At 44.8% G+C, this 144,179-nt stretch overlaps 1 protein-coding gene and 1 pseudogene across 3 annotated transcripts; both read left to right on the top strand.

Annotated features, from left to right (window-relative positions):
• The first annotated feature begins 4,186 nt into the window (after positions 1 to 4,186).
• Positions 4,187 to 85,898, top strand: LOC127051037 (SITS-binding protein-like). Of its 3 annotated transcripts, XM_050952858.1 has the most exons (11): positions 4,187 to 4,388; positions 9,122 to 9,661; positions 22,416 to 22,587; positions 32,663 to 32,870; positions 33,527 to 33,677; positions 35,364 to 35,546; positions 36,961 to 37,229; positions 43,728 to 43,864; positions 57,040 to 57,161; positions 61,895 to 62,074; positions 83,068 to 85,898. In XM_050952858.1, the coding sequence occupies exons 2-11, from the start codon at positions 9,197 to 9,199 to the stop codon at positions 83,239 to 83,241; spliced, it is 2,061 nt and encodes a 686-aa protein (XP_050808815.1). In that variant the 5' UTR covers positions 4,187 to 4,388; positions 9,122 to 9,196; the 3' UTR covers positions 83,242 to 85,898. The 3 variants fall into 3 exon arrangements, with proteins under 3 accessions (XP_050808815.1, XP_050808814.1, XP_050808817.1); XM_050952857.1 differs by lacking the exon at positions 4,187 to 4,388 and having other exon boundaries at positions 8,440 to 9,661; XM_050952860.1 differs by lacking the exons at positions 4,187 to 4,388; positions 61,895 to 62,074 and having other exon boundaries at positions 8,440 to 9,661.
• Positions 85,899 to 141,595: 55,697 nt separating this feature from the next.
• The window catches only part of LOC127051063 (carnitine O-palmitoyltransferase 1, liver isoform-like), a 45,524-nt pseudogene continuing 42,940 nt past the window's right edge, over positions 141,596 to 144,179 (top strand).

Raw genomic sequence — 144,179 nt, forward strand, 5'->3', positions numbered from 1 at the left:
AGAATGGTAATAAAATCTTACTTGTCACCAAAATCAGCAGATAGGGCTCTCTGAACACCCCTGCACACAGAGCAGATCTGCTGAGTGGGAAGAGGACACATGTACATACTTACCTTGTATGGTAGAACTACACTGTACGAACATTATTTACACTGTTTGTTGAAAAGTGATAATGTACTGAATGATAAGAATAGAGATCTGATGAGGACAGAGGAACAATTTAATTACAAACACCATCCAGACCACACCCTTCTACACCAGTGGCTCTCAAACTTTTGTACTAGTGATCCATTTCACATAGCAAACTTCTGAGTGCAACCCCCCCTTATAAATTAAAAACACTTTTTAAAATATATTTAAACCCATTATAAAGCTGGAGGCAAAGCGGGCTTTGGGGTGGAAGTTGACAGCTCGTGATCCCCCATGTAATAAACTCACGACCCCTTGAGGGGTCCCGACCCCCAGTTTGAGAACCGCTGTTCTACACAAATACCCCAAACAAAATCACTTCCTTCATCCCTGACTATCATACCATCTTCTGCACAGCACCTGTGCACACTGCAGTCCTCTACACACCATTCACCTACACATCCAGGCTCCACCTTCGTATCATCTGTGCAGCACGCACACATTCAACCTTCGTGTGCTTATCTTTCCATGCACATCAGAAAACAATCCTCTGGCTCTCAAAGGAGCCAAATAATTTGGGATGTCCTGATTAGAGCTGGTCAAAAAAAAAAAGGAATAACAGGTTTTTTGGGGTGGGGGTGGGGAAATGGAAATTTCTAAGTATTATTTGTTCTGAAGCAGAACTATTTCTTGGATTTTTGAAAATTGTCCATTTTTTTTTAAATATTGAGACTTTTGCTTTTTTCCCTTTTCATCATGCTTCCCCCCTCCCCCTCCGAATGCAATAGAATGAAAGATTTCCAGCAGGATTCCTTTTTTTTTTCCTCATTTCAAAACGCTCAGCTTTTTAAAAAGCTAGAGCAGTGGAAGAAAAGTGAAAGCAGAGAGAGACATTTGAAAAGGGGTTGTCACAGAGTGGTGGGCTCCTGTGAATGAAGTAGGTCCAGTGCCCCTTATGCCAGGACAGGGGATCCTAGTCTGGCTAATTAAGAGGGCCGGAGCAGCATGTGGAACTATAAAGGGATCAGGGAACCTGGGCGCTGAAGAGGAGAGTAGGATGAGGGAGAGAGACTGTGACTGACTGATCAATCAACCTCCTGAGTGAGGGCTGCCAGAGTCAGCTGGAAAAGGCAGATGAGAGCTGCTAGAGCCAGAAAGTGTTTCTGGGAGTAAAGGCTGAAGGCAAGGAGAGCGGCAAGGGGGGTTTGCAGCTGACCTCCCCATGCTAGGCTGAAGAGAGCTGCAGGCAGCAGGAGGAGGAGGAGCATGAGCAGCTGCTGCCTGCTGGCTCTAAGCTAGGGATCTGAAGCCAGGGAGCAATGCAGGGACTTACCCATTGTTGTCTCCACAATGGAGCTATGGGGAACAGAGCACGGGCCGGGAGAGTGAGGGATGCTCTCCTGTTGAGGAGGTTCTCCTGGCAGAGACGCTGGGGGGTTCCTGCTGGGAAGAGCAGGGCTGCACTCCAGCTAGAAGAACTGGGGTGGCAGTCCTGGCAGAGTAACAAAAGAGGACCAACAGGGCGCCTAGGTGTGGCAGACATGGTATGGAAGGACTACGAGCAGAGAGGCTGGTGGGAGTGCCCGGTGGGATGAGCAGAGTTGTGAACCCTATATACACTGGCTGTGGGAAATGACTCTGGGGCTTTTTTTAAGGATTGACTTGCATTATGATTTGTACCCAAGGAATGGTATTAATTGAAGCTAGAAAGCCAGGCATAAAATCCTTGGGTTACTTCAGAGGCAAAACTGAGGCCAGCATGCCTGTCATGCCACGGCCTGCCATGGGAGAGTGTTCCAAGCAAGGTCACCCTGGTACAGGGGATTGAAACTAGCCAACCTCAGCATGAGTCTTTCTGCTGCATTTGGTGGCAGAAGGAGGGGAAACAAAACACTGAAATGTTGAAATTTCTAGTGAACTTTCGAGGAAAAACTAGAAAATATATTTAAAATAAAAAAGGAAGCCTTTTGCAAAAGTGTCCAGTTTAGAGAAAAAGCCTTTGTTCTTGTTCTTGTTTTGCTTTCTGGTTCTTTTGTTTGTTTGACAAAAAGTTTTGCATGAAAAATATTTCAACCAGCTCTACTCCTGACCATTGCCCTGGTGCCTGAATGTGTCAGGATTTCAGCTTCCAGCTGCTGCCAAATCCTTGGCTATTAGGGATACAGGTCCATCAAGGCCATGATAGATGAGCAATGGAGTCTGGGGTTGATCAAACCCAGTCATATTTTTATACAGACCATCTGAACCCATTTCCTCTCATTCACCTGCTGTGCTCCCAGTGCAGAACATTGTTTCCCTTGCAAAAGTTGCTAATATCACATGAACCTGAAGCCTTGATCCTGCAAATATATATGCAGATGCCTCCCCTTACTGTCATGAGCAGCTCCACTGTCATCACCTGCATAATAAGGGCCTAAGACAGGGCCTAGAAATGTTCTACTTTAAGTGTCAACAGCCATTTCTGGGGAAATAGAGAACCCTAAACTTGGATCTTGGCAGGTAAGTAAAGGAGAAACTGCTAGGAATGAAACTTATTTGTGTGTGTGTGCTACTCTCCATAACCGAACTCAAAGCACAGCCTGCTCTGTAGGAAAGATGTGAAATGGCAGTGACCAGGGAAAGAGAAAGTCTGGAATAGCTTTAGTGCATGTGGTAGGTTTAATTCACAGTCACGTGGTCAGATCAAATGAGAATTTCCCACTGCGGTTGAGTCATAGCTGCTGATTCTTGAGGCTGGATAACTAGGACCTTCTCCTATGCAGGTATGATAAAGTTGCACTAAGAATGGTCAGCTGAAGAGTAAAAAGGATGCAGAAGGTAGCACAGGAGTAGCCTCCTAATGTGAGTCAGGCCTCTGCTAGGGTCCCTCTGGATTAAGTGATGAGCCTCATTTATCATGACTTAAATATAAAACTAGGTAACCTTGTGCTTTTGATTAACCATTTTACCTCCTGTTTTCCTTTCTGCTGACTGGATTCTCTTGCATCAGGTCTGACTGCAACTGCAGGCCATTTCAAATGGATGCTATGCTACTGGCTATATTCTGAGGGAAATAGTGTTCCCTCTCCATGGCTAGCACAGCAATCCCCTCTGGGCTAAGACAGCCAAATGTCAGGCCCCCCTACAAGATTGGAGCATTCTACTGGTAGGCACCAAGCAGCAATAGCAGCTACCACCCTCAAAATCAGTGCCCTGTCTGGATAGGCAGTGAGCAGGTGGTAGCCTAGTGCTGGCTGAACAAGGGTGAGTCTGGAGGATCTTGCTTGTTCTGGGCCTTGTCTATCTGCTGTTGGGGTTTTTCCCAAACTGACTGGTCATATCTGGCTGGAAGATCAGTCTAGCATCTCAGGTTTTGTCAATGGCCAAAAATAGCACTTAATTATCTTGAAACTATTTGCAAATTTGTATCCTTTTCTCTAAGGGTGAGTCTACACAAGGGGTTTAATATGAAGCTATTTGATGTGCGTCAGGTAACAGCCGGTGTGTGGAGTCACACCAATAGCATGTACGCGGAATGCCTGTTCCGTTTTCAGTTCGCATTGTGTGAGCACATGGCGGGATTCTCTGGGGGCGTAGCATTCTATGGGGGTATCCCATGGTCCTTTGCATCACTGCTGAACAGCATGCATCCTGGGATTGTTTTCACTATGAATTGTGGGAAGCCAGGTGAGTTCCATTGTTTAATTTTAAAATCCCATGTTTCTGCTGTCTCTGCCCCATACTTCTTTTCTGGGCTGGCTCATGCCATTTTAGAATTGCTGTGAGCCAGCATGGACCCAACAATGCTCCACACCGTTATGTGGCACCCTCCTTTTCTTACGGACCCTCCTGCAGTAGATCAGTAGCTACATGACTTTTATGCTGGATGGCTGTAAGGTATTTCATTTAAGGACTGTCATTGAAAACCACTCCCGGCTCTTGTAAAGCCCAGCAGCATGATTGTTCAAGGGCATCCACCCACAAGCATCGCTGACACATTGGCTCTGACAGCTGCAGTTGCTGCCTGTTGCTCAGCAAGTGCATTTCAAGATATCACTGGTAGTGTTATGAAGCCTTGGATAACACCGGACTGCTCTGCCTGAAGGATTGTGTGCTGCCCTGTCTTCTGCTGTGGCTACTAAAATCTGCAGGATGGAACTGCTGGCCACCTGATGGCATAACTTGGTAAGGCCTCTTCCATCAGAAGTCTGTGACTATGGAATTGTCTCTACCTTCATACATGCCATTCTGCAATATCCTTCAGAGCCAAGCTCAAAGCTGTGAGTTTCCTTAGTGTTTGTGGGGTAGGGGTGGCTATCATTTCTGGAGAGGGAGGGAGCGGTTTATTTGGGATATGTTACTACATAAAAAATGTTGGTTTCAGTTATTTTTTGGTTAAGTTGGCCAGCTGGTACTAGGCCCTGCAACCACCAAGTTCTCCCTGTGCCCACACTGACTTATACTAGCTCTTTTTCCTCTCGTGGGCTGGCCCTCATGGGTCCTTTGCTTTTGATTGGATGCTTATCTCTATCTCTCCCCTCTGGATCTGAGGTTACTTTTTCATTGACTCAGCCTTCATTACGGTCTGAGGCCAGTTTCCTTCCTGTAGCTGTGTCCAGCAATCCCTGTCCCCACATTATTGTTCCAGCTACTGTAAACAAAATAAGGTTTATTTGGTGTCGAATTGACAACAAATAAAAAAAAAATTAGCTTGCGCTCCATGTCCTGGCCAGATGACCTTCCATTGCTATTGCCTCCTCCATGAACAGAGTGCCTTTGTTTTATCATCTCTCTGGGGCTGTGTACCCCGGAGTGAAGTCTTCATTAGCGCACTGAATGTGATTCTCATCCCTTAGGGCACGTGGGCAGACCATTGCACAATCATCCATTGATGTCAGTGGGGCTTGATGTCAGCACGGCATTCTGCCTCAGGACTGCAGATTGCAAGATCAGAGCCTGCGCTTAGATGTCAATATGCAATTATAACTGTTTCTCTGTATCTCCGCACATTTTCATTAGTTTTCCCTTTTCTCTTGATTAGAGCTGCGTGAATGCGTCAAGAAATGTGTCTGTAAATATGCGTTTGGATTTCAAAATGAACTTGCTTTGAAAGCATTTGTGCACCTTGTGTGCATACCTACAGGTTTGTTCGTCTGGACCTTAAATTTTTAAACAAATGCTACAGGACATTTGCAGCCAGCACATATCAAATCCGTAACTGTGAGTATTTGCACTATGCAGTGTTGTGGTAGCTGTGTCAGTCCAAGGATATTAGCTGTAAGGTGGGGGAGGTAAGATCTTTTATTAGACCAACTTCTGTTGGTGAGAGAAAGACAAGCTTTCAACGTACCCAGAGCTCTTCTTTAGGTCAGCTCACCCAGCTTGCGTCTCTAGTATTTGAACTAAACACCTGATTCCAAGAGTTGCACTTAGCTAATCAAGGCACAGAAACATACCACATAACATGTATCCATAGGCACCGACTTCCCCTCTGCATGGTGGGTACTCGACCTCCACCCCTGCCTCTGGCCCCATCCCTGCCCTGCCTCTGGCCCAACCCCCATTCCACCCCTTCCCCAAAGTCCCCACTACACCCCGCCTTTTCCCACCCCAGCCCTGCTCCCTTCCTGTCCCCATTCCACTCCCTTCCTCCAAGTCCCCCACCCCTGCCCTGCCTCTTCTCTGCCTCCTTCCCTGAGTGGAAAGTCCTAAGTGCCACCAAACAGCTGTTAGGCAGCGGGAGGGCGGGAAGCATTGTGAGGGTGGAGGAGGAGTAGGGACGCAGCACGCTGGGGGAGGGAGGAGAAGGAGGCAAGGAGTGTGAGCTTGGCTGCTGGTGGGTGCAGAACACCTGCTAATTTTTCCCCATGGGTACTCCAGCCCCAGAGCACCCATGTAGTTGGCATCTATGCATGTATCCAATCCAAAGAGTGCACAGTGTGAATATACACTGTTCAGTCTCCATGCACTTTTTAAAAAAAAATTCCCAGCTAACTTCCATGGCTGCATGTTGAGTATTTCAAAGGAGTTTTGCTCCTTTCAAAGGATTCTTCTGAACCTCTGTAAAGGGCTGTTGAATACAGACACTAGCACACTATCATGTGCTATGAAAGCTGTGATTTACTCACTGGTGGCCATGTGGCTAACAAAACCAGCCACTTACTTGTAAAATGTGTTGAGATTGACTGATGAAAAGCACTATATCAAAGCTGGGAATTTATTATTTAAATCAAACTGGTAGGAAATGGCTTGACCAAAACAATAATATTTGAACCAACCAAATATATTCCAGGCACATCATAAACCATGTAACAACCACAGCCCTTGTCCCAAAGAGCTCAAAAATCTAGGTTAAAATGAAAAGAGTGATTTATTGGGCCAGATCCTCAGCAGGTATACATTGGATTAGTTACATTGCAACCAATGGAGCTATACTTGTTTGCACCTTCCAAGGATCTGGCCTACAGAGTACAGAACACAGATACAGGATGTGAGGGATGTATGAAAGCTTTGAGTCTGAGGCTTTGGCTTCACTGCATATAAAAGGTGTGTGTTTGCACTGAGATCACTAATTTGATGTCAAATCCTAGAGGAGACAAGTCACAGGGAGTTTGATGTAGCTAACCAAAATCATCCATAGGTGGAAGCTATAAGTATGACCTTGACTAGCTACAACGAGGTGAAAAATACAATTCCTTGTCTCTGCCTGGATTTTAGACTGTGTTAGATATCTCAATGTAAACACAGTCTTTGCAGTGAAGACATAGCCCGAGTTTGGAGAGATGTATTACTCATAAAGTAGTGAAGTCATCAGACACTTATTTGATTTTATTTTGTCATCTCTGGCACATCTCCAGCACTCTATCCACTGCTCAAAGTGTAAAGCACTCCATTAGAAAAGCTAAAAAAAAAATTTCACTATGATATGCTGATTCATCAAATTTCCAGAGGTCATTTTTTCAAATAGACTCCCACAAAAAAGATTAAAGGCATTCTCTCCAACTGCATCCTATAGTGAGAAACTTCATATAATTCACCCATCTCCAGCCTCACCCCTTTGGAGCCCCCAAGCCACACTATGGCCCTGATCCAGGAAAGCACTTAAAGTTAAGCACATCAGTAATCCACCTGAAGTCAGTGGGACTAGTCACATGCTTAAAATTAAGTTCCCACTTAAATGCTTTGCTGGATCTGGGCCTAAATGCCTAGGAGAAAAGAGGCTTAGCAGCCTGCCTAGAAGTGAGTGAATCCAGTCTCTGGTGGACTGAGCAGGGGAGTAAATTCAAGAGATCCTGTCAAAGAAAATGCCCTCATATCCACTTGCATCTGTTTGTATCGATTGCCCTCAAACATGCCGGTCTCCACAGTGGCAGCATGGTGTGGGAGACAGGTGGTCCTGTAGGTAACTGGGTCCCAAACTATGTGGGAATTGATAGGATAAAGCCAGCACCTGGAACTCTTCCTGGAACCGTACTAAGAATCAAAACCATCTCGTTAGCAGTCACATGACATCCGTGCATTCGCAACAGCTGGTTACATGAAAAGGTAACACTGGGAAATACACCAGTTAATTTTTACCTGCCTTTAGTGAGATGAAATGAATCATGCTCTCTGTGGAAACTAGTGTGAGAGGAGAATTGGGCCTTTGAATGCCGCAAGTGGAGATCTAGGGGGAGACTGCCCATTCCTGTAGTGGAGTTGGGGACCACAGGTACCTGACTAAATCCAGTTATCTCTGTATTTGTGTTTATGCCTCTTTCTGAGTCAGGGAGATGGCATCTTCTCTTTTCGTGGCAATGCCACCATGCAGAAATTGAAAGGCCCTGCGAAGAACAAATACGCATAACATCACCCTCACATATAGCCTCTTAGTTCAAAGGAGGCCCGATTCTCCTCTCACACTCTGCAAAATAAATATTAATAACATTATAGGCCTAGGCATGCCCCTGTTGAATAGGAAGTATGACACAGTGAGTGCACAAAAAGATTGAGATTTATTTCCTGGATCCAGTCATCTGAGCTGGGTCAGACTTCCGAAGATTAATAGCCCTGCATGACATGGGTCAGCATACGTTAATGCCAGTGGTAACTGTTACAGGGACGTGTGACTAGCATGGAGACTTCACCTAAACCTGAGCAGATGTGCTAGTATCAGTGTTTCTCTTTGAGAGAAGGAAAAAAGCCAACCAATGTTTTTACTTGGAAACAAACACTTATTTTACATGCAGGAAACCCAACCAAGTGCTGAGCAACGAGAGCTGATCCTCTGCTGGTGTAAATCAGCATATCTCCATGGGCATCAAGGAAATTACACTGATCTACACCAGATGAGGTTTTGAATGAAATTATGCTTTATAGACAGCTTCCAGTTTTTACTATGCATCAGGTAGATCCATCAAACTCTTATATTTGGCAGAGGAAGGGCTAAAGAACTTGTTATACTTTGACCTGAGTGACTTGCACTTTTGGGGAATCCCATTCACACTCTTCTCTTTATAATCAGCAAATATCCACTGTGATCCTCTCTGCACCACGTGTCCCCTTAACGCTGCATTACAAGCCTGAACCCAAAGCTGCGTGGAGACTTGAACGCTGCATTTTCCCTATACAGCCGCTGCTGCCCACTCCCCCCTCCTTTACTCCCAATCTAATGATTATACAGGATCCAAGCTTTTCAGTGCATGTTTGTCTCTATAGGGCCACAGACAGTGTTCCTGATTAGGCACAGTCTGGCATGCCAGAGAAACGTCACAGCTCAAGCACCTGGGACAAATCTGGCAGGGGGGATGGATCTGACACCACACGTTTACAGCTCTATTTTGCAGGCACTCTCCCTTTCTACAGCTAGTGCACTGCTGACTAGAATGACTTCCCCTTCAGCAACATGTGCTGAGTGGTGGAGAAAGCTTTGAGAAGTGGTTTTACTTGTTTTTATTTCTGGGAGGGGGAAGTTGTGAAGTTATTTTTGGAGAGGAGGGGGAACTAACCTAAGTTAAAGAGAGCTTCCCAGCAGGTTCCGAAAGAGAGAGCTCCGTGTCCTGAAGCAGAAGCATTTCCTTGCGAGATTGCTTTAATAATTTTGTATAAAATGCCCCATGCACGTCCCAGAAACCAGAGTCCAATCCCAGAGGTGACGTGGGACTCTGGGCTCAAGGAGATGAATGAGACTTGGAAGGGAGCTATTGCCTGTCTCGGGGTGGCTGTCTTCTTCGTGATGACCATTGGGATTATCTACTGGCAAGTGGTGGACCAGCCAAACAAGAACTGGATCTTGAGAGGGAGCATCAGTGGTCTCATCTGGGAGCGAAGGTCTCACTCCCTCGTCCTGCAGACCCTGAGAGAGGAGAAGACCCTGGTGGAGATCAATGTGGGCAACTTCCCAGACATGGAGCAGCCCTTTGTGAAGAACTTGTGCTGGCTGAACAAGACGGAGTTCTGCTATACCTGGGATGCAATGGCGGATCTGGAGATCTCCCTCCAACCTGGTCCTTCCGCCGGCACAGAATGCTACAGGATAAACTGGACTCCTCTGCACTGCAAGATTACACTAAAGGTAATGGGGATTTGGTTTAGTTATAAAACAAATGTGGTGTTTTATTAATGCATCCTGGTGCTTTCTGGGCCAGATCCTCAGCTGGTATAAATCAGCATAGCTCCAGTGAAGTCAATGGAGCCACACCAATTTACATCAGTGGAGGAACTAGCCTTATATATTTATTATAATTAAAAATAAATAAAATAAAATCCAATAAAATAACATTAAGCTTGTCCTGCTGACACGGCTGGAAGAGAGAGGGAGATCTTGTGTATGCTTACTTTTTGTGGAGGGCACCTGGACCACACAATGATGGGGTGATCATACAAAATCCTAGACAGATGGGTACTCCAAAGCACTCTGGCTGCTACTGTCACCTTTAAAAATACACTAATAATACTCAACCAGTCAACTGTAGCTACCTCCTCATAGTGGTGTGGTGTTAACTAGAGCCACATTAGATAGAGACTGAATACATATATACACCAACACACACAAAATAACAATGGTGTTTAAAACCAAAAGGCTAGAAAAGGTTATTCCTAAACACAGTTACAATAGATTTATTCCAATGGCCTCAGTGGGAGAACAGCAGCACCCTCTTTCCTCTGTTAGTAACTAAAAAGAACTTATGTAAAATAAATACACACCGCATATTTGCACTGGCACTGAAATCCTGTGGCTGTACCAGGTTTCAGAACCTGCTTCTGTACCTGTGCTAAAAGTTGGGGAACTTCCTCTTGTGTTTCCTCAGTTTGTGTGATGTTCTTGCGACTTATAGAGCACTGAAGAGTATTTTGTTATACAATATTTAGGGAAAGGGAAGAATGAATCAACTTGTCTGTACCTGAGCATGGCACTTTCCTTTCTCCTGATACAGCAGGTGTCAACACTGAGGACATTAATAAAATCAGATTTTTTTTTCTGATCTATACATTGTCGAGATATTGACATCTCTGCTAGCTGTACAGTAAGTCCACATTTAAAACACACTTTGCTTTGGAGAAATTTTTGAATGTAATCAGTGAGTGTTGCCTACGTGCGTGATTTGTTTTAATTTGTTTCAGATCTATACTGCCAAGGTGATGAGTAGGATAGAGTTGATCATTTTCCAAGTAAAAATCAAAAACGGTTGGAAAATATGATGTGGGGAAAGTCAGAAACAGGGAGTGGGCCAGAGTCTCAGCTGGTAGAAATCAACTACTGAAGTCAATTGAACTACAGTCAATTAGTTGACTGTAGCTGTCCCATTTACATCAGCGGATAATCTTTATTTTAATACTCTGGGCCAAATTCCTCCATTTTAGTGAAACATTCAGTTTGAGGACTGGAGTGGATTTGCCCTGTTTTTCAATAGAATTTGTCCCTCACGAGCACCCAAATAAAAAATATTTTACAATGTAGTTAAACCATTATTGAGTTCAGAAATTTTGCTTGACATTTAGGATCAGTCTCAAAAGGACCCCACAGGAACTTGAGCCATGAATACGCATTTCATATTATCAGGAGACAGAGGATAATTATTCTCTTGTAGATTTGAATCAGTCAGAATAAGACAGGACTCTGACACACACAGGTGTTTCAAAAAAGTTAGGAAACAGGAGTCTGATCCTTCATGATGCAGAGAGCCCCCAATTCCTACTCACTTCAGGGGAAGGTGAAACTCCTCAGACATTTACAGGTTCAAATTCAGGCCAGTGGGAAGGAGAAGGTGAATGTGGTTATAGAAGGTGAAAGGAATTAAGCTGGGTGAGATGAGCAGGGTCTCTAACTTGCAGCAACAGAGCAAGTCAGAGAGGAGAAAATGAAACGAAGATAAAAGGCTTTTCGGAAACAATCCAGCAAATTAGTTGGCTGTAGCTGTCCCTTTATCAGAACATAGGATAAATTTTAAATGTTTATTGCTGGCTGGCTGGCTTTTACAGTTGTACTGCGGATCTGCCCCAGATTCTCTCCATGTGCTTAGAAGTTTATACCAGAAAACAAAAATAAGCCCCCCTAACAGTTAAAGCCATTTATTGATGCACCATGTGACACCAATAAATCTTCTCTCTCTGCTGAGCGATAGAAACAGTCCTGTGACACATGGTTCTGTGGAATGCAGTCAAAACAAGACATAGTTACACATACAGGGCCAGATCCTCAGCTAGTGTCAGTTAACGTGACTCCATTGACTTATTCAGCTTGCACCAGCTAAGGATCAGGCCCAAATATGTTAAAGTAATTTATGGCTGCCTTTGAGTCACAGCTGTTTGGCAGGTAGCGCCTGTTTTTCATGGACTCAGCTGTTCCTTTGTAATGCTAAATACAAACCAAAACAGCCCACTTGAAATAGCTGAATTTCCCTCCCCAGGACCCTAATTCTGCATGAATCACTGCACAGAGTTAGGAGCTGGTCATTCTTTTTAGTAGTTGAGGGTGTAAGTGGGACTAGCTGCTAATGCTTAAACAACCAGAAATCCCCATTCCCCCTTGAAATACGTCTGGGCTTTCACACAGGCACTCAAGAAAGAGGCCTTGTTCTAATTGCCAGAGAATTTGAAGTCATGTGGGAGGTTAAGTCTTGCTGATCCTGCTGCTTGGCAAAAAGGAAAGGTTTAGAAAGAGCAGAGGCAACAAGAGCATTTGAACCGAAATAATATAATTGATTGTATTTAGGTGGTTTAGGAAACCAGGAGGCAAGGGGGGAAAAGCCACTAACTCTTGATACTTTCCCGGTTTGTCTTTGTTCTGTATTATGGAGTGGCAGGAGCTTGTTGACTCTTTTGAGAAATATTCTTAGCGATTTTTTGGTTCATCATGTCACCAAAGCACCTTGAACTGGAATCTCCAAATTTGTTTTGCTTGCCTTGCTGAAGAGAGGCACCATTGTTAGTACTGGGGGACCTTGGTACAATTTTTGGGAGGGAAATTTAGTGGGGGAAAAACATATACATATATTATGGCGGCATCAATAGGGACTCGATAGTTAAGGGTGCGTTGAGATTTGCACTTGGAGAAGGGTCTAAAGACTCATGTTTTACACTTTAGTGACTGAAATGGTTTTCAAGTTCAATACAGAAACTTCAGAAAACTGAATTTTCATAATATTTGTTTAAAATATTTAGCATCGTTTGCAAAGGAAACATTTTAAAACTATCTCTTCTTGGATTTCCTCCTGGCAGCCTCTTATATTGGCTTCCTGAAGCTAAAGAACCAGTCACCACAAACTCAAAACTCTCTCTCTCTCACACACACACACTCTGTCTCACACACACACACAAACTATGTTAAACAAACATTATTTAGATTGCAGTGTTAAGCACCATTAGGAAAAGCATGTATGATTGCTCATGCAAGTGTAATTACTGGCTCAGTGGGCATCCATTCTGTGCGCAGAATAATGCAGGATCCTACAGATATAATAGTATGATTGTGTAAAGACCATATCATAATGGAGGCCTGCACAACACGTAAAGCGGCGAGGGCCACATTACTCCAAAGAAAACAGCTGAGGCCCAAAACCCCCTGGCCCTGCTTAAACACCCCCCCACCCCAGGACCTCTTGGCCTGCGGAAACTCCCTGCCCCAGCACTGCCCAGCCCTGCAGAAACAAACCTTCCTTCCCCAGCGCTGCCCCACCAAAACAGCTGTGGGCCAAAAAGGAAGGTTGGGGGTGGGGAGGTGATACTTGATTTTAAATCAACCAGGGACTCCCAGCTGAAGAGGTGGCTGGGAGCCCTCAGGGGCAAATTAAAGGGCCCAGGGCTCCGACGGCTGGGGGAACCTGGAACTTTGAGGGGCTGGGGCAGGGATTTAAAGGGCCCAGAGCTTCTGCCGCTGAGGGGAGCCCAAACCCTTTAAATCCCAGCCTCAGCACATCCGCTGGAGCTGCGGCCGGGATTCAAAGGGCTCTGGGCTGCCCGTGGCGGAGGGGAGCCCTGAGCCCTTTAAATCTCAGCCGCGCCGGGAATCTCTGCAGGCAGCCCAGAGCCCTTTGAATCCTGGCCACAGCTGAGATTTAAAGGGCTCTGGGCTCCCCGCCGCTGGGGGCAGCTCAGAGCCTTTTGAATCCTGGCCGAGGCTGGGATAAAGGGCTCAGGGCTCCCCACTGCTACTAGCAGCCCAGAGCCTTTTGAATGCCGGCGGCGGCTGAGATTTAAAGGGCTCAGGGCTCCCCCCCACTGCCAGCAGCCCAGAGCCCTATGAATCCCAGCCGTGGCTGAGGGTACAGGCAGCCCAGAGCCCTTTGATTCCCCATTGCGGGCCGCACAGTGAGCCTCCGCAGGCCGCCATATGTTGTGGAGGCCTGCCATAATGCATACCTGAATTATGGTTGTAATCCTAAATCTGGCACTTCCTAACTTTCAGGTGCTTGACTCTTCAACATAAATAACATTATTTTGAAAGGTACAAGGTGGGTGAGGTAATGTCTTTTATTGGACCAATTTCTGTTGGTGAAAGTCTTTCATGAACAGAAGTTGGTCCAATAAAAGATATTACCTCACCTGCCTTGTATCTCTCTTATCCTGGGACCAGCGCAGCTACAACAACACTGCATACATTCTTTTAAAGCATCTTTTTGTGTGTAATTGAGGAATAGTGTATGGGGGGGGGCAGGTTAGGGTAAAAACAGATTCTGTTACGCGCAACTATAACAACTCCCCCAATCATGGATCATCAACAGGATCTGAATCCTGAGCCTTCAGCAGTGTGGCACAGACTGCTGCTACGTGAGCTACAGGACCAACATTAGTGAATGGTAGGAGAAGGCTGTTATGTGGGAAGGTGGGAGGAGATTGGATTGCTGAGTCCAGGTGCTAGGTCCAGGAAGAAGCCCATTCCAGCTTGGCTTTTGCTCCCTCCACCCCCCAGAGTGGGGGGAGCTCCTGCCCCACATCTTGCCCCCAGAATGTGGGGTTGGTGTCTGGTGCCATTTGCAGGATTTCAGAATGGGGGTGTTGCCATGTCTGTCTGTCTGTCTGTCTCTCTCTCTCCTTGCCTAGTAGTTAAGGGAGCCGAGTTTCTGCTTCATGCGGTGCCCTGAGGTATAAGTGTGTGTGTGTAAACAGGCCACTGGGGCTATGTATTGGTTCTAGGGACTTGTAGGTGAGTAGAGCCTGGATGGGCACTCTTCTCCCCACACTCTGCTCTGGCTATTTTCGCAGCTGCCTGCCGTGGCCCTGGCTTGAGCCCACCCTTGGGCATTTGGGCATTTGGGCAGGCTGCCAAAAGTTCCCTGAGGGACACAAGCGAGAAAAGGGAAACAGTGATTTAAAATCTACAGTCGCATAGATCTCTCAGCCAAACCTGAATGGAATTTCCTAGGAGAAAGAAAAGGCATTTCTGTAGCCCAAGGGGATCTCCCCAGCTGAATATCAAAGGCCTATTACAAAGAATGAAGGTCTGAGAGCTTCTCAGAGAAAAGGTCACAACAATCTTTTATAAAAGGAAGTGGTAGGCAAACTAGGCTCACTGCCAGCTCTCCCCATAATATATATTCTCATAAGGTAGCAAGGATGGACCTGAGATGTTACAGGAATATATATGTTGCTAGCATGGTTTCAGCTATTGTATGGACAGGGCTTAAATGTACCATGTAGCACATGAGATTCTGTACAGAGTGTAGAGACCCTAATTTACAGTGCCTTGAATAAGAACTGCATTGGGCTGTAGAGGCTCCTACACAGTTGCAACAGGAATTTTTTGGACAGGACCTATGAATCACATGGACAGGCTCAAAGCATTCCCTGCACCCTGCAGAAAGTCAGAGCAGTTGGGCTTTGTGAGTGTGTAGCGTGAAAGGGTTAAGGATGCAAACACACACCCTAGCTGGGGTCAGAGCATTGAGCCACAGAGTAGTAATCAGTCCACTCCATGCGGCTGCTTTCCGAGTCTACAATACTGCAACCTCTCGGTGCCACTTGCACAGGGCATTAAGACAATTGAATTTATGTAACTGAGGATCCTGCGGCCTTTTCTCTTACCTATCCCCACCGCAGGCAGGACTGCCACATCAATTCCCTGTCTCTCCACATGACACAGGAGGTGCAGAAGCCCCTTTGCATGATAATTCTGCTGAAGCAGCACATTTCCTGGCCCGGAGTCCTCTTCAGTGAGCGCTAACCACTTCTTTGGTGACACTGCCCAGCTGCAGAAACCCCAGCGGCTGGGAGGACATGGCTGCAGCCTGCTTATGGAGAATGTTCTGACATCCGTTCCCCTTGTATTTAGTTAGCAGAAGACAGTGTAATCCAGGACTAGAACTAACTCCTTTGTCTTCCAGTGGAGAGGCCAAGCAGCACGGGGAAGATGGTGCTTTGATCAGTTCTTTTGATTATGAAATAAAACAGTCAGCTGTGTATTTAATATGAAACATACAGAGTTGTGCTTACCCTCTGCTAATGTCATAAAGCAAGCCTGGCCTGCCAAGTTGTAGCATTCTGGATGCTAGAGAAAACAGGAGAGACTTTCAAGTTCTGAGGAAGAAAGTCCTTTTCAAGTCAGGGATTACAGTGAAAGCAGTAAGTAGCCAAAGTTAGGATTATCCTCAGAGTTATTTATTGCATGATGTCTGCCTGGAAACCTTATGGCAAGATCGGTAAGCCTATGTTATCGTGCTAAGCACGGCTTACATAATTATTGGATTGACGGAGAGCCAAATTCTCTGCTGTCATAAATTGATATAGCTCCATTGAATCTGGTCCAGCTCTTATGGGAAAGAACCTTTTATCAGTAACCCACTATTTGGCAAAGATGGGGCCTGCTCCTGCTCCCTTTGAAGTCAATGGGTTGCTCCCATTGACTTCTAGAGAAGCAGGATTAAATCCACAGTTAGCTGAGTGGAGACTTGAGGAACATGTTCCAGTTGAGGATAGCTAAATTGGAAGGTTCAGCTCTGTGGTCACATAGACTGTTACAGCATTAACCACTGCGATATCTTAAAATATGGAGATGGAAAACAGTGCTTGCTATTATAAACAGCTGTGGGCCAAATTCTGCCTACACTTTCACCACTGTAAATCTAGAGTAGCTCAGTAGATGTCACTGGACTTCCTCTAGACTTAAGATGATGTAACTGAAGGCAGAATTTGTCCTGCTGTCTTCACAGCCCCTTGGAATTTGGGTCTCCAGAATAAAAGGTGCCATATATTAAATGTACAGCAAAGCATCCTTGGTTAATACTAATTTACCAGAAGGAGAACTGAAATCAGATCCGATCATTTCAAAAGGACCTAAATATTTGGGCACAGGTCCTGAGTCCACAAATATCACTAGAATCTAGAAATAAATATCTGTCCAGATCTGAGAGTGGAAGATTCTGAAATGTGAGACTATCTGGTCTCAAGGCCAACAATGAGTTTCTCATATGTCTGAATGGGAAAAAAGGCAACTAGCAGGTTTTGCAGGCATGCTATTGTACGACAGAAATGTTTAGAAGAGGGAAGATTCTTCAGATTATTTCTCTTTCCCAAAGGAAAGAACTCAGCTGTGATATTAGCGCTTCTCATCTCTCTACAAACCCATTTTCTTTATTGAAAGGTTTTATTTTAATGCTTCACTCCACACATACTGAGTGTGTCTGCATTGCAATCACAGAGTATGATTGCAACTGGTGTAGACATACTCGAGGTAGCTTTGATCTAGTTAGCTCAGGCACCAGAGCAGTGAAACTGCTGCAACATACGTTTCAGCGTAGACTAACCAACTAGGTAATTAACCAGAGTTCTGGCCAGGCTTGTGCGCTTAAGTACATTGCTGAACCAGAGCTACATACAGTAACATACCAACATGTCCTATTATACTGAGAGGGGATGGGGAAGAGAAGGTGATAATATATGATAGTGTGTTGTGCTATAAAGTAATGTAAGAATACTAGATCAGACCAGTGATCTTTCTAGTCCGGTAATCTCTTCCTGAGAGTGGTCAGCACCAGCTGCTTCAGAGGAAGGTGCAAGAAACTGCAGGAGGTAGTTAAGGGATAACCTGCCCGCCCCCTTCCGGGAATGGACGTTCTAACACCCCGCTCCACTGCACCCCATTCCCAGAAGTTGGTTTATGCCTTGAAGCAAGCAGGTTTGTATCCTATCTGAAACTGCTGTTTGTTTTTTTGTTATTCACTATTGTAACCTTGGATAGTCTTGTTGTGAGTATAAATGTATAATCCTGCGAAGCCCTGGGCCTCAGTGATAATTTTGTTACAGTGAGTGCCACACGTTGAGTGTTGCATAAGTAATATTTCCTTTTAACTGTTTGGAATTTGTCACTTTTCACTTTCATTGCCTGTCCACTTGAAGGGTTCTAGTTGCAGGAGTTTGGGATGGCTCCATTGTTTAGATATACTAAACATATTTGACAGAAACTGTTTTAGAAATATTTGCTAGGCGTTTTGTTTTTAATGGTGGCACTATTTTCCATATGTTACCACCTAAGGGAATTCATTTTGTTGTGACTCTCTTGCAGTGGACTAGTGCCTACTGCAAAACTCAAAAGGTGGTAGGTATTTGAGAAATTATTCACAGGCAGATCATAAATGTCAAGACAGCCCACTGGATAAGGTACATCTGTGCCATTTTATATCTCAGTGTGTGTTTTATTTAATTATTGTTTTATAAAGAACATTACTGGTGGGATAGAAAAAGCTAGAGAGGGGGAATAAAACCTAACCGAGGTTGAATGGTGGTTTTTCGTCTTTAATGAACAGCTCATCTCTAGAGCCTCCCTGAGTGGTTTTACTGTTCTTTGTGTTCCCCTTCCTCCTTTGGCCAGATCCAGGGGATGGTGTATTCACAGCTTTTCTTTTCCACATTTGGTCCCTTCCTTGTCCATGTTCTTTATGGCTCTCAGCATGGCCCACGTTAAATTAATTGAAAACAAGTTACCTGATAGATATGAAAACATTCTTAATTCCCCATTAACAACTATGAGGGAATTGTTTCTAATGGGGATCCCCTATGGACTGGTTCTTAGTCCAATGCTGCTCAATATTTTTTTGTCAGTTATCTGGAAGAAAATATAAAATTATCGCTGATAAAGTTTGTGGATGACGCAGACTGAACTCCCAGGGGGATGCTGAGATGCACAATATGTATAAGGGGCGAGTACCGAATAGGAGCAGGGAGGTGGTGTTGTCACTGTGTACAGCCTTGGTGAGACCACCCTTGGCATACGGTGTTCAGTTCCAACGTCGTCTATGTTTTAAATAGCATATTGAAAAGCTGGAGAGAGTTTAGAGAAAAGCTACAAGAGTGGTTTGTGATCTATAAAACATTCCTTACGATGAGAGAGACTTAAGATAAATAGACTGAGTGTATCAAAGAGAAGGTTAACAGGTGACTTGATCTGCATAGGGAAAAGATATCTGGTACTACAGGGCTCTTTAATCTAGCAGACAAATGCATAACAGCTGGAAACTGGAGTCAGCAAAGTTCAGACTGGAAATAAGATGCACATTTTTAACAGTGAAGGCAATTAACCATTGGAACAGATTACCAAGGAATGTAGTAAATTCTCCATCACTTGGCGTCTTCAAATCAAGACTGGATGTCATTCTAAAACAGAAGTGGGCAAACTAAGGCCTGCAGGACAGTCCTGCCTGGCCTTTGAGCTCCCGGCCCCTTCCCTGCTGTCCCCCCTCCCCCACAGCCTCAGCTCGCCGTGCCACCAGCGCTCTGGGCAGCGTGGCTGGCTCCAGGTGGGCGGCACAGCTGCCAGTCCTGGTGCTCTGAGCAGCGTGGTTAGGGGGTGGAGAGTTGGATAAGGGGAAGGGGGTCCTGGGGGCAATCAGGGGACAGGGAGCAGAGGGTGGTTGGATAGGCATGGGAGTTGCGGGGGGAGCTGTCAGAGGGTCGGGGTGTGGATAGGGGTTGGGGCAGTCAGGGGATAGGGAGCGGGGGGGGTCGATAGGGAGTGGGATCCCAGGGGGGGCGGTTAGGGGTGGGGGGTCCTGACAGGGGGTGGTCAGGGACAAGGAGTTGGAGGGGTTGGATGGTTCAGGAGTTCTGAGGGGGGCAGTCAAGGGACGGGAAGTGGGAAGGGGTGGATAGGGGGTGGAGGCTAGGCTCTTTGGGGAGGCACAGCCTTCCCTACCCGGCCCTCCATACAGTTTTGGAACCCCGATGTGGCCCTCAGGCCAAAAAGTTTGCCCACCCCTGTTCTAAAAGATACATTCTAGTTCAACCACAGGTTATTGGACTCAGTGAAGGAACCACTGGGTGAAATTCGATGCATTTGATTATCATAATGGTCCTGTGATGCAGGGTGGTCAGCAGTGGTTGGAGCACTACCATGCTATTCCCCATTATGGTTCCAAGTCCGTGGGTTGGCAGTAGCACCTACTGGCTCAAGTCTGTAGATTGCTGGTAGGGGAACTCAGGTCCTTCCTCTCCATCAAGCTCCAACCCAGGGCCCTGGGGCTGGCAGTTCAGGTGTGCAGCAAAGGCAAGGGTATCACCAAGACTGTTCCTTGGGTCACTTCCTACTACATTCCCTGTCTCTCTAGAGGCCTACCAGTTGCCTGGCTATTGACTTGCAATGCATACTCAGCTGAAAGGAGTCCGGAGGTTCTTCCTCCTCACTCACAGGCAGGCGCTCTGCTGTCTCTCCACTGGCAGCCTGCATCTCCAAATTGAGGTCTGCTCCAGATAGCATTGGGCTCTTTCTGTAACCCTGCAGGAGCTACCAGAGCAGCTCTGCTCACTTGCACTGACCTCCCTAACTGAGCTATGCTGTGCCTTTTTAAACTCCACCTCTATTGCAAGCATTCCCAGCAAATATGTCTGGGCGAAGCCTCTTGGGTTCAGATCTGCTCTTTAACCCTCTATTCCCCAGTGCGGGGTTTGTACACTACAGCACGTGTCCCTTCTAGCCTTAAAAATCTGTTACTCTTATTTCCAGCATCTCTAAATCAGGATTTTGCTTTGATGCACTGCTATTGAGAGTTCTTCTATTTAAAAAAAAAATAAATCTAGACTGGTAGGTTATTGTTTTCCTGAAAGGACTGCATTTTTTTTTAAATAAGGGTTACTAGTTTGGGGCAGAACATTAGCAGCTAAAATTAAAGTTGCAGTTCTGCTCTTCTCTGCTCTCTTTCTCCAATATATAGACCACAGTTGGTCAAAAAGTTCTGACAGCTTTTTGATGGAAAGCTGCTTTTTGATGAAATGAAAATTCTAAAACAACCCCCCCAATTTCATCAAAAATTGAGGTTTTGTAAAAATAAATATAAAAACTCACTTTTCAGTTGCCAAAAATCTGAATAACATCCAGATTTTGTTTTTTTGTATTAAAACAATATTTTGTCTGTGGGTTTTTTGTTTGTTTGTTTGTTTGGGGGGGAGAGATATTTCCTGGTCAGCTTTAATATAGATAATAAAATCCACATTGAACAATATTTGTAGTGCTTTTGCTGTATCTATAGAAGTGTAAACCACCAAAATTCAAAAGGGTAAGGGAGCTGGACCAAAATTTCCCTCTCAAGTCCACATGGTAGTAGATATCTGCTTTGCTATTCCACCTTCCCTGCATGTGTGGAACTCCCCAGAGGAGTCCTGGAGACAAGATCCATTGAAGGGATTTAAAAGGAAAGTATTGCCTTTAGTTTTTGATTGGTAAGAAGTAAATACTTTTTAAGGCATGTATGACAAAGTGGGAATGTTCTTAATGTTTTCTCTGACTACTGTGTGAGTGCCTCAGTTTCCCCTATGCATTTCTTAGGTATCTAGGTGGGGGGATCAGGATCTGTGATTGTTGCAGAGCCTAAGGGGGCTCCTGTGATATGGTCTGCATAGAAAATGGCTGACACTCTGTCTCCTGGCAACTAATCGCCTGGGCCCCTCCTCTACAAAGGTGCCAACTGAAGGTGTTGGAGAACAAAGAGATCAGGTGACCTCCTGGCCTGGGAAAGAGACAAAAGAGGAGGAGGGGCTGAAGGGTTTCAGTTTGGAGCTGGCTGGGAAAATGGAGGGGAGGCCAGACAGACCTCCTGGCCTCCTCCTGGCCTCCCCCAAGATTGAGGGGGTCCTGTTGTCTGTACCTGCAAGAACTGTCTTGGACTGTGTTCCTGTCACCTAAATAAACCTTTTGTGAATCGCAGGAAGCTGGGAGTGCAGGGCCTTGTCTCCCCCAAATTCCATGACAGCATGTAATACACAGAGTACCTGAGATAATAGAATAATAGTGTTGCCAACTCTTGTGATTTTACTGAGTCTTGCTTTTGCTTGGTGTTAATAAATCCCCAGCTCCTGAATTCAAATGATTATGCAGAATTTCAGCTTTCATTTATGAAAAAAATTCTAGCCCGCATGGTTGTAGAGAAACATGTCACATTTTTAAGTTTAAGTTAAAAGCTCAGATACCAAAAGACAAAGTACCTAAAATTGATATTTATCTTTTTAAAATCTCATGGATTTTTAAGGACTATTTCATAATTATTGAATATTTGAGGCTAGCATCTCCGGTAGTATTGTGCACTTGCAGAGCTGTCTGCCTCAAACACTGGGAAAACATTCACTTGTTAATCCTCACAGCATCCAGTGAGGGAAATGTCATTATCCTGAAGGCCACCAGTGGGGAGGCTTGAGATATGGAGATTCTGACTTTCCAAAGGCCCCCTAGTGAGTCACTGGCGCAGAATTCCTTGCTCAATCCACTTAACCTGTTCCCTTTCTAAGCACATAATGTAAAGAGTCCTCTCTCTCTTCATTACCCTATGTATGTATTATCCTATGTATCAGTCCCTGGCACAAAGAGTTTTCTGTTTTCATTTCTAACAGAACTCTGTGTTTGGTTGCAGGATTGTTTTTCAATGACTAATGTCTCCTGGTACGGAGGAGCAAGCATCAGAGCCCAGCGCTGGCCTTTGAACAATGTGAATACAAAGTCCCAGCCATTTGTTATCAGCAACCTCACCAAAAATCCCACCGGCTATGGATCTGTCTTAGAAAAATACTTTTTGGGATCAACAGGTAAGAAGAGTTTCTTCGCTGTGATTTCTCATTGTTGTTGACACTAACTAGCTAACCCACAGCTTTGGATGTTAGGAATTCTAACTTAGGATATACCTTTACTGATGGAAGGAGTGTTGGCTTGGAGCATTGGCATTTTCCTAATGTGGAACTGGAACCAAAGAACTTGTGACCCAGAGGTGGAAGTGCCATCAATATGTGCCCCTCCATTGATCCACTGGTGTCTATGAGCATGTAGCAAATTAGCCAAATTGCATGGCTTATCTTTTCTCTTCACACTGTGTTAATTTGAAACATTCATTGCAGCAAGAGGTCCCCGTGACTGGATTTTGAAAAGGACTGGATAATTTTATGACTCTGAGATCTCTAGACTCTAGTAGTTATGCAAATTCAGAGAATAAAGGATAATCACATCTCATGCCTCAGGGCGTAAGATGATCATCTGCAAGATCCCAATTCCAAAATACAATACTGCACAACTAGTTAGGTGGTTATCCCTTCCTTTCACGGGTCAGGTACTGGCACTGCCAAAAGCAAGATATCGGACTGCATGGGCCAGTGATCTGCCCTGGCAGAGAAATCTTCTATTTATTCTTTGCAATGCATGCTGACCTGACAATATCATTCCCTGAGGGCTACTCAGAGATACAGTACTGGAAAAGCCCTTGGCAGCTGGCAGCTAGCACTATTTATCATTGCTGGGCACATGGCATGTGTGTTTAGCTCTTTAGTGGCATAGGTTACTGAAAGTCACAGATAACTATTTCAGCTGCTACTTTGGATGTAGAATCCATTGTGGAAATTCTTCTCCTTCCATTCATGCAGAGTGCTAGCAGAACAGATTAAATGGTGCCTCAGGAGGACGTGCATGGAAACTCAGGAGAGGTTTTTCCCCTCAGTCGTAAGCACAATTCCTTAAACATGCTCTGTGAAGGGCTGAGTCTCCACTGCCTCACACCTTGGGTAGACAAGACAGTTACATGCCATGAGGGCAGGGGACTGGACTCGATGACCTCTTGAGGTCCCTTCCAGTCCTAGAGTCTATGAATCTATGAATCTGTGTAGAGCAGATGTAGAGATGCTGCCATTCTGATGATAGGGTACATCTACGCTGCAGCTGAAGGTATAATTTCCAGCTCAGGTAGATACACATGCACTAAGCCAACACATTACAAATAGCAATATAACTGGGTTGGGAAAGATGGTTCAATGGGCGAGCTGCCCGAGTTGGTACCTTTGCACAGGTACCTACTCCCATGGGTGCCAGGTTTGTATAATTTGTGGTGGTGCCCAGCCAGAATGGGTCCAAGCAGAGCTGTCTCATCCATAGGATGGACCTGGGCAACTGCCCTGGGCCCTATGCTTCAGGGGGATGTGGGGTCCAGGGCAGCCTGGGGGATTAGCAGGGGGCTGGGCACTGGCAGCAGCGAGCGATTTGGCCCCAGCCTGCCCTGCCAGCTCCTGGCATTGCTCAGGGGAGGGGGTGGAAGCCAGAAAGAGGCAGGGTGGGGGCGGAAGCTTGGGGGAAGGAGCGGAATGGGGGGAAAGGGGCGGAGTAGGGGCAGGAAGAGGCAGAGCAGAGTGGAAAGCGGTGGGGTGGAGTGGGCTGGGACTGGGTTGCTTGCTGCTGCCGGTGCCAAGCCCCCCACTAATCCTCCAGGGCCCCCTGGTCCCTGCATCCCCCTGAAGTGCGGGGCCTGGGTTGGTTGTCCCAGTCCATTCTATGGCCGGGATGGCTCTGAAAATATAAGCCCAAACGTTAGTGGAGCTGGGCCCATGTTCCTGAATATTGGTGAAGCACGGGCACCATGGGCCCATATAACTTGCCACCTGTACCTACTCCTCTATGTCCATCTCTGCCAGCTGACAAGCTACATGCAGTTAGAAGTGTAATTTGAGGAATAGACTAGGAATCCCTGGCGCAGCTGCAGTTACATGCAGCCCTTCTGGTCTTGGTCCCCCTGCCAATCAGATCCTTCTGCTCTTAACTCCTCTGCCTGCCTGTTCCTTCCCTCATTATTCCAGCTTCCAAGTATAGCCCGTGGCGCTTCCTTTCTCCCCTTGAGGCTGTGATACTAGTCATCTAGCAGTCCTTTACTAACCTCCCCGGCTTGCACTAACTCCTCTGACAGTCGCCAAGTCTCCACTCTACTGCATTTTTTAAAAGTCAGGAATGAAGAGCCTTATAAAGTCAAAGGGCCAGATTGTGTCTTAAGGCACAATCATGAGCAAGAGCATCATGTGTATGCTAGATCCACCTTGCGACTTGTGTCACAATTCTCTTCCTGCTCCTAGAAGGTAGGTAGCCATATAGTCCTGGCCAATAATATCAGGAAACTACCTCTGCCTGATTCTACATGCTGGCTCAGCTGCTCTGGCCAGCAAGCTGGAGATAGAGTAGAGCCAAGGCTCCACCCACTCCCCACCCAACTGCTTCAAGAAGGAAGGAAGCAGACAAATAGCTGTGTCTACTCCTGGGCGCCTGTGACCGGGGTTCTAGTGGGGAGCCAGCTTTGGTCACTCTATTAGAGTGAACAGCAAAGAATGGGGCAGACAATCCCCCAAAAGCGGGTGGATATTCCAATACTTAGATTCACTAAACCAGCACCTACAGCTTCTTTATTACCTTACTGGTTTCTCAGAAGTCCCAACAACACAGTTTCCTCAGGCCCCCATCCAGGTACACACGTCAAATATGATGAAAAGTTCTGTAAACCTTATTTCATCGTATAAAAGAACAGGTTCTGCCAATCCCAAAGGATCAGACAAGTTACCTCCCAGACTGATGAATGTTTCAGATCTTACTCAAATACACGCGACAGCCAATTCTTATTAACTAAACTAAAATTTACTTTAAAAAAAAACAAAAGAGAGAGAGTATGGTTAAAAGATCAATATACATACAGACATGACTTCAGCTCATTGAGGTTCAGATTCACAGCAGAGATGGTGAGCTTTGTAGTTGCAAAGAGTTCCTTTAGAATTCAGTTAATAGGTTATAGTCCAATGTCCATATCTTATATTCAGGGCGTACCAGCATAACTGGGACCTCAGTCTTGTGACTCAGACTTCCCCTGACAAAGTCTAAGGAGATCTGAGATGACACAATCAGGATCCACGGATCTTTTACACAATTTCATGTCTTTTGACAAGTTAGAATTCCTCAAGGAACAAAAAGTAATTAGGATGACTTTGAAGGGCATCCATCACCAGTACATAGGGCTTGTCTACACTGCGACATTGTCGACAAAACTTTTATCTTTCACTGGTACTTAAAAAAGCCCCCTCCGCGAAAGACAAAAGTTTTGCACATGCAAGTGGCAGTATGAGCGCGGCTTTGTTGGCAGAAGCACTCTCCTGCCGACGAAGCTAACTCTGCTTGCGGGGCTCGAAGTACATTGTCTGCAAAAGTGCTGACAAAATACCGACAGAGCATTAACACACGCTGACTTTTAGTGACTGCCTTGTCGCTAAAAGCTGCATAGTGTAGACAAGTCCTTAGCTATATGAATTAACATAAAGCCGTTTACTTGTTCCTCCACCATTCGCAGTCCATTTCAAAGAGAGATGAATATTGAGCTATCCCATGTTTACAATTCATTTACATGATAGGATGTTCTTTTGACCTCTGAATTATCAGAATACAGCATAGACTGTTGATTACATTGTCCACCCTACTCATACATATGTAAATACACAAAAACACAAACATTATCTCCCCCAGGGCCATCCAGAGGTTTCAGGGGGCCTGGGGCAAAGCAATTTCAGGTGCCCCTTCCATAAAAAAAAGTTGCAATACTATAGAATACTATATTATCGTGGGGGCCCCTGTGGAAAAATAAACTTGCCTCCTCCTCCTCCCCCGCCCACCCACCGGGCAGCCCTGGGAAAAATAAACATTTAAAAACCTTCTGCGTCTCAGCACAAACCCAGTTTTGAGAAAACTTCTTTTCAAGTCACCTTTACAAGGTATCACTGGCTCTCAGCATCAGCTAGTGCTGAAAGGCACTAAAGCTCATTGAAAGGGTTGGACAAATATTTTCTGTCAAAACTTTTTTTGGATTGAAATCTAGGGGTTTTTAAAAAGTAGAAGAAAATCACGGACAATGTCTGTTTTCCTTCAAAATTTGTTGTGGTTTTTTTAATTGAAAAGCTGAAATTAGTCTGCCAAAACGTGACTATGGTTTGGGGTTTCAGAAGTGTGTAGCCAAATATTTGCTGCTTGGTGTGTTTGATTGTTTAAAGAAACAATAAAAAAAATTCTGCTTAAAAAAAATCCAAAACTTTTGAACCACCTCAGCTTGTGACCAAATGCCTGAGCCCATCCAGTCAGAGATTTTGCCAGGTTTCTGATACTCTGCCGGCTTCCTTGACTCCTATCTGTCTACATAACTTTGGGTTCATTTAGCTTAGAACATAAGAACGGCCATACTAGGTCAGACCAAAGGTTCATCCAGCCCAGTATCCTGTCTATCAACAGTGGCCAATGCCAGGTTACCCAGAGGGAGTGAACCTATCAGGTAATGATCAAGTGATCTCTCTCCTGCCATCCATCTTCACCCTCTGACAAACAGAGGCTAGGAACACCATTCCTTACCTATCCTGGCTAATAGCCATTAATGGACTTAACCTCCATGAATTTATCTGTTTCCTAGAGACTGGCTCCATGGGGTCCCTCACAAACTGGAGATAATCACTGTGGGTTTGTCTTTAGTATAGCTTATGTACATACTCCACAAACTGAGCATTTGAGCTTGTTCCAGAATCTGGGATGAGCCTATGTTGTGAAAACTAAAATAATCAAAATAACACATGCATGTGAATTAAATTTAAATTAAATTGCTAAAATAATTAACCCAGGGGTCTCAAACTGGGGGTTGGGACTCCTCAGGGGGTCACACGGTTATTACTAGGGGTCACGAGCTGTCAGCCTCCACCTCAAAACCTGCTTTGCCTCCAGCATTTATAATAGTGTTAAATATATAAAAAAGTGTTTTTAATTTATAAGGGGGGGGTCGCACTCAGAGCTTAGCTATGTGAAAGGGGTCACCAGTTCAAAAGTTTGAGAACCACTGAATTAACCCCTCTGGAGCCTCGGGGAATGCAGGGGAGGGGGGGGTCTCCCTTTGTAGGGTTGGGAAGGAGGTAGGTGGTGTAGGATATTGCTCTTCTCATGTGATCCCTCCCGCTTGGCTCTATCACTGTTAATCTAAAATGGCTAATTTTAAATGAAGCTACCCTCCTCTGACATGAATCCCCCATGGCACTGAAATTAAATGTAGACTATAATTTGGCATTTGAGAAGTGAAAGGGATAGTAGCCCTAAGGGAAAAGATAGCACTTGGCTCTTCGTGTTAAATAGCTGTCTGCAAGCCTCAAACTGCTGAATGAGCTTTAGGGTAGGGAAGGCTGTGCCTCCCCAAACAGCCTGGCCCTGCCCCCTATTCGACCTGCACCCACTTCCTGCCCCCCGACTGCCCCCCTCAGAATCCCTGACCCATCCTGCTTCTTATTCCCTTACCACTCCCCTGAGACCCCTCCAACCATCACCCCGGGACCCCACCCCCCACTAACCCCACCTGCTCCCTGTCCCCTGACTGCCCTGACCCCTATCCATGCCCCTGCTGAGTCCTGACTGATCCCCAGAATGCCCACGATCCAACCCCTCATTCCTCGTCCCCTGACCACCCCCACTCAGAACCTCTGCCCCCTGACTGTCCCTGGGACTCCCTGCCCCTTATCCAACTCCCACCGGCCCTGTCCCCCTTACTCCTGCCTCCCCCCTCTCTCGGAACCTCAGTGCGCCGCGTCCAGGGGCAGCCCTGGACAGGGCTGCAGTGGCATGGCTCCAGTGGGACCTGAGCTCCCGCCGCTCGGCCACAGCTCGCAGGCCTGCCCCCTTACCACGCGGCTCTGAGCAGGAGGAGCTCAGGCCCCACCGGAGCCACACCACTGCAGCACTCTCCAGGGGGACGCAGTGCGCAGAGGCGTCGGGGGATGGGGGAAGGCGGGGGGGAGCCCTGGGCAAATTGCCCCACTTGCCCCCCCGTCTGGGCGGCCCTGTCTCCCTACATGTCTTCTGTGGGTTAATTATTTTGCAGGATGTTTAACCCTTTCTGGCCATGCATCAATGCACCCAGTCCCAAGGCCCAAGTAGCCAGCCTAGCAGTGTATAGGATAGTTCCTGTTACCTCCTGGCTCCTACTCATCTGTGCAGACATGTAGTCAAAGTTAGAATCTAATATAATGTACTACTCTATTGCTAATTCTGTTGTTTTCTGAATCTCATGGTATCTGATACTTTTCCTGAAGCCCCAACTCCTGGAATTTTTTGTTCAAAAAAAGAGATTGCAGAGAAAACTTGAAACATAACCAGAGTGCAGGACTGGCTTTAGGCCAATTCCACCAATTCCCCTGAATCAGGCCCCATGCCAAACCCCGGTACGGCATACAGGCAAGAGCTGGTGCGCTGTACCAGGGTGGCCCAGCTTCCCCAGGGGGCAATTTAAAGGGCCTGTGGCACATCCCTTAAATCAGAACTTTGTATAGGGAACTGGTTGCTAAGAAATGAAAGGCTTTTTTTTACATGTTTTTTTTTTAGTCATCCTTGCCGGGGCCCCGCCGAAACTGTTCAAATTGGGCCCCGCACTTCCTAAAGCTGGCCCTGTCAGAGTGCAATCTAAATACTCAGAAATGAAAAGGCAGAACCATCCCTCCTCCCCCACAATTTGTTTATAATGTCATGATTTTAAAGCCAATCTCATGATTTTAGGGAGCCTGGACTCCTTATTTGTTTAACCTTCTGGGTTAGCAATATTGCAAATATAAGGATATGAAATGTATATCATGATTTGGGACATGTGAGAGTTTGTGTGTTGGTTTTTACACATACACAGCCTTCTACATGTTTAACAAAAGTATCTTCAGAGTGCAAAATGAGGCAAAAAAGGGCTTTCCTCTTGGCTGCATTATGGCAGGATGTCCACCCCAGTCAGACAGCATGTGTATTCGCACTAGCATTTATGGAGCTGATTTAAGTCAAAGCCTCATGTAGAAACTAGGGGCTTGATCCTGGACCACTGAAGTCAATGGTTCTTTTGCCATTGGCTTCAACAGAAGCAGAATCAAGACCCAGATGTAGAAAACCTGATCAGGGCTTGTGTATTGAGAGCTTTGAGTTACAAGTGGATCAAATAGCAGCCAGGCTTCAAAGACTGAAAGGGTCATGTTGGATTTGTAAACTAAATTTCCATGTGTGAGGAGGGATAGCTCAGTGGTTTCAACATTGGCCTGCTAACCCCAGGGTTGTGAGCCCAAACCTTGTGGGGGGGGGGGGGGCACTTAGGGATCTGGGGCAAAAATCAGTACTTGGTCATGCTAGTGAAGGCAGGGGGCTGGACTCAGTGACCTTTCAAGGTCCCTTCCAGTTCTGGGAGATAGGTATATCTCCAATTATTATTTTATTAAATATAAATCTGTCATGGAAAATGGATTTACGGGTCCCAGTAGCTGAGCAGTGGAAGGTTTGCATGAAATCCAATGTGTAACATAGTGACTTTTTTGGTTTGTGTCCTTTTTGGCTTAGGCTGAATAGAATGAGGACAAAAGAAATTGCTTGCCTAGGAATTTTATAGATAATTCACTGCTTAGACAAGAGTTCAAAAGCCTGATACATTTATATTATATAAAGTTGTATATCTCCTCCTCCCCCAACAAGGAAAGCTCTGCTCTGATGCAGAATCTTTTTGGGGATGGTGGTTCAGTCAGATCCAGAGTTTTACTGTCATTCTTCTAGTGTGAAAGAAGTGTGGTCTGATGGTTAAGGCACCAAGACTCAGGAGATCTGGGTTCAGATCCTGGCCTTGCCACAAGCTCCTTGTCTGATCTTGGGCATGTCACTTAATCTCTCTGTGTCTCACCTCCCTAGCTGTAAAATGGGAGACAGCATTGCTTCCTTTTTCCCAAGCTTGGTCTCTTCCCTGGAAAGGTTACACAACAGATAATATGTTATTCTGGACATATACACCTAGAACAATGAGGCTCTGACCTCAGTTGGAGGCCTTTGAATTCTGCTGTTCTTCAAATTCCTTGCATTTCTTTCACCTCTTACCAAAGGCCCTGGTGTATCTTCCAGTTTTGAGTTCACCCTGCAGCCCTGTCAAGAAAGCAAATAAATGTAGATTTTTTTTGTAACAAGAAGGATCTTGCTAAAGCCAATATGTAAAATTTAAAAAATGGTTAATTAAAGCTTTTTTTTAATGTAGAGCCCCCCGCCCCTCCCCAAGTTGTGGCCCAAAACAGCCCTGCATTGTGCTCACACATGAGAAACAGGGAGGTAACAGAACGCTGAAGGTAGAGGTTTAGCTTCACTTGAGGAGAGGCAACGTGGGCCAGTGAGGAGGCATCGAACTGGCTCTCAGGAGACTTGGTTTCTGTTCCCAGTTGTGAGAACCAAAGCATTAATTTAGGGAGGGATACCTGGGCTCCAAGGTAGATCAGCTCATGCCCTCCAAAGGTTCTCTATGTTTTGGGCCCAGATTAATTACTGAGGAGGAAAATGGCTCTGTCTACTTATTATAAATGTTATTAAAATAATAAATAATCAAAAAGCTCGTATCAATAAGGCTAAACTACTACAATTTCTATCAAACTCAGCATTAATCAACTCAGTTATCAAATTAAGGTCAACTGAACTAATTAGCAGCAATACTGGCATGAAATCAGTTTAGTCAAATCATCAGATTAACACAGCAAATAATCAGTTCTTAATCCTAAAGCAGAAATTCAAGGAGATAGCTGTTTGCTTAATTAGAAACCACAGTCAGAGAACTTTTACTTTCAGCAATGGCGCCAATATTTATCTGGGTGGATATTTTAGCATAGAAACCAAATTTGTTTACATCTGTGCCATGGTCTCAAAAGCCAATTAATGCTTTCCTCCTTGCATACACTGTTAGGTACAGAGCATAACCCAGAGCCGGGGCTAGGCATAAACAGACTAAGTAATTGCTTAGAGCCCCAAGCAGCTCAAGGGGACCCCTATTTGCTTTATATTATGTGTTGTGCGGAGGGCCCCCCCAAATATTCCTCTTTAGGGTCCCCACTGGGCTACTACCACCTCTGGGCTCATCTGTTTCCTCTTCTCCCCTCAAATTTAAATTTTACTAACATGCTTTAGTAAAAGAATGTTTTACCAACTTTTTCACTAAACAGTAACAGTTTCGTTTCTATGGAGACTTTCTGAAACTAGTAACAGACACACTGTATTGATTTTAAGGCAAAGTTTAGAGAATATTCTCTGGTTCTTTCCCATGTGCCCTTAACAGGATCTACTACACCTATAAGCATTCAACCGCGCGCGCTCCGCCTAAAATAGTAAAAAGCAAAGATGTCTTCCGAAAAGGAAAAATAAAATATTTGAAGTGAAAAACAAGTTTGAACTAGTCAGCTCTCTGACTTGCTTGTGTGGTGTCGGGACCTGTAACTGCAGTGGACTAGACAGCGATTGCTGGTACTCGGCACTCTTCACCAATGGGCGTTTTCAGATACAGGGAAAACTAATCAAGGCTAGGAAGATGATGCTGATGTTGTCACTCCCTTCTCCTGGAAGTGATACATTTCAGGGTCTGGCTGGAAGGGTCAGTCTTCTTGAGATAGCTGGTGACCCAAAACGGCACACAGTCCTCTGCATGACCTTGGTCTCACAGCTGACTACACTACTTTATTCCACCACCCAACTCCTTCGGAGCTGTGAGCAAATCAGGGGCACAGTGCACCCTGAGTACAGATGACATGGTCCAATCCCACCACAGTAACCAAATTCCAGCCTGTGGATAGTTCAGAGAGTTCCCCTTTAGCCCGCAGTTTCTTTCAGATGTCCATTTGTACAACCGCAGACAGAAAGAGGAGGAAACATGAGGCAAGTCCTGGGGATTCCTGAATATTTTTAGAAGCAAACTGAAGGTTCGTAAGGGGAGAAGAGAGGCATTTAGGTGGCACAAGAGAGGAGGAGAGGGAGGGTAGCAGAAATGCAGATGTTCCCTGACTTAAATGTTTCCTCTTGTTGTCTCCAAAGGGGTGACAGTGACAGTTGCACCAGACATCCCCCTCTCCCTCTCAGTGGAGAGCAACAGGCACTTCTGTCTTGAGAGCCCTTCCAGCATAGCCATGGTCCCCCTACAGTATATGGTGTGCATCAGTCAAAACATCACGGCTGCCCACCAGGAAGTAGGGAGCCAGCTCTCAGAGCAGGAGAGGAGGCTGCCAAACACTGACATATTAGGGTAAGAGAAAAATTTTCCCATTCCAGAGGGCACCAAACAACTATCCAATGATAGCAACTCTTGGTCCCTATTGAACTGGGATGGACTTCTACCAGCAATCCAGAGTGAAAAGCTCTGAACCCAGTGCCATGAACCATCCAGTCTCCCGGTGAATGTAAAACAAGAAATGTAATGAAAAATTTTCCATTCCTACTGGCATTCAGTAGTATCTCCTTTAACTGATTGGTTCAAAAGCTAGGATCCAAAAGTCCAGTTCACTGGGGACAGGACCAGCTCTATGCACCAGCAAACCAAGCACATGCTTGGGGCGGCACAATTCCAGGGGTGGCATTCTGGGATGGTTTTCTTTTTTTTTTGCTTGGGGTGGCAAAAAACCTAGAGCCAGTCCTGACTGGGGAGGAACATTCCCATTTCTTCTGCACTCAATACCTAAAGTAATGCTCCAAGTGGATCTAGACCATATACTGTTTAGTAGGAAGGGGGTTGTATTCTCCAACCATTTCCTCCTTTTAGTCTCTCCCACACCCCCGTACACACACTGTCTTCAGAGACCTTGTGTCATGTACCTTCTGCCCAGCTGTGGGAGGCTAGACATAAATATCTGGTAAGATCAAACAAGACTTCTTTTTTTTTTTTTTTTCATTATCCCGATGCAGGTTGCCAATCTGGAGGCATTACAAAGCGGCGGATTCTGCTGCCAAAATGGAGCGAGGATTAAGGTCTTTCTTCAACAGATTGAAAAGACATCATCTCGGGGAGGGGCTAATTGCTCTCAATGAACATTCCACAATATTACTTTCCAATGTGGTATGTGTAGTCATGCTGGGTGAGGGCAAACTGAGGGACTGCTTAGGAAAGCCCAGCGAATGGGGTGATGGGGCTTTGCTACTCTGGAGCAGGGAATGGGTCATTTTTTGATGTAGAAACCTAATGCCCCCAGAGATCTACTTTAGGAGATAGGGCAGAGAGGGCTACCTCTTCCAAGAGTTCTCCACCCCCAAAGGTAAGAAGTGGTGACCAGTGCATGGTTTGGTCGGTAGGAGAACGTAATGGAACGTTTGCACCTTTGAAAAGGTTGCGTGCTGGGGAATGGGAGAATATTGGAGATGGTTCGGATGTTATCTGAGACTGGGTCTCCCATCTCTATGGCAAACAGTAGGGCTGGATAAAAGTTTTCAAATCATTTTTTTCATTGGAAAATGGACTTTGTTCAAAAACAAAAAACCTCATGTTTTTTCTAAGTTTTCTATGGCGAAAAAAAATGAAAACTAAAAACTTTCAGTTTTGGTTTCTCCTTTTTTATCTCCTTTTCCTGCCACCCCCCTTTTCAGTGGCAAAATGGAAGAAAGAGAGAGAAGAGGGGGGTGAATGGGACAAAATTTTTGCAAAAAAAAAAATTGAATAAACAAACACATTATCCTTTATGAAACCTGAAAAATGAAAAATATTTTGAAGTTCTCAAAAATTACCATTTTTGGACTAGTTCTAGTAATTTTCAAGTAACGAGGCTGTAAAGTGTTGTATGTACTTTTCTGTATAAATCTAATCTTAAGAATAATAAAGTTGTTTTGCACTGACGGTATGTCTACACTGCAATCGGAGGTGCGATCTGCATTCATGAGAGTACACCTGAGCTAGCTTTCATCTAGCGAACACGCCTAAAAATAGCAGTGAGGATGCAGCAGTGCAAGCTAGGAACACAAGTACTTACCCAGGTTTCTGGGTGGGATCATGCATCCCGCACTGCCACGTCTTCACTTAGCTGTGCTAAGTTGATATAAAGGCCAGTATATATATATATATATATAAATAAAAGTGAGGATGTCTATCCAAGCTATAATCACACCTCCAATTGCAGTGTAGGCTTACCTTTAGTGTGCTCCTGAATTGTTTGTTGGTTGTGGTTATTTTTTTAAGGGATGATGAAGTCTATTTAATTTGAGAGGAAGGACATTCTTGTGGTTCAGGTATTGAACTGGGACTCGGAGAGCTGGATTCACTTCCCAGCTCTGTGATAGACTCCCTGTGTAACCTTGGGCAAGTTGTTTATGGACAGATTTTCAAGAGTTTAGGTACCTGAATGAAGTGGCTGGATTGTCAAAAATGCTCAGTTCCCATCAGTTCTCAATCACTTAGGTCATTTAAGTGAGAGCTGAGTTCTTTTGAAAATCTGTCCTTTAATCTGTCTATACTTCAGTTCCCCAACTGTAAAATCAGTCCCTTAATCTTTCTACCTTGTCTATATTAATTGTAAGCTCTTCAGAGCAGAGCTTGTGTCTCATTCAGTGTATGTGCAGCTCTCAGCACAATGGGATCCCCAATCTCAGTTGGAGCATCGACACGCAACTGTGATACTGCTACTAATGAAGACTGTATTGTTAACTAGTCTGACTTGCCAAGACTTGCATTCTCTGGCCCTCAGTTTCAAGATACCCTGATGACTTGTGTTCAAATTATTGACTAATAGTGCACTCTGTTCTTCCTTCCCTCCAGGACCATATGCGCTTTCCCATGGCTCTGAGACACACCAGGGGCCTCTCATTAATTAAACCTCTGAAGTTTTCCATAACTCTGTCCCCGTATACAAGCATTAACTCCCAGCTGTTTCTGTCATCTCTGCAAGAGGGCAAAGAAAATTACTGGCTGAGTCTCCAATCAAAATTCGACAGCCACCCGGTACAAGCCTATATTGCTTTTCTGATCCAATCACTTAAATCTAGAGTCTCTCAGAAGAAGCCAACAGGTGTAAGAAACATTTGGCTGGTTAAACACTCTTTCTGCAGTAATAGATAATCAGTGCAGCACACTACAGTAGACAGTGTTTAAATATTAGTGATCCAGTCTCAGACCTGTAAAATTTAATATAAATAAAGCCATATATTAGATTATTTAATTGAATGTGTCACTGAAAAAATATTATCCACTTTAGTTGTCTGTTAACCAAAATAACTCCTGACTGACATAGATTTTTTGTGCGCTATATTAAAAAGCTAAATCTCTTTTGATAGAGGCTCAGTTTCATACCAGTACTCTTGTGACAATGGATATGTTACCACAAAGAGTAAGTTATGAAATGTTTTAAATGTGCATTGTAACTGGATTTAAAAGCAGGCACAGTTAGGTCAACGTGGGTCCAATTAGTCTTATCTATATCTTTCCCTACATTTCCCGTGAAAAGCCTATATAACTCTTCCCCCCCCCCGCAACCTTTTCCCCTTTCAGTTCTAAATTAGAAGAGAGTCCATTAGCCCAGTCTTCATAAGCAACCTTACAATAAATGGGCAGTACCCATAACTCAGTACCCATAACCCAGCTGCAGGCCTACCATTATAAAACCAAGGTATTTACAGCCAACCTCTCTTGGGCCATCAGTGGTAAAAGCTGGAGCCTCTTCCACTTTAGCTCATGGACTAAGGTCTGGAGCTGGCAGCTATTGCAATCACTCTCCTACTGTGGATTACAAATGCATCTCCGTATTCCTAACAAACCTTATAATAACGAACCATTACATGGCGGAGTAATGCAGATCATTTTTTGGTAAGCAAGTAGATTTCAAGTTTCCAGAGGGATATCTTATATCAAAATAAAACAAATAGTTAAGTATGAAAAATGCTCTTTGCAATATTTATTCGCTGGCACATATTTCATAATTTACAAAGGATTATTTTATTGTAAGCTTGATTTTCAGTTAAAGGAATTTTCAGGCTTGCTACCAATAGCCTGGAGAGAAGTGTAGGCACTTAGGGTTTGATCCAAAGCCTGTTAGAAAAACTCCTCATGACTTCAGATGCAAACTGGATCAGGCCTCTCACCAGCAATACAGTCACTTCAAGGGTGCCCAACCAGTATATATCCAGAATAAATACTTAGTGCTATCTAAATTAATAATAATGCAAAATAATAACATGGCATATTATATCATGGGAGAGAACATCTTCCTGACCTCATCTAGTGATCAGCTTATGTCCTGGCACACGAGGACTGAGAGCTTTTACAATTCTATCCTAGATAGCGTAACTGCAGATGCTCTGGAATTAGTAAATGTATAATGGTTCAAACCCAGCCTCATAATACGCTTGCTGTATCACAGACTCCTCTGCTTACCAAGTGGAAAGGCCAGTTTTCTGTCCGGCTGAACGTGACCAATGATGCTGCAAGAAACTGGTACATGGACAGGGTGAGCCTCTTGTGGCAGAGACTGGGAGCGCAGTATGTGACTTTTGAAGGTGCAGAAGGAAACACATTTGCAGAGCAGGCAGTCCAGCCACCCAGAGAATTGGAAGGGGATAAATACATTGGCATTTTTGCACTAATGGCAGCTACGCTGGGAAATTCGACAATAATTAGTGCCATCACAAGGTGAGTCTCAGGAAAAGTGCTCAAAAGGTGAAATGAAAACAGAGATTTAAAGCCTCCTGTTGGTCCTATTTCAGTGCAAGCAGGATAGCTGGGCTAGGGTCCAAACAGCCAAGGAGAAGGAGAAACTGTATGCAAGCCCTGTTTTAACCCTGCCTGGGAACTTGGGTGGGCATTGTGGAACGGAAGATTCTGCCTGTGGCACAATTTAAAGCACACAGACTAACTTCATGCCCCTTATCCGCAATTGGCTTCAATGAAGGAGAGCAGTGGTTGGTTTATCTCCCAGTGAACAAACAGGCCAGCTAATGGCAGTTGCCAGGTCTGCCATGCAAACAAGCAGAGAGTGTGTCTACATTTGTACTGTAGGAGGTATGATTCCAGCTCATGTAGACATACCCGCGCTAGCGCTACTTGAATCAGCACCTAAAAATAGTAGTGTGTCTGCAGCAGCATATGTGGCAACTCGGGCTAGGTGCCCCATCGTGTGCCCAGAGGTCAGGTGAGATTATGCTCAGGGCAGCTAACCCAAGAATCTCCCTGTGCCACCAGGACACACTGCTATTTTTAGACGCTAGCTCAAGCAGAGCTAGCGCAGGTACACCTATCCAAGCTGGGAATCACACCTTCCAGCTCATACGTAGCCATGCACAGATCTTCAGAGGCATCTCGGTGCTGAATTATGATTGATTTCAAATACCTTTAAGGATCTGGGCCATAATGGCAGTTTGCTCCTCCCAGCTTGCAGCCGCACCATTATTATGGGATGTACTAACCCTGCCAATTTGAAAACACCAATCCTGAAACTTGTCACTGAAAATAAAATGCACATACTGCTGGAATGGATTCAGCCTCAGTAGGGACAAGGAAGTGGTTGGGTCTTCTTCCCTGTTTGCCTTGTTACCCTGTCAATTAACCAGTTACCCAAGCTAGCTATAATTTGCTGATCTTCTGGCTGGGGGCTCATAGAACTAAACTGCAGAGTCTACTGGAAAGATTCTTGCCACAGAGCATTAGACTTTGGTTTGACTCTTGCTGATTTCAGTTCCTTTAGTGAAAAGTGCAAAGCAGAATTACACGTATATGTTTATTTTATTCCAAAACTCTAAAAAAAAATTTTTTTAATTGAAAAATGACTTTTCCCCCACAGAAAAATTCAAGTTTTTTAATTAATCTCCTGCTTTTTATTTTATTTTATTTTATTTTGGTAGGGAAATGTTTCAGCTAGAAAATTTTGACCACATCTACACATACCATTTTGCAGGCACACAAATGAGGAACTATACAAAATGGGGCTGGCCAATCAATTTCTGCTACAGCTTCTAAAATCCAGGCACACAAATCATTGTTTGCCAAAGAGAAAATCCAGCCCAATAAGTACTATGAGAGCAAACAGGCTGAGGCTCCATCTCTCTCTCTTTCTTAGTGATAAATGGTGTTAATGTTACATGGCCATAAAGAATGATAGACTGTTCTGAGACAGCTGCAAGTCTGTTCTGATACTCTTGCAAGTCTCTTGAAATGACCCAACTGGAGGGCTTGTCCTGCAGGGTGAGTATGTGAGGAGGTTTTTCCTTTCCCTTCCTATGAATGTTTGTTTGTTTTTATTTTTTTTCGTCATGTTTACAGGATGACACACAAATCCAAGGCTTTTGCCACTTATGGTAATTCAAGCTCCTCACAGCACCTTTTGCAAAGCAGGGACATTAACTCCAGTGTTTTAGCCAAAGTCCAGTTTGAGCAATTATTTTGCCACCTAATGATCACCTGTAGTTTCAAATAGATACAGTCATCTTCACTTTTTCTCCTATAATGTTGCTGTACACTACTACAGCTGCCATATTGCACAGCAGAAGTAGGTGTATTTCAGTGGCAGGAACAGAGATCAGTGCTTAATTTGTGCCAGGGCTGAGACCCGGCATCTCTAGGCTTAGCACTTCATAGCCACAGCACTTCTGGGCTTGCCACATAAGTTATTAAAGTAGATCATTGATTGATCCCTGGCACCTCTTTCATTATGAATTAAGCCTGGCAGTGATCTCTAAATAGCCTTTACAAATCTCACAGCAGGCCTAATTAGTCAATTATGTTTGTAACACACTTTGAGATACTCTGATTAAAGGCACTACAGCAGTGGAAAGCTTTGTTGTTTTTTATTATTGGGATCTCTTGTATTTACCAGATGGCGAAGGGATACAAATTGCTTGGAAAATTTTTTCAAGCTTCTTATGAGGATTTTACAGGAAATTGGAAACAAAGATAATTTTGAAAAAGAAAAGGCTGTAACTCTCCTTTTGAATGTCTAGTTAAAGAGAGATTTCTAAAGCAGCTGTGAGATTGACAGTGATTCAGAAAGAAGGTGCTGTCGGTGACTATTCAGAAAAGTGTAAGGTAGCCTCTGCCTAGTGAAAGCAGTAAGGTGGCAAGCAGTTTCTACAAGCAGGTCCTCTGCTGATGCAGATTTGCTCAGCCACTTGTATTTAGTAATTCTCAGACACCAGAACTGCTCCATAAACCATTGCATCAAATCCCATGTCACCTCTTAGAAAGCACCACCAGAAAGTATTTTTGGGAGCACCTGTGAACCAATCAGTCAGTTATTAGTATTACTATTGCTTAGTGTTTATGGTGCCATTTATATTCATGGCATATCTTTAGAAACTTAAAAGACAATATCACTGCCTTGAAGATCTTGGAATCTAAATTACCCAGTTGGGCCTGGATCACAGTTTGATAAAGGTGAAGAACCCCTAGTTCATGGTGTTCTACTAAAAGCAAAGGTTACCACTTCAGAGCCCTAAGAGCATTTAGGCACAAATCCTGAAGTTTTTCCCTAATCATCACATGCACACAATTCCTGTTAACTTCACAGAGAGTTTTGCTTGAGTAAAATCTGCAGGATCTGACCGTGACTGCACATCCAGAAAAGCAACACCCAAACTATCTTATGGACCTATACTAGAGGCACTATGCTATCAGAAGCCTTGTGACCCCTGAGTTGGCATTGAGGGCCCACTCTAATTCTCAATGAAGTCAATGGAAGGACTTCCAATGGCTTCAGTGGGCAATGGGTCAGACCTTGAGCAATGGTGCACAGAGCGATAAGGAAGCCATGAGGAAGGCTTTGCTGAGTATTGGAAGGATAGGTGTGATGGCATTATTGCAGTAGTGACTGTGCTAATGACTGTTCTGGAAATGCCCAAATGTTTCTAGGAGCTGGGAGCAGTCTGAATCTGATGCAAGTGCTTATGCAGTTTATAAAAGTGCTGTACTTTCTCTCCAGCCAATCTGATTCCTGTGTGCTTGCTGAATATCATGTAGTGTCTGGAGATACATGAAAGCAAAATTGGAGGACTGACTTCCTCCAACCCCATTGGAATTGCAAGGAATCCTCACAAGGAAATGGCATCTGTGTTTAAACAGTTTGATATTTTTCTCGTACTGACGGAGATCTCAGAGAAAGCAACGAAAATGCCAGCCGTGATGTTTCTCTGAATGTCAGGATCAGCAGTATTGCAAACGTCTGATGCTTTTACAGGGAAGGAGGGACTAGAAGACATATAGAGAATTTGGCATAGATGATGTATACAGATATTAGGAAAACCTTTCTAACTGTTAGGATAGCTAAGCACTGGAACAGGTTACCCAAGTCATTTGTGGAATCATTGTCATTGGATGTTTTAAAGAATGGGCTAGACAAACATTGTCAGGGATGAACTAGGTCTACTTAATGTTGCCTCAGAAGGGAGGGAAGGACTAGATGACCTCATGAAGTCCCTTCCAGCCTTACATTTCTATGATTTTAGAATTACTTAAACCTAGACAAATATTACACTTGAGAGACATTCAGTTTTTAAAAATTCATACTCAAGGGCAATATGAACCGGTTAATTTATAAGTGACTAACTCAATGATTAAAGCTCAAACTTGAATTTGGGGAATAATGTGACTCTTAATAACCAAGAGGCTTGTATATGGAATACAAAATGACCAAGCGAGGCAAACTGCTGTGGAAAAGATGATTTAACCCACATTTTAGACATCTTGTTGGGCCAATGAAATGAGTGAAATGTAGATTTGGGCTTTTGGTGATCTGGCACAGATAAGCAAGTAATCCAGTGTCGTCATGGTAAAGAAACAATACAAGAAATGAAGGAAATCAAAATAAAAATCTCTCTCCATTAGATGTGGTCAAGAACATTAGTCAAGGAATTCCCCAGCATTTGGTCAAATATGGTATGAAAGCAATGAAAAAATATTTTTTCAAAGATATGTCAAATAGTTTAACTCGAATGTCTCTTTCTTTGCCAAACAATTCTATAATTCTTTGTTGGTAGTATCTGCAGAATTTACTGCTTCAGACTAACAAATACAGCTAAGCATTAATGACAGAACTGTAGCCTTTTAACCTAGACACTGGAGTACAATGTACTGTTATTCCATTAAATATCTAGTACTGTAGGTAAGGAAAGGATACGGAAAATTAAAGTAAAGCTTGTTTCATATTCAGGTCAGAAAATACTGATACATCTCTACCCTGATATAACGCAATCTGATATAACACGAATTCAGATATAACGCGGTAAAGTAGTGCTCAGGGGTGGGGGGGCTGCGCACTCTGGTGGATCAAAGCAAGTTCGATATAACACAGTTTCACCTACAACACGGTAAGATTTTTTGGCTCCTGAGGACAGTGTTATATCAAGTTAGAAGTGTATAAAGGCAAATAACTATTGCAATTTGTTTTAGAAACCAGTATAATATAATATCTTTTCAAACAGTTAAACACAGATGGTATCATCTGTTTGAAGACTAAAAATCTATCTAGCCATGAAGGTAGTTAAAAATATGTTTGCTGTAAACACCATAAAATCACATAGAGAGAGCATAGGCTGTATCTGGAGAGACTTCTCAAATGACCTCAGACTCAGGGTGTCTGAAAGAAAAATTCCAGTTAGAGAAACAAGTCAATTTACTCTAGTGGTCCAATTACTAAGGGAAAAAAATTGTGCTAATAGATGCTGACAAGTGCAATTTTAACTGTATGGAAAAAACAGTAATTACTGAAAATGTAGATCAACTTACAGGCTGATTTAACTCTAGGCATGTAATCTGAAAGCCAAATGAATTAAGAATACATATCAATCCATGTGCTTTAAATAAAGTCATAAAACATGAACTGTATATGACTAAAACTTGAAGAATTGGGGGCCAAACACTTTGTACCAAAAATATTCTCAGTGTTAGATGAAGAGCCTGCATTGTGTCAAGTTCTAAGTTAGTGACTTTTCAGACACTGAGTGTTTTAAGGGTGTGCCTTTAGTTGTTACTTATGTTCCAGAGCATATCAAAAAGTGTAAAGACTTGTGAGGAGTTCCAAGGGATAAAAGTTATAATAGATGAAATTCTGATTTGGGCTAGAGACCTTAAAGAACACAATGAAAGATGTAGATAATTTTGGCAGACAGCAAGAGAGAGGCACCTAACCATGAATTTAACTTCTATTAGACCATTTGTTGATTTTTATCTGTATGGGACATTTGGGCACTCGAAGAGTAGCCTGTTGCATTTGACTCATGATACCTAAACATGACAGAAAGAAACTACTTCTAGATTGAAAAGACGGTGTTTGTGTTTGTCTTACATTATGAATGTGTACACACCCACGCCCACACACAAAAAGAGCCATTAATAAACTGGTTGAAGACTGCTTGAAAATGTGTTTAGATTTAATCTTCAGCACAACCTAGATCCCAATTTGTGATGCTGAAGTTGGAGAGAATTATTCTGTACTTGAAATAAAAATTGAATAAGGAATTGCTCCAGCTGATACCAATAGCAGGGCAGTAAACACATTAATACTACCTGACAATAATGTAGGTGAATATGAAATTCCTGCAGTGAGACCTATGTCTATTATAACCTCAAAAATAACTGAATTCCTAACTGGAACATGAAGTTACCCAGCTTTACATAAAATTAAACAAAGAATTTTTTTGCAAGGACAGCACAATGGAAGTGCAGAGTTAGAAATAAACCTAGCCATTTCAGGACAAAAGCGGGGATGATGATGTTTTGCTAAAGCCAGACAGATTAATTGTTCCAACATCACCATACAAATAAACTCTTGCTAAAATACATTGAAGTCATCTAGGTATTGAAAAATGTAAGCAAATGGCAAAAGGTGTCTTGTTCTAGCAGGAATGAGCATTCAGAGTGTGTCTACACTAGCACTGGAGGTGTAATTTCCAACTTGGGTAGAGACACAACCAGCAGTGTATCTGCGGTTGCACAGATGGCAGGACGGTCTAACTACCCCAAGTTCTACCTAGGCGTTCAGACTATCTGTTCTACCTACAGCGTGCGCACACACTCAGATGACAGATGTCACAGCACAGGGTGAGGCAGATAATGCTTTCTGAAAGAGTTGAGATAGCCTGGCTTACTAAACATTACATGTGTTTCTCTGGTTTGCTGTTCATCTGCCCTTGTTGCTCCTAGATCTAACCATCTGCCACTCTTCATTCAAATGACCCCACTCCAGTCGGACTGGAGCTATGCTGGTTTGAAGGGAATTATACCTTCTGTGCTTCACTACAGTCTTCTTGGCTACAACTTCTTCATTCCAGATGCAGTAGGTAATATATTTTTATGATCTGTTCATATCCCAGACCATTTTGCATGAATTTTGTAAGGGAAACCATTGCCTATTGCTACGGCAGGAAGAACGCATGTGGTCTGTTAGCTCCATCAGCAAGCTGCTAAAAATCATAGTAAGCTATATTAAGACAGCCTCAGGGCATTTATTTGGTATCCTATTCTGTGCCACATCAAGTTTATTTGATTTACTATTAACAGGAATTAACCAGGGAATTTAAAGAAAAGCTTTTATCCAAATTAAATCGGAAACCCATATGCTTCTAGCTTCCCTGGGATTAGATTTCAAAGAATTCCTTAACCTTGTACCAAGGGCACCTTAACTGGGTCCAGCTCACTGAAAACATGCCAGGAGCCTGAGGGCTGCATGTAAATTTGTATAAACTGGCATAGATTGCATCCACTTTTGTCTCTGGGCTAGACTGTGCACTGGCCATGTGGTGTAGTGAGAGCACAAGGAACTGCGCACCAGCTCCTTGAGGTGTTGAGCCTGAGCCTCACCTGTTGTAAATTAGCATAGCTCCACTGCATTCAGTGAAGCTATGCTGACTTATACCAGCTCAGGGTGTGGTCCCTTGTGTCTGAGGCAGGCGTGATACCTCTGGCCACAATAGGGAAGCATGTACAGCAGCACCATCCATGTCCTTTTCTCAGGGTGGGGCATATGATTGCCCCAGTCTGCCTCTCACGGGAGTTTCTCTACAATGCTGTTGGTGCTAGAGTCTCCTGGACCAGGGATGCAAGGGCCAAGATTATACCTGCACAGAGGCTTTTTACAGGTTTCTTGTGTCTGTTGGGACCTGCCAAGGGCTGCACCAAGAGGGCCTACAGAGGCTGCATCTTAGAGCTCTATGGGCTGCATAGCTACTTGGTAGTTATGCTTTTGTCATCACCTGCCCCAGGCCATCTCCCAACTCAGAGGGTAAGAACAATTGTTGTCTCTATGAATTTCTGCTGCCACTTTAAAATGGTTGTGCTGAAGTCTGCATTCGAGTCTGGCACACATGAGTCAGGTCTGAGAAAGAGGATCCCTTATGAAAGGCCTAATCGAGAGTAGCTGTACAATCCATGGGTGCCATTTTCTATGTTTAGGGCTCTGCTCCTCATTAGTAACTTGGTGCCAAGCTCCCATTGACCACGTCCTTACAAATGGCTGCTCCTAACCCCTGCCGCCCCTTGACTGGCCAATATTTTCATGGTGACACTTATTAGCACCGGGAGTTCAACCATCGCTGCAAACTCTGCTTACACGAAGGCAGCATCATTTGCACTGGTGCAGTTTATCTCTTATTCCAGCCCAGTTATGGAGTTCCTCAACAGCTTCCCTGCTGATTGGGGTGTGGCCTCAGTAGTCCAAGTACAAAGCCACAGAACTAGGTCTCCTGAGGGAAAGGAACTTCCTCTTCCTCCATTGCAACCTACAAAATGATCCAACTGATGTAGCTCTGGATCATTCATAGTGGATCCTTGCATAGAGAAACCATTGCTAAGTTAAGCAGTAAGTCAGGGCTAATGGGCAACTCCATGGCCTTTTGGAGGAATTGTGTTCATTCCAGAAGCACAACCACGGGTCATTGTAGGTGTCTCAGATCATTTATAGAGAGCCGTGTTCATCATCTCGGAACCTGTCTTATCCAATTGGACAAAATTAGAGTGACTGGTGCCTCATGTCCTCCAGGGGGAAACCTGTTCACTCTTGATGGAGAACTGAGGGGGACTGTTGACTCTCACCCTATAGGGTCACAATTATTCTAGAGCAGGCCTGCACAACTTGTAAAGCAGCAAGGGCCATATTACTCCAAAGAAAACAGCTGAGGGCCGAACCCTCCGCAGCGCCACCAAGACCCCCCAAAACACAACACTCCCCCCCAGCGCCACCTAGCCCTCTGAAATACTTCCCCGCCCGAGCACCGCCCACCCCATGGAAACAAACCCTCCTTCCCCAGCGCTGCCCCACCGAAACAGAGGTTTTGAACTTTGGTAATGTGTTATAGCGGGCCCCTAAGGTACTATAATTAAGGTAAAAGAAAAATGTCTTTTTTCTGGAAGTAGAATAAGATTTTCCCCCAACTTTGTAATCAATTGCCCTGTTGAATGAATGAGGTGTGACTGAGGAAGGCGTGGCAGGCAGGCACCTCCAGATAGCTGCAACCCTTGGAGAGGGGATGGGAGCCAGACCAGATCAGTAGAACAGGTCAGCCACCGACTCCTCGCTCACCTCATCAGGCCCCCGCCTCCCCTCCTCAGCCTGCCACTGCCCGCCCACTCGCCTCCTCAGCTGCCCCTCCCCCCTGCCGGCTCACCTGCCCCACCCCCACGCCACTGCCTGCCCACTTGCCTCCTCAGCCCCCCACCCCCCGGCTCACCTACTCAGCCCTCACCACTGCCTGCCTGCCTATTCGCAGCTACTGCCCGCTCGCTCGTCTCCTCACCCCCCACAACTGCCCGCCCACCTCTTCAGCCCCCCGCTCCCTCACCCACTGCTTGCCTACTCACCCCCCCCTGCACAGTGAGCCCACCTACTCACCCCCTCAGGACGCACAGTGAGCCCACGCGGGCCGCATGTGGCCCCCAGGACGCATGTTGTGCAGGCCTGTTCTAGAGGTTCAAACTGATGAAGATCCTGATAGGAGGGGACAGACCTGGGCCAGGAAAGACTATGTTTTCCTTCTCTCATCAGTGAAGGGGACAGAGAGGTTGAAGGTGGGTGGCTGGATGCCAGGTTGTGAAGCTGCATTTAACTGCGCTGTTTTTTGTTTTCCTTTTGTGTAATTAAGAGCTAGTCATTTAATATGAAGTTGCTGCCTCTTGTGTCTGTGTACCTCAGAACCTCCTCCTTTTTGACCGTTTCACTCTTGCAATGGGGTTCATTTGAACCATTCACACTTGGCAGAGGGGGGATGTCGGAAAAACACTCCCAGAGCAGGGGAGAGAGGGAGTTGTTATTAGAGCCGCATCTGCACAGGTTGTTTACACTTTCTTTGACGTTTCTGGCTTCCTGCTTACAACGTGCTTGGCTAAAGCTCCCTCAGGCAATGCAGGGCCAGAGCAGCACTTAGTTTCTCTCAGGTCTAATTTAATATTGTTTTTTACAGCTCATTTTTCGCATTTAAAACTTGCTTTAGCAGATCCAAACCCAGAAGCATATTACTGGCCTGTCTAAATGCACTCTTAAAAGGAGTTTATCTTAATAATGATGACTTTTTTAAAAACTGTATATATAACATTACATTGAATCAAAAAAAAAATAAAATAAAAGACTATGTCAAAACAACATTAAGCATTACAAACTTAGAAAAGATCAGAATGTAGGTTTCCTGCACAACTTTAATTGGGCCCCTTGTGCATATCCATTATAGAATATCAGGGTTGGAAGGGACTTCAGGAGGTCATCTAGTCCAACCCCCTGCTTGGAGCAGGACCAATCCCTAGACAGATTTTTTTGCCCCAGATCCCTAAATGGTTCCCTCAAGGATTGAACTCAACCCTGAGTTTAGCAGGCCAATGCTCAAACCACTGAGCTATCCCTCCCTGCCATCCAATCTTTACTGTCATGATCACATATTCTTTTCCACAGGACTCTTCCCTCATTCAGTGCAGGTTGGTCAGTGAATTTTGTTTTATTCCCATCATTCAGTGTATACCCCAGGCCTTATTTAATGTACACTATTCAAACCTTGCCCTAAGCACAGAATAATTAATTTCCTTGTGTTTTTTTTCCTATGGCTCTCATTAAACATTAATTAATTTATTTTCATAACATCCCTGTGAGATGCAGGATTGGTATTATCTCCGTTTTATAGAGGGGGGAACTGACACACCGAGAAATTTAAGTCAACAGTGTCCACTGATTTTAGGTGCCTGATATGTGATGCGAGGGGCCTGATTCTTAAAGGTATTTAGGTGCCTAAAGCTGCAGATAGGTGCCTAGTCGGATTTTCAAGAGTGCCTTTGAAAATCCTACTAGACACCTATCTGTATCTTTAGGCTCCTATATATCTTTAAAACTCTGGCCCTTAGGGTGTGAATTTTCAGAATACTTAGCATTACCTGCAACCCCTCTCTACCCAGGTCCTCCCTACCATATGTTCCTTACCCTACTGCATTCTGTGTCATGCAGCTGCTTCTCTCTCCTCATGACCAGATGCCAGCAGGGGGAGCATTGAGAGCACAGGACAATGTCCCTGCTCTCAGTTCTAGTGCCCTGCCCCAAAGCAGCCTGAAAGAGCAATTGCAGGGAAAGTCCTGGTCTCAGCCCCACCACCGCTGGCATGGTGCACACACAGTTCAGTGGCATGCAGGAACTGTGAGGGGTTGGTGCATGCTCAGAACAGATAGACTTCTTGGAGAATTTAGAAGCCAAACTCTTAACACAGCTCTATTGAGTGTGTATGAACTGCAATTTTTTCTTGGACAAATTTGGCTAGTTTTTCATGGAAACAGCAAAAGACACTTCCCTGTCACAAAGGCCACCCCCCTGCCAAATTTCAAGTCTCTGCTCCACAGCCTGGAGACATTAGCACTTCTAAAAATAACATTCCTACAACCAATTCATTAGCATGGGAAAGACAACATATTTTTTTTCCCTTACCCGGTTCTCAGAAACGGTTGAATTATTTTTGCTGAAACTTTCCCCCAAAAAGTTAAATCACAAACAGACACCCAGTGTGTAAAACTTCAGCCAAATAGTTTCAGTTTGGCAAGGTTATAAACAACAGAAAATAGGGTCCTTCAAATGAGAAGTTGTAGGCAACTTTAATTATAAGCAGTGTTACCTGCACCACCTAAAATGGTTATTTTTTCAGTCACTTTTTTCAAGCACATTTTTAAAATAGGGTTATTTTGGTTTGAGTCCTTTGTCCTGCTTTAAAAATAGCTTTTAGTAGGAGACAGCCTTAGCCAATGTTAGGATCTTCAAGTGCCTGCCAATTTGAGCATTCTCTCCCTTCATCTTGAAGTACAGAACAGCACTGTTTTCTGCCCACTCACATCTAGTTGTACTGTTCCTAAGTGTCTCTACCTGGAGCAACTTACTGCGGTGATAACATTCATGGCAAATAGCATCCCCAGGCATTTGATTTGCAAACGGATAAGTTGGATACTTTTAGAGAGAGATTTTTTACTCTCAGGGAGTCTGAAATGTATGGTATTGCAGAAAAAGCTGGGCAAGATGTTCAAAACTGGGTACCTAAAGCTAGGCTCCTAAAGCCTTATTTAGAAACCTAAATAAGTGTCCCAATTTTCAAAAGTACTGAGCACCCAACATTTCCCTCTGAGGTCAAAGGAGGTGATGGACAGCCAGTGCAGCTGATAACCAAACCACTGATCTAGGTACACAGAATGATCAGGTTAGAAGGCACTACAAAGGTCATCTAATCTAACCCCGTGTCAAGATATAGGATTTGTTGATCTAAACCAGGGGTGGGCAAACTACGGCCTGGGGGTCGCATCCGGTCCTTCAGAGTTTTAATCTGGCCCTCAAGCTCCTGACGGGGCGTGGGGTCTGGGGCTTGCCCTGCTCCACACGGCTCCCGGAAGCAGCAGCATGTCCCCCACCCGGCTCCTCCGTGTAGTGGCAGCTGGGGAACTCTGCACGCTGCCTCTGTCCCAAGCACCGCCCCCGCAGCTCCCATTGGCTGGGAACCATGAGCATTCATGGCCTGCCATACAATTTTCATACCCAGATGTGGCACTCGGGCCAAAAAGTTTGCCCACCCCTGGCCTAAACCATTCAAGACAGATCGCTATGGAGCCTCCTTTTGAAAACCTCCAGTGATGGAGCTTCCACAGCCTCCCGAGGTGTCTGTTCCATTGCCCTGCTGTTCTTACAGTTAGGAAGTTTTTCCTGAGATTTAATCTAAATCTGCTATGCTGTAGTATGAACCCACTGCCTCTTGTCCTGCCCTCTGTGGCAAGAGAGAACTTTTCTCCATTTTTTATGGCAGGCTTTCACATATCTGAAGACGGCTATCATGTCTGTCTTTAGTAGGGCCGTCCCTAGCTATTCTGGGGCCCTAGGCTTGCGAGGAGGCAGGGCTTGGGGCGGGCGCTGGTTTGGGCGGAACCACCCCCCTAGCACTCACCAGTGGCACAGCTGAGTCCAGGTTGCTGCACTTCCCACTGCTGGTGAGTGCAGGCCCAGCCCTGCTGCAGAGTCCTCAGAGGAGTGGGGACAGAGCTGGGACAGAGCAGAGGCAGGAAGAGGTGGGGCTGGGGAGGAGAAGGGGCAGGGTGGGGGCCATGGGGAAGAGGTAGAGCAGGGGATGGAGAAGCATGCAGCTGTGCAGGGCACCAGGAAATTTTCCCCCAATTTCCTGGTGGCCTATGCAGTTGCGTACTTTGTGGATGGGTAGAGACGGCCCTGGCCTTTAGTCTCCTCCTCTTCTTCATTAGGAGCTAACTTCTGGTTTTGAACATGTTGGCCTGTGATACAGCATGGAGTTTTTCTGTCTTCAAGCCCTACTAGCAACCCAGCCTATCCCCAGGGAGAATATAATAGAGAGAAAAACACCAGAGGAAGTCAGTGAGGATGCGAATGGTTGTCCTGTTCTGTGGCACATGTGATCATACACAGTATTGTTAAAGACATACTGACAAGTGTCTTCCCAGCTTGTATTCTTTCAGGCCAGGGACTTGTGTGTTTGTGCAGCAGCTAACCCTGTGGGGCTCTGATCCTGGTTTAAGCCACTGGGTGCTCCCACACTACAAATAATGAATGAGGGAGCTGGTGGCAAGGGTGTGTACAAGAAGAAAGTTCAATATTGAAGCTTTCCTGCCAGGCTTAGGAGGTAGAAGTGCATGGGCTCCCTATTCGTACAGTGAGCTGTTACTTGTAAAGCGATACCAAAACAAATACTCTATTTCTGAAAGCCTCTTACTATTAGACCAGGATCTGGGTTTTTAATGCCTGCAGTAAGTTTTTAAATCAAACCCAGCTCCATTATCTTTTCTTTTCTTTAACCCTCAAGCGACTGTCTAGTATTTCAGAGGGGAATTGGAATCCGCTTCCATTTATCCCATGTGTTTCTTACAAATTAGTCATTGATACCCTGCCCTCTCCACCTCTTTCCACTTGACGGAGCAGACCCAGCTTATTACCACCAAACTATTTAAGGAAGGAGCGACAAAGCTGGGGAGAAAAGGAATATGTCTCAGATCCTATCTGAACTCAATCTCTTCCCTAGAATGAGTGATAGTAATCCAGTGGTACTCTGTATGAAACTTTCTAGTGCTGTGTCGGGGGTCAGTGCACTCTGTGTTTTGGTCAATGTCTAGTCAACTGATTTTGTTTGGAATATCTTTGGAAAAAACTAAGGATTTAAATTTTGTGGAATATTGTCATGAATTTGTGCACAAATCATGGACCTCCAGGTTGCCACCATCCTGTGATAGCAGGATCAGCTATCCAATCTGCTCCAAAACCATAAATCCCCTATTGCTTGAGACCAGGAAGCATTCAACTGATACCAGTGTCGCTATGCCAATTTAAATTATCTGAGGATCTGGCCCAGTGTCACCAATGCAGTACTTAATTTGAAAAGGAAGAAGTGCTGGGGCTCAAGCATAACAAAATGGCGTCCACCATACATGCAAGGTCATGCTGCATGAAGGATGGCATTTTGTAGAACAAAATGGTGTCGTCTGCACAGTGTGACCTCGCACTCACTGTATATACGAGGTTATGGCTTGCATGCAGTTGTAAAATTGCATGCCTTATTAAATGCCACTAACAGAAGGTGCCACAAGGACTCCTCATTCTTTTTGCTGACCCAGACTAACACGGCTACTGCTCTGAAAGCTGACAGAAGAGGCACTAGGGCTGTGTCCTAGCATGAAAAGAGGTGCCAGGGCTAAGCCCCAGTACAAATTAAGCTCTGCTCCTATGCCCATCTCCAGTAATAACTTGGGCTGGATTCAAACTGGCAACTTAGAAATTAAAATCTTCCTATCCCAGGACCATCTATTTCCCCAGTTTATGACTTTTGAAATCTCATTACACCCACATTCCATATTACTCACTCTGGGTAAAATTCACCCTCAAGGCAGAGGATCAGCACAAGGTCTGTATATTATTTAAATCCCATTTAAACCTACAGCATAGACACTTACTAAAGGATGAATTTCATCTTCTGAGAACATTGGAAAATGGAATATATTGCATGTCCAAATGCCTTCTGGCTTTCTGCTGATATCCATCTCTCCATAATGCCTTTCTCAGTGGTGATTACCAAGATTCTGGCAAAACAAAACAAAGTTTCTTTGTTTTATAACAATTGCTTCCCTACTGCTGTCTGATTCATTCAGTTACTCCTCAGTCTAGGGTCTTGTGATGTCAAAATGACTTTCACAGTGGTGTATTGTAATGTCATAGTCACTGGATTGTGATTGACTGAATCGAACGAGGAGGCTGATTAGAAAGGAAATAGCTTCTGTTTACATAAGTATACTGGTAACTAGCAGAAAATAGTTACAGAAAAGGACAGCTTTCACTGGGATTTTATAACATTGTATATATTTAGCTTGCTGGAGTGGTGTGCTGTAGCTGCATTTCTCTTTGACAAGACTTACAGAAACCTGGCATTGCTCTTAAAACATTCACACCTGAAAAGAAAGACGGCGAGAGAGAAAGTTAAAGATTTTCCTTCTTTTAGCAGGTGATTTATCTAGAACATTTGTCTGTAATTTAATCGCTATAGCCTGTGCACTGTGATACTCCAGCTGGAGTTACCACTGCATCACTTAATTAATTTTAATCCTCCATAACATGGACTGAACTAAATTATATTATATTTTATTTATTTATATATATTTTATTTCAGCAGTCAGATGGTTAGTAACATAAACCTTTTCTTCCTTACCTGCACTCTCTCTCTGTCCCATTCAGTCAGAACCAATAGATCAGTTCATAGACCAACCAACTGTACTCATTTTGAAACTCTCTGGAAAACTGTTGTCTCCATTTAACCATCTGTGGTGGAACATGTGGGGTTAGATCCATAGCTGGTAGTAAGTCAGCATTGTTGCACTGACTTCAATAAAGCTAGGTCAGTTTACATGAGCTGAGGATCTGGTCTGTGGTGTCCTGAACCATGCTTGCTTCTATAGCTGTTATGAATTTCTTCTTTTTAAATACTATACAGTGGAAAATCCTTAAAGACTTACATATTACCCTTACAAGTAGAGAAGCCTGGAAAACTGGGATTTTTCTTACAACATTTTTTGCAGGAAAAAAAAATCCCCTTTAGAAATTTTCCCAGTGGGAAATTCCAAAAATATGTGAGAGTGGGGTGTTTTTGTTTTTTCACTTTCCCACACTTTCTTACTGTTTCTCAACTTTTTCCAGTAAGAGGGAAATACTTTTTTTCTTGTTTAAAACAATATTTTCATTTTTAAGTGTTAACACTTCAACACACTATTAGTTTTACAGCTGACAAAAGTCTGAAAACTATCAGAAAGTGAGACGGAAAAGTAGGTTTTACCTGGTCATTTCAAAACCAAAAATTCTGAAAATCCAAAAAAAAATAATAAAAATTCCCCAACATTCTTTTGGAAAATGAAAAACTTAATCAAAACATTTCCTCCCCCCCCCCCCCCACAAACAAATATTTTTGACAAACACTATTTCCTGGGTTTTTTGGAAAGAATTCAACCAGCTCTACTTACCAACATTGCATTATCTGTTGTCCACAAAAATCTAGAATTTTTGTAAAAACAAAAGAATTAGTTTTTCTGCTGCAAGTACACAGGGCCAGGTCCTTAGCCTTAGTTATATGTAGTTCCATATAACTTGGATAAAAATTTACACTGTCTGAGGATCTGGTCCTGGTCTATCTATACAGCATTGTCCTAAGGACTGCTCCCTTTCTAACCCGAGCTGGCAAAAAAATGTCACCAGCTAAACCATAGCACAGAAGAGATGTGACCTCTCCCACCTCACTTAGGTGTGAAGTCTACAGCACCCATTTTTCCTCAGTGAGGTGGGAAATGGGAAGGCTTCAAAGTCTACCTGGGAAATTTAAATACTGCTAAATTTGGACACTATCGACTTCTGCTGGAATAGCTAGGTTGGTCAGGAGTGCGAAGCATTGTGATGCCTGACTGACGTGACTGTGTTGGCAAAAGCCCTGAGTGGAGGTGCAGTTAGGCTAGGAAAGCAGTGCTTTTACCATGTAGTTTATTTTGCTTGGGGTGCGGATGGGGAATTGGAATAAAATATACCAGAAAAAGCAGTATCCAGGGATAGCTTGCCAGTAAAGTGGCCTATGTAGTCCCGGCCCTTGAGGCAATGATAACCTGATCTGATAATGCCAGCTCCTTTCTCACTCCACCTTTCCTGTTGTTATAGCTGCTTCTTTCTTCCATATCTTGTTCCTCTTTGCTGTCTAAACCCACAGATAGGCCTTTCCCATTCATCCTCTAGTTTCAAGTTTTTCCCTTGGATTTGTTGAACTTCGGTTGAGCCATACTATTGGTCCTCATTCCGTTCAGATGTCGCCCGACCCGTCGTCTTTCAATATGCTGTATGCATTCTAGAGATCCCACCTCCAAATAAATAACTTCCTCCTACCTTCACTAATGTTTCAATCACACATTCAGAGTGATTTTCTTTCGTTGTACCCCTGGTCAGCTAGCAACAAACCATAGAAAATTACAGTCAATGGGTTGGACCCTCCCTTTGTTTCGATGGAGTTATGCTCATTTACGTTAATTGAGGACGTAACTTTACATTTAAAAGTCTGACATAGGCTGGGATTTTCAAAGGGCGCTAAGGGAGCTAGGCACACAAGTCCCACTGAATTTCCATAGGAGTTGGGTGCTTAACTCACTTAGGCTGCCTGCTACACACTCTTCTCATATGCCTCTTCCTATGTTCAGTTTTTTCCCCCTTGATTGTGACTATGCATTAGGAGCTTCCTATTAGCCCACTGGTCAGACTGACATGGAAAAAAGGGTGGTATTCTACGTAAGATCCACCCAGGGTCCCAGCTCATTGTATGATCACATGACTTGTTTAAATGGAAGAGTTTTCAAATATTAAAAATCAATACTACAATCTTGCCACTTACTCAGTTTGAAGTCCTGATTTTCATTCCTGCTGGGTGTTTCTAAATGGGAAACATTAATCCCAGGTTAACAGAAGAAAAAGAACAATCTGGAAAAGTAGAAAACTCATATACTCTGTAAGCTTCCTGGTAACTGGGAGGCTCAGAGGACTGGAAAGAATATTCATGCCATTGCTACCTGTTCTATTGAGAGAGATGTGGGTCAAGCCTTTGCACCATATTTAAAAGCTATTGCATTTAGTATGCCTTCCTCTGCAGCATGGGGCACGGGTCACTTGCTGGAGGAGTCTCTGCAGCTGAAGGTCTTCAAACCACAATTTGAGGACTTCAATAACTCAGACATATGTTAGGGGTTTGTTACAGAAGTGGATGGGTGAGATTCTGTGGCCTGCATTGTGCAGGAGGTCAGATTAGATGATCATAATGGTCCCTTCTGACCTTAAAGTCTATGAGTCTATGAGGTGAGTTTTAGCCATTTAGGAAGGGGGGGGTGGGGCTTGTGGTTAAGGCAGTGGCCTAGGCATCAAACTCCTGGTGTGACCTTGAGCAAGTCACTTATTCTTTCTGTGCTTCGATTCCCCATCTGTCAAAAGGCAATAACACATCCTTTGTCTATTGAGAATGAATGTCTTGATGGGGAAGGAATCTATGTTTATGTACAGCACCTAGCACAGTGGGTCACCATTCTCATTTGGGGACATTGGGTGTTACTGCAATACAAATAACAAAGCATTACATAGTACTTCCTGTAAACAGGTAAGGATTATACTGTTGGGCTGATAGTGAACAACATTTTCTAAAGAGATTTAGGAACCTAAATCCCTTTGAAAGTCAATGGGATTTAGGATCCAAAATCACTGAGCTGCTTTTGAAAATTTTCCTCACTGTGAAATGCAATCTTTCACCTCTCCATCACTCATTTATTGCTTGCTTTGTTCACTAGTGACAACATGTTACAGGTGCCAGCTGTTCCGTGTAATGAGTCAATGATTTCAGCCCTCTTCTCAGTGGGAAAGTGTCCAAAACCGTGACCCCTGACTCGCATGCTTGTTTTCAGTCTGACAGAGAGGCTAAGGATCAAATAGGCCTGAGGACTGAAGTACCTTCTTACCCCACCAGAAATACATTGCAGGGCTGCGGCGTGAGGGGAAGCTGCTACTGCTTGTGCTGTGGATAAACTATGGGCTCCTAGGGCTTTCTGTCTGGCACCTTGGAGCAAGACAGATTCTGGGGTTAGAGCATCTCTTTATAAGTGACTGCATATATAACACCGACAGACCCCAGTCTTTGGCGGGCAGGATCAAACCTGGGATTTCTGGAGCTAAATGCATGAGCCTCTACTGCAGTGGTCCCCAACCTTTCAGTGTGGCAGGCACCGGACGACTAGCCGCCGAGGAGCAGGGCCGCTGGACAAGCAGCTGCTGAAATGCCACCAAGAAGCGGTAATGCCAAGAAGCATCGCCGCCGAAATGCCGAGAAGCAGTGTCATCGAGAGGCATTGCCACCGAAATGCCGCCGAGAAGAAGCGGTATTTCGGCAGCAACGCTTCTTGATGTTGCCACTTCTCGGCGGCATTTTGGCAGCTGCTTGTCCAGCGGCTGCGCTCCTCAGTGGCGGGGTGCTCCCTTGGCATCGCGGGCACTGCTCTCCTGCATGAGCTAAAAGCCACATAGCTCTTAGCTAAGGCTGTAGCAGACTCATTAATCTCTAAGTGGTCTCAGTCAGTGCAACTAGAGGGCAGAGCTGTGACAAGGAATTTTTGCACTCGAGGCAAGGGTCGGCTCCAGGCTCTTCAGCGGCAGGTCTTTGAGTCCCTGTCAGAGGGAAGGATCTGCCACCGAATTGCCACCGCTGCTTCATTTATTCTTCGGCGACGAGACTCAGGGACCCACCACCGAGTTGCCACCGAAGCAGCGGCAGCAGTAGAGATGCCGCTGATTGCGGTAGAGCTGCGCCCCAGGCAAGTGCCTCATTCGCCTCGCCCTTGTTACAGCACTGCTAGAGGGGACCGAACACCACACCCAGGAGGTGTGTGGGTTACACTTCCTGTACGCTTTTGATTTGCCTTTTCACAAACTGAATGTCCTGCACAGGAGGGACCCTGGCAAATGAGTTCCTGACAGAAGAAGAGCTGTATATTCGCTGGCTGCAGCTTGTGACGTTCCTTCCTGTGATGTCCTTCAGCACTCCGCCATGGGTCTGCTGTGATGACTGGGTACGTACTCTCCACATACTACATCAGCGCATGCTCCCTGATGCACACAGGACAGTTAAACCACCCTGTAGCACCTTTCATCCAAAGATCACAACAGAGCTTTATAAGGCCCCCGTGAAGCCGGTATTACCATCTCCTTTTTACAGGTGAACAAGCTTAGGCACAGAGATGTTAAAGGCCAAAAGGTTCAGAATTTGGGTCCCTAAAATCTAAACCCATGTGTTCTAAATGGCAGGGTTTAAAAAAAAGAAATAATTAATGCAAGCTTCCCCGCACCACCCTACCCTCCCAAGACAATTTGAAGAAGTGATTTTCATTTCTGTTCAGTGTTTCTAAATTGGAAACATTAAGTAATCCCAAAGTAACAGGAACAAATAACAATCTTAAAAAGTCAGGCTCCTAAATCCATAGATTCTTAACAAGTGTGGGTGGGTTTTCAATAATGCTGAGCCCCTTCAGCTCCCACTGAAATCACCAAACCTGGGCTCTGTCAGATCAGTGAAGGAAGTGACTTCCAGGACAAGTGCTCTTCAGTGTGAACACCCTGCTTCTGGAATCCCAGATGTTTATATCTGTTGGCTCAAGTGTTGGCTTAAGCATTTCAGCTGTTCTAGAAAGCCGGGGCACTTCCTGTAATATAGTTCCTCTGGCTAAACTTGCTCAACAGGGGAGCAAGCTGCTTTCTGCCCCAGCTGTTGTTTCTGAGAGGTTCTCAAGAGCAGTTCAGTATACGACACATTGCAGTTAACCAGTCTAGAAATCATAAAGATATGAACAACAGAGCAAGGTCCGTGTTTGAGAGAAAATGCCTTTTGGACTGTCAGTGCCACCTGAGATTCCAGGAGCAACTGGGCAACCTAAATCACCATCAATTTGTTCTGTAGTGTTTGTCAAAGTGGTGAATACCCCTGAACAGTAGGAAGCAAACCACACCTACTGGACTCACAAGGTCCTTTTCCCAATCTACAGGCACTGCTTTCTTGTCTGGGTTAAGCTTTAGCCAGATCACTCTCATCCAACCCTCAATAACAACAAAGCAGTGAGAAGTGACACTCCCCACCATCCAGGTCTGATGAAAGTGATACCTAGAGCTGTGTACTATCAACATACTGATGGCACCATTGCCTATGAAGTCATGCTATCTCTCCCAGCAGTCCACATACACATAGAAGAAGAGTGGTGCTAGAACAGAACACTGCAGAGCTGCTCTCCAGACTTTTCTTGAAGCAAATAAGTGCCTGGGAGAGAATGCACTTCTAGTGCTCCCCAGTTTAGGAGAGAGGTGCATCACCCCTGAAGCGCTGACTTTCCACCAGCATGATTGCACTTCAAGGGAACACACTGCTGAACATTCAGAAGCAGAAATGACAGTCAGAGAAACAGGGTGTAGCACAGGGAGGTGTGCTACAGACCGCCGGGATCGGATTGGGATATGGATAGAGACCTCTTTAATGTCTTTAATGAAGTAAACACAAAAGGGAAATGTGTGATTATGGGGGACTTCAACTTCCCGCATATAGACTGGAGGACGAGTTCTTGCAAGAATAATAGGGGTCAGATTTTTCTGGATGTGATAGCGGATGGATTTCTTCATCAAGTAGTTGAAGCACCTACGAGAGGGGATGCCATTTTAGATTTGGTGTTGGTGAGCAGTGAGGACCTCGTAGAAGAAATGGTGGTAGGGGACAACCTTGGTTCGAGTGATCATGAGCTGATTCAGTTCAAACTAGATGGAAGGATAAACAAATGTAGATCTGGGATGAGGGTTTTTGACTTCTCGAGGGCTAATTTTAAAGAGTTAAGGAAATTAGTTAGGGAAGTGGATTGGATGGAGGAATTAGTGGATTTAAATGTGGAGGAGGCCTGGAATTACTTTAAGTCACAGCTGAGGAGACTGTCGGAAGCCTGCATCCCGAGAAAGGGGGAAAAAACCATGGGCAGGAGTTGTAGGCCAAACTGGATGAGCAAACAACTCAGAGAGGGGATTAGACAAAAGCAGAAAGCTTACAGGGAGTGGAAGGAAGGCAGGATCAGTAAGGAAAGCTACCTTGCTGAGGTCAGAACATGTAGGGATAAAGTGAGGAAGGCTAAAAGCCACGTTGAACTGGAACTTGCAAAGGGAATCAAAACCAATAGTAAAAGGTTCTACAGCCACATAAATAAGAAGAAAACAAAGAAAGAAGAAGTGGGGCCGCTATACACTGAGGATGGAATGGAGGTTAAGGATAACCTAGGCATGGCCCAACATCTAAACAAGTACTTTGCCTCAGTTTTCAATAAGACTAGTGAGGAACCTTGCGATGATGGAGGGATGATAAACGGGAATGTGGATATGGAAGTGGATATTACCGCAACTGAGGTAGAGGCCGTACTTGAACAGCTCGATGGGACGAAGTCGGAGGGCCCGGACAATCTCCATCCGAGGATATTAAAGGAACTGGCGCGTGAAATTGTGAGCCCGTTAGCGAGAATTTTTAAGCAATCGATAAACTCGGGGGTTGTGCCGTATAACTGGAGGATTGCTAATGTAGTTCCTATTTTTAAGAAAGGGAATAAGAGTGATCCGGGTAATTATAGGCCTGTTAGCTTGACATCTGTAGTATGTAAGGTCTTGGAAAAAATTTTAAGGGAGAAAGTAGTTAAGGACATAGAGGTCAATGGTAATTGTGACGAATTGCAACACGGATTTACTAAAGGTAGATCGTGCCAAACCAATCTGATCTCCTTCTTTGAGAAGGTGACGGATTACTTGGATAAAGGAAATGCGGTAGATATAATTTACCTAGATTTCAGTAAGGCGTTCGACACGGTTCCACACAGGGAGCTGTTAGTTAAATTGGAAAAGATGGGAGTGAATATGAAAGTTGTAAGGTGGATAAGGAACTGGTTAAAGGGGAGACTCCAGAGGGTCGTATTGAAAGGTGAACTGTCGGGCTGGAAGGAGGTCACCAGTGGAGTCCCTCAAGGATCGGTTTTGGGACCGATCTTATTTAACCTTTTTATTACTGACCTTGGCACAAAGAGCGGGAATGTGCTAATAAAGTTTGCGGATGACACGAAGCTGGGGGGTATTGCTAACACGGAGAAGGACAGGGATACTATTCAGGAAGATCTGAACCACCTTGTAAACTGGAGTAATAGAAATAGGATGAAATACAACAGTGAAAAGTGCAAGGTCATGCATTTAGGAATTAATAATAAGAATTTTGGATATACGTTGGGGGCGCATCAGTTGGAAGCGACGGAGGAGGAGAAGGACCTTGGGGTACTGGTTGATAGCAGGATGACTATGAGTCGCCAATGTGATACGGCTGTTAAAAAAGCAAATGCGATTTTGGGATGCATCAGGCGGGGTATTTCCTGCAAGGATAAAGAGGTGTTAGTACCGTTATATAAGGCGTTGGTGAGACCCCATCTGGAATACTGTGTGCAGTTCTGGTGTCCCATGTTCAAGAAGGATGAATTCAAACTGGAACAGGTTCAGAGACGGGCTACAAGGATGATCCGAGGAATGGAAAAACTGCCTTATGAAAGGAGACTCAAAGAGCTTGGCTTGTTTAGCCTGGCCAAAAGAAGGCTGAGGGGGGATATGCTCGCTCTATATAAATATATCAAGGGGGTTAACGTTAGGGAGGGAGAGGAATTATTTAAGTTTAGTACTAATGTAGGCACGAGGACAAATGGGTATAAACTGGATATTAGGAAGTTTAGACTTGAAATTAGACGAAGGTTTCTGACCATTAGGGGAGTGAAGTTCTGGAATAGCCTTCCGAGGGAAGTAGTAGGGGCAAAAGACTTTCCTAGCTTTAAGACAAAGCTTGATAAGTATGTGGAGGGGATGTTATGATAGGATCGTTAATTTGGGCAATTGATCTTGAATTACCACCAGACAGGTCTGCTCAATGGTCTGCGGGGAGATGTTGGATGCGATGGGTACTGAGTTGCTGCAGAGAATTCCTTCTTGGGTGCTAGCTGGTGAGTCTTGCCCACATGCTCAGGGTTTAGCTGATCGCCATATTTGGGGTCGGGAAGGAATTTTCCTCCAGGGTGGATTGGCAGGTGCCCTGGAGGTTTTTCGCCTTCCCCTGCAGCGTGGGGCACGGGTCACTTGCTGGTGGTTTCTCTGCAGCTTGAGGTCTTCAAACCATTTTTGAGGATTTCAATAACTCGGTCCTGGGATAGGGGTTGTTATAAAATTGGATGGGTGGGGTTCTGTGGCCTGCCTTGTGTAGAAGGTCAGACTAGATGATCAGATTGGTCCCTTCTGACCTATGAGTCTATGAGTCTATTTCCCTGTTGCTTCTGAAAAAGCAAGTAACTAGAATAGAATCAAGCAGGCTGATCTCAGACATGGAGCTGAGGGAGACTATAAGGGGGGCAATGATTTGTGAAAATTCAGGCTGGGAGAATGAGTGCTTAAATCACACCCTCTACACTAGTAGCAGAAGGGTTAATCATTTATGAGTTAGAAGAGGTGAATCCAGAAGAGATATTACCAATATACTCAGCTCCTAGTGGAGTTCATAGCTACAGCTATTATCAATCTATCACAGCTGTTTCCACATGATTGTCTGCTGTGTCTATTGATCTTTCTTCTAGGATTTACTGTGTCTGCTTTTCTGGGCAACTACTCTTTTCCTCCAGGAATACATAAGTAGGCTTAAAAGTCTCATTTGTCTGCTCTTATATTGCCATCTATTAAGTGAGAGAACATGCTGAATTCTTCTCCTCAGGTACTGAATCTCACTAGGCAATACATACAAAGGCATCAAGATTTTGTTGTCCCGCTCATTGTAAAATTCAGCAAGGAATGGCTCTCCTGGGGGTATCCCATCTTCCGGCCGCTGTGGTGGCTCAGCCCTAATGACCCAGTCACCTTCACCATAGATGACGAATACCTCATTGGAGACGAGGTAAGACACATAGAGATTTGGGTACTAATTACACGCAGCAACATTTAAGATTATGATTAAGGCCAGGTACCCCCTGATGCTCGCACTTCACTCCCGACCCATCTTCGTTAAATGCTCCAGATGAAATGGCATTCCTGGGTTAGAAACATAGGAACTGATCCAAAGCCCAGTGAAGTCAATGGAAAGAATCCCGTTGACTTTAATGCGCTTTGGATTAGGCCCATAGACATTAAAGAGGGAAAAGACCAATTAAGTCATTGGCACTTATCCAAACCTGGAGGCTCAATGGAAGATTTTCCCCTATATTCTCTTGCGCTTTTTTTGGTCTAATTTGAAATGGCTCTAGTGAGTGAGCTTCCAACACATCCCTGGGGAGGCTCTTCCACTGCCTATCGGCTATTAGTGCCAGTTGTTTCCTGATCGTCAACCTGATTTTTTTCTTCTGAGTTTCATTCCATTACTCCTAGTTATGGCCCCTTTGCCCACTCTAAACAACACTTTTCCTTCTTGACATTTATATTGTCCAAATACTTGTACTCATGATCAGATCCCAGATTGTTATCTCTTCACCAAGCTAAGCATAGTTAGCTTTTAAAATCTTTCCTCATAAGTCAGAGGCTTCAGCCCCTTCGTCATTTTTGTGGCACTTCTCTGAATTCCCTCCAATTGCCCTACCTTTGGAGAGCTTGGCAAAGACTACACAAGAATAATTTTGATTTATGGCATGTTCTCTGAAGTCTCCTCTAACTCCTGCAGCATCAGTATTTCACTATTGTGTTTACAACGCTTTGGCAAAGTAGCTGCCACTTATTGCACTGGTACAAAAGACAGAAATTTCCAGCTGTCTGAAGAGCAATTTATAAACTTCATTCATCTCCTCTGCCCATTCATTTTCCTTAATGACCCCTACCAGCCCACTTGTGGAAAATCATTGGTTTATTATTGTAGGATCCTCTATACATGTGCACTGGGTTGGTTGTGAGCACTAACAGAGGCCCTCCTGGTTGCTTTTGGGAGCAGGGCTGTGTGCTTGCTTATTGTTACAGGCTTTCTCTGAAGCACTGAGCTATGGGCATCTGGTTTATTATTGTAAGGTTGGTTGGGTGTTTATTGACTCTTCTAATTTTGATGAAGAGCTGAGACTTTACAAAAAAAGATAGAAACTTGGAAATCAAAATAAATATTAGGTGCAATGTTGGCCACTGGATGATGCCCTGATATCTATGTGTGTTTCCATTACTGAAAAGAGAGCACACAGGGTTGCAGTTTATAATGCATTTCTTGATTACTCATAGAAGATTCAGTTGTTTGTTTAACCGATTACTTTTTTTCTGCCAATTTTTCTGTTTTATTTCCTTGCCAAAGGCAGATGAGAGGCTAAAAGCTGAGAGCCAGGAATTCCTAAAATCAGATTCCAAATCTGTCACTGACTTTCTGTAGTCTTGGGCAAGTCACAGAACCTTTGTTTCAGTTTCCCCATTTGTAAAGTGGGGTAAATAATAATAATATTCCGACATTTCGGTGGCATTATTTAACATTTTTGAAAATGAAAAGCAAGGAGTCAATTTTCAGCTAATCAAAATGTCGAAAAATTTCAGTTTGGGTTGAATGAAACATTTTGTTGTGGCAAAAACAAATTTTTTTTTATATTTTTAGTAAAAATTAGACAAAACTTTGAAGCAAAAAATGTTTAGAAATGAAAGCATAGAAACATTTTGATTAAAAAAAAATTTTTTTTGCAGCCAAAACAATTCAGTCAAACCCATGAATTCATGAAACATTGTAGCCAAATATGCATTTTTCACTGGAAAAGAGGCATTCGCTAAAAATTTTTGCCCAAGTAGGGTCATGATGTGAAGGAAAACTGAGATTGCCTGGTGTATAAACATAGGCTGAGGTCAGTGCCCTGATGAAAGCACTAAAGCCTGTAGATAAACAGACTGGTGAACATGCTTGAGGCTATTTTTGACCTCCTAGTTGCTCATATATTGAGGAATTATTCATACTATCTGAGCTAGAATATTTTAAATTACAATCCTCTAGATCCATAAGGCAATTTCATGTTAAGTTAATGTTACCAGTTACCATTTAACAAGATAGTTGCAGCACATTAAAGAGCAATTAACATTCTTATTCATTTTCCAGTAGAGTTTCAAACTCAGTTGATGATACACCTCTACCCCAATATAACACGGTCCCCAGGAGACAACAAAATCTCACCTCGTTATAGGTGAGACCGTGTTATATCAAACTTGTTCCCCCCCCCCCCCAACTTCCTTGTTCCCTGACCTCCCCCTCCAGAGACGGCCATCCTTAATCACCCCCAGGACCCCACCCCCTACCCAACCCCCTGTCCCCTGACTGCTCTGACCCCTATCCACACACACACACCCCAACAGGCACTCACCGGCAGTGGTGGGAACCGGAGCAGCCCGGCCCCAGTCCGTGGCACACTGCTTCCCGCCGTCAGTGAGTGTGGGGAGGTTGGGGAAAGGATGCCCCCTTACACTCACCTGAGGCAGGAAGCGGAGCGACACAGCCCCAGCCCACTCCGCTTTCCTTGCCCCGTCCCAGCCGTGTCGCTGGGGAAAGGTCCTGCACTCTCCTGCGGCAGGAAGTGGAGCGCCACAGCTGGGAGCTGGTGGAGGGGAGCTGGCTGGGGCTGGGTTGCTCCACTTCCCGCCATCGGTGAGTGCGGGGAGGTTGGGGAAAGGACGCTTCCCGCACTCACCTGCGGTGGGAAGTGAAGCACTGTGGCTGGGAGGTGGTGGAGCGGAGTGGGTTGGGGCCGGGCTGCTCCACTTCCAGCGCTGCTGGTGAGTGCAGGGGGATCCCTTTCCCCAAGCCCCCTCCCCCAAGTGACACAGCTGGGGCTGGGGTGAGGGAAGTGGAGCAGGCTGCTCCTGGCCCCTCGCTAATCCTCCAGGCCACCCTGGGACTGTGGGGCCCCCAAAAGTGCCCTCCCACAGCTCCTGCCTCCTAGACCCCGGGGGGGGGGGAGAGTCCCTGACCACCCCCGAGACCCTCTACCCCGTATCGAACCCCTCAGCGCCAACCTGGCCCAGCACTCTTAACACGCTGCTCAGAGCAGCGTGTCAGAGCTTTACCGCATTGTATGTGAACCCATGTTATATCAGGGTAAAGATGTACCTAATTAAGTTGCCTGGAGCTTTTTTTATTTGTTCAGATAGAGATTAATTTAAATGTCTAAATATTTTGTGAATTTGGAATATTCACACATTGATCTTGGCTTTTATAGCTTTGAGTTTATTGATTATCTGCCTCCACAGATTTATCTCTTTCATTGCATTAAGCCTCACTAAGTGTTCACTTAGCATTACATGGTGAGAAATTTAGCATCTAGTTACGGCCTTATTAAATCTAAAATGTATGCTCAAAGAGCAACTGATGACTCATTTAAAACTTTGAAAAACTTCTTTCTAATATATATCTGCTTTGATATTATATATCTTCTTTATCTCTTCTCTAACTCTTGATTACTAGAAAAATTGCATAAAAACCAAGGACCATGGTGCTTTAAGATTTCATTTGCAGTTTATTCCCTGAAGTCATAATCTTCTGTTTGGGACATCACGTTCATTTCCACAGCAGTGCATAGTGATGTTACAAACAGAGAATGATGATTTCAGTTTCAAAACCAATCCAAAATACACCACCTTGTGTCAGTTCCTTGATAAAGTTTTGCCAAAAGTAGCTTTGATTTGAGGTTTTTAAGATAGGCAGTGGACATTTTAAAGCCTGATTTTTAGAAGTGAATTTCATTCTGGAGACTATCAGTCATCTGGGTCTTTTCAGAAGTGACTAAAGATTTGGGGTGCTTTGGTTTTGGGTGCCTAGCTTGTAGCCTGATCTATGAATTTTGTTTTAATTATATTGATTACTTAAGAATTCCCAGGTATCACTCTGAGGTTCGACAGGTTCTTGTCCCAAGATTGGGCCCAGTATTATTAAAATTACTGTTCATTTGGGAACCCTGATGTGCACAGCTGTAACACTCATGCTTTAGGTACCTTCTGTCTTTGTAATAGTTTATTAATACATTTAGCAAAGTCACAAGCATGCTAATCCAGCAAGATAGATGGAGATATAGAGAATGTACATCTGAACAGACATATACTCACACCATACCTTGCAGGGCAACCTGAAATGTTAACCATTATCTTCCTTACCACCATCACCTTCCTCCTCCTCCTCCTCACCAGTGGCCATCATCCTGGCACCTCCCAAGGGCTACTTCTCTCACTCCCTCTGCACACAGGCTGGGATACAACCTTTATAATATCATAGAATATCAGGTTGGAAGGGACCTCAGGAGGTCCTCTAGTTCAATCCCCTGCTCAAAGCAGGACCAATCCCCAATTAAATTGCCCCCTCAAGGATTGAGATCACAACCCTGGGTTTAGCAGGCTAATGCTCAAACCACTAAGCTATCCCTCCCCCCAAACATACTGTGCTGACACCACTATGCCTAATGCATATTCAGTAGGGGTTTCTCCCCTCTTCCTTATTTGTATTTCCTTGCCCTACTAATGTTGGGGTGCCCTTCTGCTATAGATTAGTATATTAATGATCTCAAATTATCATATATGTCTGTTTGTTGCCATGATGGCCCTCTTGTGGTTAGACATCTGCAGATATTCCTATCCTAAAATATCCAAAAGCTGATGTTAGCTCATCTTCCTGTGGTTGCTGGTGTCATTATATACAAACTTCCCCCTTAAACACTCTATTCCCAGTTCCCCAAAACTTAGGAGTGACCATTGGGCCATTTATCTGTGCCAAAATTCATAGGCCTCAAGCCTTATGCTAACTGCTGGATCCAGTGTCTCACAGGACACAGGCCTGTAGGTTCCTTGCATTATTGCTAAACCCGAGACACCTTAAAGTGGCCCAAGGCTCAGAAAGTGTTGGGCATCCATCCAGAGATGAATTAAGGCAATATGGGACTCTAGGCACACCAGGACATGCAACCCATTGTACCTCTGCCCCTTAGGGTTGCCAACTTTCTACTCACACTAAACTGGACATCTTTGCCCTGCCCCACCCTTCTTCAGAAGCCCCGTCCATGCTCTGCCCCTTTTCTGAGGCCCTGCCCCCACTCACTCCATCCTCCACCCCCCTGCCATCACTCGCTCTCCCCACCCTCACTCATTTTCACCAGGCTGGTTCATGGGGTTGGGCTGCAGGAGGAAGTAAAGGCTCTGGCTGAGGGTGTGGGCTCTGGGCTGGGGGTGCGGGTTCCAGGGTGGGGCCAGAAATGAGGGTTTCAGGGTGCAGGGGGGGATGAGGGTGCTGGCTGGGGGGTGCGGGCTCTGATGTGGGGCCGGGGATGAGGGTTTTGGGGTGCAGGAGGGTGCTCTGAGCTGGGACCAAGGGGTTCGGAGTGTGGGAGGGGGCTCTGGACTAGGGCAGGGGATTCAGGGGCAAGGGTGTGTGAGGGCTCTGGCTGAGGGTGCAGACTCTGAGGTAGGGCTTGGGATGAGGGGTTTGGGGTTCGGAGGGTGTTCCGGACTGGGACTGAGGTGGGAGGTGAATCAGAGCTGGGGCAGGGGGTTGAAGTGTGGGGAGTGAGGGCTCTGGGTTGGGGAACCCTTTTTCTGTCACAGGCCACTGACCCACAGAAAAAAATCAATCATAGGCCATGGGGGCATAGTGGGGTGCCGAGACTCAAGGCTTTCCCTCATAGTGAGATGAGCCGGCACAGCAGCTCCAGGCCCATGGGGGGAGCAAGACTCAGAGCTTCCCCCTGCAATGGGGCAAGCCAGCGCTCACAACTCGTGTCCCATGTTAGGGTTCCACAGGCCAGATTAAATTAACCATGGGCAGGCCCCAGGTTCCCCACTCCTGCTACGCGAAGGAGCTGAAGTGGGGAACATGCTGGCTGCTTCCCAGGAGCCACGCGGAGTCCAGCACTGTCAACCAGCAAGTCAACGGCCTAGTCGGCAGTGCTGAGTGGAGCCCCCAGGACCCCTTTTCAACCGGTGTTCTGGTCCAAAACTGGACACCTGGTCACCCTACAGCCCCTGCACCATAGTGGAGGCTGGTGGCAGAGGCCCCTCCCATCCCAGAGAGTCACTGCAGCAAAATGGGACTCGCATGCCCCCCTCCAAGGAGCAGCAGGGATTACTTCTTCCCTCTGAAGTGGCAGCAGGGTGCCCCTCAGCACTTAACCTAGCAGCTAAAATGTATCTGCTTGGGTGGGTGGGCCAGGCCTACCCCACTTTTCTCCTGCCACCTCACACAAACAGAGTCTTCTGCTGGGGTGGTGTTGGCGGGGACCATCAGGACATTGGACCTCAGACTTCACACTCCTTTGAGATGCATAGGGCAGTTCACATCTCTGAGTCATTATTTCAGGCTCTCTGCAGACTCCGGCAGACATCACTAGGGGCAATTTTCAAGTTTTCTGTTACAACCATAAGGGCTAGAGATTTTTTTTTAAAAAAGTTCAGAATCTGAAGTCATCACATGACTCCAGGAGTTGGGACTCTATGTGTGGCCCTACCATGCTTATGCCTTAATCCAGCCCGGTTTCCCCTCTGAAAATCACATCCTTTCAAGAGGTCTCAAGCTGAGCACCCAAAATATCACTAGTCTTTTATAAAAATCTTGGCCTCAGATACTAGCATTTGGACCTGCAGTTAACTGTTAGCACAAGTAATTTGGGTTAGATAAGTGTGTTTGCCAAAATTGAGACTATTTTTAAAATCAGGCTCTGTGTGTGCACATGCATGCACGTGGGTCATGTTCAAGTGATGATACAGGATAATGTATGTCAGAGATGAGCAATTTTAGCATGTGTGATGGAGCAAACTCTTTAAGTATAGCAAGTACATTTCTGTGTCTTTTGATAGGCTTGTGGCAAGCATTCTTTATCCCTCGTCTCCTGCACTCGCACAGCTGCACCTTGGGATAGCTCTCATTTTGCCTATCCCTAATGTAGCTCCTACATGGTTTTCTGCTTCTGATTTAAGGCTCAGTACCATGAGATATTTCCTATACCATGTGCTTTGTCTGTTCTCCAAAGCTAGTAGTCCCAGTATTTTCAGTCTGTCCTCATATGGAGAGCTCTCCATTCATCTAACTATTTTCATTGCCTTGTCCTTTTCATCCTTTGGAAATATCACCCTAGCAACACTGCCAAAGGCACTGTGACCATGAACCAGTCGCAGGTTGCTGCACAAGTAGAACTGCCTAAAAACTGATTTTTTCCCTTAATCTCCACTCCATTTTGGGGAGATTTCTCTATCTTTGGCAGGACAAACCACAAGTTGCTCAGCATGGCCATATTCCATCTTTTAGCTTTACTTTTTCTACTTACAACACAAAGAATCAACCCCGCAGCTGCAATCTTTGCCCCATGCACATATTCTTGTTCCCAGTTTACCTCTGGCCAGAGGTGTAGCGAGTGCCCTCCGTACCCTCTGACCGGAGGGGGCCCCGCAAGGAAGGGGGCCCCTAAAAGTGGCAAAAAAAATGTAAGGTATAACTAGGTGACATTTATTGGCGCTATTGCACAATCCATGTCGGTTTTACTGACAAAACCGTGAAGTCATTATGATACATCATAATGCTATTGGCTACATCAGTTGTCTGTCGGTCAGTTTCGAATTTTAGTTGGACCCATTCAAAGAATGTGTATTTGCGTTCATAATGGCGGTCGGCGGATAAATGTTATTAATTTAGTTGTTTAGTTTTTTATCGTTTCCAACGCAGAAGCATGCTTTGTGATGTCTAAGAGAATGTATAAGAGCGGAGCTAGTAAACGAAAGGCAGCAAGAGATGCCGAGAAGGAACTTGAGAAAATTCCAAAGTTGTCAACGTATTTTGCTCTGCAATCCAACGTACAGGTACAGGCACATGAAACGGATAGCGCTAGCAGCGACGAATCGTATCCAGAAGTATCCAGAAGTGCTTCAAGTGAGGTCGGAGGTGAAGCCAGTTGTTCTACCAAACAAACTGTGACAGATATTCCAGCTGCTGCCGGGAACGAAGTATCTGAATCTGAACCACTGACTGATGATCCAGGAGATTGGCCGTCTATAATATCGGACAGGCAAGTGTGTGACATTGTTGCACGTGGCCCACTGCAGCTGAATGAAAGTTACGAATTTCCATTTAATGAGGAAAGACGGAGGTTCACAAGTACTCATTTCTATCGAACCATAGCAAATGGCGAGAAAATAAGACGTTCATGGTTAATGTACTCAGTTCAGAAAGATGCCATTTTTTGTTTTTGTTGTAAATTATTTGGCACTGGCGACATACCGCTACGTCGTGGAACATCTGCTTGGAAAGCACTGTCAAAAAGACTTCAGCAGCATGAAACAGGCAAAGGTCATCAAGACTGTATGGTGAAATGGTTTGACCTTCGGTCAGGCATAGTAAACCGTACATCTATTGACCAACTCGAATTACAGGCTTTTCTGAAAGAAAGAGATTTCTGGAGAAATGTTGTCAAATGCATGGTTGATGTCGTTATTTTCTTGTCTGAAAGAAACTTGGCATTTCGAGGAAGTAATGAAAAGCTTGGCGATCCTTCGAATGGCAACTTGTTGGGACTGTTTGAATTGCTTGCAAAGTATGATACTGTCCTCAGCGAACTTTTACAGAGGATTAAGAAGGCAGAGATGCATGTTCAGTACCTCAGTCCACAGATCCAAAACAAGCTGATTCAACTTGTTGCCAGTAACATTCAAGAGGCCAACATAGCGCAGCTTAAAAAAGCAAAATATTATTCAGTTATTTTGGACTGTACTCCCAACGTGTCACATGAAGAACAGATGTCTGTGGTGTTACGCTTTGTTGAATGCAATGATGAAGATGTTGTCAATATTCGTGAAGCGTTTGTTGGTTTTCTTATTGTTCATGATACAACTGGCGAGGGCTTATTGGAAGTGTTTCCTGAAAAGGCAAACAACTTAGGAATAGACATTGCTGACATGAGAGGCCAAGCTTATGATAACGGCACAAATATGAGAGGAAAGAATGACGGAGTTCAAGCCCGCATGCTAGAAATAAATGACCATGCCTTGTATGTACCATGTGGAGCTCACACTTGGAATCTTGTGATCTCAGACGCGGCAAAGTCATCAAAATATGCCGTTGACTTTTTTGGTCTGATTAACAGAATATACGTTATCTTTTCTTCTTCACCTTCACGTTGGGATATACTTCAAGAACATATGCCAATATCTGTTAAAGGGTTATCAGACACTCATTAGGAGTCGAGAATTGATGCTGTGAAGCCATTGCGTTATTACCTTGAAGAATTGTGCAATGCTTTGTCATCTTTGCAAGAATATGCGCTCGAAAAGAAAGATGGCAATACAGCAACAGAAGCCGGTGCGCTTTTAGACCATGTTACTACATGGCCTTTTGTTCTGACTGTGTACACGTGGTACGATATACTATTTCATGTCAATAAAACCAGCAAATTAATTCAGTCACCAGATGTGTCAATTGACGTACTGCAGGCAGAAGTCGGTGCTACAATGAAGTTTTTGGAAGACTATCGAAATACAGGATATAACTCTGTGGTCACAAATGCACGTGAAATAGCAGAGCATATCGGTATTGAGCAGGTGTTTCCAGAAACCAGGGTGCGACGTAAGAAGAGAATGTTTGATTACGAATGTGCTGATGATTTGAGTTGTCTTTCTGCCGAGGAAAAATTCAAATCGCAGTTCTTTCTTGTTCTCACTGATCAGGCCATATCTTCTGTTTCGTTGCGATTTGACCAACTCGTGGAGTGGTATAAGTTGTTTGGATTTCTGTACAACGCTAACAGCCTGAAGTAGTGTCACAGAGAAGATGAACTGGAGAATCACAGCAAAAATTTTGAAAGAAAAATGGGAGACATTGATGCCAACGAACTCATGATGGAATTGAATTGTTTTATTTATGTCATCGAGAAAGAGAGAGGACTTGTCACGGCAAACAATTTTTTAACGTACATATACAAGAACAGCCTTCAGGAGATATATCCGAATCTTTGCATTTGCATCAGAAGTCTTCTGACCACACCAGTTACTGTCGCTGGTGCTGAAAGGAGCTTCAGCAGAATGAAACTGATCAAGAATATCCTGCGCTCAACCATGACAGATGACAGGCTTTCTGCGCTTGCAGTTATCTCAATCGAAAACAAGACTATGGACTATGACGCATTGATTAACCAATTTGCGGAGAACAAGGCTCGAAAGAAGCGCTTTGCGTAAATACGGAATATATGTACACTGTAGGCCTATGTATACGTAATACGAACCCTGTATATTGTATAAAATAAATACCGCATTCCAGTTTCTGCATTGTAAGGGGCCCCGGACATATGTTCGGAGGGGGCCACGTTCTTTGTTGCTACGGCCTTGCCTCTGGCTGTGACTAGCCTGTGAGGCATAAGACTTTGCCTCCTTGGCAGAGTCAGACGCAAACCATAATGCCAGATTCGTAAGTGCGTCAGTTTTCAGCTCAAGTTTTTCCTCTATAATGGGCCAAATATGAACACTGAATCCAATTCCCTTTGACATCAGATTTTGAATCTACACTAGATCATTTGAGGAAGAATGATCTTGTGGTTAAGCTTCTGCACCAGTATTCAGGTGACCTGGTTCAGTTCCTAGCTCTGCAACAGACTTTTTGTGTGGCCTTGGGCAAGTCCCCATGTCTTTTTCCGTGCCTCTATAGGTAAAATGATGATGAATCCTTTTTCCCACCTTTTTCTGCCTTGTCTATTATTTGTTTAGGCCTTTCTAGCCTGTCCCTATCCTACCTATCATTTCCCATTCAGTATTAAGACATAGACTCCTGCCTCCAATTGGCACCGTTGCCCACTTGTTAAATTTTCAAACAAATTCCTTTGTGCTTTCTCCCATGCTGCCCCTCACACTTGGGAGGCATTCCCCATAGACATTCCCAAAGCTACTTCATTATCCACTTTCAAATTCTTCCTTAAATCTCTCCTTTCTCATGATGCCTCCAAAAAAATTGTGACAATGGTTGGGCTGCTGATGTGCTGAGACCACTGCCTCAATATTGTCTCACTTTACTCCCCCATCTGTCTTTATCTGTCCGTCATCTCATGTCTTATGCTTAGATTGTAAACTTCTTGGGGCAGAGGCTGTCTTTGTGTTTTATGCCTGTACAGCACCTAGCACAATGGTGCCCTAGTCCATGACTAGGTCTCCAAGGCACTATGGCAATACAAACAGTAACTAACAATAATATTTAGATTATCTGTCTATTTTTCAGGTCAGGGACTCTCACTATGTGTGTGTGCAGCATCTTGCACAATGGGGCCCTGATTTTGATTGGGACTTCCAGGCCCTACTGTAATAGATATAATTAACAAGGAGTGGATCCACGACTTTGGTTTGAAGAGCGCCACCTCTTCTCCCCCTACAAATCTCCCCTGTAGGCAAGTCTACAGCTTGTGACATGAAGGGGTAAATTGTCACTTGGGCCTTTGTGTTGATGAATTTGGGGTCTACGAAGGATTGGTGGATAGCTGACACCTGTTCCCCCGTGTCTCTCCAAGCAGTAACCTTCTTTCCGCCCACTCTCAAATTTTCCATTTGCTCCAAAGGTATTTGAGAGGCATCTGGGCCTGGGGATCTTGTGGGTGATGGTGGTGTAATGAACTGCACTCGGATGGCGTTCTTTGGACAGTTGGCCTTGATATGTCCCAGTTCATTACACTTAAAGCATCTTCCATCTGATGGGTCACTGGGTCGAGGTGAGTTACTGGAGACTGGTGAGGTGGAAGAATAGTGTGTCTGTGGCTTTACTTGGGTTGTAGGTGGGGTTTTTGGCTGTCCTCGGTTGTAGGGTTTATGGTCGGTGTGCCCTCTGGGGTATTTGTTCCCCTTGACAGTAGCTTTCTTGCTTTCTGCCACTTCCATCCATCTGGCTCCAATCTCCCCCGCCTCAGCAAGATTTTTGGGTTTTCCATCTTGTATGTACCGTGTTATGTCCTCAGGAACACCATCCAAGAACTGCTCCATTTGTATGAGGAGGTGCAGTTCTTCCAAGGATTTAACATTGTGTCCTGATATCCAGGCCTCATAATTTTTCCCAACGTAGTAGGTGTGTTTGGGAAATGACACATCTGGTTTCCACTTTTGGGTTCTGAAACGCCAACGGGCATGATCCGGGGTTATCCCCATTCTGTATCTGGCCTTGGTTTGAAAAAGTTTATAGTCGTTCATTTGCTGCTTAGGCATTTCAGCTGCCACCTCTGCTAAAGGTCCACTGAGCTGTGGCCTCAATTCTACCATGTACTGGTCTTCAGGGATGCTGTACCCAAGACAGGATCTTTCAAAATTTTCCAAGAAGGCCTCAGTGTCATCACCTGCCTTGTAGGTGGGAAATTTCCTGTGATGTGGAACCATAATTGGCGAAGGGTTGTTAGGATTGGCTGGCGCATGCAGCCCAGCTTGTGCTAAGTCCAGTTCATGTTTTCTCTGTTTTTCCTTCTCTTCACTTTCTTTTTGTTGTTTTTCTATTTCTCGGCAGTGGGCCACCTCTTCTTCTTCTTGTTTCCTTCTGTGGGCCACCTCTTCTTCTTCTTGTTTCCTTCTGTGGGCCACCTCTTCTTCTTCTTGTTTTCTTTTGTGGGCTGCCTCGTTGGCTGCTTGTTCTCTTTTGTAGGCTGCCAGTTTGATGCTTTCTTCCTTTTCTTTCAGCTCCAGTTGTTGCCTGTGTTCAGCTTCTTTGATTTGTTCTTCTGCCTCCCTTTTTTCCTTGGAAGTCATGGTTCCTGTTTTCTTGTGTTGGGGTGTCCTCCGGTGTTTATTGTCTGAACTGCAGGCTCTGTTGCCTCCTGGGGTCTGCCTAGCAACAGTGCCTTTTTCCCTGTCTTCCTCTAGCTAATCTTTTCAATGTAAAGTAAACCAGAAAAACCACTTTATTTGCATGTGTATAGTGCTGGTAATGACTCTCAATGGGAGTGCTATTGTCACAAAAGACCCTTAATAGTCCCTTAATGGTTCCTTGCTTAATATGCAAGCCAAAAACTGCCAGAGAGAGCAGAAAAAAAATTCTCTCTGGTTCCCTTTTAAAACCAAACTGTTTCTCTCTGCTTAAAAGCCCCTAGCAGAGAAAAGAAAAATATAATATTCCTACTGGCTTCTGGATTCTATCTATCCCACCACTGCACACCATATCATAACCTAGTCCCAGATCTGGACCTTAGCGTCCAAAATATGGGGGTTAGGATGAAAACCTCCAAGCTTAGTTACCAGCTTGGACCTGGTAAAGCTGCCACCACCCAAAAAATTAGAGTGTTTTGGGGCACTCTGGTCCCCCCAAACCTTCCCTGGGGACCCCAAGACCCAAATCCCTTGAGTCTCACAACAAAGAGAAATAAACCTTTTCCCTTCCACCCTCCAGGTGTTCCTGGAGAGACACACAGAAGCAAGCTCCGTGAATCTAAACAGAGGGATTCCACCCTCCCCATTTCCAGCCTTGGAAAACAGAAGTACCAAGAGCTAATCTCTCTTTCCCCCTCACCCAGAGGGAATGCAAAGTCAGGCTAGTAAATCTAACACACACAGATTTCCCCATGACTTCTTCCTCCCACCAATTCCCTGGTGAGCACAGACTCAACTCCCTGGAGTTCCCCACTAAAGAAAAACTCCAACAGGTCTTAAAAAGAAAGCTTTATATAAAAAGAAAGAAAAATACATAAAAATGGTCTCTCTGTATCAAGGTGACAAATACAGGGTCATTTGCTTAAAAGAAATAGAAATAAACAGCCTTATTCAAAAAGAATACAATTCAAAACGTTTCAGCAACTATACCCAGGTAAATACAAAAGAAAACAATAGAAACCTTACTGCCTTACTATATTTGTACTTACAACTTGGAAACAGAAGATTAGAAAACAGGAAACAGAAATCCTCTCATAGCCGAGAGAGAGACAGACAGAAGACCCCAGAACAAAAGACTCACACACAAACTTCCCTCCACCCAGATCTGAAAAAGTCTGGTTTCCTGATTGGTCCTCTGGTCAGGTGTTTCAGGTACTTCTTTCCAGGTGTAAGAGACATTAATCCTTAGCTATCTGTTTATAACAGAGCGCCACCTCTTCTCCCCATACAAATCTCCCCTCTCCCATTCTGGGTGGGGAAATTTCAGTATGCAAGATCAAAGCCCAGAAGACAGCTTTAAAAAACCAGAGGGGTAGCCATGTTAGTCTGGATTTGTAAAAGCAGCAAAGAGTCCTATGGCACCTTATAAACTAACAGACGTATTGGAGCATGCGCTTTCGTGGGTGAATACCCACTTCGTCAGATGCATGTAGTGGAAATTTCCACTACATGCATCCGACAAAGTGGGTATTCACCCATTTCCACTACATGCATCCGACAAAGTGGATATTCACCCACGAAAGCTCATGCTCCAATACGTCTGTTAGTCTATAAGGTGCCACAGGACTCTTTGCTGCTTTAAAAAATGGCAGTCTTTGGAGAGCCAGATGTTTCCACATGTGGCCTTCCACCCATAGGCACCCTGTCCAGCCCATTCCTTCGGTCCCAGGTTCACTGATGCCCTACTGAGTTGTCCAGCAACAACCTTAAAGCCTCAGCTGCTACTGATTCAGAGTTAGTTTCAACAAATGGATTGCTACTGAACGTATTGGCACTCACTGTGCCACAGGACAGAGTGATTGTGTCCAGGTTAGGGCTTCATCCGTCCTGCCAGGCATGCTGGGCTGCACCGGAGCAATGGAACTCTCTGCTTTGGCAGACATGTCGAGCTACATCTGGCAATACCACTCACTGTGCACTGGCACCTTCTCGGCATATCTGGGAGACACCTGCACTGGTCAGTGTGTTGAGATGCATTTGGGTGACAATATCCACAGCGCTGCCAAATGTGCAGGGCTAGCTCTGGCAAAGTTGCCTGCTATGCCAACTGGACAGGCCAAGCTGCTTTTGAGCAATGCCATCCACTTTTCTACCAAATCTATTGGATTCATTTGGCTGATGGCACCTCATGGACATGTCTGCCTCTGGGTGATGCCACTTGCTTTGCTGCTGGACACTGCTACTGGACATCCCGCAGGCATGCTGCCGAAGGCTGCCTGACTGCCACCCTCACAGCGACCAGCAGGCTGCCCCCCAGAGCTTTCTTCCCCAGGCATGTGCTTGCTGCACTGGTGCTTGGAGCCGCCCCTGCTTATTTGGGTAATGGTGCCGGCTGAGCTGCAGCTGTGTGATGTCTCCCACAATGCTGTCAGATGTGCATCTGCATGACTCCATCTGCTGTGCTGCCAGATTTACCTGGTCCACATTCGTACTATGCTGCTACATGTGCCAGACTGAGTCTAGGCTTGGTGCCCATTGTGCTGCTGAGTACACCTGGGAACCAGCACCCCGGTGGCTGCCAGATGTGCTAGATGAGAATAGCCAATATCACTGTCAAACTGTGTCTGTATGATGGCACATGCTGTGCTGTTAGGCATGCGGGGATGAGTCTGAGTGACAGCACCAGCTGGCACTGCCAAAGGCACTGGGCCATTTCCTGACATTCCCCTGACACCACTAGCAGCAAAGCAGTCACCAGTAGCTGAGGGGTTAAACAACCAGCAGAGCGAAGTGAGTTAGAATGCAGCTTGCCCCAGCTCCAGTTGCTGTCTGGGTGCTTGGGTGAAAGAAAAAACACACATGTGTGTCAGGGAGAGAAGTATAAACATTTAAATTGAAAACATATTTTATTATCTGCATTTATTATTTGATCTTGAAATCTCTGGGCTAGGTGGGCTTTTCTGGCTGCGTCGGGGCTGACTATCATATATCAGCAGTCTGGGAATTATGCCAGGGCTCGGCTTCAACAGTTCACAGAAGGACCCTGGCAATGGAAGGTCAAACTAGATGAAACAGGTACCCCATACTCCACCCCCTATTTCTGACAGACGAGTTCCAACACTGCAAGTCCAATCCTGCTCACACACAAATCAATGATAAAACTCCCATTTTCAGTAGGGGGCCATGTGATTTTGTACTGGAACAGTGCCCCAGTAAGATGTTCCCCCACGTGGCAGAGTAACAATCTTTTTGATTAGAGGAAAGAGCAGGACCCTGACCACTTGTGGTCATTAAAGGTTCCATTGCATCTCTCACAAAATGTAGTGAGTTAACCCTAGCAGCCTGTGACCTGTACGTTTAGTTATTCATTTAAGTTGTCTCAAATCCCTTGTTTTCCCAATAATTTGGGAAGAAGAATGTCCCGATTACAAACCCGGGTTGACCATGGAAAATGTTCTTGAATGATAAACTTCACAGAAAACACTTCTACAATAACAAAGGTCTGGAATTTTGGCTGTAATGTTGAAGATTAGTTACAATCACAAGCAATCTAAAACATATTTCCTTCCTGAAAACCTCCTGAATTGAAAAATCTCTTGTGCAATTGAATCGCACAGTTCCAGTGCAGTAATGTGATTTGCATTAGCAGGAAAAGATTCTTTTTTCAGATACCACAAGCTCAAGAACAAAAGATCAGAACAACCTCAGACCTTTCTCCTAAAAGGTGGAGAGCCAAAGTTTGGCTGAAAGTTCAGCTACTAAAATAAGGTACAATTTAGTGTGCTCTAGGCAAATACCGCAATCAATCTCTAGTGGTTCTGATGAAATCAGAACTGATGCAAGCATAAGCCTATTCCACCGTTCAAAGCAAACCTGAGTCAAACTTTTTATGAGCTCAGAAAGAGGTTGGATATAATTATTTTATATTTTCATGCAGCGTAGCTCGTTGAGGCTGGAAGTACTAAAGTACAGCAAAAAAGGCATTCTTGTGCAATTTCCTGCACCTTCAGTACCAGGGAGTACTGGGATGTGTGCAAAACTGTTCTAAAATGTCCAACCACTAATGCAGAGAGGAATCCAAATCACAGGACATTTAACTGAACTGAATCTTTGACAGTCTTCCATCACTATAAGCAACTTCTCCAAGGCAAAGTACAAACTGCCATTTTGGTAAGGCTGAAAAATTTTTGATTGACTGATTTTCTTGAGCTTTGCATCATCAGCAACATTGGCTTAGGGAGAATGTTCCTGCTTTGGGGCCCAATCCTCATCCTATTAAAATTCATAACCAAACATTCATTTATTTTAAATGGGAGCAGGATCTGGCCCATTGTAAATCCTTTCCTACATAGGGTGACAAGACAGCAAATGTGAAAAATCGGGATGGGGGTAGAGGGTAATAGGAGCCTATATAAGTAAAAGACCCCCAAATCAGGACTGTTCCTATAAAATTGGGACATCTGGTCACCCTATTCCTACATGTATAGTTAAATTCACTGTGAAGACATGGGAAGAGAATGCAGAGACTGTGGCTGTTGCATTGATACACTGGAAAATATTTGGTGTACTGGCACTTGATAGCACTGCAACAAATTGTGGTGCTGCATCTTTAAGGGCATAAGAAAGTGTGAAGTCAGCACGTCAATGGAGGGAAAAGCAAGAGGAAGGAAAGCTAGAAGATGTTGCCATCCCTGTGTATTAAACATGCTTCAGTATTGAAAGTAAACATAACAGTGTCAAAAGCATTACACAGAGCTGGCCAACTAATGAAAGAATTTATTTGTGAATAACTGATGGAAAAATGGCCCAAATTCACAATGAATATTATTTGCAGTGAATTATTTGACCAGTTCATAACCATATGGCATAGAAAACCAGAAAGGTGCTCAGATGTCGCAGTAATGCTCATGGTGTACCTAGAAGAGGCAGCCATCATATGATCCTATGTATAATCTGTTATTTCTCTAGAAATTTACACTTTCTCCTCACTATTTGGAAAATTCTTCTACTGTTTTTCAAAAATGAGAGGGAAACAATAATAGTCATCTTTTGGGGGATAGATAAACCTTGTACTCATGTCTGTCTCCACCTGTTTTTCTCTTGCTTCATATTTAGATTATCAACTCTTTGGGGCTGGGACTATCTTAATTCTGTTTCAGCATCTAGTACAAGAGGATCCATGACTAGGGCTCCTAAGTGCTACCATATTACCAATAATAAATAAGGATAATTATAATCTATGGTGAAAGTTAAATGTCACCAGCCTATGACTGGAACAGGCAAACATTATTTTAACCCAGTCCCGGACATCTAATCTTCCACATAATAATGGCTAGAAGAACCATAGCTGAAAGCTCAGCAGGCACCAATGAATAAAGTGACCATATGACCTGGTTTTACCAAAACAGTCCAGGTTTACCATTGTTGTTTGCAGTGTTGTTGTAGTTGTGCTGGTCCCAGGATATGAGACAGATAAGGTGAGTGAGGTAATATCTTTTATTGCATCAACTTCTGTTGTCCCTTTCACCAACGTCAGTGGGTCCAATAAAAGGTACTAACTCACCCACCTTGTCTTTCTAGTATCAGAGGGGTATCCACAAAAACAACAAGGAGTCTGGTGGCACCTTAAAGACTAACAGATTTATTTGGGCATCTGAAGAAGTGGTTTTTTACCCACAAAAGCTTATGCCCAAATAAATCTGTTAGTCTTTAAGATGCCACCGGACTCCTCATTGTTCTTGTCTTTCTAGCTTACCATAATATTGTCATGTCCTGAGAACTTCTTTCTGGATCCTCTAAAATGCCCGTTTTGGTCATTTTATCAGTCAACCCCTTTAAAAAAAACTACAACATATTTGTTCACAGTATATTATTATGTTCAGTAAAATTTGCAGTGGGTTTACTGGGAACACAGTCTCAGTGGAACAAGTGTTGATTGTGAATAAACAGTGTTTGGCATAAAGAGAAAAGCCAAAGGAGCACAGGCACTATCAAAGCGGTTTCTTAGCTCAATGTGAATGTTAATGGAACTTGTTCAATTTCTCATGATAAACTTACTGAGATACTGGAAGAAAAAAAATCTTTCACTCTGCCCATGTGGCTGTTGATCCAGCAGCTGTCAGGATAACATGAGTACAGTTCTTTTTTAAATCCGAGTTTCAGTGTTTCCTGAGCCATTACAGAAAAGACTCGCACTGAGTCCAAGGAATAGTCAGAGTATTAATACATTGCTATATAATAACAGTTACCAACCAACAGATTTTCCAGGTAAATCATGTAGCTTGCACCACTGTGGACTAATTGTAGCAGTTTAAGATCAGCTCTTCTGGATAGAGAAAAGAAGAGAACAGAAAATGAGCTGGGGGAAAGTCATACACTAAGCAACTGTGTCTAAAGGAAGCATTGTAGAGTAGAGTCCATTATGGAAAAAATATTATGCAAGTTTTTTAATTAGCACCTAGATACCATAGTAGTTAGGTACATTAATAATACCTAGTCTAGATTAGAATCAACAATCACCTACCAATAGAAGGGGCACACATTGGTGCAGGGTGCAATTTAGTGTGCCCTTGGCCATTAATTTTGATGTAAATGCTCCTAATATGCTCCTAATATAGCACGAAAGCAGCCTTCCTTGCAGGATTACAGGGCTTTCTGGGTTTGATCCAAAGCCTATTGAAGTCAATGGGAATTCTCCCATCCAAATCAATAAGCTTGTTCCTAATTAAAATAAAAGATTCATCCTTTATTATTATTATTACTATTTATTCTTATTATGCCAGAAATATGAGGTGATAATAAATAACAACATCTAAGCTATTTAGCAAACCTTGAGCCAGATCCCTGGGTCTGGCCAAGCTGCACCCAGTGTGTGACCTAAACAAGTCATTTAATGTCATAGTCATAGAGTTTAAGGCCAGAAGGCACCCACTAGAAAATCATTTAATCTCTGTCACTTCCCCCCCACCCCATCAGTAAAATGGAACAACAACATCCCCTTTCTCTCTCCCTTTGTCCATCTTGTCTATTAGGATGCAAGCTCTTCAGGTCAGGGGCTGATGAGAGCTCCATGCAAAGAACTGCATACCTGGAATCATTTGCAGTGCAAGCGAAGTTTTATTTTTCCTGAAAAACCTATGAACAATGCTGCATATTTTTGAGTGTGGTCTACTGGCACCTTTTCTATTAACTCTCTACTAGAGGTGGCTGGAAACGGGAATTTCCATTTAGTGGGCAATTTCACATTTCTGGGGGGAAAATCATTATGAATTGGAACAAAAAGTAGAAAATTTCCTGTGAAACAGAAATTTTCAAAAAATTCCAGGGAGCTGGGCCATCTAGGGAGCTGGCCAGCCCAACCACCCATCAGGTGGGAGCACAGGAGCCTGGGAAGCCTGGCAGCCCACCCACGCATCATGCAGACACCTCTTGGAGCCAATCACCTGGGGAGCTAGTGATTCTGGAATCCCAGGGAGCCTGTAGGCTGGCTGATTTCTGTCAAAAGTCTAGACAGAACTGACACCTTCCTGCAGAACATTTGGACTCCATCAAATCAGCATTTTTCAGTATTAAACTTACACTGGAAAATTTTCAACCAGCTCTATTATCTACATGTATACAGACATCTCTTTTGCAGAGCACTCATGCAACAGACTGTCACTTGACACAATGGGGCTCTGCTGTTGGGTGGGGCCCCTAGTTGAAACAGTGAGGTTATGTCTACACTGCACACCAGTTGCAGCGGCGTGTAGGGTATGCGTAGCTACATTCAGCACTGAAAATCAGGCTGCATCCACACTGTGGTGTGTAGCTACCTGTGGCAGGGAAAGGCTGTGGTGGAGGGGAGGCAGCAGCGAACAACACTGTTAAAAATAGCAGTGTAGGCAGGGGAAGCACTGCTTGGGTGTGTAGAGAGCCAAGCGGAGCACATACCCTAAGGTTCTGGCTGGTGCTAGTCAATCTCTTGCTCTGCCAGGTCTGCATGAGAAATGTTTGTGGGCCAAATTTTGGCTTTGTCATAGTGGATGCAACTCATTCAGAACTTATGTAAGACTGTATGGATTTCCATTCAGTTGCACTTGTCTGAATTTGGCCCTCGGTTTGCTTAGATTTACTGCAGTAAATTCTACCTAGCCCTGCTGAATGCTGTGCTTCCTTTAAATGCAGGTACTGATTGCCCCAATTACAGAACAAGGCCGAGTTCAGAGAGACATCTACCTGCCCGGGGAAGGCCACAAATGGATGGACACCAATACCGCCCAGGTGTTTGATGGAGGAACCTTAATCAGGAACTACTCAGTCAGTCTTGTGGAGGTGCCAGTTTTTGTAAAAGCCTCCTAGATTCTGGGCATCCCAGCTCTCAAAAGATTCACCTACTTCTCAGAAGAGCGATGTTGACAAGACATGCTCTCTTCCTTTTCAGCCATTTGTGCTTTTCCAGGAACTCTCTTTTTATACAAGTGTTTAAATCTGTTACTGTGATTTGCTACCATTCTAAAATAGTGAAATACTGCAGGAGCTCTGGTACAAAAAATACCCCATGTGCACATGCAGCACATCTGCTGAGATCATCCAGGTTCATCTGACCCTATCCTGTGTGTTATCTACCAAGAATGTCTCTGATTAACTAGTAGTGAAAGAGAGACACCCTCAAAATCACAGGGTAATGAGAAAGCAGATGGATTCAATGTCTACTGGAAATATTCCCATGGGGAGGGAAAATCATTAAAGTAAAGAGGAAGCTCTAACAGAGTCAGGTATGGACAGATGGCAGGACTGGCTGCCTTGAAAAGAAACAGTCTTGGTTGACCAGGTCTAACTGCCTGCTGGAGTCTTAGTGAAACAGGACTGCATTATCACTTACCTTCTACAGACTGCAACTTTTGGTTTGGGAAAACTGCAGCATCCAGTTCTGGGTCTTGTGTCAATGTCTTTATTTTTGTCTAGGAAAAAGTTAGAGTCTTATTATTAGACAAAACTTACATAAAAGGAAAGGGCAGAGAAAACTTCTGTAATGTGTGGCTGCAGGTCACCAATGTGAGGAGTCTTCTCCATTCCTTATGGATGATTATTTGCCTTGGGTGGTTTTAGAGGCTATCCTGTCTGCTGCCTTCTGCCTCTGCTTTCTCTCCTCAGAGTGCCTGCCTCCCATGGCTTGAGAACACCGCAAAACTGAAATCAGCCTTAGTTTATTTTTGGAACTAAGCAGCCTATTTGAAGCACAGGGATGTGTGCATTATGCAGCAGCTGGGACTCAGTAAACCGAGGATGGTCTCAAATGGCAGCACTTAAGACATTCAAAAGGTTCTAGGAGGCTACAAAGAGAAGATTATTTTCTGTAACATTAAGAGCTCAACAAACACATGAGTTCTTAGTAGCTGATAAGATGCTGCAGAGGCTGGACAAACATAGTGTTAGCATACCTGGAAGGAAGGAACAGCTTCCAAGTGAATTCAAATGACCTTACCAAGGGGCGCATATATATAGGAGGAGTGGGCTCAGATTTTCAATGCTAAAATTAATGTATATGGTACAATTTCTTTGTGTATCCCATGACAAGTACCCAACTTCAGTCATGGCAAATATCTTACTGCTTTGCCATACCCTTGGGATAGATGGGCCAGATGCTTAGCTGGTATAAGCCAGCATTGTTCTATTCACATTAGTGGAGTTAGGCCAAATTTACACCAGCTGATGACCTCTCTCGTCTTCCTTTTAGATCAGGAACCACTCAGGATTTTCCTAATCTTATCGAGAGTATCTAGGACTTTCTGGACTGTTAGGGGGCCCCAGGGCAGTGTCAAAATGCAGGGTGCCACAAGAGGTCCAAGGCTGTGTATGGGAGGGGGAGCCCTGTGTGCCACATGGGGAAGGGGCTCACTCTGACCACGCACAGGAGGTTGCTGTGGCACAGTGTACAAGTTTAGCATGAAAACAACTTATGCCCTGTAGGAGACAGAAAAGGCTGGGAAAGAAGTGCCTCTTGGTGCTGCTCTGACAGCATTGAATTGCCTTTTAAATGGAGTCCGAACAGAACAGAATAGATTTTAGCTGCTGCCCTGAGCTTGTAACTTGACATGGTCCCCTCCAGGTGTTCAATCTCATCAGCAATTTACATGAAACAAATTGATACTACAGGCACCATCCAAGGATCCACATCAGACCGTGGCTGTTTGTAAAAGAGGAATTTGCTTCAGCGTCCTCCCCCACCCCAACCAGGGCTGTCCCTAGGCATATGCAGAATATGCAGCTGCGAGGGCACCAAATTGCCCCAAATTTCATGGTGCCCTAGGCAGCTGCATGCTGCATATGTGGCAGCACCAGCTCCGGCAGCCAGCCCTATCCCCCAGCCAGCCCCCCTGTGGGCTGCACCCTAGGAGAGTGTGGGGCCTGGGACAACTCCCTCCACCCTGCCTCTTTGTCTTTGCCCCTGCTCTGCCCCTGGCTCACCCCTATTCCACCTCTTCCCCCACTGATGGACACAGCCCAGAGGATTAGCATGGGGCCTGCGCTGGCAGCAGGGTCGGGCCTGAGACTGCACTCATGGGCAGCAGCGGGAACCAGAGCAACCCGGCCCCAGCCCGCTCCACTCTGCCAGCTCCCAGCCACGTCACTCTGCTTTAGGGTGACCAGATGTCCCGATTTTATAGGGACAGTCCTGATATTTGGGTCTTTTTCTTATACAGGATCCTATTACCCCTCACCCCTGTCCTAATTTTTCATACTTGCTGTCTGGTCACCCTACACCACTTCCAGCTGCCGGTGAGTGTGGGGGACAGTCCTTCCCCTTCCCCCAAGCAACACAGCTGGGGCTGGGGAAGCGGAGTGGGCTGGGGCCAGGTCGCTCCATTTCCCGCTACCAGTGAGTGCAGGGGGCATCCCTTCTCCAACTCCCCCTCCTCCCACCCAAGCGACATGGCTGGGGCAGGGGAAGCAGAGTGGGCTAGAGCTGGGTAGTTCTGCTTCTTGCTGCCAGGGCCACGCTCCCACTAATCCCCTGGGCCACTCTGGGCCTGTGGAGCCCCCCAAAGCATCTCCCCACAGCTCCTGCCTCCCTGGCCCCGCAAGCCTTGAGCACTGCCCAAGCCCTCTGCAGGGGCAAGTGGGAGCAGGTGCTCAGGCTGCATAGGACATCATAATTGGTAGAGATGGCCCATCTCTCAATATTCCCCACCTCCATTGTGCTTATTGAGCACTGACCTCTTCTAAGTCCCTCCATACTCTCAGTGTGAGAGCCTTTTCCTCTCCTCTGTATCACCTGCCATCTGGAAGAATCCTGGGATGTCTCACTGCCTGATCATCCCTCTGTCTCTTTCCAAACTCCAGCTATAAATTGTTTTTCTCTTTTCTGGCCTCTGCTTGGTTTCCCCCTCATGCAACTATTGTACATTGTTTAACACTTGTATGAGTTACAATAACTTTGTAACGCATTTTAGGGTAAAATGTATGAAATAAAGTTGTATTGTTAATTAAAAAACTAAAATACACATCCAACATAATTGATTCCAATAGGCACCCTTAGCAAATGTACCCCATTCATAGTAGCCCTCTGTGCCCCTCTAGGAGTGGGTGGGCCATATATAGAGGTTGATAAAACTGCTACAGCCTTGAGTAATAGAGCTGGGTCTTTTAATTTAGGCAGTAGAGACTCACTTGCTACGATACAGAGGTCACGGCTTCAAACCCTGCGGCCAATGACCCACCCAGAGGTGTGGTGTTACACAAACAGGCCAAGCTTTTGGTGAGCATGGAACTGACCACTCAGCCCTAGCAGTGGTCTCTCTGAATTGGGGTTTTCAGGCACATTGGCAGGTCAGCAATGGGGAAGCTTGTACTGCTTCCCATCCTGTACTAGAGAAGGCCTCCTGGGCTCTTAATACAGCACATTTCACCATTTAATTTTTTCCCCAGTTGTTTCCTTTAGTACAAATGAAATTCTGCATAGTTACCCAGCCACAAGCCAGTAAAAAGCAACCCAATGAGCAAAACAGATTTTTTTGCATGCAGAGTAAGTACTTATAAGGAATTGTATTATACAGTCTGTCATAACATTTTTCCCTTCCCAGATCTGGACCTTAGCGTCCAAAATATGGGTGTTAGCATGAAAACCTCCAAGCTTAGTTACCAGCTTGAACCTGGTAAAGCTGCCACCAGCCAGGGATCTATACAATGCCTGGCGCACTGTAGTCTCCCCAAAACCTTCCCTGGGGGACCCCCAGACTCAGATTCCTTGAGTCTCACAACAAAGGGGAATAAACCATTTCCCTTCCTCCTCTCCAGGTGTTCCCTCCCTAGGTTCCTGGAGAGATATACAGAAGCAAGCTCTGTGAATCTAAACAGAGGGACTCCACCCTCCCTGTTTCCAGTCCTGGAAATACAAGTACTTCCCCCCTCACCCAGAGGGTATGCAAAGTCAGGTTAGTAAATCTAACACAAAGAGATTTTCCCCCCTGACTTCTTCCTCCCACCAATTCCCTGGTGAGCTGCAGACTCAATTCCCTGGAGTCCCCACTAAAGAAAAACTCCAACAAGTCTTAAAAAGAAGGCTTTATAAAAAAAAGAAAGAAAAGGACATAAAATGGTCTCTCTGTATTAAGATGACAAATACAGGGTCAATTGCTTAAAAGAAAAATGAATAAACAGCCTTATCCAAAAAGAATACAATTCAAAACATTCCAGCAACTACACACATGTAAATACAAAAGAAAACAATATAAACCTTATTGTCTTACTATTTTTGTACTTACAACTTGTAAACAGAAGATTAGAAAGCCAGGAGACAGAAAGATCACTCTCAGAGCCCAGAGGGTCAGACACAAGACAAAGGACAAAGAACTCACACCCAAAACTTCCCTCTACCCAGATTTGAACAAGTCTTGTTTCCTGATTGGTCCTCTGGTCAGGTGTTTCAGGTTACTCCTTTCCAGGTGAAAGAGACATTAACCCTTAGCTATCTGTTTATGACATAGTCACCTTGTATTATGGATCTAGAGCGTCTATTGTAGTAAATGCTGGTAAAGAGCAGCTGATACTGCATGGAAAAAATGGAAAAAACCCCACCTACCTAGAAGAAGATCTTCTATTATATCTGAGGTGGTGGTTGTTTTCTTTTGTTTTTCAGGTTAGGAACAATATGAAAATGGAAACTTTGTCGCTTAAGTTCATCCACTCTTGCTGCTTCTCTTCCTCCTAGAGGCACAATGCCAGATTCCCAGCTGCTATTAATTGGTGAAGCCAATAGGGCTGTGTTGATTTACACCAGCTGTGGATGGGACCCCTTGCTGTCAGATTCAGATTCACAGTTCATTCGATAGCAGATCGCAGTGGGGGTGCCAGCAGCAGAGGATGGCTTCAGGTGAGCGAAAGGCAGTATGTTTTATTAAAAGCTATTCCCCAAACATTGGTTATCCATGAATGCATTTGTTGTGATGCTATCAGACTCCCATTTCCCCTGAGACCCTTACTCTCTTTCGGTAATAACACAAAACCTTCAGAAATTAAATGAAACCGCAGAACTCCAAAGTCTCGTTGCCATAGGGTTTGCAATGAAACCCTTCAGGAACCAGGAATTCCAGTTAGCATCACTGGCTTTAGGCAGCAGTAGATTATACGACTGTTAAAAGAACAAGGAGTACTTGTAGCACCTTAGGCCACGTCCAGACTAGGGGAGGAAAATCGATCTCAGATACGCAACTTCAGCTACGTGAATAACGTAGCTGAAGTCGAATTTCTAAGATCGAGTTACTCACCCATCCAGACGGCGCGGGATCGATATCCGCGGCTCTCCGTGTCGATTCCGGAACTCCGTTCGGGTTGATGGAGTTCCAGAATCGATGTAAGCGCGCTCGGGGATCGATACATCGTGTTCAGACTAGACGCGATATATCGATCCCCGAGCAATCGATTTTAACCCGCCGATACAGCGGGTTAGTCTGGACGTGCGCTTAGAGACTAACAAATTTCTTTGGGCATAAGTTTTCGTGGGCTATAACCCACTTCATCGGATGCATGCAGTGGAAAATACAGTAGGAAGATATATATACACAGACAACATGAAAAAATGGGTGTTGCCATGCCAACTATAACTCTTCCTACTGTATTTTCCACTCCATGCATCCGATGAAGTGGCTTTTAGCCTACGAAAGCTTATGCCCAAATAAATTTGTTAGTCGCTAAGGTGCCACACATACTCCTCGCTCTTTTTGCTGATACAAACTAACACAGCTACCACTCTGATATATGAATGTAGCCACCCCCTCTGACATTTGTCAAGGGGCCCTCAATGCTTAAGACAGCTTGGCTGTTCACAGACATGTCTCATACAGTGAAAGTTAAGAGGAGTGTAAGGAGTGAGAGAGCTCCCCCTAATCTCCCTGTCTAGGTAAGTGGCAGTCCGCACAACTCCCTCTTCTCCTTGGCTGGTGCTGTGAGGGCTCCCCACCTTCTGTTCAAATCTACTTTATCCACTGGTCTAGTGTGAATTTAACCAGCCCTGGCAATTTGGGCCAGAGCAGAGAGTCTCGTGTTTTCATTAGCATAGATCAAATTTTAATACAGAGATTGTCTTGTTCTTGCAGACAGCACTGCCACTTCACGATTGCACAGTGCCCCAGTACCAACCTCAGTTATTGCTTATATGGAAAGTTTAATCCATTAGGAGAGGGATTTTGTAATTAAGATTCTTTTAATGTGAATTAGTAGCTAGAAACAAGGAGCAGAGTGGGCTCCAGGTGACCTGCCAGCTTTCCACGGGTGCTCCATGGACCACAGTTTAGGAACCTGTGAGCTGTAGCACACCGGCTTCCTTGTCACTTTGTCCCAGGTGGAGCAGAGGTCTGTGAATGCTGGATAATCTCACATACTGTTCAATGTATGTGCTACAATACTTTTGTTTCCTTTGCTTTTGTGGCTTTATATCAGCCCATTAACAGCCTCTGAACATAACCTTATGGCCCAACGTAGGCAAAGGTGTCATTCTGAGTGTACTTCATTCTGTGATCATACCATGTGCATTAAGGAGGTGATTTTAGGATTGGCAAGAATCTGAAAGGTAGACAGACGGGAGAATGTACCATCCGCAGTAAGGAACTAGCTTATTAGTAATTCACCCTTTTGTGAAATGGGAAGACATTTTTCTGCAGAGCTGTTCTCCTTAAAAGCAGTCATGGTAATGATACACGATTATTCATGTGGCCACTTTCTGCTGCAGTCTGGGCAGCTCCCGTTTCATTAAAAGAGCTTGATACGGTCTTTATGTGACAATGCCATTCAGCAAAGCTTGCCAATGCAGAGCCCAGATTCAGCACGATTTCCCCTTCAACAGAAAAGTTGATCCTCAGGGCTGCATGTCTTTGCTTCTTGCCTGCAGTACTGAAACTTTTTTAATTGGATAAAATATGATCTTCCAGGACACAGAGACTCAGCACGAGGATCAGGTTTGATTCACTCATTTGAACTGAAATTTATTCTGACAAGCTGGATCTAGATTTGAATGAGATCCAAATACTTCTTCATTTAGTCACAGAAGATGTGAGAGTGTGTCCTCTCCCGGAAGTCTGATCTGTGATTAAGTACCTTCAAATCACAGACAAAGCAAATGCAATCCTCCAGCTTGTCCTAAAAATCAACTCCCTAAAATATCTTGGAAGAAAAGAGGTGGGTGACAGACAATGCTGCCTTTGATGTCCTTGACCTTTAGAAAAACTACTAAAGTCATTTCTTTTTGATTCCCCTTCCCCATAGCAGGTTAAACAGCCACTGAATGTTAACAAAGGGAACCCTGGCCAAACAAATGGTAGAGTGATTATCCCTTTAAGACTGGCAGATTGTGAATGTATTTCCTTTTCAGAAATGAAGCCCAGAGCCTTGCAGTGCACTTCAGCTTCCCCTTATGAAAGTTATGAGTCTAGCATTGCAGACAGCTTCAGCTGTATGTTTAGCCTGTAAGAGAAGCAATGGCTCCCCCTTGCACATCTGGGGCTTTCAAAATTGTTTGAGGCCTTTCACTTTATATTCCGAGGGGACCATCCGAGTAATTTGCCTTTGCTTTGATGAGGCTCTGCTGATCATGGTATTCAAGACTGAAAGACAGGAAATGATGCTTCTAAGAACAAGAGAGCTGGATACCGGGAGTCTGATTCTCAGATGCCGGGCACCTTCAGCAGCCATTTACATCAATACAAGGTGGATATAAAACACTACTCAGTCAGAATGCTAACAAGTTACACCCACTTCGCACTGACATTAATGACACAATGCAGGGCAATGGAATATTGTTCACTCCCAGATGCAGTGTAGATCTACCCCATGTTTCAATACTATAGGGCAGTATGAGATGATGTTGTTTAACAAAGTTACTATAGTTCTACCTCTTTTTCAGTTATGGATTCAAATATTTTAAGGCCAGATGAGATCATTAAGACCATCAAGTCTGGCTTCTTGCATAACCCAGGCCATAGAATGTCCTGCAGTAATTCCTGCTTTGATATCGATACATTGACTTTGTGCTAGTGGGTATCTTTTTAAACGTCTTAATTTAAAGATTTCCAGTGGTGGAGAATCCACCAGATCCCTTAGTAAGTTGTTCCAGGGGCTAATCACCCTTACTTTAAAAAGTGCACCTTATTTCCATTATGAATGTGTTTCGTTTCAATTTCTAGCCACTGGATCTTTTTATGCCATTATCTGTGTCAGATATTATTGGAGGCTGAATACTGGAGTAGATGAACCAATGGCCTGCTCCAGTAAGGCAAATCCAGTGTACTAAACACACCCCATCAAGGGATTTATAATATTGCTAATACATTTTATGACTTGTGGCACAATGGGATATTAAAGAACATACTTGCAGTCATCAAAATGTTAATGACGTATTTACTAATGTAAACTTAATTTAAAGAGTTAGCCTTGTTTGGTTTCAGTGTCTTTCTCACATTCTTTAATATAGTATTCTTGTAAATTTCAATAAGCCACATCAGCACAGAAAAGGCATTAACGTTTTCTTTCCCTAAATCAGATCCTAGAAACAATGCTCTAGTCTAGTGATAATCACTTGACCTGGTTTGCTTATGCTGCCTTTTAAGTATTCTATTTCTATCTTTTTATAGCTACAGAGATGTTGTCTTTTCCAATGGGTTGCCAATTTAGCCAAGTTTACCATCTGATAGATAGATTTGCTAGTGCATGTCACCTCCACACAGATTTGAGATTGACCTTCATGAGCTGGACTCCCTGGGTAAAATCCTGAGTGCACTGAAGTCAATGGGAGTTTTGTTTGCTGACTTCAGTGGGAACAGAATTTCACTCCATGTACATGAGCCACCTTATATTCTGTGGCAAGCTAGACTTACGTTCTCCCATAAGGACTTTCTGTAATGCTCCAGTGTAGCAGACTGGAAATTCTGCAACAGTCTCAAATTTCCTATGTTTTGTATCATGCCTGGCATAATGGGGGCCCCAACCTGACTGAGGCCTCTAAGACCCTGATTCAGGAAAGAACTTAAGCAGCATTGCCCAGTCTCATGCTTTTATCACAAGTCTCACGATAACTGGTATGTTGGTTTTTAAAACCTCAGCTCGTGGAGGATATATGAGAATCCCAGCTTCCATTAAAATAAAAGCAAGTTTCTAGCCCTTATAATTGGAAGAAAAGCATAACAATATGACCCAACTATAACTGCACCCTAAAGGCTCAAAAACCAGTAGGCCCAAAACCAAACCAAACCAATCAAAACCCCAACCATTTTTATAAATATTATTTCACCAGTGTCTTGTCCTCTAAGGTTTGTACATTTGTGCTTTGTTGATTTAGGTTGTGGTGGTTTAATCACAAGAAGACTTTATTCAAACTTAGGTCTCTGTCAGCTAGAGTGACCAAATGTCCCAATTTTATAGGGACAGTCCTGATTTTGGGGTCTTTTTCTTATATAGGCTCCTATTACTCCCACCCCGTCCCAATTTTTCACACTTGCTGTCTGGTCACCCCTACCGTCAGCAGCTGAGTGTTGCATCCCAGTTCCCGGTGAATCTAGTTGACACATGGCCCAGTACTAGAGTAAAGAATTTTTGTAGCCGCTTTACTGAATATAGCCAGCTGGTCTGAAGATTTGCATAGAAGTTCCTAAAATGACTTTCCCCAGCATGAGTAGCCGTATAAGAAATGATAGGGTCACTTTGGTAAATAATTCTGCAGTTCTCTTTCTGGGACTAGAGAAGAACAATAAACAAAAGTGTGTTTAAAAGTTATTTCTTCTGTTAGGATTTCCCCAACAACAACTCAAATTATAAAAACAGAATTAACACCCAGTTCTGTTGTACAATTACCAGTGAGGATGACTTGCTTGAAATGGAAAGACTTGATCATTTTGTAAGGCTTGATTCAAGAGATGAGAAGCTGCCCATGTGGCCCAAAGGAATGGTGGAGAAAATCTGGTCAGGGATATCTGAGGGGTCTGAGGTTCTCTCCTTTCTCTAGAGTTTAAGGAGTTTTCAAACAGGACTAGACATTTCTATGAGTAATAAGAACATTCAGAGTTATAATAGTGAGAATAAAAAAATAAGCAGGCGTTTTGGAAGGGAGCCAATCTCTAACCAGTGCGGGTTAGGAGGGCCATTCCATGAGGGTGGATTATCCCATAACAACCTACTGCAGAATTGCTGCAGCTGGTGCAGGCCACTGTCAGAATACTAGACTAGATGGACCTTAGGTGTAATGCAGAAGAGCAATTCCTATGTTCTGAAATTAGCTTAATGGAAGCAATGGGTGCATAGCAGCATCATGCATTAAATTTTTGCTTCTCTGAAGTAGCATTGACCAGCTCCATCAGGGTGTTTACATTTCACCTGTGTGAAGCAAACCCACAGCCCAACTAGGGTTGCTCACTTAGGTGCCATGACTCACCTCTCCAACACTGCTGCAGTGAGTCTTTGCTCAGAGATGCAGCAACAACTCAGCTGCACTGACTTACACTTCTAGCAGTGACTCAGCCCTCAGGCATGTGGCAGCAGCCTGTCCCTAAGTGGAGCCCGGTCAGATGACCCCCAAGTTCAGCTGTTTCTCCAACTCTACCAGAGCTGCAGGTTAGTTTGTGCAATAGCACTATAGAGCTAGGAACCCTTCTGCTGCTTTGTAGTATGACAGACTTGCTAGGCTCCCAGCTGGCTCTTGATCTGGTTGATGTTCCTGCTCCAACCTTGTCAGTACCTACCCTGATCTTGCTCCAGCCCTGCATCTGCCTCCTGATACCCCCCAGGCCCTTGGACTCTGATCATCCAGCTCCAAACTTTGGCCTGCACTTGGACTTGGATAGGATACCCATTTGGCTCTGATCTTGGTTCTGACTCCAGCCTGTCCCTGAACCCTGTTTCCAGTACTGCCCTCTGCCTGGTCCTGACCCTATGTCCAGTGTCAACTTCTGCTCCAGCCACTAGGCCTGACTACTGGGAACCAGCACCTGACTTTCTGAAAAGGAAAGAAGGGCTGGCATCCCACACTGCCTTAAGGGTAGCAGCTGAAAGGGGAGGAAGAAGTGAAGATGAGGGCTTCCCATGGAGTACCCTGTGCAGGGGGAGGAAGGGATAGTCTGAAAGTATCAACTAAGACATTTTCTAATGGCCTCAGAAAAGTGAGTGGAATCAGGCACCATCTGTTCCCTCTGGGATTAGAGGCTTCTATTCTCTCCTCACTGGAGCCATCCTAGGGCACTTGCAGAAGAGCCATTGGAGCTCCTCTTGCTAAAATGTAGGTGTTAAAGGCTTTTTTGAATGAAAGGCTTGAAGTTTTGTGCTCTCCTCTATTAAATAATTCTGTATGAGCCCTGGAACCTCCCACTCCAATGCCACTGAGATCTCATTCTCTCTGTTTCTCCCACATGTACTGCTAATATTGAAGGAATGTGTCATGTCCCTAGGGAAGCTTCTTTATAAGTATAGCCCTCCTGGCCATTGCTCAGATAACATGCTGTGGGACACACAAAAGCCTCCTAACTTTGATTGTTGCTATAAAATAGCCATGCAAAATGTTGTGCTGTAGAAACCTTAAAAATCTGATACCAGAGTGTCAAGGTTCATATGTGATAATGAAAATGAGAGGAACAAACACGATTCCCAGAGTTGCCCTTGAGAACATGCTCTATTTAAAAAGAGATTCTTTTTCTTGTAAAACATCCTCCTTTTGGAAAAAGAAAGAGGTGTTAATGAAGTAGGAATGATTAGGGCCAGATTCGGCTTTACATCAGGCTGAATCCAGAATGATCAGACTGAAGGCCAACGGAGTTTTTCCAGATTTACACCAGTGTATGTGAAAGCAGGATCTGGTTCAGTGTATAGCTGATTCAAATTACTCAAATTCGTCCCTCAATCGCATGGTAACCTGTGAGGTTGCATGCATGTAACTGCGGGTAGATTTATGGTAAAAATTTCAAAGTCTAAGTCCCATTTTCAGAAGTGGTATAAACATGTGGGAGCCTAAGGCTATGTCTACACTACAGACCTTATAGAGGCACAGCTATACCACTGCAGCTGCACTGCTATAAGATCTCCTGTGTAGCCGCTCTACACTGATGGGAGAAAGCTCTCCCTTCAACATGGTGCTGTCCACACCAGCGCTTTTGTCGGTGAAACTTATGGCAAACAGGAGAGTGTTTTTTTTCCCACCTTCACTGACAAAAAGTGCTAGTTTAGACGTAGCCTAAGTTCTATTGAGAGTTGATGGGATTTAGGTTCCTAAGTGCCTAAGTCACTTGAAATGGAAGTTGGGCTCTTAAATCACTCAGGCACTTTTGAAAATTTTACCCCGGTCCTTTTCATGTACAAAAGGCATATTTAAATAAAGAACAATTCAGATAGGTAAACGGAAGTTACTCAAGACAAAAGAAAAAGCTAACTTGGTTCCCTTCCTAGGAGTTATATATCCACAGAGGTACTAGAAGGAAGACAATGTTCGCATTAAATGTATCTTGGGTAACATACCAGCTAATCCTTTATTGACACAGTGATTTACAGATGGCAAATCTTCCTGTGGCCAGACTACGGAATTTGCTGATCATTTGGAAGGCTACTACTAGCAAAGGAAAAAGATTACATGTGAAGTCAACGATGTTTCTAAAAACCAGGGAAGCAATTGTAGAGACAGCAGTGTAGACTCACTCCAGATCAATGGACTCATATTATCCCCAGAGAGTAACATTTTTACTCAGCGTAGGGCTCATTCCTGCATGGCCCTGAGCACGCTGACCCTGATCCAGCAAAGCACTGAAGCACTTGCTTAACTTTAAGCACATGAGACTTCCAGGGGACTATTCACATGAGTAAACCTAGGCAAATGTTTAAATGCTTTGTTAGATTCAGACCAGAGTGCTCAGCACTTTGCAGAATCAAAGCCATATTTACCAGATCTCGCTCTCCTGGCCCAGCAACAGCAACTCTCTAACTGTCTGTGATACCCACTACATAACTGTAGAATTTCTCTGGATTTACAATGAGAGATATATGGGAGGAATCCATTGTTGCAATTCAGAGAAGCAGGGACCTGAAAGCTATCTGCACAGCCCAAGGAGAATCTGCTTTTCAAGTTTGCAAAGTATAGACTCGCACAGGCAAAGGCTCCTTCCAAAAAGCATCAAATATATATCAAGTCATATAAAATCACCCACCAAGAGCCCACTGGCCCCAGAACAGGTGCAGATCCACTGTGCAAAGTGGGGCAGAATCTGAGAGGTACTGCACAGCATGGAATCACATTTCATAGTGGCTTCTGCATAATAGGCGGCTAGCAAAAGTGAGGGGTGTATAAGGGATGCCAGGGCTAGTCCAGCCAATAGCGGCAGAAGCATCCTCTGTGGAATGGCTCTGCAGCCATTTTTAAGTCTGGTGAAGTCTTCCCCACACACCTGTTCCACATTCCCAGTGCATGTTCCCAGCACTCATCCAGCTACTCAACTACATTAGCACAGTGATCTGGCCTTCAGAACAACCCTTGCTGTCTGAGAGAAGGAGTAAAACTTGAGCTCTAGGTATTCTCAGAGATGGTTACCTGCTGCTTAAGAAGAAATTCGTGTAAGGCTATGTCTGCATTACAGACCTTACAGCAGCACAGCTGTAGATAGAGCTCTCTGCTGGCATCATTAAACCTCCCCAACGAGCGGTGGTAGCTTTGTCAGCAGGAGAATGTCTTCCAGCGACATAGCACTGCCTACGCCAGCACTTTTATCAGTGAAACTTATGGCGCTTAGGGGTGTGTTTTTTTCACACCCCGACTGACAAAAGTTTTTCCGACAAAAATTCTAGTGTAGACAAAGCCTTGGAGATTTGAACACTAAAAGGCAGCTGAAGAATGTCTTGAGAGCTGAGAAACACTTTCCTCTCCCAGGTTTCATTTCGATAAGTCACAAATGGCTGAATGGCTTTTTATTACCCTTAAAAGAAATAATAATACTTCTGTGTTGAACCAAGCATGAGAAATGAGAGGCCCACAGGTAATGTTCTGAGAAAGTTATATGCAACCGAAGATGAAGGTTAGAAGAGACGTGTCTCCTTCGGCCATAACTACATAATAGGTATGTGCAGCCTGCTTGAAGTCTGAGGCAATCTAGAAGCTCAGAGTGATTTATAGGGCTAATGTTTTCTGCAGTGAGGTCCCAAGAGTTGGGGATTACAGGAAAGGATAAAGAGAAAGAAGGAAAAAAAATAATTGCCTGCTTACCAAGCTATTTTTCCCAGTGTTTGGGGGGATTTATGCTGTGAGGATCTTGGCAGTATCTCTGAAATACAGATAAAGGGAAACTAGAAAAGCCATCTGAGCCATGTGTCAGGCTGCATTCTAACCTGAAAGCCTGCGTTAATCTCCTGTGAGCAAAGGCAAGGTTTACATCTGCACAGAATAATCATTTTTATTGTTTGGTGCCAAGTGGTTGGGGAGGCTTCTGGGCATGTAAAATGTAATAAACCAGATTACCAAATTAAGGAATTATCAGACTTTTTAGACTTGACCTTTTAATGTAATTTTTTCTCAATTTTTAAATATGTAGATATAGATATGGTTAGATAACATTATTTGTATGGAAATTTATGCTTCTGGACATAAGCTGATTGGCTGTTAGAACAAGCAAGAATTTTTGCCCCTCCAACCTCTATCACCACATACAGCCTTTCCCAAAACTAGCAGTATTATGGGGCAATATTCATCTTTTTCTGAAGCAGGATGCAAGATTTGCCACGTTGAATCCTACATGGATCAATAGTCTAATGTGGAAGGGCAAATCCCTACTGATTCCTTTTTTAGTTTCTACTCAGGTATGTGGCTGGCTGATGTCTCCCACCACCACTCCCAGATGTTGGGGTGATGAGAGATCATCTCGAATTTATGAGCCACATGTAGCAATCAGCCATTTTAGAGCATGGCTGTTTAATATAAGCAGAAGACCTACAAAGCTGGTGAGATCCATCAGATGGTGCATAAAATCTTGAAAAGTCTGTAGTTCTTATACTGACTATTTAAGTCAGATCCTTATGGCAGCCCTTTTCTTTCCTATAGTACATAGTATGATAAATATCTTTTATGCTGAAGGTGTGCATTGGATTTTTCTATTACACAGACCATTTAAGCACTGCTGGGAGCACATAGGTATTTCAGGAATCGGAAAAGCAAATACATCTATAGGAATCTGTAAGCACCTCTTTGTGTAATGGGCTACAGGATTTGGAGTGTCCTGCAGAAGACTGAGCTTTCACAGAATATTAGGGTTGGAAGGGACCAACTCCCTGTTCAAAGCAGGACCATTCCCCTGATAGATTTTTGCCCCAGATCCTAAAAGGCCCCCTCAAGGATTGAACTCACAGCCCTGGGTTTAGTAGGCCAATGCTCAAACCAAGGAGCTATCCCACCCCTCAAGATATACAACTGTTCCTGATTACATAAAGAGCTGCTTCTTAGCTCAAGTTCTTTCATTGTATTTCCCCATCTGCCTCTTCCACATCCTTAACTGGACCAGGGCCCATGCAACCACTAGGCAAACTAGGTGGTCGCCTAGGGCACCAAGTCGCTGGGGGCACCCAAGGCCGTCCTTAGGCATAGGCAGCTGGGTAGGACACCTGAAAATTTGGGGCACCACTAGGTCTTAGCGTTCACCCTCCTGCTTTTCCTATCCCTGTTTTGACCAGTCTTGCAGGCTCTGAGGCCATGGCTACACTGGAGAGTTGCAGCGCTGGTGATGGGATTACAGCACTGCAACTCAGTCTGTGTCCACACTTGCAAAGCACAGCCAGCGCTGCAACTCCCTGGTTGCAGCGCTGGCTGTACACCTGGTCTGCCTCGAGTGTAGCGATTCCAGCGCTGGTGATGCAGCGCTGGTCATCAAGTGTGGACACCAACAGCGCTTTTATTGGCCTCCAGGGTATTAGGAGGTATCCCAGCATACCTTTTAAGCCACTCTGCTCATCGTTTCACACTCCACTGCCCTGGGCTCAGGTGACCCGCCCTTTAAATGCCCCGGGAATTTTAAAAATCCCCTTCCTCTTTGCTCAGCCAGGTGTGGAGTGCAATCAATCAATCAATCAGTGACCATGACTCCACGCCCCAAACTAGCCCCAGCATGGAACACTTCCGAGCTGCAGGACCTCATCAGTGTTTGGGGTGAGGAAGCTGTGCAATCACAGCTGCGCTCCAGCCGGAGAAATTATGATACCTATGGGCAGATATCAAAGTCCTTGCTGCTAAGGGGCCATGAACAGGACGCGTTGCAGTGCAGGGTAAAAGTAAAGGAGCTGCACAATGCCTATTGCAAAGCCCGTGAGGGAAACCGCCGCTCAGGAGCTGCCCCCACGACCTGCCCTTTTTACAAGGAGCTGGATGCCATACTTGGGTGTGACCCCACTGCCAATCCGAGGAGGATGATGGAGAGTTCAGAGCAGGGAGAAGTGGGGAGGGTGTAGAGGAAGCGGAGAGTGAGGCTACTGGGGTGGAGGGAGACACCCCGGAGTCCCAGGAGGCATGCAGCCAGGAGCTCTTCTCAAGCCAGGAGGAGGCTAGCGTGTCGCAGCAGCTGGAACTTGTTGGTGAAGAAGAAGCAGAGGAGTGTGTTCCCGGTAAGCAGATTTTATTTTTAGGATGGAAATGTTTTGGGAGAGGAGGGTGGGGGTTATGGCTGCCTGCATGCATGCCTAAACGTGGAATAGCCCATTGATTTGTTCTATCACGTCTCTGTAATCGGCCTCGGTAACCTCTTGAAAAGTTGCGGCCAGAGCGTGGGCAATGTGCTTGCGCAAGTTTATAGGGAGAGCCACCGTGGTCCTTGTCCCGGTCAGGCTAACTCGTCCGCGCCACTGTGCCGCAAGGGGTGGGGGGACCATTGCTGCACACAGGCAAGCTGCATAGGGACCAGGGCAGAATCCACATTGCTGTAGAAGACCCTCCCTCTCTTCCCAGGTAACACCCAGCAGTGATATATCTGGCAGTAGAAAATCCTGTTGAGAATGTAGGGATAGTGTTCAGTGCAGGTCCCTGCTCTCTGCTTTCCACAGTGCAGGTCCCTGCTCTCTGCTTTCCCCAGTGCACAGAAACCCCAGTGAGCCCTCAGGCAGTTCCCCTTCCCAGGTGAAGTCGTGGCAGAAACACTCACCCCATTGCTTGCCATGCCTTCGCTGCCGTGGCCTCTCTGTGCTATGTTAGGTATGTGAGAATGATGCTACAAAAAGTCTACAAACTCCTTCACTGTGATAATAAACAATGTAGCCTCTGTGTATTAAATGCTTCTATTTATGTTTTTTTAAGTGACCTTGAATAATCCAGCACTATCACCGCCTGCCCGACGGTTACAGAACTTGAGGAAAAATCCTAGAAAATCAAAAGAAGATTTGATCAAAGCAGTTATGAATCAGTACACCAGAGAGAGTAAGAAGATGCAGGAATGGAGAGAGAAAATGCATGAGTGGAGGCAAACACAAAGCAGGAGAAAGGAATTGGCTACCAAGAAAAGCACGAAGCAGCTGATAAGCCTCCTGGCTCGCCAAACTGACTGTATGCAGTCTCTCGTAGCCATGCAGGCAGATCAGTATCGTGGTAACCCCCACCCCTCCCAAAGCTCTCTCTCTTGTTCCCCAGTATTTGCACAAAACACCTTTCTCCAGCAGCCTGTTTCTTACCACCCCCAGCTGCCCCCAACACCAGGGCTGGTGCAACCATTTAGGTGAACTAGGCGGTTGCCTAGGGCGCCAAGATTTGAGGGCGACAAAAAGAGGCGCCCCCCCAAATTTTTTTAAATGGTTGCAGCCGCTGCTGCTGCTGCTGCTGCTGCTGCTGGACAGGTAGTCTGAGCTGCCCGTGGCAGCAGCTGCCTGCCGCCGGCAGCCCGGGGCGCCCCCTGGCTCAGCGCGCCGCCTCGGCAGCCCGGGGCAGCCCCGGGCTCAGCGTGCTGCCGCGGCAGCCCAGAGGTTCAGGCTGACGGCGGCTGCGCTGACCCAGGGGAATCCCTGAGCTGCAGGCAGAGGCTCAGAATCCCTCTCCCTCCCAGAGCAGGGGCTCCAGCCTCTGCAATTTTTCTCGTTGCTGGCGGGGGCGCTGGTGACTGGGCAGAGCTGCGCAGCTCTGCTTAGGGCACGTGGCAGGGGCCCTGCGAAAGCCGCGCAACACCAGGGCTTCGCTTCTGAAGGAAAGCGGCGGCTGCCCCCTGGCTCAGCCTCCACGTCAGCCCCAGTGAGGGGCACGGAGAAGAAAAGAGCCTCAGCAGTGGTCTGGTGGAGCGGAGGAAGAAAGAGGACCCCAACGCTCATGCATTGGGCAAGGTAAGCAAGTGCCTCCCCACAGGTCGGCCTCAGGTGCCTGTGCTCCTGCCCCCTTGGTCCTTGGCTGGTCCCTGCTCTTGCTCCCCTTGTGCCTGGATGGCTGGAGAGAACAGCACCCTGCAGAACTGAGCTGCCCCAGTGCTCCCAGGCACCCCCCTGACCCCATCCCCCCCCCCACAGCCCTGACCCCCAGCTCCGAGCCTAGTCCTTCTGAGCTGGAAACCCCCTCGACCTCATCCCCTCCACAGCCCTTAACCCCAGCTCCGAGCCCAGTCCCTCTGAGCTGGAAACCCCCTCGACCCCACCCCCCCCCACAGCCCTGACTCCCAGCTCCGAGCCCAGCCCCTCTGAGTTGGACACCCCCCTGACCCTATCTCCCCACATCCCTGAGCCCAGCCCCTGTGAGCTAGGCACCCCTGAACCCAGAACCCAGCTACCCACCCAGCCATGGGCAACAACAGCACCACCCCCAGGCAACGACAGCCCATTGGTACCAACTATCACAATCACCCAGCAACTGCCCATTATGTAATTGCAATGTATACATACCATTACAGCTTTTAATGTTTTTAAATAATGTATTTAGTTTATTTTCAAATTATTACAAATTAATTTTTGAATGTATTTCACTAGTTATTTTTTACATTTCCTAATACATGTTACTATAGTATTGCAAATGTTTTATGGAAGAGGCCCCCGATTTTGCTTTACCCAAGGCTCCCTGAGTCCTCTGGGCGGCCCCGTCTGAGTTTTAAGCCCTGCTGCTGTGTTTTGCCTGCAACAGGCAGGCCTAAGCCTGTGAGTGACCCCCATAGCAGCTGCCTGAAGAAGTGCTTGGGGGAATCATGCAGAAGAAGCATGATATTTGTTTGAGTTCTCTCCTCATGGAGGCTGTGCTCCACTTGGTGCAGGACAGCAGTCTCAGCAGGACTCTAGGCCCAGCACCTTGCCTCAGTTTGTAGATTTGTAGTGCATCCATCACTGGGCTCAGTCTGGCACCGCTACCCCTCACCAGTGCCCAAGAAGCAGTCAAAAAAGTTGGATGGACTGGTTAGGTTAGTTGTCATGCTGTTGCTTGGCCAGTGTAGAGACCACTGAATGCATAGTATTCCTCTATGATGTTCTGTCCTTAGCAAAATTGGCATGTTATGAGGTAGTGCCTGTGAGGGACAGGTGTCTGTTTATGTATCCAGCCATCATGTCTTAGGTCTTCTTGGGGGGGAGCTTTTCATTGGTGACATCTGTGATGCTCTGGTAGACATCTGTGAAGACAATACTCTGACAGGATCATCTGGCAATACATCACGAGTTGATGCAAAGGCTCTTACAAAAGCCATTTCTAGTTTCAAGTTTCTTGTTTCTCTTGTTTTGTGGTATGACATATTGTGTGAGATCAACATAACTAGCAAACAACTTCAGGCAAAAGAATTTGATATATGTGATGCCATTAATCAACTTGGAGAAACCAAGAAGTTTCTTGTGGGCCGCAGAAGTGACGCGGCCTTTGAGAAAACATTGGTAGATGCAGGTGAACTTGCGGAGGAGTTGGATGTACTGGCACTTTTTGAACCAGATCCAATCCGTATCAGAAAGAAGAGGAAGCAGTTCACATATGAAGCAGATGACGAACCTATTTATGATGCGAAAGAAAAATTCAAAGTGAACTTTTACTTTGCAGTCATTGACACAGCAATACATTCGGTTGAAGAAAGATTCACATTGATGCAGCAAATTAGTTCAGTATTTGGCTTCATATATGATGTTTACAGTTTGCAAAATAAAACACCAAAGCAAATTATGGAACATTGCTTGAATCTGGAGAAAGCTTTGCAACATGGTGAATCCAAAGATATTGATGCCTTTGACTTGTGCAGTGGATTGCAAGCTATTGCAAGACGAGTCCAAAGGAGTTCATCACCGCAAGATGTATTGAACTTCATATGGGAAAATAAGCTGACAGATAGTGTCCCTAACACAGTTATTGCTCTTCGCATCCTCTTGACTCTCCCAGTTTCTGTGGCCAGTGGTGAGCGAAGCTTCTCGAAGCTCAAGTTGATAAAAACATATATGCGAACATCAATGTTGCAACAAAGAGTTGTTGGGCTTTCTACCTTGTCAATAGAACATGACATTGCTCACAGCATTGACTTGGAGGAACTTGTTTCTAAATTTGCTAAACTTAAAGCACGGAAACATAAATTCTAAATTATAACATGTTACTCTGTGACCGTGTATTGTGTATAATGTATGTGATTTGGGGGGGGGGAAGGGGGCGCAAGATGGAAGTTTCGCCTAGGGCGCAAAATGTCCTTGCATCGGCCCTGCCCAATACGATCACCTACCAGCCCTGATAACTACAACCCTTACCCTATGCACTCAACCCCCATCACAATGCAGCATATTAATCCTGAAGTGCAGCAGACATTGAACAGCAATCCAAGCAGGACATATTCAAACCTCTGAATGTACAGTCCACCACCCTACCCCCCTGCCCTTTTATGTACTGTATTTTGAATAAATGATTTCTTGGCTTATAAAACATTTTTTATTATTGAAGAAAGTGATAAATACTGTACCCCAAGGGAAAAACGGGCACAGCAAAGGCACCAAACATTACTGTTGGCTTTCAGCCTCAAATTGCTCCCTTAAGGCATCCCTAATCCTTGAAGCCCTTTGCTGGGCCTCTCTAGTAGCCCTGCTCTCTGGCTGTGCAAATTCAGCCTCTAGGCATCGAACCTCGGAGGTCCATTCCTCACTGAATCTTTCACCCTTCCCTTCACAAATATTATGGAGGGTACAGCACGCGGATATAACAGCGGAGATGCTGCTTTCCCCCAAATCTAGCTTCCCGCAGAGACACCTCCAACGTGCCTTTAAACGGCCAAAAGCACACTTCACAGTCATTCTGCACCAGCTCAGCCTGTAGTTGAACCGGTCCTTGCTCCTGTCAAGCTTCCCTGTATACGGTTTCATGAGCCATGGCATTAAGGGGTAAGCGGGGTCTCCAAGGATCACAGTGGGCATTTCGACGTCCCCTACTGTGATCTTGCGGTCTGGGAAAAAAGTCCCGGCCATCAGCTTCCTGAACAGGGCACTGTTCCGAAAGATGCGTGCATCAGGCACCTTTCCAGGCCATCCTGAGTAAATGTCAGTGAAACGCCCACGGTGATCCACAAGCGCTTGGAGAACCACAGAGAAATACCCCTGGCGATCAATGTACTCTGATGCCAGGTGGGGTGGTGCCAGAATAGGAATATGCGTCCCATCTATTGCCCCTCCACAGTTAGGGAAACCCATTTGTGCAAAGCCATCCACAATGTCCTGCACGTTCCCCAGAGTCACAGTTCTTCTTAGCAGGGTGCGATTAATGGCCGTGCAAACTTGCATCAGCACTATTCCAACGGTCAACTTTCCCACTCCAAACTGGTTCGCCACCGATCGGTAGCTGTCTGGAGTTGCCAGCTTCCAGACTGCAATAGCCACCCGCTTCTCCACTGGCAGGGCAGCTCTCAATCTCGTGTCCCTGCACCGCAGGGTAGGGGCGAGCTCAGCACACAGTCCCATGAAAGTGGCTTTTCTCATCCGAAAGTTCTGCAGCCACTGCTCATCATCCCAGGCTTGCAGGACGATGTGATCCCACCACTCAGTGCTCGTTTCCCGAGCCCAAATGCGGCGTTCCACGGTGCTGAGCACGTCCGTTACTGCCACAAGCAATTTAGTGTCTTGCACGTCAGGAGAATCAATATCATCGTCTGACTCCTCACTGTCACTTTGGAGCTGAAGGAGTAGCTCCATTGTCATGCGTGATGTGCTGGCAACATTCATCAGCAAGGTCCTCAGCAGCTCGGGCTCCATTTGTAACAGAAATTGCGCTGCAGACTCACAATGCCGCCAAACTGCTCGGAATGTGTAGCAAAGCACCACGGGGCGTTGGAACAGGAAGCGGAAAGACACGCACCCTTCCGTCCCCTTCCCACAAGCCACAGCGCCAAAATGGGACGAGGTGCTCTGTGGGATAGCTGCCCACAATGCACCACTCCCAACAGTGCTGCAAATGCTGCAAATGTGGCCACACTGCAGCGCTTGTAGCTGTCAGTGTGGCCACACTGCAGCGCTGGCTCTACACAGCTGTACGAACACAGCTGTAACTCCAAGCGCTGCACAAATGTAATTGTAGCCATACCCTGAGTCTTCCTGGGAAAGGGATCTAGTAGTTAAAAGAGAAAAAGCCTCCAGCCTGTCAGACCTATTAGCACAACACTGAAACTGTTAAAGCGCTATTCAAGGGGTAATGAAGCCATTTAACAGGCATTTGCCAACCCCCAGGTATCTACTGTCAGTTTCTGAATGTACTGACAAAAATAGTTGTGCATAACTGTAATATTTACTCAGAACATGTCAGTCTACAGGACCTTAGTTTAAAATTTGCTTTAAAAATATTTCATTAGTGAGCTGGTGAAGATTATAAAATCACATTTCTAAAAAATCCTTGCATAGATTTTTAGATGCACAATCATCTTTAGCCTTAAATGCTGGGATCTTCAGACATATGGTTTTTTAAATAAATTCCTCAAAAGACCACCCTTATCTAAAATACACATTTTAATTACTATAGTAAAAAAAACTTACTTCCAAAGTCTTCCTGTCCTTTCTGTCCATCCATTTCTCCCTTCACAGCCACGCCCCCAATTGAAGAGAGCCCTTAAAGGGACAACAGCCCTTTGCTTCCAGATAGCTGGACAAAGACTTGCCCTTTCTTTACTTCTGACTATCTGATGAACTAGTTTTAAGAGAACCCTCCAGCAAAATCAGTACCTTAGTAAGATATAAAATCCTTTGTTATGCCTAAAATCTTTGGAAACATATTTTTTAAAGTTGGTGGAATTTCATAAATGTGTATTGTTAGGAAGATCACACACAGTAAATTAGTGTTCCCTTTTTCTAAAAGCAACGAACGTTGTTATGAACACACTAAACCATGGTGACTGATTAATTGAAAATAGTGTTATAAACCACGGTGAGTTAAATATGTAGTAATCCAGAATGATTACTTTATGAAGGCTTAAGAGTATATTTAAAATATAAAATAAGCTTAGAAATACCAATTAAAAAAATGTAAAACAGAGAAGAGCTGCATCATGTATTCCACAATATTTAGCGTTGTAGTCAGGAAGACAGCTGACTCGCTCTTACTACAAAGTTTTTGCAAATAAATGTCTGACAAACTTCCAGGCATATCAAAAAACCTGTGTCTGACATTTTTTATTCTCAAGTTTAGTGCTTTTAACTAGGTACCTTCTGCATGTCCATTCTGCGTGAGGGAGAGGGTACAGGGGTCCCTGTGGGGAACTGTGACTCTCCGCCTCCATGAGGCGGGCCGGGTGTCTTGTTATTTGTTCTGCCTTGTCCCTCCTCCCCTGCCCCCGGTGGGCTGCAAGCTCAGGCTGCAGTTGGGCATAGGGGCACCAGTTTAATAATACTATATGAGGCTCCATAAATCCTAAGGACAGCTCTGGGGGCGCCAAAAAGCGGTACCCTGGCTTGGCAGGGAGGAGCCACCTTCCGGAGGCACCGGAGAGCCAGAGCGTTGGCTTGTGGATGCAACAAGCCCAGCCATGGAGAAGCCAGCACGGCACAGGGGGGCAGCAGCCCTGTAAAGGCAGCGACACTGCTAGCGGGGAGCAGCCGCACCCCCCCCGCCCCTCCTGCCCAGGCTGCGGCCTGGCGCCCCTCCCCCGACCCCGGGGCTGCTGCAGGCTGCAGCAGATACATGCGGGCGCCGGACCCCATGCGCCCCCCCAGCTCTCCACTTGCCATGCTTGGGATCTGCGGCTCCCGGGCATGTGAGCTGCCACCGCCAGGGCACAGGGCCCTGAACCTGCTCTGAGAGGGGCAGTGGCGGCTCACACTCCCGGGAGCTGCAGAGTCCGAGCACGATGAGGGGAGAGCTGGGGGGGGCGCACGGGGGCCTCTGCCTGCATGCATCTGCTGCAGGACCCCCCAGGAGGGGGAGCACTGGGCCGCAGCCTGGGCAGGAGGGGCGGGGGTGCGGCTGCTGCCCGCTAGCGGTGCCGCCGCCACCTTTGCAGGGCTGTTGCTCCCCTGCGCCATGCTGGCTCCTCCATGGCTGAGTCTCACCACCCCCGCAAGTGGGTCGCTCTGGCTCTCCGGTGCCTCCAGAAGGCAGATCCTCCCTGCCGAGCTGCTGCAGCAGCCCAAACCCGGCAAAGCCAGTGAGTGGACTCATGGCGGGGGCCGCCGGGGTGGGGTGAGGAGGGCTCACGAGGAGGGGCTGTGGACCCTCCAGGTGAGTTCAGGGGGCAGGGAGGGGTGAACCTGGTATGGGGAGCAGCCCCTGGGCACGGCTGGCCCCTGGGGTCTATAAAGGCTCGGTGGGATTTGCCCCTCAATGAACCGATGTGCAGGGTGGGTGGCACAAGGTGGAAGTTTTGCCTAGGGCGCAAAATATCCTTCCACCGGCCCTGAACTGGACATCTCAATTCTATTTCATTCCCCTGCCATTGCACTAGTACACTGGTGAGAGACCAGTTTCTTGACTATTATCTGATGGTGACATCTAGTGGAGAAACATTTCTTAGCACTCTAGCTGTGCTCCAAAATTTTTGCTCAACTTTGAAGTTACGATTGCTGCTCGCCTGTCACTCTTTTGAATGGATTGGAGATCTCTGAAGTATCAAAAGAAAAAGTTTCTGTATAGGTACTGGACTGCTTCCATTACACAAATGGTGTTTAAAAATCAATACTGAATTTAGGTGCCTTTAGTGCTGCAGAATATGGTTTCATGCTGGTAGGTTTGGGAGAGATCACTCAGACAGGAGGGCTAAAAATCCATTTGTAATAGGTGATGCTTAAATCTAGCATTTTACTTTAATGTTGCCTAAAGCATTATGGATTCAGTCATGCACAGTGCTGAGGACTCTGCAAAAAGTACATGCTTAACTTTAGGTGCATAACTAATCTCAGAGAAGTCAATGGATCTACTCACATGCTTAAAGAAACATGTACTTACGCTTTGCCGGATTGAGCCAGCATGCTCAGGGTCATGCACAATTAAACATTCAACAGATTGTAAGGGGAAGGAAATTGCAACTGAGCTTGCCCTTGCTCATAGAAAGACTTCATCACGTAGATGGAAATGTAATTTCTAAAAACTGAGCTAGTGCTATATTGATCCAAATGCAACCGGAACTTGGGTGGAATAAATATGACTGGTAATTTCATACAAGTGCTGCAGCTTCCTAGGTCTTCCTGCAACTTCTAGATTTCCTCAAAGGCGCAAACTACACAAAAAATCAGTTACCTGCAGCATACCCTTCAAAATGGAGGCTTTTCACACTACATGCTAAACTAACTCACTATAATCTTTTAATGAACACACTCAAAAAGAGAGACAGCTGTAAGCAAAGCCCGCAGAAGTTTGCCAGAATCTGCCAGTAACACAAAGGATCACACAGTACTTGCCAATGGTCTGTCTAATCCAGTATCTAGTCATCAACCTCCGGACCAGAAGTTTTAGAGGATGGTGCAAGAAACCCTGCAATAAGATTTTTACAGCAACTTTCTACCAGGAAAAATTTCTTCTTAACCCCATTAGAGGTATGTTTATGCCCTGAAGCAGGAAGGTTTATATATCTTCCAAAACTCTTTAATAGTTGGTTTTTTCTAGTATCTATGACAACCTTGGATATTCTCATTAGCCATATGAATGTATAATCCCCTTTTGGATCCTACTAAACTCTTGGCCTTCATCATATCTTGTGGCAATGGAAACCCCCAAGCTAATTGTGCATCGTATATATAGGTTTGAATTTGCCACATACAAACTTAACTGAATGTCCCCTGGGTCTTGCATTATAAGATGGGATAAATAGAAGGTACTGATTAAGCAGAAAGCAGCCATACCACAGTTAGGATCTGGGCCTGAAAGTCACAAAATAAAACAAACAAATGTAAAAAAAAACCCCAGTGTTGCTCTTGGGTGGGCCAGAGAGGGCTTTTAGAATGACACAAGATGTTCCCGCTCCTTGGGAAAAGAGCGAGTTGCTTCTGGAGCCCTTGAAATTGCAAGTTATTTAGTGTTTTAATGTTTGTTTATATTATCCAGTGTGCCAAACACTTCCTCTTGCCATCAGAAGATCATCACTTTCCTTAGTACGGTTACTAGTTGGTTTCAAGCTGTGCAGCCAATCTCTGCTTTTGACTTCTAAACAGTATGTTTCCTTCTCCTTTCTGCAACCCCAATAGGCAGTGAATGTGTGCCTGCTTTTCAGACAAGTATCATTCAGATGATTTGGGGGGATGAGGAGTATCTCAGCTAAGAAGAAAATCTGTTTAAGCAAGTTTCGCATGTGGTGGCAGCAGCTAATTAATATGAACCCAACCTGATTTCTTCATGTCCTAGCTACAGGAAGGCATACAAGGCTGCCTGATGCACAGCTGGAACAAAGGGGAAAGTGATATTGCATCCAAAATCAGGGAAGACACCATTGTTTGGTGCTTGTTGGGACACTTTCCAATGACAGGCCTGAGATCAGGTGTCAACCGCCAGAACTGATCTTCACTGGCTTCAGGGATGAGGTTCTCCCCCTTTCCCCCTTAGTTTTCTTTTCTTCTGCAATGAAACTCCCCACCTCAAAGGCCAATCCATAAGGATGGAATATGAAGCAGAAACAGAGGGATGGAGTGTGAACTAGATAGATGAGATTGCAATATTTGAGCATTAAGAAACTTGACATTAGGCATGGGGCTTTCTCTGGTTCAGGAAAGTGAATCTGTGGTCCCGTCTGACAATTGTCATCTCAGCTCAGACACTTGGAGGATAAGGTCCATTGCCCTGGAGGATACACAGCAATAAAAGGCTTTTATGAAAGATTGAATGCCAAGGTTTTGCTGAAGCAACTGATAACTGCAATAGCTGTCAGCAGCAAGTACTAGTCCAATAACGTGAACATTATATAAAAATTAGATGATAAACCACAATATATAAAGAAAAATCTTTTTTTTTCTTGAGACATGAAGGATGCTAAATTCTGTTCTGCCACCATCTTAGATTTTATTTCCTGAGACCCTGGGAATTAGTCAGGATTCAGTGACTGAGAGCCAGAAATCAGTGTAGTTGTACCAGTGCTGATCCCTAAATATAGACAGGAACTAGCTTGAGTTTGTTCCAACTGAGCTAATCACCTCTGTGCAAACAATGGCATGTCCTTGACTGCACTTGAATTGCTAGCCATCAAATGCTGAATGAACTGAGAATGGATAAGCCCTTAGACCAGTGGTTCTTAACCCACGGCCCATGGGCCGATTGCAGCCCAGTCAGCACACAACTGCAACCCATGCAACATCCTCAGGGCCATAAATATAGTATATGTATAGTGTGGATGTGGCCCACATAACACACAGAAAGCTGCATATGCAGGCCACAATGATAAATAGGTTGAGAATCACTGCCTTTGAATCTCCACTGGCTCACAGTGAGGTTGTGGCTTGGAGGACTGAGTGTTTGAGGTTGGATTTAAAATAGGATTCATTCTCTGAAGGATCGGTCTGCATGGAAAATGAGTGATTAATAATGCTGGACCAAATCTTAAAAAAAAACCAAAACAGACTTTACATTTATGTCATTAGCTGACCTCTCCACTGGAGAGAGAATGCCTGTTGTATTTGTGCTGTAAGCAGTCCGCAAGGCTAAACTGGGTTCTTTAGCCAAATAAATTTGCACAAAAATGAGAGTTCCGCCATCTTATTTCCCCCTCTGGCCCTCCTTTTTGTTTCCCTAAGCTCCTTCTGCTGTTCTCAGGCACGTATTTACTCACTCCTACACTAGCCATTAAGCATCATTATTATTAGAGATGATTGAAATTTTTTAGTGGAACAACTTTCTATGAGAAAATGCAGTTTCATGTAAATTAAAACATTTCATGGGAAGTCTTGATTGCAATGAATTTTCAAATGGGGAAAAAGTTGAAACGAATCACTTCAACTTTCTTGTTTTCATAAGGTAAAAACATTTCATTTCAAATGTATTGTTTCAATTCCTGCTGGTTTTACAAGATATTAAAATTTTGACATTAATATAACTACTATATTTTAATATGTATAATATCAATTACAGTTGATATTTTATAATATAATGGTTTGACACTACTGAAATCATTCAGCATTATCTAAGTAAAATGTTTTCATGGTCTCAAATAGAATTTATTTTTTCCATGTTTGTTCTGTTGAAAATTGCTACATTTTGGCTTTTTGTTCCAATTTGGAATGAAAACTAACTTCAGAATGTTAAAATGTCCCACTGAATAGAAATTCCAGTTTCTAGACAGCTTCTATTATCTATCTGTGTTTTGTAATGCAAATAATAACCATACGTAGCACTTTACAAACATATATAATAAGATATATTCTCTGCCTGAAAAATCTTAGTCTAATGGCCAGAGTCACAACCACAACTCACACTGAACAGGAACATTACTTGCATTGAAATACATGAGACTATTTGTGAACTAAAGTACTACTCAGTTTGAGTAAGGGTATTAGCATCTGGCCATAAATAAACATTGGATATAAGTGCCTTCTTAATGCAAGACCAGCAGTTAGGGGGATCCTGAAGACATACATTTCCATCCCCACCCCCAAAATTAGCACTTAGAGGAGAGGAAAGTGATCAGGAACAGTCAGCATGGATTCACCAAGGGCAAGTCATGCCTTACTAACCTAATTGCCTTCTATGAGGAGATAAATGGGTCTGTGGATGAGGGGAAAGCAGTGGATCTGTTATTCCTTGACTTTAGCAAAGCTTTTGATACGGTCTCCCACAGTATTCTTGCCAGCAAGTTAAAGAAGTATGGGCTGGACGATTGGACTATAAGGTGGATAGAAAGCTGGCTAGATCATCGGGCTCAACTGGTAGTGATCAACAGCTCCATGTCTAGCTGGCAGCCAGTTTCAAGTGGAGTGCCCCAAGGGTCGGTCCTGGGGCCAGTTTTGTTCAATATCTTTATTAATGATCTGGAGGATGGTGTGGACTGAATTCTCAGCAAGTTTGCAGATGACACTAAACTTGGAGGAGTGGTAGATACGCTGGAGGGTAGGGATAGGATACAGAGGGACCTAGACAAATTAGATGACTGGACCAAAAGAAACCTGATGAGGTTCAACAAGGACAAGTGCAGAGTCCTGCACTTAGGATGGAAGAATCCCATTCACTGTTACAGACTAGGGACCGAATGGCTAGGAAGCAGTTCTGCAGAAAAGGACCTAGGGGTTTCACTGGACGAGAAGCTGGATATGAGTCAACAGTGTGCCCTTGTTGCCAAGAAAGCTAATGGCATTTTGGGCTGTATAAGTAGGGGCATTGCCAGCAGATCGAGGGATGTGATCATTCCCCTCTATTCGACATTGGTGAAGCCTCATCTGGAGTACTGTGTCCAGTTTTGGGCCCCACACTACAAGAAGGATGTGGAAAAATTGGAAAGAGTCCAGCGGAGGGCAACAAAAATGATTAGGGGGCTGGAGCACATGACTTATGAGGAGAGGTTGAGGGAATTGGGATTGTTTAGTCTGCAGAACAGAAGAATGAGGGGGGATTTGATAGCTGCTTTCAACTACCTGAAAGGGGGTTCCAAAGAGGATGGATCTAGATTGTTCTCAGTGGTACCCGATGACAGAACAAGGAGTAATGGTCTCAAGTTGCAGTGGGGGAGGTTTAGGTTGGATATTAGGAAAAACTTTTTCACTCAGAGAGTGGTGAAACACTGGAATTGGTTACCTAGGGAGGTGGTAGAATCTCCTTCCTTAGAGGTTTTTAAGGTCAGGCTTGACAAAGCCCTGGCTGGGATGATTTAGTTGGGGATTGGTCCTGCTTTGAGCAGGAGGTTGGACTAGATGACCTCCTGAGGTCCCTTCCAACCCTGATATTCTATGATTCTATGATTCTGTGAATTGGTCCAACACATTTGATATCGGATTCAGCCAAGACTGATACTTACAGGATGAAAGGAGTAGATGGATTTTATGTAGTTAAATTAATTAGGTTAAACAGCAGTATTTCAATTCAATGTGCATTTAAATAGAGAGTAAACAAAGTTTACCCACTATCATCCTCTAAATAATCCGTATGCTTACTCTCTGTAAACAAGAACCTGACCAGATGGCTGATTCCATACAAAATGGAATCTTCAGCATGCTGCTTTGAACCAGTATACACTGGGATTTTCAATTGCAAAATGTCAGCGTTCCAGTTTTTCATTTCCATGGCCACTCTCTCCCCCTTTTCCTACCCACGAATGCATTGGTATCATTTCAGGCAGGAGATCCAGCAGCAGCAGCAGTGAATGACCCCAGTTCAGAACTTCACTGATCTCAAAGAGCCTGTGACCTGGGAAATAAGCAGTGTTGTTCCTGTCTCCCGGTTTCCTGGAACATGACTTCTTGGTTGGTACATAAACAGTTTGAACAGAAATCAAATCAGCTCCAACTACCAGCTGTTTCTATTTGTTAGGATAGATGTCATAGATTAGATGTAATATTTGTACAGTATTTGCCCAGCATAGTTTGCCAGCAAGAGACCAGTACGTATAAACCAGGCTGATGATAATGTACTAGCACAAATATTTACTTAGGAACAGATAAACATGTGAATAAATCTCAGACCATAGTGCTTCTCATAACAGGCCAGATCAATAGTCCATCTAGTCCAGGGTTTCCCAACTTCCCTCTCACTCCAATCCAGAATTTTTTTCTTTTTTTAGTAATTTAGTGTTATGGGTCTAGTATTGCTTTTTTGACAATAACAAACAAAATCTTCTGGGGAAAAAAGCGCATCATGCTACTTTCTAAAAAAAAATTCTCTTCTCTCTTAGACAGAGGGTGCCCTGTCATGTATCTCATCCCAGTAAGGAGATTTGGCTATTAAACATTTTCCTTACATGTAAACTCATTCCTTAACATTGCCCTGCATATGATAACTTTTACACCATTGATACTTGTTATTGGCCAGTGGTTCAACAATAGCCACACAAGACCCTTGCCAGGATGCTCTAATATTGTCCTTGCCTCCACTGGAACTTCACATTGAGTGCTGGCAGTTTCCTTGGAGCTCTGTTGGAAACACCAGCTGCTCTCACCGATGTCTTTAGTTTTAGCTTCACCTGTGCTAGTGCACTCAGTTGTAAAGCAAAGACAGGGCAAACATAATTTAACCTCTACATTCTCCTGGGAGTATCAGTCCATCTGTGCAACCCACTCATATAGTTACTTAAAGGCATGACATTCCCTCTCCTGGAAGAGACTGGTTATAACAACCAGAATATTGGAATAGACACTCTGGGTGACACAGGTGCCAGAGGCATGAATGACCCTTTGGGCTGCTGAAAATCCAACAGGGAGCCTCCAGAATTGATAGTCGTTCAATGAAGTGATGACACATTCCCTGATAGGACTGTGAAGGTGTGACTCCTTTAAATATAAGGAAGTAAAAAGATCTCATATGCACAACCACTGTTTGCATGCACTCCTGAAAATGACAATGGGGCAGCCATGAAATCTTTATATCATGATTTGAGGACTTTAATAACTCAGACAGAGGTTATGGGTCTACGACAGGAGTGGGTGGGTGAGATTCTGTGGACTGCGATGTGCAGGTCAGACTAGATGATTATGATAGTCTCTTCTGACCTTGTAGTCTATAGTTTGCATGCATTCAGGCAAAACCCACTGGATTTGCATGCTTCCCCATGTCACATTGTCAGGAGTGGCTCACAGCTGTGAGTCTCTGCGTCAGGGCACACTGTTAGAAAACATGGCAACACCCCAAACTGGTGGTGTGTTCTACAATTAGATTTCACCAAGCAAGTAACAGTTTTACCATGGAGTCACAGACAATCCCCTTGGGTTCTCCAGTCTATCTTACCACCTTGACACACTGGACTTTCTGATAAAAGATCACTTAAACCAAAAATCACATCACATCAGGTTGCTCCCAGTCCCAAGAGACCAGTCACTTACCCCAGATCAGTTAGTACTCTAGATCTCACACCAAAGCCAATGCTGGTAACCAGTTCTATAGTAAACTAACTAAATGTTTACTAGCTAAGAAAAAAAGAATGAGTCATTGAGAGGTTAAAGCGGGTAAAATATAGGTACTGGTGAGTCACAGTCTATAATTCCAAATGGAGGCAGCGAGGTGATAAACTGCCAGTTTCTCAAAAGTGTCTCAATGCCACCCACAATAACTCTAGGGATCTCCATTTTCTTGTTCAGTTATTCCACCCTGTTAGAATCCGAACAGTCCAAAGGTGAAGGATCTGTCCTTGAATCCATTCCTATAGCTTCCTCTTACAGAAAACAAGCTGGTAGTGTCACTACCCATGTGGCTTTTCCTTTGATGAAACAGAGTGAGGAATACATTTAGAGCAGTGATCCCCAACTTTTTCGTCTGTCGGGCTCCAGATGAAGGACCGTGACGGCGGTGGAACACCTGCTGAAATGCCGCCGAATTTCTGCGGCATTTCTGTGGCGAAGCCTCTCGATGACGTCACTTGTCTGCAACAAGCGGCATCATCGAGAGGCGTCACCGCTGAAATGCCGCAGAAATTCAGGGGCAACGCCTCGCTGCCGAAATGCCACAGAAATTCAGCAGCATTTCGGCGGATGCTCCACCGCCAGCCAGGACACGGGCGCATTTAGATGTCCCCCCAGGCACCATGGCACCCGTGGGCACCGCATTGGGGACCCCTGGTTTAGAGTCTTTCACCTCTGATCATCACATGCAATGACCACTTGCTTTGAAATTAGCATTTTTCTGTTAAAGTTCTTCATCTGAATACCACAAGGTGGCTTCTGCATTTGATGGGTTATTTAGCTACAGCAATATTTACAATGTAAATGTTTGCTATACATTATAACAGGATACAGATATGTAAACACAATGCATGTAACATCCCATTAGTTTTCATGAAGTTAAAACACCAAATACACTCTTATCATTTAACAATTACTTTGATCCGTACTAATACACAAATGAATTGACTTGGGATTTCGGCATGAGCTGTCACCTGGTCTGCCAGCATTCTATCCCATTTAAAAGTTATTCTGTGTTAACCCCATTCAGGGGAGATAATTGTAGGTATTTGTGAGGGGTTGAGAACGTTTGATACGTATTGCATACAAAGCCAAGATATTTTCAAAGGATATTTTCAAAAGATATTTTCATAAGAGGTGCCTAATTCCCATTGAAGGACCCTTTGAAAATCCCATACTAAATAAATAAGTGTTGATTTCACTCTCTTTCAAAGTGGCAAGTCGTAAGAAGATGGAGAGGGGGAGGAATGACTGTAATTCCTTGTTTGTTTACCGCCAGATTCTCACATCCTTACTCCATGCTGAATAGTACCTTTATTCATGAACACTCCCATCGACATCAAGGTACTAAAGGTGAGTAAGAGTGGCAGAATTTGCCCTCCAATTAGTACTTAACTAACCTCTGAAATGTCAAAAGAAATGCAGACAATGAAGCTCTTTAAAACAATTCTGTTTTAGAGGAAATCGTAATTACATTTAAAGGTCCTGATCTTCAATGAGCTTCATTCAGAGGAACCCCTGTGCCCTGTGGAATGCTGTTAGCCTTCAATGGGGTTCCATGGGGAAACAAGAGATCTGCCTTTGTGAAGTTCAAAGCAGGATTGTACACTGGAAAATCAGGGATCAAAAAAATACGTTCCTGGTTTAGAGTGCTGGGTGACTTTTTGTTGTGTTTTGTGAAAGTATCTACTTTCTGGCTACCTACTACCAACAACCAGGAAAATCTCAGGACTGGTTCAAGAAGTTGTCATAGCATATTTCATACTAGAGTAGGATGAAATGAGAAATCCAGGAAGTACTGGGGAAGAAAAGAGAAATAAACTTAGAATTAGCTCTTGGTTTTTGAGGAATTTCAAATATTCCTCAGGAAAATTAAAATTACACTATATCCACTTCTTATAATCTAGTATAAAATGAGCTAGCAGAACAATTTGTGCAGGCACTTAAAGTGTAAACATGGGGGAAAAAATAAGATAGTAGAACCTTGGAACATTCTGTTACAAATTTTATCAGTGTTGTCAACCTGAAGCATGAAAAATCATGAGATTTTTTAAAATATAAATTTGGGGTCTTATTTTCCTTCTGTCTTTTGAGCCTTTAGGGTTTGCATTTTCAAGCTTTTTCTCTGCAAATGTGAGGTTAAGAAGTTACTTTTATTTTAAAATGAAAACTGAGATTTGCCTGCACTCACATGACTGCAGGATCTGGGGCTTTCAGATAAATACTATCTGACTCACAATAAAATCGTAAGAGCTGGCAACGCTGTATCATATGTCTAGTCTACCACTCTCAACCTCCAGATATTAAATGCCAATTATGAATTAGATTTGATGCATTTAGACCATTTTTAGCAAAATAACTTTATGAAAAGGAACAGACGTAAGGGCTCCCTATATCTGTATTAATAGATATGTACACACATACTCCAAGTCTTGATGCCTAGACTTAAGGGGAGAAAGGAAGTATGTGTGTGTGTGGTTATAAGTGAATGGAAACTCCTATTTTGGCTACAATTTATATTAATTTTGAACAGATGTAAATGGCTAAACTCTCCTGTATGACAGCACTTTCTCATGTTATAGGAACATACAAATTGCCATGCAGGGTCAGATTCTAGTCCATCTAGTCAAGAATCTTGTCTCTGACAGTGACCAGTAGCAAATGCTTCAGAGGTAGGTGCAAAAAACCCCACAGTAGGTAGATGTGGGTAATCTGACCCCGTGAAGGCCTAATCCCTAAATAGTTAGAGATTGATTTAAACATGAGATTTTCATGTCCCTTTCAATACTCTTTTTGTTAGCATTAGCCACATGATGGCAGCAGAGCCTATTTTATTTCAAACTTCTGCACTAACAAAGGATTTTCTCTTATAGGAAACACTCTTCAGCAAGGTACTGAACACATTGGCCAACATATCTGCTCAATTTAACACCTATGGCCAATATTTTTCAAAAATAGGAGCTGAATGTTTGGCTCCTATATCCACATTTAGGTTCCTAAATAGGGGGCCTGGTTTTCAAAAGTATTGCCTATATGCCCTTCAATTCCCATTAAGGTCTGCAATTTTGAAAAGAAGATCACTTATGTAGGAGCCTAAATATGGATGTAGCAGCCTATTTTACGTTACTTTTATAACACTGTGGGTCAAGATTTCTTTTTAAGCTGAGTTATGTCTAATAGGTTGCATAGGTTTACTTTCTTCAGGGTCACTTTCAGATGCTTGTAACTGTCAAAATTTTACCTTTTCAGGCTATATAGGACTCACAATTTAAAGCAGTTTAGTTCCAATTTCCTAGGAAGTCCATTTAAAATCAATCACTTGTGAAAAGCCTACATTTTCCCATAAATATCAGGCACTGATCACACAGAAAAATGCCTTCCTCTTTTAAACCATACTCAGAGAAACACTGCTCCAGACCTAGCTATGGAATTCATTGGGAGTCAAATATAATTAATTATAATCTTAGACAACTTCATGAAATGGGAATATTGCATTTTCCTATGACTTAACACATTTTAAATCCTTTCTCAGAAGTATTATCTGTATGTAGGTGCCATTTGAGCCCACTGACTGACTGATTCAATTTCTTAATGTCCCTAGAATAAGATGTTTTTCGTGCAAGGCAATGTTCAGATTTGTTGGCAATACATGTTTTAATAATTCCATATGCTGATGAGAATCTAAAGTTAGCCAATTTTCCCCTTGGTATTTCATTAAATTAAAAAAATGTATTCATGATGTGTGATATTATCATAATTGCTAAGCAGGGCATTTGCGCAGTCCCTAAAGCCATTATCTCCACTAACATGAACCTTGAGAGCAATTTGTATGAGCAATAAAAGTGGAAGGAAACAAGAATGCAGATCACATGGCCTTGGAAGAGTAACCCCTTTGTCAGAAACATTTTATTTAAAAAAAAAATCACTTGTGAAAACTTTTTCTCTAAAGCTCATCTGTTTGCACTAAACATTCTACAAAATCTATTATAAACGATCTTCTTTCAGTATCAGAAAATGCTTTTACAAATTACGTTATCGTTTGTGGTTGCGTTCACCTTTCCTTATCTGTTTTTGGATATTTGTTAACCACATGCTTTTTAGACATTCTGGGCAAAATTTGTCCTTGGTGAAAAATCACAGAAGTCAGTGGAATAACACCAGGGATGAATTTGACACTGTCTGTTCAGACACCGTGTGCTTACGGACAAAGTCCACTGACAACATATAACATTTGTAAAAAGTCCACCAACTGCTTAATAATCATTTGTAAACTTGTTCCTTTTTCATTGCACATCTTGAAAGGGGCTGAAGTCTGTAGTTCAGTCATCAGGTTTTATTTTCTTTTAGCTGTAGCAAATATTTTGACTAGCCAAGGTCTTAATAAACACACAAACCACAATAATAAACCTCTCAGCATATGTAAATCCTCACTGAGCCAGTTAAACAGAATTAAATAATTCAATTTCTGCTAAAAATCTGAAAAATATAATTTTTTTTAGATGCTTGCCTGTGGACTCAAAATACTCTCTACTGAAACACTTTGGTCAAGATTGCTACAGACCTCACCACCCCCTTCTCCAAGTGCAAACACACTTTTTCAGTCTTGTTTTGCTAATATAAATACATAAAACAGTGTACATATAAAGATGCTAAATTATATATACTAAAAAACAACCCCTTACAATTTCCTTCTGGGGAAGGAAAGAAAGAAAAAAATACATGTGACAGGTCCCTGACAAATTGCCTACTGCACTTCTGGCAAATGTTCAGATACTATAGTGATGGGCATAAAACTCTTAATAGAACAAAATAGAATAGACTTAACTGGAACATGAAACATAAATTATAAATCTTGTGATTTTTTTCAGCTTTTAAAATATTGCTGAACATTTTTTATGTTCAGGAACATGTATTTGTTAATGTCCAGAATTTGCTGTTGATGTTGCAGTCAGTATCTGGAGCAAAAGGGGAAATGCAAAAAAAATTCATCAGTGAATTCAAAGGCAATTATTAAACCAAAACCTTTATGTTTAGTTGGTGGTTTGGGGTTTTTTTGTGGTTGTTTTTTTGGGGGGGAGGAGGGAGGGTTTAAGGTTAAAAATTCATGAGGACTAAATGAGGCCCCGATCCTGCAGTTTGTTTCATGCAGGCAGATCCTGGTACCAGTCTGAGACTACAGAGCCCATTGATGTCAGTGGGAATTTACTTGAGCAGAGAGGTTTGGCCACACAGAGCTATGTGCAGGATTGGGGCTGTAAGCAAATAATTACATCTGCTGTAAAGCTCTAGTAATCAAGGAGTCAGGACCAGGTCAGAAGAAAACTACTTTGGAAATCTTTCAATCCATTCACACAGAGGAAGCCAATTATATTCAGTACAAATCTCATGCTGTCTAATATGGCAAATTTGGTGTGAAATTGGGGAAAGATTCACCATCCCACCCACCCAAAAAATTAGTAAAACTGCCACAGCATGCTTTTCCACAGGCTCTGCTTACCCTGGGCCTGAACTGAAGCCCATTAAAGTCAGTGGAAATATTCCTACTGATTTCAATGGGTTTTGGCTCAGGCATCATTAATTAAATGGGTTAGACAGCATGGATACCCATTTTGGACAATTATTATTATTATTATTATTTTATTATTATTAGTTTTACAGGAACAGCTACAGGCCCAAATAGCCAATGAAGTCCTATTGTCTTTGATGGTGTAGAAGTGAGCTTACCTTTTAAATACACAAGACAGACAAAGGGTGGGAGGAGAAACAGAGGCACAGAGTGGTGAAGTGATTTGCCTAAGGTCATACAGTTGATCACTGGCAAAGTCCAAAATAGAATCCAGGTCTCCTGAGTCCTAGTGCTCTATCCATTAGATTATACTGCTTCCATTTTTGCCCTTTATTATTGTGTGTGTGAAAAATAAGTTTGTTTGATTAAAGAAATGGCAATGAGTTCTGGTCTGTAGTGAAAACCAAAAACAATTAGCTCAGCAATATCCTTTGTATTGAGTACCACATCACAGGCACTTTAAAATAGTACTTCTCTACAGGAGCTACTGGCCCCTCTTCTCCTGTCTATTATAAAGCATGTTAGTTAAATTCTGAATCACTCTAGTCTTGCATGATTGGAAGTATGTTTATCAGAGGGCTTAGAAGTCAAATTCCAAGATTTTCCCATGAGCCTCTGCACTTTCTTTTAGAAACTCTAAAGACAGTAGGTTGAAAGAGACAGGTCAAAAACAAGACAAAGGGGTTATAATGCCACTTGTCCCCTGAAATGAGGATTCCAGGGCTTCCTGCCATCCTGCAAGTGTGTGAAGATTCCACACCTGGAAAAGTAGCATAGCAGCATGTGTTCTATGGTAAGATAAGGTTGCACATTGAAATTTGCTGTCAGTGAAATTTCAAACTTAAAACTTAGTTTTTGCAAGTGTTCATGTTAGTAAAGTTCAAACAATTGAATGTGCATTGAAAGCAAGCAAAAAAGGGTTGTAAACACAGTTGAATTACTTAGGGTATTTCTACGCTAGGAAATTAGATTAAATTTATAGAAATCGATCTTTAGAAAGCAATTTTATACAGTTGATCGTGTATGTCCCCACTAACCACAGTAGGTTGGCAGAGTGCATCCTCAATACCATGGCTAGCATCAACTCATGGAGTGGTGCACTGTGGATAGCTATCCTACAGTCCCCGCTGCCCATTGGAATTCTGTGTTAAACTCCCAATGCCTGATGGGGCAAAAACATTGTTGCAGGTGTTTTTGGGTACATATCAACAGTCTCCCCTCCCTCCCTCCTTGAAAGCAATGGCAGACAATCATTTCGCACCTTTTTTCCTAGGTTACCCATGCAGATGCCATAGCATGGCAAGCATGGAGCCCACTCAGCTCAACGCTGCTGTTGTGAGCATTGTAAACACCTTGTGCGTTATCCTGCAGTATGTGCAGAACCTGACTAGGAAACACCAGCATGACGACGATTGTGAGGAGGACATGGACACAGACATTTCTGAAAGTACGGGCTGTGGTAATTGGGACAGCATGGCGGCAGTGGTTGATACAGTGGAATGCCAATTCTGAGCCCAGCAAACAAGCACAGACTGGTGGGACCACATAGTGTTGCAGGTATGGGATGATTCCCAATGGCTGTGAAACGCCACTTTCATGGAACTGTGTGAGTTGCTATCCCCCGGCCCTGCTCAGCCTGCTGCTGGCTGAATGAACAGAACCCCAGGCAGGCAGCAGGCTCAGCGGTGGCCAGGACCCTCAGCCTGCCATTAAAAAAAATTCAGCTTGCATGCCACCTTTGGCATGCCTGCCGTAGGTTGAGGACCCCTATTCTAATGTATACTGTACTTTATGGTAATTTTCACTGTACGCGATTTTCCTCTTATGTAGTGACTTTAGAACCTAATCCCCATGTAAGCTGTGACTTCACTGTAGTGTTAAAAAAAAATTTGGGCATCGCTTTTTGGCACCCCCAAATCTTGGCGCTCTAGGCGGTCGCCTAGTTCACCTAGTGGTTACACTGGCCCTGACAGTATCCCCAGCCCAGGTGACATGACAGCCAGTGGTGGATTTAGAGTTAGTGGGGGCCCCCCATCCCTGTGCTCAGCTTCATTTTGGGGGTTCCTCCTTGGGACCCAGCCAAGAAAAAGAACATTCTCTCTTATCTCCCCCCTCCCCCATTTTTCATTCTTTTTTTCTTCATCCTCCTCCTATAAGTAATAGCAAGTAAATGAAAATAGAGTGAGGTACCTTTATTTTTCTTGTAGTCTAACTTATTTTTCCACAGACCACTTGAAAATCATGAAGGGTTTCGACGGACCACTCAATGATCTTTCCAAATATTGTAAAAAAATGTTCGGGTGCGGGGTCTGACCAGGAGCTAGGGCAAGGGAGGGGGCTTAGGGTTGGGGCAGGAGGTTGGGGTGTGGAGCACGTACATGGGGCAGCTCCTGTTTGGTTCTCAGGATGGGGGTGGGGATGTGGGGGGGTGCAGGAGTCAGGGCAGGGGGCTGGGTGTGTGTGAGGAGTGTTCCGGTTTAGGGCAGGGGCTGGGGGAGCATGAGAGGGGATGCCAGAGTCAGGGCTGGGGAGGTGTGGGGGTGCAGGGGGTCAGGGCTGGGGAGGTATGAGGGGAGTGCAGGGGTCGGGGGGGCTGGATGTGTGTGGGAGAGTGCAAGGGGCTGGAGGTGTGTCAGGGGGTGCAGCTGTCAGGGTGGGCAGGGGTCGTGGGCTGGGGTTGTGGGGGTGCTCACACAGGGGGCTGGAAGGGGTATGCCCCAATTCCAGCCCCTTCCCCAAGTCCTAGTCCCCCCCCTCTTCTCCTCCTCCTCCTCCCCGGAGCAGTGAGCTTGCTAAGGTTCCCTACTCCTCCCCCGTCCTGCTGGCAAGCAAATGATCCAGCTGATCTGCGGTGGGGGGAGGGGCGGGACGTAGCATGCTGGGGAAAGAAGTGGGGCAGGATCCAGGCTGCTGCCGGTGGCATCAAGCTTCTCTGACCCCTCAAGTGATAGCGAGGGGCAGAGAAGAGCAGGCCGGGGACCCTTTTGACTGTGGGCCCAGCGCCAGTTGTGCCATTGTAAATCTGGTATTGTCTTCCCATACAGAAATCAGATCCAGTGTCTCCCGTTTGCTCCATGCTGGAGATCATTTGCTGTTCTGGGGGGACTGCATGGTCACCTGTGCTGCTGAGCTCGCCATGCTGACCAAACAGGAAATGAAATTCAAAAGTTCCCAGGGCTTTTCCTGTGTACCTGGTTAGTGCATCGGAGTTGAAAGTGCTGTCCAGAGGGTCACACTGGAGCACTCTGCGATAGCTCCCAGAAGCCAATACCATCGAATTGCACTATGCTGCATCTGCGCTACCTCAAATTCGAACCAAGAAGGTCGATTTTAGCACTACTCCCCTTGCCAGGGAGAAGTATAGCAGTCGCTTTTAAGAGCCCTTTAGGTCGACGGAACGGGGTTGGTTGTGTAGCCGCACTGCTTATAAAATCGACCTGACACGGCTAAGTTCGACCTAGCCTTGTAGTGTAGACCAGGGTTTAGATTGTAAATTCTTTGGGAGCAGGGACTAGCATATTTGTATGCGACCTAGTACAGTGCCGCCTGGTTGCTGACTGGGGCCTCTAAACATATTGTCTGAGAACTACTATAAGGCAAATAATAGATAATACTAATAAACATTGTAGAACTCAAAGAAATATTCACAAATAATTTGCAGTATCCTCTCAGCTCTTGGTACATGGCACACAGTTCAACAGTTCTGAATCTATTCACTAGATGGCGATGATGACAGAATCATAGACGTATGGCTGAAAGGGACCTTGAGAAGTCATCAAGCCCTGCACTGAGGCAGGGCCAAATAAACCTAGATCATCCCTGACAGATGTTTGTCCAACATGTTCTTAAAAATGCCCTCCAAAACTGGGGATTCCACAACCTCCCTTGGAAGCCTATTCCAAAGTTAAATTACCCTTATGAACTAGAAAGTTCCTAATATCTAAGGTAAATCTCGCTTGCTGCAGATTAAGCCCATTACTTCTTGTCCTAATGTCAGTGGACATGGACCAAATGATTACCGTCCTCTCTATAACAGCCGTTATCATATTTGAAGATTATCGTGTCCTTGCTCAGTCATCTTTTCTCAAGACTAACCATACCCAGCTTTTCTTTTTTTTTTTTTTGTTAACCATTCCTCATAGGTCAGGTTTTCTAAACCTTATGTCATTTTGTTGCTTTTCTCTGGACTCACTCTAATTTGGTCACATCTTTCTTCAAGCGTGTCATGCAGAAATGGAAACAGTAATCTTGTTGAGGTCAGGGCCAGCTCCAGGGTTTTTGCTGCCCCAAGCTGAAAAAAAAAAAAAAAAAAAAAAAAAGAGCTGTGATTGGCGGCAGCTCCACTGCACTGCTTTCTTCTTCGGAGGCAGGTTCTTCCCTCCAGTAGGAACCGAGGGACCCACTGCTGAATTGCCACAGAAGACCCCAACATGCCACCCCTTCCCCTTGGCAGCCCCAAGCACCTGCTTGCTGAGCTAGTGCCTGGTGCCAGCCCTGGCTGAGGTTTCATCAGTGCTGTCATAAACAGATAGCTAAGGGTTAATGTCTCTTTCACCTGAAGCACCTGACCAGAGGACCAATCAGGAAACCGGATTTTTTCAACTTTGGGTGGAGGGAATTGAGTGTCTTTGTCTTTGTTTTTCTGGCTGCCTGCTTTCTCTGAGCTTTAGAGAAGTAGTTTCTTTTTTCTAGTCTTCTGTTTCCAAGTGTAAGGACAAAGAGATCAGATAGTAAGTTATATGGTTTCTTTTCTTTGGTATTTGCATGAATATAAGTGCTGGAGTGCTTTGATTTGTATTCTTTTTGAATAAGGCTGTTTATTCAATATTCTTTTAAGCAATTGACCCTGTGTTGTATCATCTTAATACAGAGAGAACATTTGTACTTATTTTTCTTTCTTTTTATATAAAGCTTTCTTTTAAGACCTGTTGGAGTTTTTCTTTACTTCAGGGAAATTGAGTCTGTACTCACCAGGGAATTGGTGGGAGGAAGAAATCAAGGGGAAATAGGAAAGTACTTTTGTTTCCAGGATTGGGAACGGAGAGGGGGAGTCCCTCTGTGTAGTTTCACAGAGCTTGTGTCTGTGTATCTCTCCAGGAGCACCTGGAGGGGGGAAGGGAAAAAGGATTATTTCCCTTGGTTGTGAGACTCAAGGGATTTGGGTCTTGGGGTCCCCAGGGAAGGTTTTTCAGAGGGACCAGAGTGCCCCAAAACACTCTAATTTTTTGGGTGGTGGCAGCAGGTACCAGGTCCAAGCTGGTAACTAAGCTTGGAGGTTTTCATGCTAACCCCCATATTTTGGACGCTAAGGTCCAAATCTGGGACTAAGGTTATTACAAGTGCTAAGTAGAGCAGGACAGTCACCTCTCATGTCTTACATATGACACTCTTGTCAATGTACCCCAAAATATTAGCCTTTTTCACAACTGCATCACATTGTTGACCCATATTCAATTTGTGATCCACTATAATCTCCAGATCCTTTTCAGTAGTACTACCAACTAGCCAATTATTCCCCATTTTGTAGCTAGCTGTGCATTTGATGTTTTTCCTTCCTAAGTATAGTACTTTGCACTCGACCTTATTGAAATTTCACTTTGGTAATTTCAGACCAATTCTCCAATTTGTCGAGATCATTTTAAATTCTAATCCTGTCCTCCAAAGTTCTTCTACCCTTCCCAGCTTGAAGTCATTGCAAATTTTATAAGCATACTCTCCACTCCAAGTCATTAATGAAAATATTGACTAGTACTGGACCCGAGACTGAACCCTGTGGAACCCCACTAGATACAGCCTCCCAATTTGACAACAAACCATTGATAACTACTCTTTGAGTATAGTTGTTCAATCTTTTGTGCACTCACCTTATAGTAATTTCATCTAGACCACATTTCCCTAGTTTGCTTATGAGAATGTCATATGAGACTGTGCTAAAGTCTTACTAAAAATCAAAATAATCACATCCACTGCTTCCCCCCATCAACTAGCCCAGTCACTCTGTCAAAGAAGGAAATTAGAGTTGGTTTGACATGATTCATTCTTGGCAAATCCAGACTAGCTATTTCTTATACCCCATTATTCTCTAGGTGCTTACATTTGACAGTTTAATAATTTGTTCCAGTAATCCAAGTTAGGCTAACTTCTATAATTTGCTGCATCCTCTTTATTCCCTTTTTAAAAGATGGGTATTTTATTTGCCCTTCTCCAGACCTCTGGGACCTCACTTGTCCTCCATGAGTTCCTGAAGATAATTGCTAATGGTTCCAAGATTGCTTCAACTGATTCCTTAAGTACCCTAGGATGAATTTCCCCCTTGTTGTTGATAATTAATTGTGTTGGGTAACTGGTTACCATTAAGTATCAGAGGGGTAGCCATGTTAGTCTGGGTCTGTAAAAGCAGCAAAGAATCCTATGGCACCTTATAGACTAACAGACATTTTGGAGCATGAGCATGCATGGCCCCACAATATGCCAATATTTTTATGGCCGACCTGGAACAACGCTTCCTCAGCTCTCGTCCACTCACACCCCTTCTCTACCTACGCTACATTGATGACATCTTCATCATCTGGACCCATGGGAAGGAGACTGGAAAAATTCCACCACGATTTCAACAGCATCCACCCCACCATCAACCTCAGCCTGGACCAATCTACATGGGAAGTCCACTTCCTAGACACCACCGTGCAAATAAGTGATGGTCACATTACCACCACCCTATACCGAAAACCTACCAACCGCTATGCCTACCTTCATGCCTCCAGCTTCCATCCCAGGCACATCACACGATCCATTGTCTACAACCAAGCACTGAGGTACAACCGCATCTGCTCTAACCCCTCAGACAGAGATCAACACCTACAAAATCTCCACCAAGCATTCTCAAAATTACAATACCCGCACGAGGAAATAAGGAAACAGATCAACGGAGCCAGACGTGTACCCAGAAGCCTCCTAGTGCAAGACAAACCCAAGAAAGAAACCAACAGGACTCCACAGGCCATCACATACAGTCCCCAGCTAAAACCTCTCCAACGCATCATCAGGGATCTACAACCCATCCTGGACAATGATCCCACACTTTCACAGGCCTTGGGTGGCAGGCCAGTCCTCGCCCACAGGCAACCTGCCAACCTGAAACATATTCTCACCAGTAACTGCACACCGCACCATAGTAACTCTAGCTCAGGAACCAATCCATGCAACAAACCTTGATGCCAACTCTGCCCACATATCTACACCAGCGACACCGTCACAGGACCTAACCAGATCAGCCACACCATCACTGGTTCATTCACCTGCACGTTCACCAATGTAATATACGCCATCATATACCAGCAATGCCCCTCTGCTATGTACATCGGCCAAACTGGACAGTTGCTACGGAAAAGGATAAACGGACACAAATCAGATATTAGGAATGGCAATATACAAAAACCTGTAGGAGAACACTTCAACCTCCCTGGCCACGCTATAGCAGACCTTAAGGTGGCCATCCTGCAGCAAAAAAACTTCAGGACCAGACTTCAAAGAGAAACTGCTGAGCTTCAGTTCATCTGCAAATTTGACACCATCAGCTCAGGATTAAACAAAGACTGTGAATGGCTTGCCAATTACAAAACCAGTTTCTCCTCCCTTGGTTTTCACACCTCAACTGCTAGAACAGGGCCTGATCCTCCCTGATTGAACTACCTCATTATCTCTAGCTTGCCTGCATATATATACACCTGCCCCTGGAAATTCCCACTACATGCATCTGACGAAGTGGGTATTCACCCACGAAAGCTCATGCTCCAAAACGTCTGTTTGTCTATAAGGTGCCACAGGATTCTTTGCTGGTTACCATTAACCTCTTTAGTGAAGACTGAAGCAAAACAGGCAAAACCTAATCCTTCTTGATGTAATCAGTTATTAGTGCTCCTTCCCTGCTAACCAGAGGACCTGCACTTTCCATCATCTTTCTCTTGTGCCTAATGTATTCATAGAACTGCTTCTTATAGCCTTTTATGGCTCTTGCTAAGTATAATTTTTTATGCTTTAGCATTTTTTATTTTTGTCTTTACATGCTTGTGCTATTCTTTTTTACTACTACTTAGCAATTTATCTATGTTTCCACTTTGTGTGAGATTCCTTTTTGATTTTCTGGTCATTAAAGAGTTCCTACTGGAGCCATATTGGCCTCTTACTGTTCTTCCTATTTTTCCTTCACAACAGGGTAGTTTGAAGTTGTGCCTTTAATGTTGTCTCCTTGGGAAACCGACTGTTCTTCTGAACTCCTTTTCTCATATACTTTCTTCCTATAGGATCTTACCTACCAGTCCTCTGATCTTGTTAATTTGCTTTTTTTGAAGTCCGTTGTCCTCATTCTGCTGCTCTCACTCCTTTCTTTCCTTAAAATCATCATCTCATGATTGCTTTCACCCAGACTGCCTTCCACGTTCACATTTTCAACAAATTCTTCCCGGTTGCTCACAATCAAATCTAAAATGGCTGCCCGCTCTGGTTACTTCCTCCAGCTTCTGAAACAAAATATTATCCCTCATACATGCCAAAAATGTAATGGAAATTTTGAGTTTTGCCATATTACTTTTATAACATATGTCTAGGTCGTTAAAGTTCCCCCATTATTAACCGGTCTTGTGTTTTGGATATTTCTGTTACTTGTTCTAGAAATGCCTCATCTACCTCCTCTTCCTGATCTTGTGGTCCACTATAGACCTTACATGATGCCACCCTTTCTCCCTCCTCCCCCCCTACTTTTATCTTTACTCATAGACTTGCAACCGGTCTGCCTCTCCCCTCCTTCTGGCCTTCAGAACATGTGTGTATATTATTGATATACAATGCAATACCACCTCCCTTTTTTATCCTGCCTGACTTTCCTGAAGGAGCTATATCCTTCTATAACAATATTCCAGTCATGAGGCTTATTCCACCAAGTCTTAATGATGCCAATTAAATTATGATTTAGCTTATGTACTAATTTTTCCAGTTGTTCTTGTTTATTCCCCATACTCCTTGCATTTGTGTATTGACATGTAAGATGTTGAGCACATTTTCTCCCCCACGACCCACTGATTTTCTTCTTGTTGCTTTTAAGACACTATAGTAATTTTTCATATGTGTCCACCCTAACATCTAGACCTCTGTTAAGGTCACCTTTCTTTATACTTACCTATGGGCTTTTGCCATCTGCCCCCTTTGAATCTAGTTTAAAGTCCTCCTCACTATTTTGGGAAGTTAGTGTGTGAAGATAATCTTCTTCTTCTTAGTTAGGTGGACCCCACTGCTTCCCAGCAGACCATCTTCTTGGAACATCATACCACGCTCAAGGAAGCCAAAGCTATGCATCTGCTCAGCCATGCAGTCATTGTTTGGGCCCGGGTCCTGAACTGGAAGGGTGAACGAGAACACAGTCTATGTCCCCAGTACCTTCATTTCTACTTCCAGAGCCCTGAAGTTTTTGCTGATGTATTCAGGTCATGCCTAGCAGTATCATTAGTGTCCACATGAATGAGCAGGATGGGATAGTGGTCAGAGAGACAGATGAGCCTTTGCAACCTTTCGGTAACATCTCTGATGCAGGCTCCTGGCTGGGAGCACACCTCTCAGGATATCTTGGCAGATGGATGCCTCTGTCTCCCCTAGAAGGGAGTCCCCAAGAACTAGCACCATACACCTTTTTCTTGAGTGCAGTAACTGTGAACCTCCCAGCATCGAGAGCATATGTCATCTCCTCCTCCTCTGCCATTGGGGTCTGCTCCTCACCTCCTGTTGCCAGTACAACATACTGGTTCTTTACCTTGATGGACAGGGTCCTGGGTGGAGCACTGTCTATTGCCAGAGATGGCCAGCAGCCAGACTCCTTCCTGTAAAGCAGGTTCTCCTTTCTCTCTGGTGCTGCTGCAGTAGGCTAGCATCCTCTGTTCCAGATGTTTCTACATGTGTCCTGTTGATTAAGTTCTCACACAGACAGATGCTACGCAGATAAGCTACCTCCTCCTGCAGCTCTCTTACCTTCTTCCACCTGCCTTTCTTTCATCAGCAGTGACATGCAGACCATGTTCCCATCAAGTAAAGACACAGATCTGGGTGGAAGCCTCTTGGGTCAGGATGCCTCTCTGGCAGGGATCTATGGGTGCAGGTAGAGGAAGAGCTAGCAGTGGTGATGGAGACATGCTGTATTCTCCTCATTGCAGGGTCTTGCTTGTAGAGCACTTACAAGTTAAAGAAAGGAAAAAACCAAACATACAGCCCCTCCTTCCTCTGCTGGCAAACTCCCTTAGTCTCCCAACTATCTTTGTCTCATCTGCTACTGGGAGCCTGCATGCCTTTTGAAGCTGAGAAACAGCTGGACCCAATAGACAGCTAGAAGGGTGACTCTGTTGCCTCTAATAATAATCACCAGCCTAAATGGATCAAAAACTGCACCGTTCTCACTTCAAAGAGTCCTGCTAGAAACCTGGTACTGCCTGACCTAACTGCAAGGCAACCTAGCTCAGAGCCAGCAAGCAAGCAAGCCAAGACATATACATCAGTATCTGATGCATCTATTGGCAAAGAAACTGCAGTGTAATAACTTTTAACACTGATACTATGCATTGAGTATTAAAGAAAACTCTTATCAGTAGAATGTGCATAAATATTAGGATTTTGAGTGACAGATAGCCCCAGAATGGTGGATTATTAGCAAAATGTTTTGCAGGTGGACATTGCAGGTGGATATTGCCCCAAAAGTTTCCAAGAATGCATTAAAATTCTACTCTTTCCTAACAATGTTCATGCATGTTTTCAGGCTAAAAGGGTTTATTTCCCCCAAATCTTTGAGGGGTGCCAAGAATAAGGCTTGTAGTAAGAGATTGGTTGCAACATCAAGGCTTGGCAGAACTTGATTTTTATGATTTTAATGGATTTTTATTTTTAAGCATTTTTTAATTTTATTTTTATCAATTTAAATTTTTGCAGTGGTGGGAAATATGGTTAGGGGTCAGAATAATTATCTTATGTCAGATGCGGAGATTCAAAAAGTTAAAGCTTTGTACCCATTCAAGCACAAATTGTCAATATCACATGTCAAAATATACAAAATAAATATCCTTAAATCAGTGCTAAAGTTCCCAAATAGCATGTCTTTTTGCCTACCTGTCCATTTCTATTATAGATGGAAATCTTTTTTTCATTGGGATGTGTGTGTGCGGTGAAATAGACATTCACCAGCATTAACTGATTACAAAATCTAATTCTTCCAAGCCTAGCTATAGCTGTTGCTAATATGCAGGGGCAGGATTGTAGATTTTATTTGTTCCTTACCTTAGAAAGCCTCCATCTGCAGACCTTCATCTCAAAGTCTGGTCATCCTCCATTCTGCTAAATGACTTTAGGCGCATGCTGTGCTGCGGAAGGTGCTGTCCTTCACACTCAGGACATGGCTCATATCCCAGCATCCAGTGTGACATTAGGGGCCCTGTGTTGCTAAAGGGGCTACCTGAGGGGATGTGACTGTGAACAGAAGGGGCATTGGAGATAAACACTTGAGGGAAGGGAGCGGGCACTATGAAAGAATAAACAGCTGAGAAACACAGCAATTAAGGAGAGAAATACAAGCTATGGAAATTTGTGCTCTTTAGATTTCCTTAACCACCTACGATCTAGCTTTAGGCCTTGGAATGGAACAGAAACTGCAGCCACCTCAGTCAATGATTTCTTGCTGACAAAGGAAAAAGATCAAGTGATCTTAGCTCTATTGGATGCTTTCGATGCCACCTCTAAAAGATGATCTTGATACGCTTGCAGACTCTGGTGGAAATAGAATGGCTTTTGGCTGGCTTTCCTCTTTTCTGTATGTAAGGACTCATGTAGTGCTGAGTGTTCTTGTTCTGTACAAAAACTTTTTCATGTAGGGAAGTCACAATGTTCTATTGTCTCTGAACAGGAAGGGCAATGTGTATGGGAGGTAAGTAAGAGAGACAGTGAGTCAGTGGAGTGGTCGTGTCTCCATTATACAGATAACATTTCATTTCAATGGGACTTACATGCCAAAATTGCTCAGGCACTTTTAAAAATCCCACTCAGCAGCTATCTGCATCTTTAATCGCTTGCCCCCTACTGCCAAATGTGGTTGCCAACTTCCTCTGTGGACTTGCTTGCAGGGAACATATTGTGCCTGTGCTCCAGAGCCTGCATGTGCTTACAATACATGTCTTGGTGCAGCCTGAGGCGTTAGAATACAAACAGTAATCAATACTATGTGTCTGGCTGCTCTCTCCAGGTAATTCTAAAACAGATGAGATCAGATGAGATACTCAAACTAGCAACTCTCAAAGGTAAATACCAGGGTACTGGGAGTAGGATGTTCACAGTGAAGAATCCTTGCATCAGACCCTCAGCTGCTGTAAACTGGCATATTTCCATTGAAATCAATGGAGGTATGTGGCTTTACACCAGCAGAAGATCTGGCTCTTGATTCATGGAAGTCCTATCTCCTGTGTTATTCAAAGGAGGTCAGACTAGATGATCTCCATGGTCCATTCTGGCCTTATCTATGAACTCTAGAACGAACTCCCATGCTGGTTCAGCAGAACCTAAATTTGTTAGGCTTTGCATGCCTTTGCATGCATGGTTTGAAAGCTTTCTTTCAGAGGATGGGTAGAGTGATGAGGAGGTATTGGGATGCGGGAGTTGAAAGGGTGGTTAATTGTAGCCTTTTGATCAATCAGAGGTTTTTATGCATTCTGACTTAATATGCCTCGGCACCTGGAACACTGGAGAGGTGTATTTATTTTATTTAGATTTATAAACTACAACTAATACCAATTACATGCTCTAGGTGATCTTTGTAATTCATGTCCACGATAACTTAAATGGATTGCCCACTTCAGAAAAATAAGTCATTAAAAGAAAACCTAATTAAATAGATTTTTTTAAAAAAAACTTGAAAAAGCTAAGAGCTGGCTCCTGTTTCCCTCTTCCTACTGCACTCAAGGATGCACATAAAAAGCTGACTAGCAGGTTTTCCTGCTAGATCTAGCAGTCATCAGGAAACGTTGACTGGGTAACAGACCAGATTAGCAGTGGTGCTCCTTTTATTAGGTGAAAGAAGCAGGAGTTAAAAGAGAGAAATTCTACCCTTCTAAGTTTTGGATGAGTCAGCGTTATCTCCCTATTCTGCCATATATTTAAGGCTTTAGGGTCAAGTCAAGTAGAACTCCTCTCCTCTGCCAAATGTTGCTAAGGTGGTAGAATTTGGTTCCATTCTTATGAATATGAATGACAGTGGCTAACATGGCTTACTCATTACCATTCTGAGTTGAATAGACCTGGGAGAAAAGAGGGCCTGGGATCTATAAATACAGGGCTTTCTGCTTTCTCCAGTATCGCAGACCAGGTATGGCGCAAGAGCCATTCCAAACATGTCTCTGGCCTTTGTTGCTGGTATGTGTAGATCTTGGCTGATATAAGTCACTTTTGAGTAGTTCTTGTAGTTAGTAGTAGTCACACTGTTTGCTGTTTTGTGAATAAATCAAATTTTGTCCTTCTGATGTAAAATCCTGTGTTTAGTACTTTGCTGATGTCACGGTTCTGCCCCTATCACCGTACACAAAGACATGCATGGCCATTTTGTATAGGTATATGAAAAGGCATTGACACAAGTAGCTTAGCAAGCTATGCAGAACGATTTAAACAGCAATTTCAGTGCCTTTGTCCCACATTCTTGAACAAGTGTTCCAGTTCAGTTATTACCAATACATTTCCCCAACATTTTCTTGGTGGGAAAGTTGCTATGGGACACAGAGTTGCCAATGGTAACATCCTAACTATGAACTGGAATCCTCTGTTGCAACATAGCAGAGAAAGAAATGTGAAGGGAAAAAAATGCTCTTAGTTCTGTTTATAAGGAAATCACATTGCTGTTTTGGCCAGCTAGCAAACTGGAAAAACATCTGTTCATAAAACTGACATTGAACCTAACAATGTAATTCTCTAGATGCCATCAAGTCTCATGTAAATCTGTCTCAGGTTACTCAAAGTGGAGTGTTTGTTCATGCTAAACTGCTTGACTTCTGAAAAATTGAGCAATAAGGTTAATTCAAGTAAACACATCAATGACTAACTTTATGTGGTTCCTACCTGGAATGTTCAGATTTCCAGATAAGATGCATGCTGACAGTTTTTACCAGTTTCTAAGGCCATGTCTAGACTACCACTTTTGTTGGTATAACTTATGTCGCTAAAGGGTCTGAAAAAACACACCCCATGAGCGACGTAAGTTTCACAGACAGAAGTGCTGGTGTGGACTGCCACATGTGGAGGTGATTTTATTATGTCGACGAGAGAGCTCTCTCCCACCAGCATAGAGCGGCTACACTAGCGATCTTACAGCAGCACAGCTGCATCGGTACACCTGTGCCTCTGTACACTTACTAGTGTGGACATGGCCTAAATGCTAATTTGTCCAGAGTAGACACAAGGAAATATAATGGAGGTCTTTCAGATACAGAAACAGTGTAAGAAAATTTAGAGCAGGGAAACCATACTGCACATAGGGTTGCCAGGTGTCTGGTTTCCTAGGTGCTGACTGATCTGCTAAAAATCTAGTTGGCCACAGTGGCTGGCTCCGTGCAGCTCCTGGAAGTGGCTGGCATGTCTCTCCAGCTCCTAGGCGCCGGGGCAGCCAGGAGGGCTCCACGTGCTGCCCCTGTACATGGTGCAGGCACCATCCCAGGCACTGGCTCTGCAGCTCCCATTGGCCAGGAACTGCAAGAGGTACATGCCGGCTGCTTCCAGGAGCTGCCTGAAGTAAGCGCCACCTGGATCCCACAGCCCGAACTCCCTCCTGTGCTCTATCCCATTGGTCCAATCCAGAGCCCCATCCTGCATCCCAAACCCTTCATCCTTGGCCCCAGCCCAGAGCCCATACCCCCTCCCATACTCCAGCCCCCTGCCCCAGCCTTGAGCCTCCTCACACACTCTGAACCTCTCATCCCTGACCCCACCCCAAAGTGCACACTCCCAGCCAGAGTCCTCACCCTCTCCGGCACCCCAACCCCTGCCCCATCCCGGTGAAAATGAACGAATGAGCGAGGGTGGGAGAGAGTGAGTGACAGAGGAAGGAAGGGATGGAGTGAGCGTGGGAGGGCGGGGAGAAGGGGCAGGTCTTTGGGTAGGTGGTGAGGCCAGGGTGTTCAGTTTTCTGCAGTCAGAAAGTTGGCAAACCTAACTGCACATACAGTAGCCAAGGGAGTCTTGGAAAGGCAAGGGAAGCTTGTTGGATGTGATAAATTTTAGTAGCTCCAAATATGCTGAAATACACCAACAAGTTGTTTCAAACCACCTACTGCTAAGTGCAGGTAAATTAGACCTTTCGCTGATCATTCAGATCTCATTAGCTTGCCAGGGTCAGATGGAAGAGTCCTATGGAATGAGTCACATCATGTTTCTGCTGATGGGGTTCATCACATCTTTAGAAATAAGAAATATGCCAGCTACAGAAAAGAAATCTGAAATGTCTTCATTGGGAAATGAACAGCACCTCTAGCAGCACAGGACTCCTTAAGGCCATACTGCATGCCAGGACATGGATCATATCCCAGATATTAAAGGCAGCATCACAGCATACAGTAACTCCTCACTTAACGTTGTAGTTATGTTCCTGAAAAATGCGACTTTAAGTGGAACGATGTTAAGCGAGTCCAATTTCCCCATAAGAATGAATGTAAATGGGGGGTTAGGTTCATGGGTGGCAACTTTGTAGAAATTTTGGTGGTGCCCAGAACCCGCCCCCGCAAACTCTGCCCCCACCTGCCTAAGGCTCTGGGAGGGGTTGGGGGGGGAGGTATGGGGTGCAGGTCCTGGGCTGGGGATTAGGGTGCAGGAGGGGTGCAGGGTGCAGGCTTTGGGATGGAGTTTGGGTGCTGGGTGCAGACTCTGGGCTGGGGCAGGGGGTGGGTGTGCAGGAGGGGGTGAGGACTGCAGGCTTTGGGATGGAGTTTGGGTGCAGGCTCTGGGCTGGGGTGGGGGTGTAGGAAGGGGTAGGGGTGCAGGCTCTGGGAGGGAGTTTGGGGGTGGGAAGGAGTATGTGGGAAGGGGGGAGGTAGTGGATGCTGTGGGAGGGGGTGCATGCTCTGGGAGGGAGTTTGGGGATAGGAGGGAGTGCAGGGGTGAGGGCTGTGGGGCTGAGGATGAGGGATTCATGATGCAGGACTGGGCTCAGGGCTAGGGCAGACGGTTGGGGTGTGGGCTGTGGGGCTGAGGATGAGGGATTCATGATGTGGGGGGCTCAGGGCTAGGGCAGAGGGTTGGGGTGAGGGATGTGGGGCTAAGGATGAGGCGTTCATGCGAGGGGGCTCAGGGCTGGGGCAGAGGATTAGGGTGCGGGGGGATGAGGGTTGGGGCTGAGGATGAGGGGTTCATGCTGCTGGAGGGCTCAGGGCTGGGGCAGAGGATCAGGGTGCAGAGGGATGAGGGTTGGGGCTGAGGATGAGGGGTTCATGCTGCGGGGGGCTCAGGGCTGGGGCAGAGGATTCGGGTGCAGGGGGATGAGGGCTCTGGCTGGGGATGAGGGGTTCATGATGCGGAGGAATGAGGGCTCTGGCTGGGGCAGAGGATCAGGGTGCAGGGGGATGAGGGCTCTGGCTGGGGCAGAGGATCAGGGTGCGGGGGGATGAGGGCTCTGGCTGGGGCAGAGGATCAGGGTGCGGGGGGATGAGGGCTCTGGCTGGGGCAGAGGATCAGGTTGCAGGGGGATGAGGGCTCTGGCTGGGGATGAGAGGTTTGGGGCATTGGAGAGGCTCAGGGCTGGGGCAGAAGGGCAGGGTAAGTGCAGCCTGCCTTGCCATTGGTGAATGGTGGACACTAGGACCCTGGGGCAGCAGACACCAGTTCTGCCAGGAGCAGCTCTAGGCAGGCAGGAGAGAGGCACGGCGCTGCTTTCTGTCAGGCAGGGACGTGGCGGGGCAGGGGGAGACCCACAGGGGCCAGGACCCGATCCAGACAGGGCCAGGGGAGAGACCCAGCTCCAAATATTGCTGGAGCAGGGCCCCCAGCCCTGAATGTTCCTGGTGCTCGAGCACTGCAAACATATATAACCTGCCGCCTATGGTTAGGTTCCAGGGAAATTTTTTTTTGCCGTACAGTACAGTACTATAGTTGGGAGGTGCCCCCGCCTTACTCCACTGGTACTGGAGTCAAGGAGGCTGAAGGTGCTGTAGGCTAGGAGAAGCAAGCTGCACAGCAGCAGCGGCAGCTTCCCCTACTCTGCAAGCACCAGGGTGGAGGGGCTCAACCCTTGGCCTGCCCAGGCCACTTCTTCCCCCAAGGCTCCACCCTTAACCATCCTCTTCTTTCCCTCCCTTTACTCCGCACGCTGTGTCCTCGCTCCTCCCCCCTCTCTCCCTTGCCTCCTGCCTGCGATAATCAGCTGGCTTGCAGCATTCAGGAGGAGGAGGAGCAAGGACACAGCACGCAGTCTCCCCCTCCCTCCCCTGCCTTCTGAACGCTGCAAGCCAGCTGACTGCTGCGGGCAGGAGGCGAGGGGGGAGGTGCTCCGCATCCTCACTTCTCCCCCTTTCCTCCTCTACCTACCTCTACCGATGCAGACTTGCATTTCAAAGCTCTAGTCATTTACATATTTTCCTAACCAGTCTCTAAAGCTGGGCCATGGGTCAGCTCAGTCTGTGAGATAATTAACTTTCTGGCCCTGTCACCTTCCAATGAATTATTATATTACACTCATAATGTCACAAGAGGTATCAGCACTGCCACTCACCACTAGTGCGCCTCCTTGCAGCTCGGTCCAGGAATGGAGCTCTCGCTGTGTTGGGTTCCCCCTTGCTCACTCTGCAATAGCCTTGCTTCTGGTAATGTTGACCCCTGTCCACATGCTGTCTCCAGATGGCTTTGGTCTCATCTTGGCCAAATCAGCTGATTTGCGACATTGAGGGGGCAGGAGGGAGGGGGGAGGAGTAAGGATTCAGCATGCAGGCTCCCCCCTTCCCCCTGCCCATGGCAATCAGCTGGTTTGCCGCATTCGGGAGGCAAGGGAGGGAGGGGGACCCTCCATGCCAAGTCCTCGCTTCTCCCCCCTCCCTCCCGAACGCGGCAAGCCAGCTGATTGCTGCGGGTGGAAGGAGGAAGGGGAAAACGCTGATCTGCTGGGTCTGCTGGTGGGCGGGATACGCTGTGGGGGGGAATCATAAGGGAGCTGATGAGGGGGGCTGCCAGCTGTGGACAAAGCAGGCAGACAAATGACATTATAGTGAAGCATTGCGCAACTTTAAATGGAGCATGTTCTGTAATTGAGCAGAGACATAAGATCGAAGCAAGTTAAGTGGGGAGTTACTATACTATTGATGGAGATGACTCATGGCCAATCTTTGTGGGGGAACACCTCCAGCAGCACCCACTGTCATGCTGGGAGATGGCCCAGGCTAGGTTCTACAACAAAGGGTTTCACTTCAAGCAGTTTACCATCTGTCTCATGCTTGATTGAGTTACTGGGAAATACAACATGGCCAAGTCATGAGAGACAGCAGCTCCAGTAATCCAGGGCAGGAGTGGCTGTAATGTTAGTCAGGTAGGGAAAGTCAAGTTAGGTTTGCCTCTATGACTTCTCTGACCCCATATGATGCAAAGCTTCTCGGGGAATACTTCATGTTTATCAGTTGTAGCTGAAGTAGGATCAGAATTGTGACAAAGCAGTGACTCTAGCCTGGTGCTTTCTGATTTGGGACAGCTAGCATAGTTATTTGGTGAAATGATAAATAACCCCAGCATTTTCTTCCAAATGACATGCTTAAAAACCTGTTCCCTTTCACTTATGGATGGTGTAGGAAAACATGCTGATTATGACCTGTGACATCTAGGAAGTCCTCCAGGAAAACAAGAGAAGACCAGACTTAATGTATTTGATATTTCAAAGGTTTAAAAAAAATCAGAAGAAAAGCCTTAATAAATAAATTCAGATTGATAGAATTACTTCCCTTACCGGGAAAATGAATGGCCATCCAGCTGTTATAAAATTCTAATTAAACAATATCACCCTTATTCAAACTGAAAAAGTTAACAGAGTTCAAATTTAAACTTTCAGTACTTTTAAATGAGAAAATGTCTTGAATGTATTTTGCTTTATCTCGTTGACAAAATGTAGATCCACTTTTTTGTACTACTTTTATTATTCAGAATTATGTAAAGAACATGAAGTCTTTTTCCAGGAAGTGTGATATCTACATCTTTTCTTAAAATCCAATTGTTCTTTTTCGCAGTTCTTTGGATAAATGATACTGGATCTCAGGGCTCTATTACCAGGAAGGTTCTACATATCTTGCACCTGTGTTTTCCAATGTCATGTTTCTCACTCTTTCCAAGGTGTCCACAATGACAAATGTTTGTTTCAAAGAAGCTATTGTTCTTCAGTGAGACTGACTGTATTTATCTTTTGTACTTTATTGTATGGGTCAGGGGCTATTATTTCTCCCCTTGTTATAATTCTGTCAATGCTTTTAACACTAAATAATGTAACTGAACTGGTTCAGCATTATGTAATGAGGGTCTAATTCAGCACTGGTCTGAGCAGGTACAACTCAAATTGACTTCAGTGGAAGATACACCTAGTTATGTGAGGGGACAGTTAGATCCAGTGTTTCTGTTTTATTCCTTATCTTCTCCTATTCTCTAAAACGAGCCTGCCCAGCTTTTCTCAGGGCTATTATTTTTCTCCTTCATTATAAAGAAACCTCTATTCCTTATATCTTGGCTTTAAAGGAAGGAGTGATGGCCCCTGCATGAATTTCACACAGAATGGTGGTCACCCTCCTACTTAGACAGTGTTTAATAAAGCAAATATCCATGGCAGGATTCCTATATGAAAAGCAACGTGATTTAGTAAGGGGCCTTAACATGAGCCCAGCTGTTCCCTGCCTTTGCCTCACCTTAGTCCCTTTTCACCAGAGAGCAGCACCCCCCCACCTCTCCCCTCCCTTCGAACACCCAGCCCTGATCCCCCTTAGCAGCCCCCGTAATCCCTCCCCTGCCCTGCCCTTTGCTACCATTTAGCCCCCCCCTCACGTCACCAATTTAGCCCCGCCCCATGTCACAACGTCGACCGCTTCAGGGACAGCGACTCCGCGCAAGGGAGGAGACGGTTTCCTACGTTCCCGCCCAGCACGCGCCTCTTCCCTGCCCCTCTAGGCCCCGCCCATTCCCGGGGCTGCGCGCCCCTTCCCCTGCTGGCCTCCGCCCCGCCCTGGTCTGGTTCAGCCAATCGGCGCGCAGCCGGTAGCCGCGGCGCTCGCGCAGCTCCTTCGGTGCCTTGGCTGGGTGTGTGCGTGTGTGAGCGACCGACCGGCGCGCGCCCCGCTTCGCCGCTTGTCCCGTAACTGTCCCTGCCTCCGTCCGTCCCCTCATCGTCGCCGCGAGCCCCGGTAAGTGACACCCCCTCTGCGCAGGGACACGGCAGTGGCCGGGGGGTAGAGCTGCGCCCCACAGCAGGGAGCCCCTATGGCAGAGGCAGGGGCAGGGGCACTGCGCGGGGTGTGGCCGGAGGTCGCTCTCTGGCAGGGGGCTGCGGGGGGCTGAGGTCGCTCCCTGGCAGAGGGCTGCGAGGGGGTTGAATCCCGCCCTTCCCCATTAGAGAAGGGTTTAGGTTGGGCGTGGTGGGCAGGGCGATGGGTTGGGGGCTCCTCATGCGGGGCTGGGGTGGGTGAGCGCTGCAGGGTCCTCTCATGGGTGGGGCTGGGGGGGGATGTAATTGCCGTCAGCTTGACTGAATTCCAGAGCGGCATGTGCAGCTTTTCCCTGTTGTCAGCAACGAGGTTCCCTCCCCTCCCCCTTCTCCTTGCTGTGGCGGGGTGTCTGGCCTGTTGGGATCCTGAAAGCGACCCCTACCCAGGCAAGTGTCCCAGTCTCTCTGCGGTGTTCCTGCAGGGGTGCTTCAGACTGCAGACTCACTGCACCGGCTCCCGCACTGAGGGATGAATGAAACGTCAGTCATTTTGCCTCACCCACCCAGAGCTCCTTCAAGAGAAACGGTCTCCAGCTGATTCACTGTCACCCCACTGCTCGGCCCCACTGGGGCCAGCATCCACCTCATCTGAACGAGTGTTCCTTCTCTGACTGAGATCACTCAGTTAAAAACGCAACATTCTGAAATAAGGCCAAATGTAAAACTGTAACTGTGCAGCAGTGCTATTTTACAGGGAAATATCTATACATGATACATGAAAGTTAAAATATTCAGGCCCGGAAAGTTGCAGAAACCTTTCATTTGTTCTGCTACAAAACACCCAGTTTCTGTGATTAAATACACAAAGTAAATTATACTCCATAGCATCTTATCTCGAGTTCTCTGTAAGGCACAAGAAAGGGCAGGTACATCACAGAAATGTGACTTTTTGTATCTGTTGACTGTATTTGTCTTGACTTCAGTTTTAGAACATTGAAGCTATAAATACGGGGAGAGGGGTAATGGTGGGATGGCGAAGGCTGTTAGAAGATAAATAACATGTAATTCATGGTTAAAATTTACCACAAGTGTAATTTGTAGCTCTAGGAAAGTGGGATAGTGTGAGTGGATGTTGGCTAAAGAAAACCCCTTCACAATCAGCTATCATGAGCTGCTTTCCAAATTTTCATTGATGTTTTCTGCCCACATGTGCTCTACCATGGCACTCTTTCCTATGTTTGGGATGGTCAGCTGTCATCCAGTAAGCAATCTAATTATGCTGGAACTGTAACATATTTGAACACTATCTCATACTTGTCAGTATTCTTAGCTAACATCTGAATATAGAAAACACCTGGAAGTGAGGCACTTCTCCTGATTTCATCAGGGAAATTCACATAAAATACCACTCAAGATACTTAAAACCCTTTTCAGTGCAGTCTGTATGCTGATGTACGGCCTCTGGTGAATCTGCTGCACCAGGGGAGATTTTCCAAAAAAAGTAGTGTAGATATAGCCAAGTACAAGAGATTTCAAGTCTTAACCCAAATTCTGTTTCTACCTTTCAGCTTATTTGTGCTTTACGGGATCAGTGAATATCCTTTTCTGTTTTGTTTATTTGAAAGGCTAGATTTTTGGAGTCAATTTCAACAGGAAATATTACACTTTGCGTCATGGTGTCTTTAAGAGTGCTAGGTCTAAGAATGAGGAATGTCTTAAAACTCTTTTTATTACACCATTCTCTTCCCTAAGTGTCTGATTACTTGTCTTTCCAGTTCTAAAAGAATATATACTTTAATCAGCTTATAATACACCTTATCACCTGTAAATAATAATGGTAAGAAACTGCTCTCACTGTGTCAGTACTTACAGCAGTGAGGTTTCGTGGCTACCAGTCCTCAGACTGATGTTTCTGACTTTGTGGATACTGAAAATGATTGATTGTGATAACGCAACTTAAAACCACTACTACAAACATGTGACTAGCAGAAATACAGAATGTCAACAGAGATCCAGAGGGTTACATTTGTAAGCTGTTGTTAAAGTATTAAACTTCACACTAGTGCCTTATATCTATATTTGGAGAGAGAATCAGATGCATTAGCTTGGGGATGGGACAGTCTGAGGAGAAGAGAGAGAGAGACCTGAAACCTAAAGGAGCAGACCCCAATCCTGTTACAAGTTCCAAGCTCTGCAACAGTTTTGGCATGGCTTGAAAGCTAACTAGTAGTGCCTGAGCTTCCTAACACTTAAAATTTTGGGGAGCTACAGCTTTCACTTATGGACCTTTTCCTTAAATGAATAATTATATTTAGAAAAACCCTTGGAAATCAGACTGAACACTTTTTACCTACTATAAAGACAACAATTAGAGAAAAAAGTCTCTTTCAGTTTTAA

Source organism: Gopherus flavomarginatus, chromosome 5 (genome assembly GCF_025201925.1).
Source record: "Gopherus flavomarginatus isolate rGopFla2 chromosome 5, rGopFla2.mat.asm, whole genome shotgun sequence".
NCBI lineage: Eukaryota > Metazoa > Chordata > Testudines > Testudinidae > Gopherus > Gopherus flavomarginatus.

Coding starts and splice junctions, on each gene's coding strand:
- LOC127051037 (XM_050952858.1), top strand. CDS start 9,197: ATGCCCCATGCACGTCCCAGAAACCAGAGTCCAATCCCAGAGGTGACG. Junction 35,547..36,960: donor CAAAATTCGACAGCCACCCG/GTACAAGCCTAT, acceptor GCTGTATCACAG/ACTCCTCTGCTTACCAAGTG. Junction 57,162..61,894: donor GGGTCTGCTGTGATGACTGG/GTACGTACTCTC, acceptor TCTTCTCCTCAG/GTACTGAATCTCACTAGGCA.